This window comes from Aristolochia californica, unplaced genomic scaffold, assembly GCF_029961685.1.
Source record: "Aristolochia californica isolate CCGP_79_NKW_82.1479 unplaced genomic scaffold, dmAriCali1.0.hap1 SCAF_7, whole genome shotgun sequence".
NCBI classification, from domain to species: Eukaryota; Viridiplantae; Streptophyta; class Magnoliopsida; order Piperales; family Aristolochiaceae; genus Aristolochia; species Aristolochia californica.
Window position 1 is genome coordinate 4,284,796 of NW_027182268.1, and position 142,453 is coordinate 4,427,248.

Genomic DNA, 142,453 nt, shown 5'->3' on the forward strand with positions numbered 1-142,453 from the left:
TTTGATTCACGGGTTCCTTTTGACTCCCTTTGCCTCCCTTAGCTCAGCTCATGATCATGTCCCAGGAAGTTAACAAAAACTCCAAAAAAGCTGCATCAACCCAGATCATCTCTGCGACAACAATCCAAACCTCCCTCATTTACAGAGGAGCATCCCCTTCTGGTAATAATGGAGCACCAACTTAAATTTGAGAGAGGAAAACCCACTGCGCGATGGATTCACAGCTGGTGCTCCCCCTGAAAATTCAGCTTTTCTTCTTGCATCAGTGTTTTATAATCCAAAAGCAAGGGGAAACCCACCCAAACCATTGAAGGTCAGTCAATTTCTAAACAATTTGTCAAGAGACATCAGCTTTGCAGAAAGCTAAGTTGTTCAAAATTCCAGACAGATTTGCAGGGGCCCCCGAAGCTTTTAATTTGCAGGATCCCAGCGTCTTCCACCTCTAAACCCCTTATCCATCGAAACGTCTCTGTGCATTAAAAAACTTTTCATTTCCCGAAGTTCCTCTTACATGGCATGAGAATCATCAGTTCTACAGAAAACATACTGGGTCGAAGATGCAAAGTTAGATTTGATTCCTACTCTTTGTCCTGAGGAATCTTGTTTTGTTGGCCACATCTCCTCGTTGGGTTTTGGAGCAAATATTCCTCTTTTCATCACACCGGATTGTGCCAAACTAGCAAGAGAAAAAGCAAAAAGTAGTTTCTTTGGGGAGATTTCCAGTAGAATAGGTGTGGGAATCTCTGCACTTCTCAATGTTGATTCTCTCTTTTTGAAAGAATTAAAAAAAAAAAAGTTTGCCTTTTGCAGGCTCTTGGGATTCCCCTGAGGCCAGCTTTTTCACAAAGTGGAAACTAGAAGCCTCCGAGGCTTTCCTCTAGTTCAAAGTAAAATGAAAGAGTGGACCCCACTGAAAAGGGTGAATCTCAACCATTGATGGGCTAAAGTTGTTGATCCCAGTGAAAGATTAAACAAGCTTTACAAATGTGAGATCAGTCCTTTCTATTTGTGGCTCCACTTTACACATTGATACAAACTCCAAGAGTGAGGGATTTAAATAAGCCTGATCAAGTAATTAACTTAATCAAGTTGGAAAACTACTGCGGTATTTGTTTACACTAATGCTCCATATTTTGCCTAACATTAGACAAGTTTGCAACGTGGGTACTCTTTAACATCTAATTAGATATTTTATGATTTTATGTAGACTTATGAAGCTCATTCTATGATGAGGATTTAAAACACCTTGTTTTTTTGTCACAATATTTATCTACATTTAATCGTAATTGTCTATCTAACCACTAAGATGGGTACTTTTACTAGAATACGTTAAGGACCACCGTTAGTGTTCCTAGTTGAAAATTTATATATCAGGAAAAGTTAAAAATATTTTTTCAATGATACATATTTCTAAGAAACCTTCATATAAAATCCTATTCGTACCTTATTAGGAAATTATATGGAAAATTAAATAGACCTATTAGTGCATTTTTTTCAGGGAAATAAATAGAAATTAATAATCAATTTCATACATTACCATACATATTCGATAAATTTTTGGTAAAATAAAATATCATATATAAAATTTCCATGAAAATTTGCCTTATCTTAAAGTGTTACAATATCACTTATCGAATATTTATTAAAAAAAATCCATATGTTTTTCCGACCCATCTTGGTTGAAAAATTTTACCTTCAAAAGTGTAAGAATTTTCAGCTAGAAAAGTGTTTATAGGAAATATGAGGAACTAATGATCCTTGGAAACATATTTTTATTAGAAATTGTCAGATGTAGTTCCGATCCACCTCTTTTGATTAGGTTGGTTTTCTGTACTTAAACGACTAGTCTTTTAGATTGCATTGGTCATTCTCTTGGCATGGTATCAGAGCCAGGTCCAGCACGTCCCGCCTTCAAATCCCGTGGGGTGTGGTAAGGGACGGGGTGGGTGTCAGAAGTGGTTTCGGTCCACCTCTCTTGATTAGGTTGGTTTTTCGCACTTAAACAATTAGTCTTTTAGGTTGTATTGGTAAACCTCTTGATAGAAATGTTTTTCTAGCGTTTCCTTAAAAAGGCACTAACAGGGCCTAAAAGAAAAGCTTAATAAATCTTAACAAATAAACCCACAAGATCATGCAATTCAACTTAAAGGTGATCATGATCGGTTGATTTTAAGCAATGAACCCATGGTGATCCATTTGTTCTCAAACTTTTTCTTTTAGTTTAGGAAACTTTGAAAAAACACCAAAAAGTGCATTGGAGAAATAGAAGTCTTACTGGAAACCACTACAAAGACGGGGGACAAAATGGAGGACAAAGAATGGTATATCATTCTCTTTTAGAAAAAGAGTAGTGGATAGGGTTCAAATGGAATCTACTAGTTTGATAGATATAGGGGTTGGTATATTCCAGGGCCAATTTTAAGGAATGGAAAATTGCTTCTTTCCACCCTGCTTCTCTATTTATATTCTATCGGTTATTTAAATAATTTACAGGTATATTATAGGTATATTATGTACAATTAAGTCATAGATATTCTTGTACAGTAATAATAATAATAATAATAATAATTATGCTGAGGCAAATTATTCTTTTAGTCATCGACATAATTAATGTTTTGGAGATAAGTGAATGTAGGCAAGGAAAGGATGACAATAGGCCAAAAGACAAGACTATATATGAAGGTGGAGTAGGTTCTTAGTGTGATATCTCAAAGGTCTTGAAATTGTTGATTGCCCTACCTCATCACCTTGTCCCCAACATCCCCACCCTATGTTGGCAAGCATTGTTGAAATGTGATTTGACATGGTTGCTTCCCATAAATTAGGGTTTGCCATTGAAGAGCATTGTGATTCAAATTCTATAAAGCTCTTCAATTTAATCCTTCAATAAATAGCATTTCGCTTGACAAAGACTCCACTTTTGCATTAGAAAGCACCATAAACAAAAGGTTAGGGGGTGGGAAGGTAAGATTTATTTTGCTTTGGAGGCATGAATAAAGACAAAGTAGACTAATTGACTCAATTGAGAAGACTTGTTAGGTCTAAGTTGGTTGAATATGACTGCAATGGACTAGTTTCAGTGTGATTAAGGCCTCTCTGGTCCAAATTTTGGGGATGAATAAGGCTGGCTAAGCTAAATCAGCTACAAAATAAACTTAATTGGTTCAATATTTTGCTTTGGAGGCATGAATCAAGACAAAGTAGACTAATTGACTCAATTGAGAAGACTTGTTAGGTCTAAGTTGGTTGCATATGACTGCAATTGACTAGTTTCGGTGTGATTAATAAAAAAATCTTATTCTATTATCGTAGCAACAATCAAGAACATCCTCTATTATTATCGTTTTACACCGAAAATGTGACAAAAATTAAAAAGAGATTGGAAGTCACATTTTTCTCATCCAAACCAAAAAACACAACATCAAACTTTATTTAGCCACTGAAAAAGCAAAAAAAAAAAAAAAAAAAAGATGAAAAAAGCTTAAGATGAGTGATGTAATTGGGGCAAGTAAAAGGCGTTCCCATGATAATATTAATGGAGACACCAACAACCAAACCAAAGAGTCCGGTCTGGTCCTTGTCTCCTCCGATACAGAACGTGGGAAAATGATGGCAACCAAAGAAAAAACTGAAAAACCTAGAGGCCCTTACCTCGCATGAAAGCAATCAATGGCAGCACGTTTCCGAAAATTCAGATTCCTTCGTGATCTTCGATCGCCAAACATTCTCCTATTTTCCTCCTCACGTTTGGAAGTCACATCATCCCACTTGCGAAACGCAGATCCTTTTCTCTGCCCTTGGCTGCTTCCAGCAAAACGCTGTTGCCTCTGCGAGAGATATATTTGAACGAGGGGGGAAGGATGAGGACAGAGAGGAGAGGCATATAGGCATATATTCCTTTTGCTCATTGGGAGGTTTTGTTCCGTGGGAGATTTTGTTTTTCCTTTTGGTACTGAAGTTGATGAAAATGACTCTATTTCTTTTTCTTTTTTTTTTTCTTTTATAAAAAAATTGGTCTTCTTATTCCTAAATATAATGGTAAATAAGATTAGTTGCAAGAAAGGGTATTTTAGGTATCTCATCAAAATTTGCGATATATTTCTATTTTTCACTTTTTTCCTGTAACCATTTGTTAATTCATATCGGAATTATCCAACTTGAACACATGAAAATCCCAGTCGAACTTCGAGCGAGTCGAGGAAGACTTGGTTAGAATAAAAGGATTGAGTCCCACCCTTCGACTAGCTAGCCCTGTCCTAAATCCGATCCAACTCATTCCAATTGTAAAGTTGAGAGTTGACCTAACGAGTAAAAAAACCATGAACATTATATATAAATTAAAAAATTTTGGCCCGGTTTGGTTTTACCAATTTTGGCCAGATTGAGTATCAAGAGTTAAACTTGGGACCGGTTCCCTCATAAAAAAATAAATTAAAAAATCAAATGAATTTGATATTCCCAAGAATATGAAAGCTACAAATAGTTCCAAATACTTATAAGTGGGGTCACATCTAAAGGATGATCCAATTAGAAAAGTTATTTGGGCCGAAATATATGTGAAGGGTTATCTCAGCAAAAGTTATCTGAATCGTTTGATCATGAATTAATGGCTGAGATAGTAATTTTGGATATTTTTCGCACCAAATAATTTTTTGTATCGAATTAGCCTTGTAATAAAATAAAATAGAAAAGTTTGGCAAATTATTAAAAGAACAAACTCGCCCATTAAAATACGCACATGTCTGGTGCATGTTTAGGAGGCCGTCTTTCGCTTCCTCGTACCCAAATGTTTTTCTATCATTTCTACGTGTGCCCTCCGCTCTAACAAAAGCTTCTGACAGCGACATCTACTCCTTAATAAACCAATTATGCTCTATTTTAATCAAATTCCGATTTCCTCTTCTGCGGTTCTATTACGTAAACAGAGATTCTGTCTTTACCTCGAACGCCGCAGCCGCGTTTTTTAGCGGGAAAGAACGGAAATTAGCCGGAGTGACTTGCGTGACAAGGAGCCGCCACGTGATCGATCCTGGTGATCTCTTCCTCTTTATATTCTCTACCCGGTGGGCCCGTTAGTGAGACGGAATAATAGCCGTTGAAGGAATTTTCCTCACAGCTGTGATCGTGGAGGAGGCACAACCGTTGGATTGCTGGGGTCGTGGGTTGTCGAAGTGTGTGGACCGTGAGTTTGGTCAGTGGGTCCGGGCGAGGTGAGGAAGACTGGAATCTCAACTTGCGCCAGTACAGTGACGCTCGGTGAATTACAACTCGTTGGCTCCTCCCACGAGAAAATAAATAAAGACGGGGGTCCAGTGGAGATGGTTCAGGAATCGACCTCGGAGTCTTGAACAATTACGTGGATGCCCTTCGTGCTGGCTCTGGCCTCCACCATAACTTCCTTCAAAATCAAATTTACAGGCGTTGGACACCGACGCATGCGTTCCCTCCTACTCCTCTCTGTTATCCACTTTCTCGCTTCGCTGATTTCGCTGGTTTTTGGCATCTGTTTGTTTAACTCTCTTTCTCTCAAGTCTGAACCTCCCGAGAACATCGCAGCGCCTCCGTGACTGAATCCCAACCGTCGGATCATCGCTCCTTCTTTGGTTCAGAAATTTACGAGAGACGCGGTTGCCATTTATTTGTTTGTTAATCTATCTGTTCTAAAATAGAAATACATGCCAGGGAACAAGTACAACCGAAGCTCCGGAGTGCCTTTGACGAGAGTGGAGAGGCTGCTGAGGCAGAGAGAATTGATAAAATCGAGCCGGAATTTGCAGGAGCCGAATGCTGTGGAAGTTGATTCGGTTGATGCTGATGTGAACGGTTCCGGAGTCTGGGACGAGGAGTTGATCGACACTTCCGCGGCGCTGAGATCGCTTGCGGAGGGAATCGACCGTCGGGAGTCGCGCCAGACGAAGCAGCGCCTGCTCGTCGTCGCTAACAGGTTGCCGGTGTCTGCCGTGCGCCGGGGGGACTCCTGGTCGCTCGAGATCAGTGCCGGTGGACTTGTTAGTGCTCTTCTTGGTGAGCGCCACAGAATTTTTTATTGTTTTCACTGCCTGTTATTCTTATTGTTTGCTGTTTTGGATTGTACTTAGGTTCATTTTTTGCGTTTTGTGTTGCTACATTTACGAGTGGATGAGATTCTGTGGCAGGTGTGAAAGAGTTCGAAGCGAAGTGGATAGGATGGGCCGGCGTTAATGTACCGGACGAGGTTGGCCAGAAAGCGCTCACCAAGGCTTTGGCCGAAAAGGTAAATGGCTGCTGAAGTTTTATGATATATTTAAAATATATGTTCATCTTAACGGTTTTGTTTTCTGGCGTCTCAATGGTTTTTTTTTTTTTTTTTTTTTACTGTTATCTCCGTCTAACTCTATGATTTCTTTATATGTTGGATATTTTTTCTGAACCACGTCCATTGTGCTTAAAGCATATTACTTACGATATTTCTTTTATGAAATTTCTAAAGGCAAGTTCGAGGTGAATTTCTCCGAGTGGCGGGTTTTTGCCGATCTAGTCTCTGTATTACTGTTTTTTTTTTTTTTGTTGGGTGTTTGTAAGCATATACAGCTAGGCTCTCACAGTGACGACTGCTAAACCGGCATCTATTATGACTTTGTTTTCAATTGGTAGGATGGGCAAGGTTTTACTCGGTTAGTGAACATTAACCAGAAAAAAGAAGCAAAGAGAACACACAAACTATGAGTCAATTACAGACTCTGGTGTGCTCTTTACGTTGTGTCAGACAACCTTGTGCTATTATATTTTAAGTAACGAGTGTTCAGTTACCAGTCTAACTTATGTAAGTTTATGGAAATGAGATACATTCTGATTTTACTTGAAGGATTTCTTTTCATCTACTTCCTTTCAAGGCGTTCAACGTGGATCTCTAGAAACCAATTTTACTGGTCCAAAAGTAGTTTTATTGAGGATGATGATTTTGTAATCCTCCATTTATTAGAATTTAATGTGTAGATTTGCTTTACAGCCCACCTTGAACTGTATTTTGGTTAATTCAGTTTCTGTATTATCTTTGTGATCTATTCGTTGAACTTGCCACAATTGCTATTTAGTTACTTGACAAAGGGAAGTGAATTTTAGGTCGGTAATTTATCTTTTGCTATATGCATTTTAAATATTGCCGCAAGTAGTAAATTTTTATATTAAGTAGTAAATTTTTATATTTTCACCCTCATCTGAAAGTTTTTTATCAGTTTATTATTCATTTTATTTTTAATTTTCTGAGAGCAGAGATGTATTCCAGTTTTCCTAGATGAAGAGATAGTTCATCAGTATTACAATGGGTACTGTAACAACATCTTGTGGCCCCTTTTCCACTACCTCGGTCTTCCACAAGAAGATAGGCTGGCAACCACCAGAAGCTTCCAGTCTCAGTTTGATGCATATAAGAAGGCCAACCAAATGTTTGCAGATGTGGTAAATGAGCATTATGTCGATGGGGATGTTGTCTGGTGCCATGACTACCACCTTATGTTTCTTCCAAAATGCTTAAAAGAGTATAACAGTGGCATGAAAGTTGGTTGGTTCCTTCACACCCCTTTTCCTTCCTCTGAGATCCATAGAACACTTCCATCTCGTTCGGAGTTGCTGAGATCAGTTCTTGCGGCAGATCTTGTTGGGTAATGCAGAAATCTGTAACCTCTCTCTCTCTCTCTCTCTTCTCCTGCCCCTGTGGTGTATGTATGCATCTTCATGTATATGTATCATGTACTTTTTTTCTGCTTCTGGTTATCAATCTGAATAGTTGCATTTAAGGGCTCATAGTAAAAAACTGGATGCCAGTGTTTCCTTATGCTTCTTTCTACTGTATTCTGACTATAAATGCTACCTGCACCTCCATTCTTTCGGCTTCATGGAGGGTATTTAAGACGTCAAACTTTACTACCTGTTAACACCAGTAACTGAATTATTCAGATAGATGGAGTGGAAAAAAAAATTGAGGGTTGGCAATCTTCTATTCATTAAATTGCAAACACTCATATGAGCATTTTTCTGTTGTCCCTTGACTCCAAAACAACAAATTATCCAGATTTTATGATTAATCTGTGGCATACTGACTTCTATATTATGTAAGTAAACTGGCCGTAATGCACAAGGCCGCTGGAGATTGCACTGTCTGTGCCAGATTTCTGAAGTTCAGTAAGACAATTTTTGCTTCCAGTCGGTTGTGATCTCTTATTCCATGGTCTTATTGACTTTTTATTCTCTTAATGTCTAATGTCTGTGGTATTGATTGTTTCTAAGGACCACACAGATTTTAGACTGTGAGACTAGGCTCCATCCATTATGGACCCTTCTATTGCCCATCCTGGTTGCTGTTCATGTGTGCCATTTATCAACTTTCTTATGTAAAACTTCTGCAGGTTATGGAGAAGAAATCCATTATTTCTGCTTGAATGGTCTGTTTAGATCATGAGAAAGGTTCCTGAATATATGTAGTGCTCAAACCAAGTCATGTGGTACTCCTATTCACAGAAGGATAGAAGAGAGAAAACACTGAGGCACCAAAACGTGTAGATATTGTGGTCCACTTTACACCATTTAGGCTTCTCAGGCATGCCATTCTCTGCAATATGATTGTTTCTAATGTCTTTTACTTGTGCTTGCCGGAAATTCTTTGAAATCTAAGTGCGAATGCATATTAATATAGATAGTTACACCCACCACATAATGTACAATTTGGAGCAAAGTTTTATCTAGAATTTATTTGCCTATGTTTTAGTTTCAGTGAAAGTAATCTTCTTAACTATAATCCTGTGATGTGTTCAGTTGAAATACTTCATGGTGCAGCTTGTGAACTCCGTAATTAGATTTTTTTAGTGTTGCTGTCTTATGAACTTTTGGTTGTTGCTTTTAAAGATAAAGTGTCTTGATAAAACATGCACTGGAGAGGTCTCAATCTGGATTTGCTAAAATTTCAGCTTTCACACCTACGACTATGCAAGGCACTTTGTTAGTGCTTGTACCCGGATTCTTGGACTTGAGGGCACACCTGAAGGAGTAGAGGACCAAGGAAAGCTAACACGGGTGGCTGCGGTATAATTATAACACTCTGTGAAAGATGATGACTAAAATTTTGCTATTTGGTTACTACAGTTGTATAGTACTTTCTTCTTCCTTTTTGTCTTACTAAAGGTCCTCTATCACTAGATAATGCATTTTTATTATATGATGCTCTGCTTTGGGACACTTATTTCTTCTATTTTCTGACCTTCAGTTTCCCATAGGGATTGACTCTGAACGGTTTATCCGAGCACTCGATCAACCAAAGGTTCAGGATCATATCAAGGAACTGAAAGATAGATTTGCTGGGCGAAAGGTTGGCTCCTTTAAGTGCAGTGAAATTTTTAAATACTCAGAATTTAAAAACATTTAAGTTCTTGCTCTTTGTTGTATTTTGCGGTTAACTTGATACACAATTCTTCATCCTTGATCATTAGTACTGGCTATATGATGAAATTTTCTGATATCTTGATCTGCCTGTATGCTATGTGATGTATTGGTTTTTAAGGTCTAGAAATGATTTATCTCCATAAGTATAATTATCATCATAATCATCGAGCCTAGTCCTAATTATGCCTGGTGGCTGTATGAATTCTTCTTTCTGCTCTATGAGATATAAGTGTAGATTTGGTTTCATGTGTTGAGGCCTGGGTAAGGTCTTGCATCTTCTGTTAAGACATGCAGTCTTTTTTACTCTGGCAAAGATCATTAAAGTTGACTTTTTTTTTTCTTTTTTTTTTTGCAAAAGGTGAAATTTGTTTCAAAGCCAAAAAGGCAAGAGAACAAGACTAGGAAGGCGTGTCTGTTACAAACAAGAGATAGGAGGGATACCCCTGTTAGCAAAAGACTCAGCTAGCTGATTAGCTGATCTTGGTAAATGACTCCAAGCACAATGAAACAATTCAGAAATATCCATGATTTTGAGTACAAAATATCAAATAAAGTTGACCTTAAGTATAAAATCTTGGGTAATGTTTGCCAACCTTGTGCCATCCATGTATGTTTGAGTTGGTCGTGTACAATATCATCTTATTATTAATATTTGAAATTATTTGTGTTCGAAAAATATGGTTTTTTTTGTTATTTCAAATGATTTAGTAATGGATAAATATTAAACCTCAATTATTTTTTTGTGTTTTGGTTTTCCATTGTTCATTTTCTTTCAGAATTAGTTTATCTTATTTTTTTTCTTTTTTTTGGGCCCCTGTTTTTATATATCACCCTGTATTTATTTCTTTTGTCTTATTATTTCCTTTATAACTTAAGTGTCATGACTTCTTTTTGCATTGATTCTACTCTCTTGATTTGTCACATTTGGAACTCTGTTTTAAATAGTTCATGTGATTAATATAGAAGACTGTGATGTGCAAAAATGGTTTTTCATGCCAATCTATTTTTTATGTTTAATTTTTTATAAGCATTTGTTGAGATATGTTGTGGCAGGTGATGTTGGGTGTGGACCGCCTTGACATGATTAAAGGCATTCCCCAGAAGATTTTGGCATTTGAAAAATTTCTTGAGGAGAATCCTACTTGGCGTGATAAAGTTGTTTTGCTGCAAATTGCTGTCCCAACAAGGACAGATGTCCCTGAGTGTATGTGTCTTCACTCAGTGTGGATTATCAAGGGTCCCTTTTTTTCCATATTTTTTTTCTTTTTATGTTCATGGTATAGGCATTTTTACTTGCTTATGGTGGTGTACTTGGATTCTTTCATCTAGAATACCTTAAACTTCCATAAAGACCCCTGTGTCCTGCACCAACTTCATTTTTATGACAAATCAATGAGTTTTGTTTTGAGGTGTGTTTTTCACTGCCCACTTTGAGGTTTCTTAACATGAGGTCTTTAGTTTAAGTGTTATGGTAATCACTTGTAGCCAATCTCAAAAAAATCTAATGAGTTTATTTTATTTTTTTGGAAAAAATGTATTTTTGTGTTAGGGATTAACGAAGTCTTTTTCATCATAGCTTCAGGATGATTTGTTCCCTAAAAGACTAGCTTCAGTATGATTTCACTTGAATGGTACTTTTGTCATTCAGCTTTATCTAGCATATTAATAAAAAATTGATTGTTTGCAACATATAATGGAGATGTGTTTGTTGAATTTTTTTACAGATCAAAAACTTACAAGCCAAGTGCATGAAATTGTTGGACGAATTAATGGTCGATTTGGGACATTAACTGCTGTCCCAATACATCACTTGGTAACACTCTTGGGCAATTATGTTATTTCTGCATAAGTCTTTTCTGAAGTTGATTTAAGGGCTATTTTCATCCTCTTTAATGACTGATTCCTACTATTGAATAATCGGTTATCTTCTGCAAGTGTACTAGATATCTCAGTTTTTCTTGGACAGTGATGAATTTTATTGGGAAGGGAGGGCAGATTTTCTAGTTGAAATTTATGTATCAATTTTCTGAAAAAGTTGAAGATTAAGAAGTAGAAGAGAGGAGAGTAGGGAGAGAGAAAAGAGAGAATTGAGAAAAGCTCAAATTAGAGCTTGCCCCCCTCTCTGTTTAATTAAGTGGTTATTAATAAATTACAAAAACGCTTTACTTAAATAAGATGCCTTATCTCCTTTTATCTCCCATTCTATATGCCCTATGTACATGAATTTCAACCATAGACATAATTCAACATGAGGAACAAGATTACAAAGAAAAATAATTCACTGATGAAGTAAAATGACCAAAATACCCCTGGACTGGTTTTCCAACATTTTCTTTTGGGAAACTCTCTGTATAACTTTCTGTGTTCAATATTCTGATGTGTTAAATATCAGCAGAGTGGTCATCGCTTAATATTGAGCCTCAATTCTAGAACAGGCTATGGTATTCCTTTTTTACATTGTATTGAAGTGATTTCTTGACTATTCTTAATATGGTTAGTGCTAATGTCTTAGATTTATTCTTTTCTTGGTCTCTTTATACCATTTCGTCACATGGTGCACCATGGTTTGGGTATCAGGATCCTTTTTTTATTAATTTGATTTACTCATGATCTGCTCCAGGATCAAATATATGGCAAAGGTTTATTATTTGATTTGGTTCTTTTAGGTTTTGGTTGTAAACCTCAGGACTTAGGTTTTCTACTTTCATCTTTCTTGCAGGATCGATCACTTGATTTCCATGCGTTATGTGCACTATATGCTGTGACTGGTACTGATTTTCTGTCTCTTTTTGTCTGATTACTTACATCAGTTGAATCTTTAGCTCTGTATAAGTGACATTGACTTTCCCATTTAGTTATGATCCAGAATTTTTGTAAAAAATTTCCCACTACATGGAGTCCAAAAGCTTCTTTAGTGAGATGTTTCTTATTCGACGAAAGGTTTTCCTTTAAGAGGCAGAACTAGATTACTAAAAAAGGAGAGGAAAGTACAAAATCTCCCCGAAATAACTCTAATTTGAGTAAACTTCTTGTGGCAATCTTATAAAAGCTCAAGCACAAGATCCAGTTGCTACCAAAATGTTAGGCCAACCATTTGCTCTTTTGAGGGTTATCTGATATCTTACAAGGTTGGAGAAGCCATATGCTTGTGTTTTCTTACTTTCTCCCTCTTTTTCTTTCCTAGATGTGGCTCTAGTGACTTCATTGAGGGATGGAATGAATCTGGTCAGTTACGAGTTTGTGGCTTGCCAAGAATCTAAGAAAGGTGTCCTCATTCTTAGTGAGGTGATACGTTTGAACCTTTATTTGAGTTCACAGGGTTTGTTTTAGCTATGTTTATTTCCCTATTATTGTTCAATATAATGTTGGCAAGTGAAGGCTATGTAAACATATGTTTTTTGACCATCAAGGATTTGTTTACACATTATTTTGGCTCTTTAAATTTAAGATTAGTGGTAGAATACTTGACCTTTACATGTCACTGTTTCGAGGTATAACTGCCTTCACAAGTAGAAGTGGGTTTGTAGCTGAAATAAGTAATGAATGAGAATATTTTCCTTAGCTGCACATTGACAGGGAGACCCAAGAATCCTTTGTACATTGCTTTCATTTATTCCTTGGCAAAGTAAAATTATAAAAAAAAAATCTATTTATAATTGCTTATGTCTCTGTTATTTTTGTAGTTTGCAGGAGCTGCACAGTCTCTAGGTGCTGGTGCCCTTCTTGTAAATCCATGGAATATAACAGAAGTGGCTAACTCAATTGAGTATGCATTGAAAATGCCTGCTGACGAAAGAGAAAAGCGACATATGCTTAATTTCATACACGTAACAACTCACACTGCTCAAAATTGGGCAGAAACATTTGTAAGGTATCTACAGTCCAAATAGTATTTCATATTTCAAATATTTTTTCCCTATTATTCTAAATTGGCAATGAGAACTTTTTTTCCCTTTTTAATAGTGAGAAAAATTAATTAATAGAGGAAATTGGTTCAAAGCTCCGGAGCTCATATTAATTAATAATAAATAGGAATTGACAACTTGACGACCTTGATTGGGCTCAGCTAATATGTCATTGACCCTTAACTAAGCCTTCCTTTTTTCAATCACACCCTAACAGTGGCTAACCTTTTTTCATAAAACAATTCAAGAGCAAATATTGATGTACCATTTATTGGACATGTAGTGAACTCAATGACACCGTTGTTGAAGCTCAACTGAGGACTCGACAAGTTCCACCAGTGCTTCCAATGGAGGATGCTGTTGATCATTATCTCCAATCCAAGAATCGATTACTTATATTGGTACTTTCATTCTTATCCGGTCATTGATGTTGTCTTGGAAACTCTTTTCTTATGGAGCTTGAAATTCTATGATGGTATTTTCTGATAATGTTTTAGTTGGATTCAAAAAGCTTTTTGTGGTTAATAGCAACTAAAAAAAATATAGTAACTGTCAAAAGAATATCTCATTATTTCTCAATTTCTTTGTCCCACTCTTTTGTTTTTTCAACTGTTTTTAATTTTTGTGTTGAAATTAATACAATTCAGGGTTTGTAAGGATGAAAGAAAAAGGAAACAATAAAATAGAGAGGAGAAGCTCCATCAGTCTGAAAATGAGGAAAGAAAAACCTCTAGGAAAAGGATTATTTTGGCTGTAAGAAGGGAGATGAAAGGTCAGATGTTGCAAATAATGAACTAACTTAAGGATCCTCACATCATAAAGAAAATGCAGTTGCTGCGACATGATTTTGGTTTTGGCTTATGCTTAAGTTTGCAATCTGAAAATTTCAAATTCTATCACACCATATAATTTCTTCAAGGATGAGATAAATCTCTCAAAGTTGTGTTCCTGAGTTCAAAATAATGAGAGAATGCTCTTATCCATGTCCTTGATGGCTTATATAGAACTATGTTATAAAAGAACACAAGTCCAACTCTAATTTGGTCTGCCTTATCCTATTTACACACTAACATTTAACATATCAAACTTAAACTTGCAGTAAAGTCAATTATACTCAGAGCTACATAGGTTAGTTAAAAGATCACATCTATGCACAACATTCAAATCCTAAATAGGTAAGCTAATTAATAATAAGAAAATTCCACTTGATTTGGACTTCTTTCGATCAAGATATGACTTCATCTTTGTTTGACTATCCAAATTATGCAACTTCATACCAGTTTCAGGTATCTGCGTCTTCTAGCTTTTTCCCTGCTTGTAATCTGTGACAAAAAAAAAAACTAAGTTTAGATGAAAATAAAAGAAACTATGATCACTTGGTTTCTTGTTACTCATTTTCTATCTAGGCCCTTCTTATTGTGCCTTCTGATAAGTTCAAAATTAGTGACCACTAGTTATGTAGCTTCAGTTTTGAAATCGCACAGGGATTTTAGAATTCTTCTTTCAGCTACTTTTCAAAAGGACTAAATTTATTGGTCTACTATGTAAATTAATCACTTAAATCTCAAAAGAAGTTAGCATCACAATTGATTCTTAAAGGACTAAATTTATTGGACTACTATGTAAATTACACTACTGCGGAATTTTTCAAAGGACTAATTTTATTGAACTACTATTTAAATTAGTCGCTTAAATCTCAAAAGAAGTTAACATCACAATATTGAGTCTAAAAATCTTCAATCTATCACTGTACGCTAGCATGCAGTTGCCCTGCAATATACTGCAGGTTGACCATTAGAAGATTTGATAACCATTTATGACTAAAGTTGGTTTTTTTCTGGAGGATCTCATCTTAGATGATTGAGTGTGATTCAATATTTTAACTTATTTCTGTAGCGTGTCTAAATGTTGTTTAGCCTGATCCAAACCTCTGCTTCAACATTTGTTTATGGCTGAGGCACCTGATGTTTGTTAGGTCATCTGTGTTGTATCTTCCCTTCTCTTCATAGGAAACACAGGCAATTCTCTCCCCCTATGGTATAAATTTTGCTTAAACAAACTGAATCCTTCAATTACTTAAATTAGGTGGAAAATTCTTCACAAATTGGACCCAAGTGGCCTATATTAATCCTTTAGTACACCATATTGAATTCTTACTGCTTCTTTGATTTTTCTATCATTTGACTTGTTCTCATAATCCATTGTCCAATATATCTGTGGTGAGGTAATATCGCCTAACATTTAAAAAAAAAGGTAATATTGCCTATTTGTAGATGAATCAGATTGTGCAGATTTGATATGTTTATGGCTGCCTATTTAGTGAATATATATATATATGGTGAAGAAAGCATGCACACTTGATCTGGGTTCTCTTTTGCACCTCCATTCACTAGTGATTGGTCTAGATATCAGTTGGTGTAGCCCCTTTATAATAGGATAGATGCAGGAGGCCACCCGAAGGTGAACCACTAGAGTATTGCTGTGCTATCTTGAGGTGTCTTTCTCATATCCATATCCTTAGTTCTCTGTAGTTTTGAATTGTGAAAGTTTTAATTGACAAAGAGAGTTAACCTGATTAGGTTGTCTGGTGGCACAGAAGTATTTAGAGACCATAAAAGTCTGCTTCATTTCATGAAACATACTTTCTACTGAACAGTGAAGTACAAATATACTGTCAAAGCTGATAAGTATGGCTGTCTCAATCTCGATTCGTTTTGGAAAAGAAGATGGGTTTAGAAATATTGTCATGGTCATGCAGCCCTTGGTGTCTGTTTGTCTGAACATTTTTAATAATGTTTTATCAAAATGTTAGGGTTTCAATGCAACATTGACAGAACCTGTGGAGAGCCCTGGACGAAGAGGGGGAGATCAGATTAAAGAAATGGAGCTTAAATTACATCCAGAGTTGAAAGAGCCCCTAGAAATTCTTTGCAATGATCCAAAGACAACTATTGTTGTCCTCAGTGGAAGTGATAGAAGTGTCCTAGATGAGGTAACCACCTTCTACTCTTCATTACCCTTATATTGTTATTATTTCACTGGTCCTCAGTGGAAGTGATAGAAGTATCCTAGATGAGGTAACCACCTATTCTTTTTACCCCTATATTGTTCATTTCTTTGATTTATTTTCTCCTGTATAAATTATTTTGTCTGCAGAATTTTGGGCACTACAACATGTGGTTAGCAGCAGAGAATGGAATGTTTTTGCGTCTGACTACAGGAGAATGGATGACGACAATGCCAGAGCATCTAAATATGGATTGGGTAGATAGTGTAAAGGTAAAAACTGTGGGACTTGCTTATGCTGTGGTTTTTTCAGTTCATGTTATTTTTACTCAAAATTTATTTTACTATTGACATCTTTCCGCTGAATTTGGTGACTCATTTACATGTAACAGCATGTTTTTGAGTACTTCACAGAAAGAACGCCAAGATCTCATTTTGAGCTTCGTGAAACTTCACTTGTATGGAATTATAAGTATGCGGGTAATAAATGAAAGACATCACATTATTTTGACATGGGATCATCTATTGTTATTTCCATTTCCATCTCATCTTATTATGGTTGTAGATGTTGAATTTGGAAGGCTTCAAGCCAGGGATATGTTGCAGCATTTGTGGACCGGTCCCATCTCCAATGCAGCTGTTGATGTTGTTCAAGGAGGCCGGTCAGTTGAGGTCCGATCTGTTGGTGTTACTAAGGTGGGTCTGAACCAAACCAAGTCACAGATGAGCATGTTGTATGGTTTTTTAACCGACCAATTCTATTCTGTATTAATACTGCTTCAAATCCATTTCTGCTGATTTATAAAAAAATTATTTAGGACCCCGGTGGCTTATGATGAAAGACTTCCCTAATGATGAGAAACTTTTGTTTTTCATTTCCTCCTGATATTATTCCTTCAACTAAAACTGTTTCGTTTTTTTATAAAACCTTTCAGGGGGCAGCCATTGATCGTATATTAGGAGAAATAGTTCACAGCAAATGCATGGAGACACCAATTGATTACGTGTTATGCACTGGCCACTTTTTAGGAAAGGTAGACTTCTGATTGATTGTTTATATTTCAGTTTTATTGTCAACTCCATTTTGGTTGATAGTTTTTTGAATGTTATCATTATTATTTATGTGAGGACACATCTCACTGTTGAGGTGCAATTTACTGTATCAGGATGAAGACATTTATACGTTTTTTGAACCAGAGCTCCCAGCAGAACCAGTGGCTACCACAAGAGCAAAGGTGGCATCAGACATCATCAAGACCACTGACAGGCGCTTTTCGCAGAAGCTGTCAAACAATAGAAGTGATTCTAAGACATCCCATAACCGGAATCAGAAGGCATCAGTAGGAGCAACTAATAACGGTGATGGGGTATGGCGATCCTCGCAAGAAAACATTGCATGGCACGAAGGATCATCAGTGCTTGATCTCAAGGGTGAAAACTACTTCTCTTGCGCTGTAGGGAGGAAGCGATCAAATGCAAGGTATCTTCTTGGCTCATCAGACGATGTGGTCACATTTTTAAAAGAGTTGGCTTCAGCTTCGCATTAAACACCCGTTAGTTTTATGATTCTATTGGGGGTGGGGGGTGTGAAGAAATGGGCGTTTCAGAATTGATTTACTGTAAATGTTCACCTGTGTGGTAGCTTGTTAGTCAGTTAAGAGCTGTCAACAGGTAGGAGCGAAATTCAGTGGATAATAAGCAAGAATGTTTATCACTCAATTTCCTTACCTGTTGACGGCCTTGATGTTTCATGGTTCTTTTTTCATTGTTTTGTCAGCCAATCATTTTGTGCTGTAGATAGTAATGAACATTTATCCACATAAATAGAGGGTGAGCCTCTTCTGTTCATATAGTATTTTGGAAAAAATAATTCTGTGAGCTTCTCCATTTTGAAGAAGCAGAGTTGTCTTTGATGTTGGATAGATAGGAGAGACCAACACTAGTTGTCGATGGTTTACTCATTAGTATCAATCCGTGTTGTTTATTTGTTTGTTGGTATTTTCTAGTTCAATCTGCATCCCTATAAGTCTCAACTAATATGTCAAAATCAACTCTTTCATAAATAAAAGACTCATACTTAGGAATGCTTTTAATGTATTTTAATTTTTGTTTTATTGCTATCTCAAGGAGCACGGTTGATCCAATACGAAAAATTATTTGGTGCGAAACATATGAAACGGTTATCTCAATTGTCAATTCATGATCAAATGACTAAAATATCCGTTGATTAGAGGGTTGAGATAGTTGTTGATTGTGATCAAACATCTGAGATAGCATTTCGCATGCTTCGCACCAAAAGGTTTTTCATATTGAATCAGTCCTCTCTCAAGGAGCATGTATAATTGACTAACAAGACCAACTATATGAGCATATTAGGTTTAGTCAATTACAAATAAAAGATTTTCTCTACCAACCTTTGCTATTCACCTTTATCGGGTAATAAGATATAAACTATGCCCTACTTCAAGAGGAGTGTAGCACCACTTACACCAATCATGCTAGTTTTCTTGAGTAAGTCTATCACATACTTTCTCTGATAAATAAATATTTAAAATTTTCCAAGCAAGTACTTTAGATTTATTAAGTCCTTTGTTTCAAATTCTGCCAATGTTATCTTCGACTCAATAATAAGTTTTTCATTAGTACTTGCAATGACTATACCCTTTACATAAACAATAAGTAGTATGATTTTGTTTGAATAAAAAAAAATGTGTATAGTATTACTTTCGTAATAACATTGTTTAGTTATAAACAATCTCAGTCTTTGAAACCATGTACGAGTAACTTGTTTCAAACCATTTTTTAGTTTGTATACACATTCTCCCTCAACTTTTAACCCTCGAAGAGGATTTGTATACACTTCTTCTAGCTTCCCATTTTAAAAGACATTCTTAATGTTCAACTTGTAAACTCCAACCCTTATTTGCAGCCAGAGATAATAAAACCTGAATATTATTAAGCTTTGCAACTGGACAAGGTCTCATACTAATCTTTTCCATAGGTCTAAGTAAACCTTTTAGTAATTTTTCTCATAGGTACGAGTGAAACCTTTAGCTATAAGATGAATTTTATACCTTTCAATCTCTTTATTAAAATTTATTTTATAGGGTAAACTTGCTTATAATTTATTGGCCTCTCACCTAAAGGTAACTTAGTTAGCTCCCATGTCCTAAAGAGTAAAAACAAGTTGATCGATCATGCCATTTCAATTGATTCCATTAGCTTCAACCACCTCATGTGGCTTGAGGATGACATAACCAATATGAAGGAAACACTCATTCACATCAAATATGCTCGTGTCGAGCTCAAGGAATGTAAAAAGGAGGTTCAAAACCTCCTTTACTCCGTCATCGACTTCATCTCTCTATGGCATCAGCCTTCCACTATCAGCCTAACATTAACATCCACACTTACTAGCATCTTTTTTACCTAGATTGACCTTTTTTTGTACTTCATATATGTTTTAGTTACTATCATATTTTATTTATGCTTCAATTGTATACACTTTTGAAATATAAATATAAGGCCTTGAGCCAAATCTTTATGTGCATCTATTTTTTTATTTTTTATTTGCAATCTTTTTTATATAAGACGAAAAGGGGGAGAAAAAAAAACTAAAACTCAACACCAAACCTATATGCACATACTCGGGGGAGCATATTTCTAAAAATTTGATGGGATTATGATTTTTAGTGTTTATGGAGTTAGCTTTTGTCATCATCGAAAAGGGGGAGATTATTAGCCTAAGTTGACCTTCATCTATATTTTTATAGTTACAAAACTTAACCACATTGTGTTGATATTTAAAAAGCAAGCATTTCATATGCAACTCCATCGAGAGACACAAGATCAAGGTTTACACAAAAAAATTGGTAAATTCAAATACGAAACCTCAAACTATATGGTGCGTCAAGTCATCTTGAAGAACCACCCATGTGCAAAGATTGAAGACTTGAACACGAGAGTCAAAATCATTTAGAAATATCTCAAGAACTCTAGGAGTGTAAGATGATAGTCGCCAACCTTTGAGCCTTAACCATGTCTATGTGATGCATATAACTATTTTAAACTTGCTAAACCCTCAGTCTTATTTTCATCGTTCTTAAAACTCAAAATTAAACTGGGCATGATCAATCATACATAATATAGTATGGCAATTTATATTGCATGATCGATCATGTCAAACAAAGTGATCAATCATATAGTATGTTGCCAGTTGAGCCTATAAAGCAAATCGATCATACCCTATGGAATGATTGATTATACTGAATTCTGCACTACCAAAAATAAAAAGCATGATTGATCAATCGAATTGAGTTGATTGATCAATGAGTTTTCTAAAAAGTTTAAAACTCGTTAATTGATGGCTTGATTGATCAACAAGATTGGGGAACCTTAAGATATAGCATTACACATGGTTGACTGATCATACCTTTTCTAGTGATCAACACTATTTGCAGCTTTTTGATAATAGGAAAAAAAGACTAGTTTACATGGGCAAACTATAAAATACCCTCTAAACTTGTTATAAACATTAAAGTGAACATTTATTGGCGATTTATAGCATTGAACAATCACTTTCACCTGAAAATCAATTACAAACCCATTTTGAGATAAATAGAATTGTGCCTCTTGCAGGAAATTTAATCCTCTATCAAAATCACTTTGTATCCTATCATTCAAGCTCCACTATTTCATCTCTTGTGCATCAAAGGATTAGAGACTTGGAAATCACTATGAGAAGACCCTCTCTCCTTTTAAAAAGGGTGTAGCTTTTCTTTTTCTTTGCGTATTATCCATTTTTTTCTCATAGATTTTCTAGAAATTGAAGCTTATTAGAGCTGTAATCTAGTTGTAAATGTTCAGGGAGGTTTATTTCGCGTAATTGGGCAGTACACATGGCTTAAAAGAGAACAGAGCCTAGTCTATTTTATGTAAAATTTTAGCTAATAAAACTTATTACTAAAATTTTTCAAGCAAGGGTTCTTGGGCGGTGACTACTGATAGGAAAGAAAACATTGGGTAAAGATCTCAATTCACCGTCTCTTGAGAAGTTACCTGGGCCAACAAAGGACTAGTGAAGCAAGTCAATCTCTATCTTCTTCGACCATGTGGCATCACTTTCTTCATCTCTTGATGAAAAGGACAATTTTAATTTCTATTTCTTCATCCCTTGATGAACTATACTCTTTGAAGGACCTCAATTTCTATTGTTTTCTTTTCTTGAACAAGACTGAGGAGTTGAGTCATATATGTCACTCAATTCATCTTATATTTCTTTGGTTGTTGTGCACATGTCAATGAGATGTAAATCTTCATCTCTAGTGGCACAACACACCAAATGCATGACCAATGAATTGACTTGAAGACACCTCATATCTGCAAGAGTTAATTTTTCATTTGCGGGATGTTTGACCCATTCATAATTTCACTCCAATCTTGTATGTTTTGAGTTTTGATGAATAGAGACATCATCTCTTTTCATTATCTAAAATTTTGAGGCTCAAAGAAATGCTAAATATTTCAAAAGCCATAATTTTTCAAATTTCATTAAGTATATAGCATTTTCTAGGGATCTTACCTGATGGACCGAGCTATTAGAGTACACTTGCTTTGATAATACTTGTTAGGTCTTGCAAGGCACATACCTAGAAGGTGTATGAATAGTTTTGTATAAAATCTACACTTTCAACACTTTTTCTAAAGTTGTATGCAACCATTCTCCTTTTGATAAAAAGTTCTATTTGTAAAAGTAAAGCTCAATGCAAATGAAACACAACACACAAGGTACACATTGATTTATGGTTCACGACCCAAACTCAGGTCGTTACATCCACTTCCAAAGGGTCTCCCCACTTAGGGTTAAATCCTATAATAATAATAATAATAAAAAAACCCTCCAACACTTATAAAACAGGGAAGTGGCAAGGACCAATAACATCAATTGTTTATAGTATCATAACTAAGCTACACAAACTTAGACCATAAAGGGATTAACAACAATAAGACTAAGCAACAAATGTGTTTCTCCTGGTGATTACACAATTCACTAGACTACAACAACTCAAATTCAACCACAAAGGTTTACCAAATTATGAGAGTTAATGTTTAGGACTTGTCTACACGAGACTTGTCCAAACACTTGCAATGTATACTTGCTTTAGAACTAAACTCACTTAATGCATCTTAATACAATGAAGTACAATAAAATATACTTCAGTCCATATGCCCTTGGAATAGTGATAGTAGCTCAAGGATTCGCAAATATCATCAATTTGAAACTTAAGATCTTATTTGTAAATACAAGTAATGGTTTAAGTTAGGGCTCATGCTAAAAACTGCCTATTGGAAATTTTGATTTGAAAATACATGCTAAAAAATTATTTGTTTTGAACAATAATTCAAAATATGAAAATCAAAAGACTCGAGTTCAGCTGGAAATCATCAAGTAGATACGAAAGTACAGGTTCTATTGTATTTGGATTCCAAAAAATACCTCTAATGTATGAAATATTCAAAATTCCAACTCACGAGTGGGTAAACCAATTTGTAAATAGCAATTCGAACTCAAATGATGAACTAAGAAAACAAGAATTTAAAAGTAAGAGTTTTGTGTTGTTTAGTTCAAGAAAAATGGTTCATTCATATAATGAATTTGAAAAATACAGCTCAAACAAGCTTTCTAGAATGTAGAAAATAATTTCACAATCAAATAATAAAAAATCTAGCATAAACAAAAGCTAGTATAAGCAAGGACTTAAAAACAGAGTAGTTGTAGTTAGCTTTTTAAAAACCAGAGCGAGAAGAACCTTGTGACTGCAAATTTGTCCTCCTCTTTGATTTGAAATTAAACAAAAGCTTGGGACAGATTCATCACACTAAGACATTTGTTTTCACTTAAATAGATAGAAACCGATAGATGGAAAATAGAGTCGTTGGAGGCAAAGCTCCAATTTTTAGAAATATGATTGTTAAGGTTAGAAATTGATCGTTTCATTCCTCTTAAAACCCAATAAATCTTGAAACATTCATAAAAATACTAAAAATGTGTGCCTTGAGCTATTGAACACAAAGTAGGTCATTTATAAAATTTAGAGATCTAATGAGGTGGAATCAAAGCTTAAAATCCAACTTAGAGTGTGTTGAAAAAATCTTCTTCATACAACTTTTGCTTCTTGGAGTACTTCTACACTACTTCTTGTTCAAATAATAAGTTTGTCCGAACAACTTTTGCTCCAGGAGGCTTCTCCTTTGAAAATCTATTCAAACAACTTAAAACATGTTTGAACACTTTTTTTTCTTTTTGGCTTTGAGACATAAAACTTGATTCTAAAAGCTATTTAAACTCCACTCAAACCATAAAGTTAGTTTCAATTATTTGTTATCATAAATTTTAATAGCATGAAACTTTGAGACCAAGGTTTGAAATTTTGTACATGGATTTGACAATTAATGTTTACTAAACAAAGTCGAACTAACTAGGGATGCTAATGGGCAGTGTTGAGGTTAGGTTATGTTGAGTTAAATGGGTTGAACCAAACGTGGTTGTTAGATAGACCGGTAAGAAATGTAGATATGAAATTAGGCTATCCTTGTTTGCGTCACATTTCAAGTTAACCCATTTAGAAATAAAAAAAAATATAAAAAAAAAAACATGATACTTGGATGAATAAATGAAAAAAGGCATGAATTTTGGGGAAATTATTAGTAGAGTAAGATTAGAATAATGGGTGATTCATTCTACTTCATTTGGTTTTAATATAGCAAACCAAATTGTGTTCAGTCCGGTGTGTGCAAAATTTGCCACCTCTAGATCCGATTAGATCCGATTAGTTTTTTGTTTTTTTTTTTGTGTGTAAAAAACGAATGTAGAGTTCAGCGGATCCTTAATCGGGTGCGCTTGTAGTATACATACCCGCCTTATCACAAAAACAAGTTAAACGGATCTCGATCGGCTACCCTACCTCAGCCATCCAGAGTCGTGTGATCGGCGAAGCGGCCGGACGGCTCAATCCTTGGTTCATCTAGGAAGGTGCAATCCGTCGAAGGGCTCCAATTTTCGAAAATGACGGAGGTAAGAGATTTTGATCTCTCTCTCGTCCACGGATCGCATGTTTGATTTGAGATTTGATTGTTTATTGTTATTGCATAATTGCGACGGGCTTTCTTTTGAATTTCCCTGTGTCGTGTTCAGAAATTTTACTGGATGACTACTTGGGCAACCTCTGGATGAGTTTTTTTTAAAACAAACAAGTTTCTACGGGAAATAAAAACATGTCCAACTCTGCTTATCAAGTTTTGTTTTTTACAGTGTTTACGCGTCAACTTTAAGCTGTTATTGGAAAGCCAACGCTTTGAAGTAGGGGTGTTGAAAAAATAAAGCATGAGCAAGTATGAAGTTCATTGGAATTATGCATGAGATATTTTATAGAAATTTCTTCCTCAAAAGTTTTTTTTTTTTTGTTGGGTGTGTGTGTGTGTGTGTGTGTCGGGGTGTTGTGGGTCTTCTAAAATCTATGGATTTTTAAGCAGATTTTTAAAAGGTAGGGGTTAGTGAGATTACATTTTTACCTACCTTATAATAGTTCCTGGGTCTTTAATAGTAGTTATTTTCAAGTAGAGAGTTGGACCTCTCCAAAATTCTGTCCTGTTTTATTACAACTTTTAATAAGGTGAGAGAGATTCCATATAGAGAGAGAGAAGAGAGTTACAAGCTAACTCCTCGACAAGATGGGAGGCTAAAAAGAAATTAAAAATCACAAAAGTACAACCAAGAACAACAGACAAGAATACAAAGTAAGGAACTGGTGAATGATGATCATGTGGAAATAGCTTGATCCAAAAAGGAGGTTCCTTCTCTGGCTAGGCCGTCACCAATCGCTGTGGCAGAGCTGCATGTAGAGTCCTGCAATGGTAAGGTGTTGGGGTACATCAAGAACTTCCTCCATCTGAGTCAGTAAATGCTAAGGAGGATCAGCTCCTTTCGAGTCACCTTCAATTTTCTGTGGTAGGTTGAAGTGATCCTGAGCAATACAGATGTACTTAAGTATTGCATGAGTCTCAGTAGAAAGTGTACTAGAAATACTAAGCAGATCAGCAAAAGAGAGAATGATATTACCAACATGCTCCCTGAAGACACCACTATAGCCGACAGGCCCTGGATTATCCCTTGCACTTCTGTCCAAATTTAGCTTGTGGAAACCTCTTGGTGGGGAACTCCATTCAGTATAACCATCCACCCACTTTCCAAAGTTCTATGTTTGAATTAAAAACGAGGAGGGCAGGTGTGAATCTTCTTGTCCCTCTTGCCCTCTGTTATGAAGAGGAGCCCGGAAGGGGGCAGCGGAAGGCCCTGTCAGTCCCCCTTCCAATCTTCTCAGCAGAAAGGGAGGGGCAGTTGTGGCGAGTGAGACCTTTGTCCCCCTCTTAGTGGTGGGAAAAAGGAATAGGGGAGCAAAAACCGCTCACCCTGCCCCATCTAATTTTTTTATTTTTGTTCAGAATCGTGTATCACGGTATCTTATGACTATTGCTATTCGTGGATTTTTACTTAAATCTCACTTTCAACTGACTTTAACATCCATGATAGTCCAAAGGACTTAAAAATCTTCATAAAATTCATGGTTTTGCAAATCCCTGTTTTTTCCTTGCTATAAGAATAATTGATGTTGTAGGACTACATACATTTGGATCCTATATATAAAACTTATCTTGAAAAGGAAATGTATACCAACAGGATAATTTCTCCTCTATGTCGTGGCCAAAGGTAACTTCCAACTAAAGATGTGACCACATAGTTCTAGTGTGAGGGCTTGGATTCAAGTCTCAATAGATTGTGAGGTTCAACATATAAAAAAACAAAACAAAAAATCAATAGTGCTTGAAATTTTGAATCTGCTAACAATATTTGTTTGACCATTGAAATTTTTTATCTGGTTTGATTGAAGGGATTTAAAAAAATGCAGTTGGACATGGTTTTTTAAACAGTTGGGAAATGTTTGGTGGTCTGGATTCGTGTTGTAGAACTTTTTTGTAAGAGCTACAAGTTTTGTTGCTTATTTGTAACATGAGATGACTTTGTTTCGTAGAGAAAAGGGTTCAAACTATTGTTTCTCAGCCTTCTCGGGTGTAGACAAAACCTTGAGAAGGTTGCAGGACAATCAATTTTTAGATCATCGATGGCACATTATTTGTTGCTTTTCCTTTATTTCATGTTACTGAGAATGAAAGAGAAGCCATGACACATACATTTGACCATAGTGTACGCTTGCTTTGTCTCAAATTTCCCTTTTAGGGAATTTGCATGTGATATAGAGTCCATTAATATTTTTTCTCTTTTCTCAAAAAAATATGTACATAAAATCCAACTATAATTATGCTAGTATGTGGAAAATCTATCAGCACATTTAGGATTTGCACCATTTTGTTTCATTCATGTATGCATGGAATACGTAATGTATTTTCTGCTAGCTCAATGAGCTGGCAAAGGCACCATCTAGAGGCTACGCGAAGGGCAAAATCCATGATTTTGGATGTTTTCTGTAGCACTATCCAATTTTAGAGTTTCTTTCTGCCGTTATTTATAGATTTAAAGACTATCCTTCAGCTGAAACTGGTGAAAGGCCTGCTATTATGTTTAATTACGCTGTCAATCTGCTCTTGAACAGATGAATGTTTTGGCAAAAATAATTGGTCTGGACCTTCTCTTTCAGGAGATAGATTTTGTTAAACTGCTCCACTCTGATCACATTATGGTTTCTGTAAAATGGTGCTTACAACTTTCTTCTCTTTCAATGCTATTGATTAAGAATGTGTTGTTGAATGATTTTGGGGATTAGTATGGCTAGGATCCCAAGAGTTGTCCTCTCACCTAGAAAAGGCCACTTCTATAGGGAACATCAAATTCAACTATCTAGTTCCGAGGTCATATATGGGCAAGTGAAGCTTCAGTATTGTGAAAAGGCTCTTTGACAAATTAAACCTTGTCTGTTCTTTTAAATAAATAAATAACTAAATAATTTATCCAAAGTTCCACTTACAATTCTGGATGCCCTGTATCTTCTTTTTTCAGTAGCCAAGGAGCCTTCAAAATTTCTTTAAATGATGTCTATTGATTGGTTTTACTGTGCTTATCTATGGTCACTTAGTGATTATAGAAGTGGGAACTTCAGTGAATTGTCTCATACTCATGTCTGAAGTTATTAGATATTGGTCCTCAATAATGTCTTTACTTTCTTTCATTTCCTGTTTCAGTATTGGGTGAGCCAGGGAAAAAAATGGTGCGACTTCTGCAAGATCTATATAGCCAACAATGCATTGAGTATCAGAACCCATGAACTTGGTCAACGTCATAAGGACAGTGTTGCCAAGAGGCTTGCGACTATGAGAAAAGAGAGTGCTGCGAAGGAGAAGGAACAAAAAGAAGCAGCCCGAGCTTTTGAACAGATTGAAGCAGTAAGTTTAACTTCTTATTTGTGCTTAATTTTTACGTTTTCTTAGTAGGATTAAATTGCTGTAAGTGGTTAAGAAGAAGAAAAGGAATCTACTTTTGGAGTTTTTGCACACACTGGTTCCTGTTCAAATGTTTACTGGAACTGGTCAAGATGAAGGAAAAAAGTCTATCTTGGAGTTTTTGGTTTGTGTGCAAATGTTTCCAGAAAAGAGGGCTTTTGTCTTTCCTGGAAACAGACATGATTCTGTCAGAAACCAAATATAACTCATTCTTGCCTGCTGATAACTAGCAAAAGTATTTTCCCTCTTCCCCCGCTTCATTCAACCCTTGTTTTCCTGTGAGTATCACTGATGTTTGGATCTTATCCTGTATCATTTCATAGAAAGCCAAGCGGAGCTATCAGAAAGATTTAGCCACATTTGGGGAGATGAAGGATTTGAACGCAAGTGCATCAGGACCTGTTCAAGACATTCCAGAGACTTCCCAAAGTATACATAAAGATGGTAAATTTAGCTCCAGCTGTTGTCTAGCGTACTGGTGAATAGAGAGCATCGGTTTTTTTCTTTTTTCTTGTTTTCCTTTTTCTTTCATTTTTGTCATTCAAAAGGTACCTGAGTATGGAGTTGAAGAGTGAAAGAGTGAAATTGTCAGGAGCATGCAGTTCATGCTTGTTTTATGAGCAATAACATAAGATTATTTTTTTTAAATGAAGCAATAACCTAAGATTACTAATTGGAAGAGCCTTTGAGCCCTTTGATTTGGCAAAATGAGGGCTTAGAAGTGATATCATTGCAAGTCACAAGTAGGGTCAACTTGAAGATTCTGAACTAGGGTGGCTTCTAGATTATTCTACTTCATACTGAAACAGGTTTTGGTTGTTGCAGAATGGGAGTATGATAGTGCTTCAGGTTATTACTATAAACCAGAGTAGTGGGTATCACTATGATTCAAACTCTGGCTTATACTACTCTGATACAATTCGTACAAGTGTTAGCTTCTCGTATTTTTTGCTATTTTAGTTGCATTTTTTTTCTTGGTTATTTCTTTCTTGTTAAAAAATTGCTTTGTCTTGGCAATATAGGGAAGAGGCCGACTACCAAGCCCACTACCACAGGAGATACACATGCTGCCAAACCCACCAGTGCACCCCCTCCTGGGAGGGTTGTTTCAACACCGGCAAACCCATCGAGATATATAAAAGGTGCACCGTCCTCTATTGCTGTGAGCAAGAGAAAAAGGGTGGCTGAGAAACCTAAGGCATCGTCAAAAGAGGAAGAGGCTGCACTGAAAGCAAGGGAAGCTGCAAGAAAAAGAGTAGAAGAAAGAGAAGCACCATTACTAGGTCTTTACAGGTCATACTGAAATGGATTCTACGAATATCCAATTTGTTTCAAGTTAGCATGCCATTGCTTTCTATGTTGTAGTTTTTACCTTATAGCCTTTCAGCATTTCGAAAGGAATGAAGACATGACTGAGCTCGACTACTAGCTTCCATGTGAATGAGCTTTTCTTGAATGTTTGATAAGACACTGAAGCTACCAGTTTCAGTTTTTACAGAGAGATGCCCTTTTTTTCAAAAATATTGGTAATAACTGACAAATTTTGTTTTTAAGTTTAACTCTCTTTTAAGTAATTAAGTAAGATGAGTCACTAAATTCATTGAGTAAGCTGGGTTAAATTTTTTCTGGTCCTGTTTCATTGGTATGGGAAACATGTAAGGATTCATTTACTTCCAAGTGGTAGGAGTCGTTCTCACCAACCCCAAACCATCTTCATAGTAACTACACCTTAATCTTACCTTTATTCATTAGAAGGAATACTTCAAGAAATCCCCAGATCAAGGTAGTTTTAAAATTATCAAATTTCTTGTTGCATTTCTTCTGACCCTGTTTGGAAAAACTTTGGAAATCAAAGTCTTTCCCAAATCCTCCAACTTTATTAGGCTTGTTTAGAGTTCATTAGGCAAGTAAATAATATTTTGTATTTGTGTTTTTTGAAAGTTAGCTCAGTCATTGTTTTCACAATAAAAATGAACCTTCTACTAAAGTAGTAGTCCAAAAAATAATCTTCAACTCATTTGCCACCATTTTTTTCCTGGGAATTTAGGATATTATTCAATTTTTTTAACATAATAACATAAATAACTAATTTTTTAACTTATTTATACAAATATCCGACTTTAACGGGTCAATTGTACATGTGTACAGTCAAAGATAACACATAAACATTAACCATGTTAACTAACATGTCATCCGCCTAAAAGCATTGAAGTTGGACAATTGGCTTAACTAATTCCTTTATAACTAGCTACCCTGCAACCAGATCTTTCCCTTGTCTCTTTTCCATGAAAATTATCTTTCAAGGCACGTAATTAAAATCGACTATACAGAACACCCACCATTCTTTGCTTCTGAAACCCGCATTTGATTTCATCAGAACCAATTATCCGACCTTCCCTTCAGATTCGGTCCATCCACTCAAATCTCTTCCAATTTCGATGCAAATCCAAAATTTTCTCCACGTTTTCTGCCTGTAAAACTCGAACTCTCTCACAGAGGTTATTCATGGCTTCCGACGACCAAATCACAAAAACCAAAATCCCTTGGCTTCGTACGAGAGCATCGAATTCTTGGGTGGCCGTATAGAATAAAAACAGAACAAGACAGCTTCCATCGGACGATAGCTTTGCATGGAGTTAATGGGAGAGAAACCCGTCTCCAGGAGATCAAAGTCAAAGATGCTTACCTTCGAGAAGGCTCCCGAGTCGAGAGCAATCATCTTTGACGGATTGACCCCATCACACGTGTTTCAGTCGCAGAAAACGGCGGCACATTTGCAGCCGCCAAGTGTAGATGTGACGCTGCTTTTTTTTTTTTCCACCCAATTTGGACCGGAGAACTTTGGTCCATGTGGTGGGGTTTGGTTAGGTAGAACTTAGGGTTTTCAATGTGTCTTAATGAGGTTTGCTAAAAATGCTTTATTTATTTATTTATTTTTATTATATTAATCTATTAGCACATACACCATAAACTATAAAGTGTGGGAAAGTATATTATTTAATATTTTATTTTTTTATAAAAAAACTATTTAACAAATCGAATTTGAACACGAATGCATTTTCTTCTTTTGTTTACATTTCTTTCAATCGAATTGACATTTTCTATTGGTTTTGTTTTTTATTAACAATGAAAATAAAATAAATGTATAAATATAATGGAATGGTTAACACTGTAGGGGTGGCATCGAGCTGAGCCAAGCTTGAACTTGCAAATGTTCAAGTTTGGCTTTATCTGAATATTTTGTACTTGAGCTCGAGTTCAAACTCAGCCTCCAGCCCAAAAATTTTAACCGAGTTTGACTTCGAGCTCGACCAACCTACATTTAAAACTAAAAAATAAATAAATAAAATATTATGATGAACCTAGTACCATTGAACTACAAGCTACGAGAGAGGAGTCAAAGAGTTTTCAATAAAGCATACTAATGTATAATAACCAGCTTATTAGACCTAAAAGAAAGATCCAACAATTCCATCAATAATGTTTATTTTATTAGCAAACAACAACATTAGATGTTAAGGGACCCAAAAGGGTTAAACGATCGATCGTCTTTGAGGTTTGAAGTAAATAAGATCAACTATTAGCCAACTAAAAATGAAATAAATGAGAGCAATCAGATTAGAAAGTATTTTCGTAAAAAACTATGTTAACAAGTCGGCTCATGAGCTAACGAGTCGAGCTCAATTAAAAATTGAACTAAGCCGAGCTTGAACGGTTGTTAGCCGATTTGGCTTGGTGCCACCCCTAGTTAACAATTTTATGATTTATGTTGTGGTATTGGGTTAAGTATCTATGTCTTCTGCTTCTTAAAGTCGGTCTTTTGGGTAGTATTGGCTAGGTACCTAACATTTGGTATCAGAGCAGGCACTATGTCGCGAGTTCGATTCCTAGCAGCTGCGGGTGATCCGTCGCCCGGACGCAAGCCATCCCCTCATCGCTATGTGGGTAAAATTTGTTGTGGTCATCAACTCGTGAAGGTGGGTGTATTGTTGTGGTCCTAGGTTAAGTACCTATGTCTTCCGCTCCTAATAAGCCGATCTTTTGGGTAGTATTGGGCTAAGTACCTAACAATTTATAATATGATAACTCTATTTTAACATGTCAAATATATTAAAAATAAAATCAGTAAAAATTGGAAATTCTTTATAAGCTCGATAGACTATTTAGTTTATGGATAGAATATTTATTAGGCAAATAAAACAACCCACTCATTAGCGACTATAGATTATGCATGTTGAAACTTATTTACAATGAAAGTCAATTTTATCTGATTATTCGATTTTTGTTGCATCATTAATAATACATAATGGAAAAAATTACCTATATATGTAATGAGTAATTTTATCTATTAAATGGAATAGAATATTATAATACCAGTTTCATAATCGTTTACTCGCTTACTTATTATGTAAAGGTATTATTATAATTTTCTTATAAACCTATGTTGGGGACTTTTTACCATATTTGAATATTATAAACATGTTGTTGTGTATTTTTTCTTTTAAAATAATAATTTTATATATTTGTACTATTTTCACTATTTTTTTTTATTTGTTGATTACAAGACTATTAACTTTGTAAATAAATGGAACTGAAATGCCATTAAAAATTAATCGTATAGACTGGATACAAAAAATTAGAATAATAATGGGAATGGTATTTGAAATAAGCTTATTACATTTTGTTTGTATATCGTTTACACCTCTATTCTGTACACGAGTAAGATCAATCTCAACTATCTTCCTTGAAAATACCGAAAAAAGTAAATCCGATCTTACTCCACGAACTATCAGGTCTCAACTTGATCCAAAATAATAAAAATAAAAAAATAGACAAAAAACCAAGTACTAATTAAGTTCTAAGCCATAAGGTTTAGAAAGTCCTAACTTAATTTTAGGAGCAAGGAAATGCAATTCCAAGAGAGACTTTCTTCACTTACACGTGGCAGTAACTTTAACCTGAACACAATCTCAAATTTGTTTCCGCTTGAGATAAGGAGTTGACTGATCAATCTCCTTTAATAACCAATTGGATAACTGCTCCAAGATCTCAGATTTGACTTTTGATTATTAAGAAATCAAACTCTGCCGCGTAATTGGATGAAGGGTGCAGATTCTTTTATCGTCAAGGGCGCGAAATCCCAGAAGATTTGCCTTCATGATGATGAGACTTTTGGAATTTGTATTTACTAAGAATAAAAAGAAAAATTGAATTTCAATTCTCTTCCTATTTGGAACCTAGAAGAAATTAATTAATAAAAAAATAATTTAATTATTACCTTATTTTTACTAACTATTTTTAGAAATAATAATAATTAAATTCCCTTTTCTTTTATAGGGGTTCTAAACCGACCCTACTCGTATGAATCAATTATGTATTAAGCACGCAAAGACAAGTATATGATTTGTGACACATAATGTCGCAGGGGCCACTCTCTTTATTTTAGGAGATCAATCATCCCTAGTGTTGTTTTTTTCTTTGGCTCTCTACTCTAAAGTCATAATTCTTTTTTCAAATTCAAACTTGCTTGAATGTGATTTATGCTTCTTAAAGTGAAAACCCAATCATTCCCTTGTTAAAGAAAAGTGAAAAAGAAAAACATGTTCAATTATTTTTTTCCCTTCTTTTCTAATTCCAATTCAATTTATCGGGCAATTCATATGTGAACAAAAGATTTGTGTACACAATCGTGACCGATCTCTTACAACAACGACAACAACAATAACGGGAGTAAAATATAATAAGTAAAATTTTCGCTTTCAAGTTTCATATCATATTAAGTGATAAAAATTAAAAATTAAAACGAATATTTTGTTCTTACTCTCTCTTCTCTAATGGCCTTAAACTAGAGGAAGAATCTCTACATCAACACACCACCAACAAAATAATAAACTATAATTCACATTCATACAGTGAGACCTAAGTGGGTGAGACTCGGGGCCGAATCCGGTCACCTCCGGGTGATGGACTGAAACCCCTTGGCTAGACCTTGAACCGTTGGGCTGAATCCCAAGCATCCCAGCAAGCCTTGCCTGTAAGGCAAGAACGTCTTTCTCCTCATTTCCTCCGAGACTGCCCGGTTCGCTGTGTAGTGGAGCTCGTGGGCCGAGACCCGGCCTCTCCTCATCGAACCAGAGCCGGAGTTCTTGACGTCGTCGGCTTTCGTCTTGCCTAGGATGGAGTACTTCCTGAGGGGGTCTTTTCCTCCCGAAGCCCTTCCTTCCGACGCGCTTCTGAAAAGCAGAAAGTCCTTGATGCTCCACTTCTTGCTGCCGGTCTTCGGGGCGACAGACGACGGAGCCGGTTTGGCTGCGGTTTTTCCGGATTGAAGGGTGTCCTCTAATCCGAAATCCGAGACACGGTACGGCGAGAGCGACCTCGCCGCGCGGCGGTTCGAGTTCTGGCTGGACGGGCCGGCTCTCTCTCTCCCCCGCTCCGTCTCGGTGCCTTTCCTGGCTTCCTCCATGGCTGCGGCGAAGGGATCCGAGTCTTTCTTCTGACGCGGCGAGAAGGCCTCTCTGAACATCCGTCTGGTCAACTTGGGTGATTTCGGGGAGGGCAGTTCCTCCGCCTGTAGACGCGGCGGGGGCTTCAGCGGCCGGATTTTGCCCTGCTCAAACAGCTCTTCCGCAGCAGTTATGTAGGACGGATCCAATTGACCGCTGAAATCAAAGGCGAAGTCATCTTCTCCTTCCTCGTCGTTCCGGTCGCGTTGAGCTGCATCCTTCTTCGGAGTCCCGGACTTCTCCTCCCAATCAAATGGAATCGCAGAAGAGGAGGAGGAGTGCCCCTTGGATAGAGCTTTGTACTCGTTGTAAATCGCAGAAGCACGGGAAGGACTAGTAGGAGCACTGAAGTAAAACTCCCCGAAACGCGCTGGACTCGAAGGGACGCTCATGTAAGGGGAAGAACATGTGCTATCGAAATTGAAATCCGCGGCGGCCATCGGAACGATCACTTCCATTCCGGACGTGCGCATCCTCCTTACTCCAACTCTTCTTCTTTCTTCTCCGTTCCTTTTGATTTGCTTTCTTTTCTCTTCCCCTCCCTTTTTACGATCCTTTTGTTGGCTTTTCTGAGCGTGAGCAGGAAAAAAGGCGCTTTGGACTTTATAGCGGGAGAAGAAGGAAACAGGCGAGAAGGAGGAGCAGAGATTTGACTACGAAGAGAGGGAATCAAGGGCAGAGCCGCCTTCAAATCACCTGTTCGCAATGATTTTCTTTCCGGAGAAAAATAAAAACGGCTTTCAAGCATTTCTGTCTTCTACCGATTCTTTAAGGGAAAGTTGTTCGATGAGATTAGTGAGAGGAAGAAACCCGGAAACGAATTCCGGGGAATGCGTGTAAATAAATCGTCAACCCATTGCGGAAAGTTCTACCGTGAGACGCCCATAAGACCTCAACTTTATAATTAACCGAAGCTTAAAATAATCTAAACTACTTTTGTATGCAGGGTGAGATTAAGCATTAGCGTCTCAAGGAGTTCTCATCATAAGTCTCTCTCGTTGTTCTCCCCGCACTTCGTGGCCGGACGGCGGGATCACAAATCGGGGCGAACCAAATCAGCCACGTAGAAAATTTATTGCACAAAAGGACGAAGCCGCAGCCCTACAACGAGTCAGCCGTCGGTCGCTTTTGTCAAGTCGTTATTTCTTTATCAATTTAAGTCTTAAATAATTAGATATGATTTGAATACTAGGAAGGAGTAGATGTAGGCGCTCGTGTATTTCATGCCACTTTAAATAACAATACTAGGACACCCCCTCCCCCCCATCCCCATGTCAACTTCTAGATCCCACGACCTTTTCCCTCTTATATCAATTTTTATTTATTTTTTAATTCCCACACGATTAATATTATTATGAAGTCTAATTGGATAAACCTAATTTTTTTAATTAAAATATTTATAAGAATTTTATTTATTTTATTATATTAAAAAAATGCTATTATCTCAATTTCATCATTAGAAGTTGATTAAAGTAAGAAAAAAATCTCAAAATAATATGAACATGAACGCATTGAACAATAAATAAGTTTAAAATAAATTATTTAATTTAATTTAAATGGTAAAAATAAAAAGGATACATTTCAAGCTTATGTGGATTTAGGTTCATATTTTTTTTAATATATATTTAGCATTATAAATAATTATAGTTAAAAAGGGTAGCCGATTATTATTTTGTTAGGCATTATTTTGGTCTATTTTATTTTCAGTTTTATTCCTTAAAAAGACTAAAAGTGGATTAAGATATAAGAAAATGCTTTTTTTCCTTGAAATTTTTTCGGTTAAAAAAAAATCATACATTACTGAACCATGGTTTAGTAAAGCTTTTGTATCAGTGGTTTAAATCTTCAAATCTTGGGATAGGGGGCTTGGGTGTGAATGCTAAAAATTTATGGGTTCTCTCTTCACCTATCATTTTTTAGAAGGGAAGTCATAATTAATGTGTTCACTCTTAAGGACTTTTTTTTGTCGCCATTTTGAATAATGGGAATCGTAAAGTTTGTCTACATTAGAGACAAAAAAAGGTGAAGGTAACAGGGTAATTAATTAATCGTGATCAACTCAATTTATATTTTTTTTATCATTTACTATTGGTGCATTAGGGAACTCATTTCCGTATCCACTTTAATTTCTTATTAGACTGGGGAAATCGGGGTAGAAATTTTCATAAGAATTCTATTCATTTTATTATATTCACAAAAAATGTTATTATCTCGATTTCATCATTAGAATTTGATTAAAGTAAGAAAAAATTCTCAAAATAATATCAATGCATTGAACAATAAATGTTTAAAATAAGATAATTTAATTTATAAATTATTTTATTTTATTTTAATGGTAACAATAAAAATGATGCATTTAAGTTTATATGGATTTAGGTCCATACTATTTTTTAATATATAGTTAGCATAATAAATAATTATACTCAAAAGGGGTAGCCAATTGTCATTTTTCTTTGCATTATTTTGGTCTATTTTATTTTCAGTTTTATTCCTTAAAAAATAATAAAAGTTGATTAAGATATAAGAAAATATTTTTTTTTTCCTATAAATTTTTCCAATTCATAAACAGCATACTAATTGCAACAAGGGTTGTCAACAACCTGATACAATTACAAAGTAGGGTCACTACCAAACCCTGGTTTGGTAAAGCTTTTGTATCACAGTTTTAAATCTTCAAATCTTGGGATAGGGGTTTTGGGTGTGAATGCTAAAATTTTATGTGCTCTCTTCACCGATCAGTTTTTGAGAAGGAAAGTCATAACTAATGTGTTCACTCTTAAGGACTTTCTTTGCCGCCATAGAAAACAAAATGAAAATCTTCTTTCTTTGACTTAAATATCTATTGAAAAAAAATTACTTTGACCGGTTTTTTTTTTTTTGTCGGCATTTTGAATAATGGGAATCGTAAAGTTTATGCCTATACTAGAAACAAAAAAAGGGTGAAGGTAAGAAGGTAAGTAATTAATCAGGATCAACTTAAAATTATTTTTTTTATCATTTACTATATCTGCAATAGGGAACTCATTTTCATATAGACTGGGGAATCGGGTAGAAAATTTTCCATCCCTTATAACCAATACAAAGGAGAAGAAATTTCTATTTGTAATTTTTTCATATAATTTCATATTGGGTGAGAGGAAAATAGTGAAAAATTAAAATTAAAAAGAAGAGTTTATTTTAAATTTAATTAATTATTTTTTAATGGGAAATGAATTTGGTGAGTGTCTTTTAACTCTTGTGTAACCTTTGTACTATATGTAATGCAATTGAGAATTGGTCGTTTAGAATGAACATAACACTTTTATTCTAGTTGTTTTAAAATTGAACGAAAAAGGGAAGGACTGTGTCCAGAATAATGACTATACCCAACTTTTTATTTGTAAAATTTATATTGTTATTATTTAAAATAATATTAATATTTTATTATATTTATGATAATTCTTTTATCTCCATTTTATCGTTAAAGTTTGATAAAAATAATAAAAAATCATATTAACATCATGAATTCATAGAATAATATATAAAATATAGAATGAGAATTAGTCAAGTCTTGAGCTATTCAATTCAATTTTGATTGTTAAATCAGAAGATGGCTGTCCCTCAATTATATGGATTAAAGTCCTTTTGTCCTTTTGCAATTTTATTTTGAACTTTAAATACATGAATAGAACTACGAAGAAAGGCCAAATATAATAACTATGAAGAAAAGAGAAATCTTATAATTCCCAATCTCTCTTACACAAAATATCTATTTAAAAAAAATATACTTGTGACCTTTTATAAAATTGCATTAAAGATGAGACAGATCTTTTATAATTTTTTAATATTCTTGTGACTTATTTTTTGGCAATTTTCATATAAAATAATGAAAAATGCCATCTAACCTTTTTTTTTTTTTTTTGCATTTTCCCCGTACAATAACCTTTTATCATATAAAACATATAACTATTTTTTACATTTTTTTATAAGAATGATGAAAAAATTCATTAACATATTTCATTTAAATTTTTTCACATAAAATGGTCAAATATCAATTTTTCCTATTCTTGACTTTTTAATACAATAGGATATTAAACCAAGAAATATCTTCACTTTTCTATATTATCGATATAAAATAATTGGAATACCCTTTTAATATAATATTTCATACGAATCATCCAAAGTGGTAAAACCATTATTTTTAGCTTTTAGTTTTTAATATATATTTTGTGAAATGACAACAAAAATCTTTTGATCTGTTTCTTTATTTGAATAATTTGTGAAACACTTTTTATATTTTTTGAAAAAGGTATTTTCTTATATTTATACTTATATTAACTAATTTTAATTTATTTTTTTGTATCATAACCAAATTTTCAGCAACATCAGTAAATCATACTGATAGTAAAATTAGATTGGTTGGAAATGAAAATAGTCTTATTGACATCAATTTTTTGTCTGAAAATATTTGTTCTAGAAAATGTAATCTAAGTGATACGAATACTCTGTGTTAACTAGACCATAAGTTTTGGTAGGATGATGGAAACAAATTGTCTAATCAAATAATACATAAAAAACAAATATCGTACCATTTACATAAAAGACGTTGGTGAGATATCGTTTCATGGTATGAAGTAATATGTCATGATAAATGAATTATTTCATTGTTGTCATTGTGGATCAACTTGATTTTTCATAAAAATGATCTAGCAACTTGTGTTGGTACTCACATAGTGTTTTCAATCTTTCATATCATGTCAGAATTCAAACAAAAACTTTGCACAATATATATATTTTTTCATCTAAATCATGTAAGCAATATATCTGAATCTGATTTGCACATATTTTCTAAATAAAATATGGTTTTGAGGATCTGTTTGTCTCAAAATCCCTATAAAGTTAATTTTGATGATAATAAATACTTGATACGAAGCCATGGGATTTTGGTTTTATTCGATCCTCTCTATTTGTTCAAATCTCGTTCACCTAGACATCCAAATGGACAAAAGAGAAAAACAACTATATTAGGAACCATCCAACCATATGTTCCGATGGATTAAAGGAAATAAGAAGCATCTTATGAAAACCATTTCATCGAACCACAAGCATTCAAATAACTGGTTTAACATGGTTGAACAATAATAGAAACATAAAAGATCCATCGAAGAAGACTGGTGTGTTTGAACAATGTGACCTAGAAGAGTTGCAGGAAGAGGGGAAGAGGTTAAGAGTTTCAATTCAGATAAGGTAGGTCTTTAAAATTTGTAAGTGGCCTGTCTATGTGATTATTATCTCACAAATAAAAATTTAAATATCTTTTACAAATTTTAGTTAAAATTTCATCGACTTTAAGCAAAAGGATGCAAAAGTTCATTCCAAGGTCATTACTTTAATTTTTGAACATTAACAATTTATTTATTTCAATTGATTTCGCCCCAAAATGTTGTACTCTCAATTTCTAAGGTTTTTAGTATCACTCCTAAGCACATTCATACTTTGAAATCGATTTTGGAGTTTAAATTTGAAGTTTTGAGAAACGATCTCCCAAAGAGTTAAAGTAATTCTAAGCTATTACTTAAAAAAAATATATTTATTTATCATCTTTGTTGCTTGAATAGTCATTATTTTACTCTAAACTCATAGTATTCATTATGACAAGTTAATTCAAAGTGAGATTTTCATTGTTTTAAAGATTTGGGGATGGAATTTATAAATTTAAATATTTACATGCACATATTTTGAAGTCAATTGGATATACTTGGTCAATTATAATTGATCTAGATTTTTTTTACTTTGAAACTAAATTACCTTATTTAGATAATCATTTACGAGGGCTAAATTTTAAAATTCGAATATCAACGAGCATTTTCTTTTAATTTTTTTTATCGATCTTGGTTAAGTGTAACCGAACTAATTCAATTTCATTTTGAGATCTTCTATTTAGTTCAAAATACTACTTGTAGGCTTGCATTTTAAAATCAATTTTTACATTGAGTTGCTTTATGTGTCTCTCTATTAAAAAAATTAGTAATTTTGAAATCAAGTCACTAAGGACTAATCGAGCTAGATAGTGTAGGCACATATGGTTGATTATATTTATTAATTTATCGAGCTAGATAGTTTTGAATTTTGCGTAATTTCGCCAACGTGAAAGTTAGTAGACTATATGACATAATGACAAATTAGAAGATGCTATATGAAGATTAGATTCAAATATTTGTAAGTTAAAAGAAAATTAATAAAAAAATTATTCAGGTGGAAATGAGATTATTATTATAGCATAACCGAAGATGTTTATGGCAAGGATGGGATCTATAGACACAAAATCCAAACCACGACGACATAAACTAGATGAGCCAACATATATTACACACACCTCCAGTCTATATGTCCCACGGCTCAGGATTTTCTCTTTTTGGTCCATATCACTAGCTCTTGCGCTCAACACTACCCGGCCCATCGAAGCTTCAAGTCTTAACCTTTCTGTGCTGTACTGCTCCGTTATCGCTTCTCTTCTTCTTTGTGCAAATCCTTGCTGTAGATCTCTGTTCTTCTCTATGATACGATTCAAGATTCCTTACTTATTTTCCTACATTCATTCTGGACTATATCATTCGGATGAACTAAAAGGAACAGATCGTCTTCCCACGATCTCTCCTTTTATGGAGATCTGAAATGAATTAGGGTTTTGTGCTTTTTCGTTTACTGAATTTCGTGAAGATCGCGCGGATTTTTCAGCCAGGAAGCGATGGAGTGGGTCACCGTCCAGCATTTGGACCTTCGGCACGTGGATCGTGGCCTTAAAGCATTACAACCTCATGCCGCTGCATTTCATCCTAATCAGGCGCTTATGGCTACAGCCATTGGAAGCTACTTGATTGGTAAAGTTTTTTACGTTTAATGCTTTTTGAATGGTTGTCTGTAGTTTTCCTTTTCTATGGTCTGAAAGTTGCATTTTAAACTTTTTTTTGTTTTCTATTTAGGCGGCAGGGGGCTGTTTAGGACAAACGTTATGAGAACTGATATTACTTGAACTTAGAACTGATGGAAAATTTGGACTAGTTCCAGAAAATGCTAGGAAAGCTTTCAAATTCAACTTGTGTCCGTGCTATGATAAATAGAATAAAATTTGTGTCACTTAATTTTTGAGGCTCCTACTGACTCCATATGTTCATTATCTTTTTTTTTTATTTTTTTTTAAAGACACGAATCGTCCTTGCGACGGACGGAAACTAATTTTAATTACTGAAATATAATCACTAAAAAATTCCGCAAATGGAAACAGAAAAAGATTTCCGTTGTCGAGAGATATACCTTATGGTACTTAAACAAAGTCAGAGACCAGAAATGCTCCAGAAAATACAGGGGCCATTTGTCAACTACCCTCTGCTCTGCAAACAGAAATTTTTTGTGGTCGGCTTATATTCTTGAGCTCTTCAAAATATTTTAATGATTTTGACATGGAACTATAAAATGTCTGATCTAATGTGGTGTTAGACTAATATCCAAAGGCAACGTTCACCTAGGAACAACTTACCTGTGTACAATTTGTTTTGCATTATGAAAAGGTGATGTGAAATTTGTCACATTTATAAACTATAGGGGTTGCTTAGTAATGATTCTTGCTAGGATGCATATCAATCATTCCAATTCTCAGGGTCTCTAATTGTTAGATATCTTAGGTAAAGGTTGCACAGCAGTTTAAAGTAGCTGTGATAGAGACGACTAATTGATCCCATGGTTCAGAACAACTCATTTCTGAATCTCCGTGCTTATTGTGGACTTTGGAGTTTGGACACAAGTCTTAATAGGTTTATGCGATGAAACTTATTGTAGTCATTTCCAATTTTGAGTTATGCATGATTTATTTTGTCAAGCTACCAGCTATATGTGTGACTTGTAACACCACATCCCTGCTCTATGACTTTTCGATTTTGTTCATATGGACTTATCGAGCCACCAATTGCACAACTAGTAATGCAATATTCTAGTCCTTCAACTTCTTAATTTTGTTCAACTGCACTTAGAAATGAAACTAGCTATAGTATTATGAGACCACATTGACAAAGCAATCCTCAACAGTTTTACGTAACGGAAGATACAGTTGCTTTGTTACTCAAGTTCTGAGGAATGGCAGATGTTGGTCAAATCCTCTACCATGAACGTCAAACACTTAAGATCAATAACGTCAAATGCTATACTCTTATCAATTAAGAAAGCTACATGTTGAGTTGGTGATAAAGCTTTTTTTTTTTTTTTTTTAATGAAAACCCTGGGGCTCTTGGTTCCTGTTTACATTACTGCATGTTCAGCAATTTCAAGATGGTAATAGAAAAATTATTCCCAGCAACTCTTTGGCTGATAAATTGACAAAATTCGGAACTTCCCAGCAATCTCTCATTGTTTGGGAAAACTTCTCTCCTTTGTTTTTTTTTTTTTTTTGAGTAAAAAAGTGTATATTTCAATAAAGGGAAGGGAAAGAGTACAATACCTGGCTAAAAAAGACCTTCCTCCACAACAAGATGTTGGAGGGAAACGCCTAATTTAGCCTGACTATTTGCTAGATGATTAGCGGATCTAGGAATGTATTTCCAATTACATTGCAATTGAAAAAACAAATTACTGATATCATCAAACAGATCCCAGTGCCGCCAAGGAGGTTTAGAGGACTTCTCACACCAGTTTTTTGAAGGAAGGACTTCTTACACCAGTTGATAACGACTTCTTACACTAGCCGTTGCTTGAAAAGTTTTAAACCATTATACAACCCAGAAAGCTCAGCAGTAGTTGAGTCATATACTCCAATCGGCCCAACATAGGAAAAAAGAAGATATCTATTTTTGTCATGGATGACCCTTCCAAATCCAGCATGTCCAGGGCAGCCAAAAGCTCTTCCGTCATAATTTAATTTGAAATGTCCCATCGGAGGTGGGGACCAAGTTTCCATAACTGGTTGGGGGGGGGGGGGGGGGGTTGAAATTATTTTCGCATGAGTATCCACGAAGAAACTTGTCCCACAATTCTGTTAATCAGAACGTTTCTTGGAAGAGATTTTTTGTTAAATTTTCTGTTATTTCTTTCTTTCCATAAGGCCCAGATGATATGACCAACGCAGCATGAGATAAGTAATTTTTCAAGCTTAGGAAGATATGCGCTAGTAACAGTGAAGATTTTTCAGAAAATTGGGCTCCAAGTGGGGCTACATCAGGACCTCTTTGGCACCTTCGAGATGGTTCGAGGGATTCACTTTCCTCGGCTGGGCAAGTTAATACTTTCGGCCTGTCTTGCGCATGTTCTATGGTGCATTTGGCTTGAGCGGAACAACTGGAGATTCAACTCCTAAGGTAGAACTCTGGACAATACGGCTTCTCATGCCTTTGGCCTCATCTCGAGCTGGCTTCATACAAGGAAAGATTTTGCCACTCTATCGAGGGTTCCCTTCGGGAAAATTGGAATTTGATCGCCCATATGTTTGACCCTTACAGAACTCCGAGTATGGCTATTTGGGATCCTCCCCCTTGCGACTGCATTAAGCTAAATTTTGATGGTAGTGCTATTGGATGTCTTGGGCCGGCTGGAGCAGGCGGTGTGTTCAAAGGTCACAATGGAGACCCCATTCTTTCTTATGCTGGTCTGGTGGGCATTGCCGATTCTAATACTGCTAAAGTTAGTGCTCTGTTATTCGGCCTCCAAATCTTCAGGGATCGTCTCCATGGCAAGTTAATCATTGAAGGCGGTTTGAAGACTGTTATTAGTTGGTGTTCCAAAGACAGTTCCCCCCCTTGGCGCCACTGCCCATCACTAATAGTATTGCTGTCTCTTTTACTTATTGTAATTGGAATCTCATTCCTAGATCAATTAGCTCTTTGGTTGATAAATTGGCAAAATTTGGAACTTCCCAGCAATCTCTCATTGTTTCGGAAGACTACCCTCCTTTGCAAATTGCCCTTTTGAGCTTTTGTCTTAATAAAAATCAGCATCATTTAAAAAAAAATAAACAGTGAGGATTGTGGTTGAGAGATTTTGAGAAGGGTAATATTGCAGACCAATTTTGTTAATTAGTTTGGTCCAAACAGTGTGGGCATACCTATTTTGTAATTTGCTCTTTTGAGCTTTTGTCTTAATAAAAATCAGCATCATTTAAAAAAAAATAGAAAAATTATTCCAGTTTCATAGCAGTAATATCAGTTTGTGGTTGGTCAATGACATTCATCAAATGCCTTTTTTTAAAGAAAGGGCACAATTTTATAAAAGTCTAAAGGCAGAAACAATGATTAAAAGCTAATGAGGGCCCTTACAAGGATGGATTGGAGGGAGACCCCTCTTTAGCAAGAGAGTCCCCAACGCCATTAACTGACCTCAATACATGACTCCAATCACAAAAGCAACTAGAAGCTGGGTCAAGGACTTCATAGATAGTGGACCTGTACATCCAAGGAGGGTCCTTCTTCTTCGGTCACCACTTAATCACCACTTAATCACCACTTGTGATTCACCTTCAACAATAAGAAGCCTGTTGAATCTGCTGGCGAAGATCTGATGCCCGTGTCTAAGAGCTTGGAGCTCAGGCGAGGTTGAATCTGAAATCACAAAGGGCCCTAGGAGACATCTAAGATCATCCTACTGCCTCTAAAAACATCTCTAAACCCAGCAGGCCCCAGGTTGGCCATGGAGCAGCCATTGAAGTTTTATCTGATCTTACCACAATCTGGGGCAACCCATTCCTGACTTCTGCACTTATCCAGCCTAGAAAGGAGCATCTTCCAGTTTTCCCGGACAGCACCTCCTCTCAACTCGAAATGTTCGAGTGTGCTCACCCAAGAGATAACCCTTGTTAGAGCAACATTGGTGCTTCATCACATGCCTATTATTCATAGTATTCATATTGTTTTTTTTGATAAAGATGTATTTATATTAACAAGAGAATTACAAAAGAGGAGGGAGTAGATCCCTGACAACTTATTCATAGTATTCATATAATCCTGTGAAACTGTATATGACTCTATGAAATCTTTGTTCTCCTTGTCTTTGAAAAAAGATGTCTCGTTGGCACTTTTGCGGAAATTTTGTAGGTTCTATATTTTCTGTCAGTGTTATCTGAGTGATGTACCTGATATATCTGTGCAGCTTATTCTTCTAAATCTTGCTTTGTTCTCTTGCACAATGTCATTGAACAGATAAAGCGATCATTATTATTATTTAAATTGGTCATTATAGTCATGTACTTTTCCTTGATTATTGTTTTCAGTAACTGCAATCTAATACGGTCTAGGTTCTTTCGCAACAGAATTTGATGCACTTACTGGATGCAAGATTGCCTCAATAAATATTGGTGCACCTGTTGTTCGTATGGCATACAGCCCTACCAGTGGGCATGCGGTGATTGCGGTTCTTGAAGTTCGTTCATCTTATTTCAGCTTTCTCAAGTTTGGATAATCTTCACATTCTTGTTGTCCATCGTGATGAGTGTATTCTAGTATTCCTTTTTGTTTTCTGTCTTCTTCTTTCTGTATGGTATAAATGAAAATTTTCTTTGCTCATTTTTCTTATTCTATTTATGTGGCTATCTGTTTACGGTTTTTATTTATTTTTTATTTATTATTATTATTATTATTATTTTTTTGTATGTGTTTAGGGTTTAGTTTTTTTTTTTTTTTTTTTGGGGGGGGGGGGGGGGGGGGGAGTTAACTTCTCCAAGTTATTTTAATCATGTTGGAAGTTGTTGAATAGACTATTGCAATTGAAGATTCCAGATATAATTTTCTGAACATGGAATGCACATCAAACTCATTGAAACTGAAAATTTTATGAACCTCCTTAAAGTATTGCTGCAGGCACCAATTGGGAGGTTGTTTTTCTTCTTTTGAAAAACAAAAACATGGAGAAAAAGGAATTAGGAACATATTCTTCCTGTTTTGTTCACTTGTTTTTTATAGCATTCTTTGCTTCATTATCATTTTGCACATAGGATAGTTTCCGGTTGCACTTGTTCACATTTTGTGTGGATTTCATCTCCTTTTACTTTTATTTTGGCCAAAATTCTGGTTGTACTAGTTTTTGTCTTTTGTTCTGTTTGTCTTTCTTCTTAAGTTTATTTGGTCTTCCCCCACATCTGTATGAGCCTAAATCCTTGAAACAGTAAAAACATGTTATTCCTTGATGATTCCGGATTGGTTACGTGGTCTTTTCCCTCTTTATTGTTCAGGATTGCACAATTCGATCCTGTGACTTTGAAACTGAGCAGACTTCTGTCTTACATTCACCCGAAAAGAGAACGGATCAAATTTCTTCTGAAACAGAAGTTCATCTTGCTTTAACTCCTCTGCAGCCTGTTGTCTTTTTTGGCTTTCACCGGCGAATGAGTGTGACAGGTTTTCATTCTCTCTACTTTTGTATTGATGCTTCCTTCTTCTCTGTCTTCATCTTATCTAAGCTAATTAACTGTTTGGACTTCGTGAAGTTGTTGGAACTATTGAAGGTGGAAGAGCACCAACAAAAATAAAAACGGATCTCAAAAAGCCAGTTGTTAATCTTGCATGCCATCCCCGTCTTCCTGTCCTGGTAACCTCGAAATGCTTATATACCTTCTTTTATTTTTTTAACACAAAAAATTTCCGTTCTTGGGACTAGCCAAGTTCAATATTGACGTTGATAGTTCATTTCTTGTCAGAGGTTGTAATTGTGTAACTGTTTTTGCATTTTTCAGTATGTTGCTTATGCAGATGGTTTAGTCCGTGCATACAACATTCAGACATATGCTGTACTTTATACACTACAACGTAAGGCAACCAATAGTTTTTCTGTTTTTTGCTAGTGCTCTATTTGTGTGTGAGTGGCCATTGTTTTACAGTCTATTGTGTGCTGTAACATTTGCTCAAAGTACAGGATAATCATTAGCTTTTTGCTTTATATTATCGCTATATTGATTTCTTTGATAAAAATGTGTTCATGTTTATCTGCTGAGTCCATGTGCATGCATGCTTGTCTGAACCATTATTTTGTTAGTTAAACTGAGTTTGTAGTTCAGTTACATTCATGTTTGTATATACAAGCAGAAAACTTTCATATTTTGTGTTGTTTGCCACACAATTAATTGTTTGTATTGTTGCATTTCTCTCTTTTTGGAAGAGTAGTATAAAGAATTGTTTTATTGTGGTGTTTTTAATTATCCATGTTCTAAATTTCCTTTGATGCAGTTGATCCTACAATTAAACTCATTGGTGTGGGGGCTTTTTGCTTTCATCCAACATTAGAGTGGATCTTTATTGGTGATAGACGGGGTGCATTAATAGCATGGGATGTATCAACTGAGAGGCCAAATATGATTGGAATGTAAGTTTATCATTTGTTTTTATGTTTCTAGGTACTTGTTCTGCTAATCATATCTAACAGCTCTGTTGAAGGATGATGCCCTACCAAAAATAATCAAAATTTTGCACCCACAAATAAGTAGTAGTTTTCAAGTGAACTTTGTGGAATTCTGGAGAAAAGAGATTTAGGAGGAGTTGAGAGAAATAGAGAGAAAGCTGTGTTAAATGCAGCCACTTTGTTAGAAGTCAAAAGTTGACTTCTAACCCTATATTAGTCTCTCAAGTAAAACCTTACATAAGAGGACCAAATTCCCCCTCCACACTAACATACATATATACACTAATAACAAAAAGAAAATAAAGAAATAATAAAGGACATTTACACCATACTATGCCATGACACTTTTTTTTTTTTTTTTTTTTAAGAAAATTGCACGTGCAAAATGACTGAAATACCGTTAACTTTAACATTCCCTTCAAGTTGGAGTATGAACATCATGAGGCCCAACTTGTTATAAAGTATCACAAATTTCGCTTCCCAAGAGGTTTATTGAAGAAATTACTAAGCTGATCCACCAAATGCACATAAAATGTGACAATATCACCACTCATTATTGCATTTGTAATAAAATGAGAATCCATCTTTATGTATTTTATTCAATCATGAAATATAATATTGCTTGCAATAAAAATAGCAGCTTGGTTGTCACATCCCATTATCATATGACCTTTAACAACAAAATACCAAACTTCAGTAAGACAGATTTGACCTTTATGAGCTCACTGGTTGTATGATCTATTGCCCTATACTATACTCTGCACTTGGGTGAGCCACAACTATCTATTTTTTTCTCTTCTAACTAATTATATTACCACCAACAAATGTAAATTATCCTTCAATAGATTTTCTATCCGAGTAGGACGCAATGTAGTCAGCATTTGAATAACCCTTGACGTCAATGTGTCCATGCGACCTACAGAGAAGTCCTTTACCCCTATCAAGTACCTCAAACTTTGTTGCCTGGAAATGAAATATTCTTGGGTTTTCCATAATTGGCTTACCACTCCTACATTAAAATATATGTATAGTTTGGTCATTGTACATATCCAACTAACCTCCTGTACTCTATCTTATCCCTCATGTGTGGACTTTGTTCATCATGAAAGTTAGAATTAACCTCCATTGGGTTGTCAACTGGTTTTGCCCTAAGTAAACAATACTCCAATAGCAAATTTGTGGCATGTTCTTGCTAAGATAAGACAACTCCATCTTTTCCCAAGCAACTTCTACTCCTAGAAAATATCTTGGCTATCCAAGATCCTTAGTTTGGAAATGATTTTCACTTCCTCAATTCCAACCTTGTCGCTTCTAGAAATCACCTTATCATCCACATAAATAATCAAAATTGTTACTTCAGATGAATGTTTCAAACAAATAAAGAGTGACCATAGTGACTGAGAGAAGCCAAACATAGTGATAACTTCACTAAATTTGTCGAACCATGCTCTTGGCTTTGCCTTAAAACCATTAGATTGCCTTATGCAACTAAATATCTTATTAGTCTCTCCTGAGTAACATACCCAGGAGGTTGCTTCAGATATCCTTCCTATTAAAGATAGGGGTATAAGAATGCCTTTTTTCTACAATACTCACTGGTACAAGCGCTCATCTTCCCAAACTTGGGAAAATATTAATCTCTTGCTGTGTGAGTTACATTGTTTGGAGTCTATGGAAAGAGAGACAACAAAAAATTTAATCGAAAATCTCTTCCCTGGAAAATTTTGTGCAATAGAATCATTGGGCAAGTATCCTCTTAGGTACTCATGCGGAAGGAATTTCGGAACTTAAAAGGATCAAATTTGTGTGGAAATTGGCATCTCATTGCGGAAATGTCTTTCCCATCGTGCCCTCCTCCTATGACAATTTGGTCTCCACCCCCATTGGGAAACTTTAAATTAAACTTTGACGGAAGTGCGTTTGGTTGCCCTGGGCCGGCTGGATTTGGTGAAATTATTCATGACGAGAAAGGAAATCTTCTTTTATCATATGCTGGACGGATTGGTATATCTGATTCAACCTGTGCTGAGCTACACGGGCTGTATAATAGGTTAAAACTCTTCAAGCAAAAGATGGAGGGCCCTCTCTGTGTTGAAGGCGATTCAAAAGTTGTTATCAATTGGTGTATGAATTCTTCAAAACCTCCTTGGCGGCATTGGGAATTATTTGAGGATATCTGTACTTTAGTTACCCAAATGCATTGTAAATGGAATTATATTCCTAGATTTGCTTATCATTTAGCAGATAATCAGGCTAAACAAGGCGTTTCCCTCCAACAGCTTGTCGTGGAAGAAGGCCTTATTTAGCTAGGTATGTATACTTTCTTCATCTTGCAATATATATTCACACCTTATTTAAAAACAAGAATGCCTTTTTAATGTCTAGTTAATATAGGGCAACCCCCTATTCACAACCACAAAAAATTAAAATATGCATAGAGCTTAATCGCAGCACATGAGAGAGTATTAAAGAAGTCCATTCCATGTGTTTGAGTATCAAGGATGGCGTCATACCACTCTATGGTTCTGTCACCATTGCATTGATGGAGGATCACATAAACTTTATGTACCCCGAGACTCTAAAACCTGGATTTTTCATCCATGATAGCCTTCTACTTTGGAGAATTCAAAGCTTCCTGCAATGATTTAGGAATAGAACACAAGGCGAGGAAGTTGCAAAAAGACTTAAATTGAAAGGAAAGATGATTAGGACAAACATACTTTGATATAGGGTGCCTGGTGCATGCATGAATACCCTTCCTAAGAGCAATAGAAAAGTCTAACTCACCATTCCAGGACCATTAGATGCTGAAGGAGATGGCAAGGGAAGGTGTGGATTGAACTTCAGGAGCTTCTTTAGAGACCATATCATGAATGTCTAGAGGAACCATGAGTGGTTTTCTTGCAGTGATATACTTTGGAAAAATATTTGGCAGGTTTATCCATCTGTGGCAAATAAAAAATAGTAGAAACATTCCACACCAAAAATTGAAGTGGAACAAAAGAGGCAGGAGGGGCATTGATTTAGAAGAGAATGAAAAATATTATACATTCTTAAAAAGGTAACATCGATAAACACAATTAACTAGGGGTGGGCACAAGTTGGGTCTGGGTTAGTTTCCTGAAACTTGAAACCGACCCCAAAACTCAAACCCGAAAAAACCCAAAAAAAACCCGATACCTCAAACTCAACCTTGATCCGATCATCATTCCCCCAACCCCCTCCCCGCCTCCTCCCCATAAACCCGACTTAAACTCTACCCATCCCTGCCCCATCCTCGTAAACCTGGCCTATTCCTGCCTTGTCCTACCTTGTTTCATATCCCCTCTTCATCCATGTGGGTCGGGTTTGGGGAAACCTTGTCGTCAACTCGAAATCCATCGGGTTCTTTTTTCCCTGCTACGTCCCACTTGTGAGGTGAAACTTGAAACCTGAACTTCGGGTTTTCGGGTCGCTTTGGATCGGGTTCGTGTGAAACCCAACCCAGTGTCCACTCCTACATATAACCTCCTTTTCTTGGGATCATAGCACTTGTATCTTTTACTAGAGCACACATTTAAATGCTTGAAGGGAAAGTTTATCAATTGTAGGACCAACTATGTGCAGAAAACATATCTGCCCAAAGCTATGAGGACTCACATTGTACAAACATCTCTATGGTTGAAGAACCTGGAGGAGAATACATCCACTTAGAACCGAAGAAGGTGTGTGATTTATTAAATAGCATATGGTCAGAATTGCATCCCCATAGTTAACTTTAGGAACATTCATTTGAAACAGGATGGTTCGAGCAACATTGAGTAAATGGCAATTCTCGTGTTTTGCTACCCCATTTTGTTGAGGGGTATATGAGCAAATAATCTAATGTAAAATGGCATTCACAAAATTTCAATTAGTAAACTTAAGGCCATCGTCAGTACACAAAACTTTGAGAGAAACACCAATCAAATTTTTATGTCGTTTAAAATTTAAGGAATAAATTGAAAGCTTCATACTTCTCCTAGAGAAGATACACCCACATAATTGACTATAATCATCAACAGAAGATAAAAAATATTTGAGACCAAAGATACTGTCTATATGGCCCTGCCATTTGAATGAATTAACTCAAACACATAACTATTCTTATGACTACTTGATGGAAATGATGTCCTATGATACTTCCCAATTTGACATGCCTTACAATTGAATGAGCCTTCTGAAGGATAAGAAGAAATAAGAGAATGGAGCTTAACTTGTGTTGGATGTCCCAACTAAAGATGCCACTATACGAAGAAACTTGCATTTGAAATGCGCTATCCTCCGATCTTAATGTCTCCTCAAGATTGTATAGACCATCTTGCTTGTGTTCGCCACCAACCATCATCTTCGTCCTAAAGTCCTGAAAAATGCAACCAAAAGGAGAAAAAAGATTATTGCATAGTTTAAGGATTTGGTTAATTGACTGACAAATTGTAGGTTGATCAAAAACTTGGGAACTTAGAGAGCAGAAGATAAGGCAAACCAAACCCTCCACTTGACCATTGGAAGTAGAACCATCAGCCAAGACTATAGACTTATGAAGAGAAGACTCAATTATTTTTCGTATGCACAGATGCAATAGGATCAATGATCCAACTAGGAGAAGAGTGCACTTGGTGAAGGTAGGCATACCTGAACTAACCAAGGTTGGATAGACAGTAGAGGAATAACCAAAAACGAAACTACTAGAGGAAGAAGACATCTGACCCAACTTCTAAGCCAGCTACTGAGTTTGGGACTGTATAGATGTAGCTGAATCAACTTCACCACCATTGCTACCTTCTGGAGCCTATTTCATACTTGGATTAGCCCATGCAGGTTTTCCAAACTTATCCCAAGATGTGGTTGGATTTGCCGCAATGAGTACACTTTTTTTTTTCCAGCTCTTTCTCTACCACAACTAGTGCCATCTCTTCCTCTTCCTCTTCCACCTCCACGACCCCCATGATCCCTTGCATCATTTTCTGTCCTATTTGCCATGGGGTAGTGTTTAAAGCCGTGACATCACCACATTTGGTGTCTTTGTCCTTTTTTTTTTTGAAATAATGCTGAATTTTATTATGAGAGCTCAAACGAGCAGATTACACGAGGGGAAACCTTCCCAAACAATGAAAGATTGCTGGGAGGTTCCGAATTTTGCCAATTTATTAGCCCAAGAATTGGCTGATTTAGGAATGAGGTTCCAATTACAATGAATGGATGACACAATGTCAGCAATACAATCAGTGATTGGCCAGTGGTGCCAAGGAGGGGAGTTTTCTTTTGAACACCAACTGATGACAGTCTTTGAGTCGCCTTCAATAATTAGCTTGCCATGGAGCCGCTCTTTAAAAATTTGGAGGCCAAATAGAAGAGCACTCACTTCAACAATATTTGAATCAGGAATACCCACTGGCCCTACATAGGATAGAATAGGGTCTCCACTGCTATCTCTGAAAACACCACCAGCACTAGCCGGCCCAGGATATGCTTAGCCTAAAGCACTGCCATCAAAATTGAGTTTGATGCAGTCGTAAGGGGGAGGATCCCAGGTGGCCATAACCGGATTCCTACAGGGCCCGCTATGTGCGCGATCAGGCCCCAATTTTCTCGAAGGGAGACGCCTGATAGAGAAGCAAACTCCTTCCTAGAATGTAGCTAGCTCGAGATAAGGCTCACTACCGGAGAAGCTATATTATTCAGGTTGCTAGCCTTGGAGTTGAATCTCCGGTTGTTTCGCTCTAGCTATATACACCATGGGACATGCACAAGGCATGCCAAGAGAATTATCTTGCCCAACTTAGGAGGGCGTATCCCCATAACCATCTCAAAGGTGCCGAAAAGGTCCTGATGTAACCCCATTTGGAGACCAATCTTCTAAAATATCTTCATCCAGACTTGCCATGAAAAGTCGCAATGTAAGAGAACTTGCTAGACTTCTCGTCGCACACACCACAAAGGGGACTAGTGCGATCGGGGGCGGTGTAACTTCTTTTATGGAGGTTATCAGAGTTGAGGATCTGTTCCCTGATGGCTGTCCGCACGAAAAATTTGATTTTATTAGGTGCTGAGAGCTTCCATGCCAGGTTTGCCTTGTGCTCACGCATACTGTAATCTTGTTTTCTAATGTGAGAGTAGGCGGATACAACTGTGAATCGGCCATTAATGCTGGGCTTCCATGTCAGTTTATCAACTGCATGCTCACGAATAGTAGTGCTGCTGAGTCTGGAGAGGAGAGAGCAAAAAGCCGTAGTTTCCTCATCATTTAATCCCCGACGAAATGTAAGACTCCTTGAGCGATCTCTCCAAGAATCAACCACTGAGCAAGAGATGTCCCTCGCCACCCTAGAGAGCCCCGGGAAATCCTCAGAGAGGGGGCGGGGGCCACACCATTCATCCTTCAAAACTGGTCAGAGTGTGAATCCTCCCTTTCAACAAGCACCGCAGGAAGATTTTGACCTTGGGGTGGGGGGAATCCTGGAATGCTCCATATCTATCAAGATGTAATGTGACACAACAGTAAAAGGACACAGAACCTTCTGCTGTATAAATGAGTTTATCATCACCTGAACTTTTGATGTAGAGCTTGTTTAGTTTGCTAATGCGGAGCTCCATTTCGCCAATTCTTGAGAAAACGAGGGTCTCTCAAGTTGAGATCCCAGCTGCTACCATCACATGGGTTGAACACCTGGATAACCTAACTAGAGGGGTCTCTCGCCAGTCTGAAAATGGTCCAGTACTCTGCACATACAATCTGTCTCCAAAGGTTTGCATTTTCTGTCTTGAATCTCATATTCATTGCATAAGGAATGCCTGCTTCAGTTCACAAATTCTTCTATTACCTTGCTCACCTCCTCTTTGTTATACAAATCTCTTCCAGTTTTACCAGATGATACTTGAGTTCATTGCTTGCTGCTCTCCAAAGGAACTTTCTTTCAATTACTTCTAATTTCTGGGAAACACTTACCGGGCAGTGCAGCATGAAAAGGAGGAAATTGGGGAGAGCTGCAGGAGTTGACTTTGTTAGAGTGAGTTGCCTGGTTAAAGATAAGAATTTAGCTTGAGTCTCTGTTCAAATTTATCGAGCGCCAGCTCCCATAGAATGGGGGTAATGCTACCAGAAAATTGTGGCATACCTGAGAATGAGATGGGTAATCTCCCAAACTTGCAAGGCATAACATCAGCCATTTGATGAATCAACTTATCAGCAATATTAACCTTAATGACTATGGATTTATCCCAGTACACATGCTGTGCCAGAGAGAAGTCGTATATTGCTAAAAAAAAAGAGCTTTTACATTGAGAAGTTTGTCCATATTACCATTGCAAAAGTAGATTGTATCGTCCATGAACTGGAAGAGAGAGGCCTCCAGTGGGAAATTGCTTACTATTGAGGATAACCAGCCATTATTAAGATTTGTTAAAGATCCTGCTTAAAGCTTCACTCACATTGTTGATGAGGAGAGGCGGTATGTCTCTTCTTAATGTAACCCCCTAGAAGCTTTAGAATAACCTCTTGCAGCACTGTTGACAAGGACTGACAACTTAGCTGAATATTTGCAACTATTTATCCACTTTCTCCATTTTGTGCCAGATCCCATCTTCTCCATCACTTCATCAAGATGGCCCTACAAAGGCCTCTCTGAGTCAAGCTCAAGAGTAACTTTGGCTTTGGAGGCTTTTGTATAGCAGTGAACTAATTCTTGTGCCAAGAGAATGGAATTGAGGATCTGCTAAACCTTAAAATAAGATACAGACATATAAGTTACTACAACTCTTAAAATGTGCTATAACAATTTTCTTATGGCTTTAAATTGTCTTTAACTACTGGTGTTTGATGCAATCTTATGTTCGTTCTGATGCTGTATCTTCTTGTTGCTATTTAACTTTTTAATTTCAAATTCAGCACACAGGTTGGTTCCCATGCAATTACATATATATCTTGGCTTCCTAAGCTGCGTGTTATTGTCACACTTTCTAAGGATGGGACTCTTCAAGTGTGGAAAACACGTGTGACTAATCCTAATAAGCATCCTATGCAAGCAAATTTCTTTGAGCCTGCTGGTAAAGTTGTATTTCTTTCTTAATACGATTCATTTATCGCCTGTCTCTCTCTCTCTCTCTCTCCTCTCTTGCCACATTTATTGTGTTTATATAGTCATAGAAATTTCATGACATGATTATTTGCATGTATATTCTGCTCTGCCTGTGGCTTGTTTTCTAACTTATTTGGGGTGTTCTGTCTCTTCCATTATTGTAGGCAACTGTCTATCTCCATGTACAAAAGAGAAATGTTAGCTGTTTTTATTTGAAAATTTTCATTGCTTTTTGGGGACCTCTATTCAAACCATGTTTTTTCGATTCGGTGAGTCGATTTTCAACTCAAGCAAATCAAATTACCTTTTGAGTCTGTTGGATCATGAGTCATTCCTCCCTGGATTGGCCGGAGTCTTACCTTGAAGTCATGCAACCCAAATCGTTTGGATTTTTGGGTGAATGAGTCGGTTCCCGAGTCTGAGTCAGAAAACCGTGGTTCAAACATTGGTTCTGGCATCTCATTTACTTGGTGCATCTGAAGTCAGATCACTGAGCTCTTTTGATAACCGGGTGATGCCATTAGCCAAACTTGCGGAAGTTCCAACCATGGACGTGATCAAATTCACCATATAGAATTCTTCATTTGGGACATGTGTTGTAAACCAATGTCTCCTTATCTTTCTATCTAGTTATTAGGGTACACTTGTTATGATATGCAAAGAAGGAAGTTTTCTCAATTTTTCATAGATATATTTGATGAATACTGAAAAACATTCAGCAAAAGATGAAGATATATACACATTCCATAAAAAAAAGATGAAGATATATAAGTTATATATAAATTATAATAGAAGTTACATGCAAACTCTACTATACTTCTTACAACCCGTTAATGTTTTGGAGCTACACGCATAAGTATTGGGTACCATATTGTCATTTACACGGTTAAATTTAGTTCAGCTCCAAACCTATCTACAGGGTTTTTTAACTGAATATGTATGGGTTTTTGGTGGAGTGTTATACAGTGCAAGCATTTAGTCACTATCGTAAATCCTTGATTTGTAGGGTAACTATGGGACCAGCCTAGAGTATGGACATCAGGTTGGATGAGTCTTCAATGAGATAGATTTAAGTACCTAGTTTTTCACAATTTATCAGTTCTAAGGTTTTAGGTATATTCACTAAATATTCAATATTTGGTGTCAGAGGAGGCATTATATCCAGATTTTTAATCTTGGAGGAGGTGATTGTGGAAGGGTTGCTTTTTGCTATAAAGAGTTGTCATAGAGGTTAAAGAGCCACCTGACTAGAATGTAAGCCTTGATAGAATAAAACTATCATTGACATTGGCATAGAACTGTGTACAAAATTGTGGTGGACTTGTATGTGGCTTGATAGGATAAGTTTAAGTAGGGGTGGCATCGAGCCGAGCCCAGCTCGAACCTACATATGTTCAAGCTTAGCTTGATCTGAATACTTCGAACTCAAGCTCAACCTTGAACCTAAAATTGGAATCGAGCTCGAGCCCAAAAATTTTAACCGAGTTTGAGCCCGAGCTCGAGCCAGGTTCGAGCTCCAACCTACATTTAAAACTTCAAAAATATAAAAAAATTTAAAAAATAAATAAAGAGAATATTGTGATAACCTTGGTACCATTGAATTGCAAGGTATCACAAAGGAGTCCAAGACTTTGTAATGGAGCATACTAATGTATAATAACCAGTTTAATAGACCCAAAAGAAAGTGCAAATACCTCCATCAATAGTGTTTATTCCATTGACAAACAACAACATTAGATGTTGAGGGACCCAAAAGGGCTGAACAATCGAAAGTCTTTGAGGTTTGAGGTAAATAAGAGCAACTATCAACCAACTAAAGAGAGGATTGATGAGAGCGATTAGGGTAAAGGGTATTTTCGTAAACAAATCTATGCTAACAAGTTGGCTCATGAGCTAACAAACCGAGCTTGGAAAATCTTGAGCTTGGCTTGTTATACTTAATGAGCCTTATTTCAAGTTTGAGCTTGAGCCGAGCTCAAGTAAAAACTGAACTGAGCCGAGTTTTTTTCGAGCCAAGTTTGAACGGTTTGGCTTGGTGCCACCCCTAAGTTTAAGGGACTAATACAAGATAATTTTGTGGACCTAGCTTTTCGCATCCAATCAGTATTGGAGCTTTTGGTGTATTTGTTAGGTAGTAAATTTTATGGGTGTAATGTATTTGTACATGCTGGGATGAGTCTAAAAGGTTCCTTTGGTTAATACAGTTCCAGTCACAGTGGTTTTGTAGTGGTTCTACCATTCTCAGTGATTTATCCATTTTACCTAAAAAAGATTAGCGTTGTTATATTTTTCCCTTCACCTGGCTTTACGGGGGATTTACATGGTTGTTAGCATGTGAATTGTCCTGTTGTAAGTACTTTAAATTGTTAGGGAGGATTTGTGGTTTGAACATAATCTTGAATGTTCTATGCTGAAGAGGATCATGTGTTTAAGTTCTCTACTAGGTGGCTTTTATCTGAGAAATTTAATCCCATAGGTAATTATTGTTGTCTAAATTTTTTTAGATGGAGTCTAAAAATAAAAGGTGGTGCCTCCAGTCCTGATCTGACTTGAAGAGGACAGGAAGATACTTGCTTCTCTTTCGGAATTTTACATGCAAACACTCAATTCATTGGATATAGCCTGTAGATTGGATTATAGCTCGATGTTATCTTATGATTCGGCTCTTAAGGTGTTATTTTGATTGAATGTAAAATAGTTGTGTCTTGTTACTGTTTGTTTTATTCTGGTCCTGTATTGTAAATATCAAGCAGAAGGAAGTTGACTAACTAGTATTTATCTTTCTCGTTCTTGATTTGGTTTTGGCAGCTATTGAATCACTGGATATCACCGATATATTAACTATGCAGGGTGGAGAAGCCGTTTATCCCTTACCAAAAATAAAGGGTTTTGTAGCTCACCCAAAACTAAATTTAGCTGCTTTGATTTTTGCAGTTAAGTGTAGAGAAGCACCTGTATCCTGGATTTCAATTGATTTTGTTTTTCATTTGTGTGATACAATTTTTACCTGTTTATGGAGTGGGTGTAATTGTGTACTTTTTAGCAGAATCTTGGTGGAGAAAGGTCAAAAAATAGAGCTGCATATACCAGGGAAGGAAGGAAACAACTATTCGCTGTTCTGCAAAGTGCGAGAGGATCTTCAGGTGATTTGAATGGCTGTTGCATCTCTTAATAGTGAACTTGTTCTTTTTTTTAGGAAATGTATAGTGAACTTATTCTTGAGATGGCAATATGTTAGCATGTCACTTGATTGCATATTTTTATTACACGATTCTGTAGTAGTTTTTTTTTTGTTTTTTTCTTTTGAAAAGATCCTCTACTTCGTAATTTGTGATATAATATTATATATAAATGGGAGTGTTCAGATTGCAATCCAAATGCTTTCTGGTGAAAAGTGTGTCGTGTATTCTCCTAGAACTTTCATGTCATTTGTCCTTTTTTATATGCATGTAATACATACAGCAGATTGGAACTACAGTTCTTAAATTGTTTAGACTAATTAGGCGATCTTTCCTCCAGCCTCTGTTTTGAAGGAAAAGCTTTCAGCTTTAGGTTCATCTGGTGTACTGGCAGACCATGAACTCCATACAAAACTGCAAGAACATCACTTGAAGGGGTGAGTTAATCTGTAGATGTTTATTGCCTTTTCTTAATTTAATAAGATTCTGGTCTTTATAGTAATTGTTTCCTGAACTTATTGGAGAATTAAGTTTCAACTTTTACTTTTTTTTTTGGTTATTGGTATTCTCTGTTTTGAAAATGTGGTAAAGATTGAGCCTTTATTGTATGATGAGTTGAAAGCACTGGTAAAAAATCTTGCTAACAGGAAACGCCTAGAGGTAGCCTGATCCTTTATCAATGAGGAGTGAATCAATATATATATCTACATTTTATTGAGTATGTAGCAGTAATCCTTCCATTTTCAGTAGCACCTCCTTGGCCTGCTGGGGAGAATTTGTTCTTGAGCTTCTTTTGTAGTTTTAGATGAATATGTAGTCTAGGAGTTTCTTCAGCCTCATACTCTCTACTTCTCAACGGCTCTATCTATGGTCTCTTCCATTTCCCATGGCATCGAGCAAGTTGACCCTCTCTCCCCGCTGCTCTTCAATATCATTGCGGAGTACTTGTCCTCTATGTTTTACTCTGCCCGTAGCCTTGGGTGGCTCAATGCTGTCTCGAACCAGAATTGCTTCGATATTCCTATGTTGCAGTTTGCTGATGACATTATTTGCTTCGGTACTGGCATGCTCGATCAAATTCACAATATTATTGCCCTCCTTGGCCTATTCAAGATCACTTTTGGTCAAAAGATCAATTGAAGAAAGACGACTATAATGGGTTTGCATATTGACCACCCTCCTCTTCTTCAACTCATGGCAGACTCTCTGGGTTGCTCTATTGCGTCTCCCCCATCCTCCTACCTCGGCCTCCCTCTTATTGATTGCAGACTTTGAATGGGACTCTGGGCCCTGGTTATTGAAAGGCTTGAACGACGGCTATCTACTTGGAAGGGTAGATTGCTTTCCAAAGCTGGCAGATTGACTCTCCTTATCTCTTTTCTAGCTGGTATTCCCAACTATTTTCTCTCGTTTATGCCTTGCCCCACCTCTGTCTGTTGGCGCATTGACATGATCAAGAGACGATTTCTGTGGCGTGGTACCAGTAACGATTTTTACTACCACCTTGTCATCTGGGAAGATGTTTGTATGCCCAAGTCCTTGGGTCTGGGGATCAGGCATACCAAAGAGATGGGATGTGCCCTTCTTCTTAAGTGGTTTTGGAAACTTAACTCCAGCTTGACAACCTTTTTGGAAACCGATGGTGGCCTCCAAGTTTCGACGTCTTGGGGCTAGATGGATCACCGATGGCAGCAATCGTCATCTCTCTCTCATTTGGAAGGCCATGTTTCATTTTCTCCCTATCTTCCACGCTGCCTTCCGCTACTTTGTTGGAGATGGATCCAGCCTTTGTTTTTGGACTGGTTGGCGGTCGGGTGACAGTCCTCTTGCCACCTTCTTCCCCTTGCTTCTCCAGCTTACCACTTGTCGTGATCTCTCTGTCGCCGATGTTTGGCGAAATGGTTCCTGGGATCTTCATCTATGGCGCGAACTCACTGATGTGGAGGTCATTACCATATGCAACCTGATTGACGGATATTGTGTGTATGCTGTTGAGGCCAAGTGGTCGGAGGGAGCACATTGGATGGGTTTTGGTGGGGCCAGCAGATGGTTGGATGGCATGGGAGAGATAAGTTTGGTAGGTGAAAGGGGGGGAGTATTATGAGGGTCTTGAGAGCTGTGATGTTTGGTCTTTGGGTGATTGAAAGTGAAGGAGGGGGTGTCGGAATCAGAGGCGTGGTTGCTGTCCCTGTGCAATGGGTTTGGACAAGTTGCATGGAGTGGTAGAGTGTGTGAATCATGTGAAAGACTGAAGTTGGGAGTTAAACTGGGATGCTGGGTCTGGTAGAAAGCAGAAGTCGCAAGGTGGCAAGGAGATGGCAACTGTGTCTGGAGTTTGAATTTGAATGGAGTAATGGCAGGTCAGTGATGGGCGGGGGCTGAGGTATGCCAGAGCCATTGATGGTGATGGTGAAGGGCGGATTGAGGTATGAGCTTGTAGGGACTTCGGGTTGACTAGCTGCTAATGGCAGTAACGGTAGAGTGCTGGTTGGCGGGCAAGTTGATGGCGAGAAGTTGGTCGGATTGGGAAATAAATTGGATGAGCCATTGACCAGGCTTCAGGAGTGACCTCAAGGAGAGGTAGCTTAGTCCAAGATGTTGGGCGAACCAGCAAGAAATTTCCTCACCATCAGCAATTGGGTTGCTTGTAGTGGCGACGACAGCAAGCGCTAATCTCTCCAAACTGAGGCGAAGTAGATGGAGGGGCTGACTGATAGTGAGGCTGGGTCGTTCAGCCCGGTAGCGCTCATCAATGGCACCAGAGTTGGGCTTCGAGAAAGGTGATATAGACAAGGAGGGGGGGTGACGGCGGGGGGATGCAGATACTGGTGTGGGCAGAAGGGGCCTGCTTACCTTAGAATACTCGTGTGCTGCCATGGCTGAGTCCAAAATATTTCTCCCTCTGATTAAGGCACTTTACTCTTTATGGATTGTGAGGGGGAGGATGGCTTTCAGTCTATGAGCGAGCAACTTGCTATTATCTTGGAAGGGCTTGAGATTAGGCTGATTGGCCTGAAGTCCTTAGGGTGTTAGACATGTTTCTTCTTCAGTACAAGGCAATGAAGGATGCTAACATTGCCTTGCACGTATGGTCTTTATAATAAAAACTTTGGACCATGTGCAGGATGTCCTTAGAATTGGTCAATAGTGGTTGTAGAATTCCATGTTAAAGCCGTCCAAACCTGGAACTCTTTGGCATTGCTTGTACAACATATTCAAGCTCTTTTTTTGAGAAGAAGAGCTCCAAAAGGGCAGCAATGCTCAGGGAGGTTTTGCTAAATCTGAGATTTTGAATCCTTGGACACGTAGGCCACTCCTCAGTATACAACTCTACAAAGAAACTTAAAGAGTGTCATTTGTTATGGAAGATCTAACCGAGGTTATTTTATTGTTGATACTAGAATTGAATCAGCGGTAAGAGTAGCAGACAGGGTGTCGGGCCAAATTTTCACTTGGCTTCTGACTAGGAAGTCTTTTTCCTCCTTCGAGGGTACCTCTATCCGTGAAAACTGGAGTAATTTGGCAAAGATGCACATTGGGACCAAGGTCCAAGTCATGCGGGAGTGGACTCCCCCGGAAGTTGGCTACCTAAAGTTGAATTTTGATGGCTCTTCTCTCGGCAATCCTGGGATCACTGGTTTTGGGGGAGTTATTTCAGATCCATCTTGCAATCAGTGTTTCTCTTATGCCGGCCCTTTAGGCATTTCTGATTCAATGTCGGCTGAGCTCCATGGCCTCCTCAATGCGCTTTGCATTTTCAGAGATAACTCGAAGGTGGTCATTGGCTGGTGCGAGTGTGCTTCCCCTCTGCCGTGGCGCCATTGGGACATCTTTCAGGAGATTTTAGAAATGACCATACTTCTCTCTTGTATTTGGTCTCACATTCTGAGATCTTCAAATTCGGCAGCAGATGTGCTAGCCTCTCCTTCTCTTTGAGGCTCCCCCATTGTTCACTACCTCTACCAGCTGAATTCCATGAAGTGGTGGACATGAGTGCAGAACTATTACCCTTTGGTTTTCAGCACTTGGCGTAGTAGGTTTAGCTTGCATCAAACTAGCCTAGGTGACTTCAAAAGATGCTTGTCAGGAGCTCTAATAGACTCGTAAGTAGACCAATAGCATGCAAAAGTCATGTCACCTTAATTTCTTCTCTCTGCTGATCTGACTTAGCTCTGTCAACATCAAAAGGATGATACTTGCTAATTTGCTGCCATACACCTTCCAATTCTCCTAAAAAACTGCATGAGAGGCTTATTACTCCTTTCCATCGTATAAAACTTTATACATATAATTCATAAATTCGAGATAAATTCTTCTCTTGAGAAAACCATTGTTGGAGTGATACCCATATATCTGGAGCAGTCTCACATAAAATTATTTGATTACTAACATGGGGTTGCATACTTCCAAGTAACCAAGACATGACGATTAAGTTTTTAGACATCGGATGTCCTAGTCTCAGGTGGATCCTCATAAATAAATTTAGACTTTTTTCTAGCCCCAACATAAATCTCAGCTGCTGTAGACTACAACAAATATTTGCTGCTATCAAGCTAAACAGTAGTAATTTTTCATTTTTTGCTGCTATCAAGCTTAATAGTAATTTTTCATCTTTCTCAGACTGGTCTGAGATAGTAACAGGATGATAATACTATATTACGACAAGCAGCAAGAGACCTCTGAAATTTAATCCCAGATCTGTATTATCACTAAAGAGAACTTCAAACACTGTAGACAACTTGGGCAACACTAAGTAGTAAGCACACACACAAAGCAATGAATAATGCGCTCATAGGATCCAATAACTCGGTTAAAGCAGTGCATAATGCCTACGTTGTCAAATGTTCAGTTTATGTCTACGGTTTTACCATAGACCCACCAGGTTAGAAAGGCAGCAGTATGAAGACAAAATAATGCCCAACAATAATAGGATTGTTTTGAAATCCATCCCAACAGCAAACATCGGGACGAGAAGCAAGCTTAGCATGAAACCAGAATTTTCTGCTTGAACCATGGAGGCATAGGTAGCAGTAGTAAAACTGACGAGAAATTGATAGTGTTGATTGTCAACCAGTCAAGAGAGGTTCAAATATGTTTCCTTAGATTTATAAACAAATACTAACTTACATCACAGAATAGTATGCAAACAACAGCTTAAACTGGTTAGACAGGCTATGGCAGGAATCTGAACAGCAGAAAAGAGAACTTCAAACTCACATCAAGCCCCCTCCCTTCTTTAGGTCACGAAAAATTCTGAATCACCTCCTAGAGGTTTTGTTTAGTCTTGAAGATATTAATGCAAGATAAATAACCCGGAAAACCAGCTCCGTCAGGACGAAGATGCAAGAGAGGTATCACTCAGCAGAAATTTACCTGTAGCATCGAACACAGCTCAAAAACAGCAACAAGATGATCACAGCAGACCTGTTATGGCTCTGATACTATGATCATGGGACTGAGAAGGACGGAGGAAGAAACGAGAAGTAGAAGAAGAAGAATAAGGTAGAAGGAGAACGTAAGGGGGGAGGGCTCCTTCCTCTCCTCCTATGCTTGGCAGGGGAGAGAAGGGCAACACCTCCCCTCTCTTGATACCTTAGAGAGAAGGCGCCAAAATTATTTAAAATAAACAAAAAATTGAAAAAGGGTAATTTCGGATTTTTTTGTTAAAATCTACTAAGGGACCTTATGAGGCTTAATTGCCTCATAAATGCAAATTACAAGGTCATGATTGGAAATAAGGTATCTATGTAGCTGCATTTCAAAATATGACATTTAAGAGGGCTTTATTTGGGAATTATCCTTAATTATATATAAGAGGCATAGGAATTAGCGATTTGCTACATTTTTTTATTGCAAAACCATATGGTGTTGCCTGCTCATAGCAGCAGAGGGATTGTGAGAAATGAAGGAAGTGGATGATCGGAACCCATGCTGCCGCACAGTTACCGCAATGGCATGATGACCTCCTCCTGCCAAATGGACAAGTAAGAGGGGTGGGGGATATGATCACATTGAAGCAGTTAAGACAATTGAACTAGGATAAATGTAGAAAATTGGTTGGAATTTTGGAAAAATCCAATAAAATTGGAACAATACATGGAAGAATAGGATGACCCTGCAACAGGATAAAACACACAAGTTGAGAAAACTAGTTGAAATTGAAATCCTCAGATCTTAGCCTCCTTATATGACTATGTAAACTTACTAATTTATTCTCAGTAAAACAGGGGTGGGTCAGTGCCAATTCCATGATTCATGTACAATAAGGCTTGTGTGATTCTTCTCTTTCAATTTATTAAATTAAGAGGTCATTTTTTTTTAATTTTTTTAAAAATTGACATGGAAATAGTTCACCAAAAAAAAAAAAAAAAAGGTTCCGAGTTTTGTTGGTTAAGTTGCATAATGGATAAAGTTACCATTGGCAATCATAGGGTGATGAGTTAGGCCTGAAATTACCACTTCTTTTTCATGGTTCCTTATACTTGGCTTACTGTTTTATCCATTTAAATTGATGTTACTGGTACAATTAATGTTAATGAAATTTCCTGTTGATTACTCTTTGGCCTGTTTCTGTCAGTCTTTGTCTTTTGGCTCATATCTTAAGCTGATGATTTAATTTTCTACTGTCAACAGCCCCAGTCAGCTAACTATATCCGATATTGCAAGGAAGGCATTTCTCCACAGTGTATGTTTCCTTGTTCAGCTTGTTTATCATATTGTATTCGATTGTTCCTTGCTTATGTGGTACTTATAATATAGATTAGGACATGAGAACCTAATTTTTAATCCTGATTATTACTATAATCAACTGCCAAAAGGTTGTTATAGCATAACCAATTGAGACTATCAAACTTGGCAGCTATGCATGTTGAAACCAGGATTTTTTTTAAACTAGCTTGATAAGGTTGAAGTGCAATCTTTTGGTGAGAATAATTAAAGCTGTACAAATTGGATTTTCTTTACAGCATTTCATGGAAGGACATGCCAAAAATGGTCCAATATCTCGGGTTCCTCTCATAACGATTTCGGATGCTAATCATCAACTAAGGGATCTTCCTGTTTGCCAGGTTTCCTGTAATACATCAAATATTTATTGTTTCAAATGTGTTGTTTTTCTCCTATTTTCTCTAACCAAGCCTGTGGTGTTGAATCCAGCCATTTCATTTGGAGCTAAATTTTTTCAATAAAGAGAACCGAGTTCTTCATTATCCTGTCAGAGTATTTTACATCGATGGAGTCAACCTTATGTCTTATAATCTCTGTTCTGGGACAGATAACATTTATAAAAAGCTTTATGCTGCGGTAATGATGGAATCATTTGTTTTTATAGAACTTTTACTATTGCACCATGATTGTAGCTTTTACATTTGAGTGGATGCTAATGGACATCTTTTCTCTATAGATTCCAGGACATGTTGAGTTCCAGCCAAAACGGATGCTTTATAGTCCAAAGCAAAATCTATTTCTTGTATTTTTTGGATTTGGTCCCACTTACAATGAAATTGTTCTCTATCAGGAACAGACTGATGCCCAGTCTGTCAATAGCAAAGGAAGCACAATAAAAGGTTTCATTTGATTCTAATTTCTTCATTTATCCAGAAACTTCATTCACAATCGCCATTATTGAAACTCATTTGTGTTTTGTAGGCCGAGATGCGGCATTTATTGGCCCAAGTGAAAACCAGTACGCCATTCTGGATGATGATAAGACAAGTCTATCAGTGTTTATCTTGCGAGGGGCTTCGGCTCCACAAAAAGCTGTTGAGAACAATGGAGCTCTTGATCCAAACTCATTTTCGGAGACCAATGTAGCTTCAGATCGAGGCCCTTTGGTCTTTACTTTTGAAACAGAAGTTGATTGCATATTTTCTTCTCCTCTAGGTGAATTAAGCTCCTTAATTTATTGCATATAAGGAACAACTAGTAGATGTTGGTATTACACAAGTTAAGAAATCAGTTAATAATCCATGAAACTGTATTCTAATTGTTGTGTTTTCTTAGTGTAGAATCGACTATCCTGTATGCTTGTCATGGAAACCATATTGGATTGGTGAAGCTGGTTCAAGGATATCGTCTTTCAACTGACGATGGTCAAAATTTATCTACCAAAACTGAAGGGAAAAAATCAATCAAGCTGAAAGGGAATGAAGTAGTTCTTCAGGTAGATTCTCCATATGTTTACTGAAATTATTTTTCGAGTACAATATATATTAATTGATTTTGTGAATACTAGTTAATTTTTATGATAGCCCATAGTTGAAAAAATCATTCATATCCAATAAAAATAAAAGGATATCCTGCTCTCGCTTTTCTTTGTGTCTTTTCTTTTTCTCTCATGTAGCATCATATCAAGCCTAGAATATTTTGTTGAAAATCAGTCATGCAATACTAGTATGTAAAGGAATATTATGGCTTTTCATAGAATATTAGGTAATTTTATGCGATTGTATCTAAATGTTGTCTTACATGCTTCAACTGTCTAAGCAGGTTCACTGGCAAGAGACCTTAAGAGGTTATGTTGCAGGAATATTGACTAGTCACCGGGTGGCAATTGCATCAGCAGATCTGGAGATACTGGCCAGTAGTTCTAGCAAAAATGTCAAAGGGCTTCCTTCAATATCCTGCAGTATATATATATACACACACATATATGATCTTGGGATGCAGTTGACTGTGTTTTTTTTATGACTTTATAGGTGTATTAGCTATGCTTAACATTTGTGAGTAAATATTTTATAAGCCTTAACTTCCTTGCACTTTAGATCCCTTCTATGGGTTGGCCCAGCCCTTCTCTTTTCAACTGCTACTGCAATTAGTGTACTTGGATGGGATGGCAAAGTCCGCAACATTCTTTCTGTTAGCATGCCGTATTCAAGTAAGCTCCTCTCAGATACTTTGGTCTAGATGTCATTTTCTTGTCAGCTTTTTGAAGTTCTTCTGCTGCCTTGGATAAGTTTGTGTTGGTGAGTTGGATCTAGCCTTTTGCACAGTGGCCATGTTCAGAGGTTTCTAATAGAGGATGATGTTGTAACCAGTATTTACAGTGCTTCGGTTGATTGGTTTTTGGCATTTCTTGATGGGTGTCCTTTAAAAATATTGTGTTTATCAGGTCCTTGATCTGTAATATATTAGCAATTTAGAAGCATTGCATTTAATGGTGTAGTAGTTCAACATCTTGCTTTGTATGTTCAAGATCTTGCTGTCTGTAGTCAGCAATTATATTGTCTCAAGAGCTGAATCCTTGTTACAATTTACTGCAGTTTTAATAGGTGTTTTGAATGATCGGATATTGCTCGCCAACCCAACAGATGTGAATCCTCGACAGAAGAAAGGAGTTGAAATCAGGAGCTACCTTGTAGGACTTCTTGAACCTCTTCTTATTGGATTTGCAACCATGCAACAATATTTTGAGCAGAAGCTTGACCTTTCAGAAATTTTATATCAAATAACATCAAGGTTCTTTCTTCTTTACCGTTATGATTTCCTGCACTTATATGATTTAATGAGTATACTATTATTGGTACTGCTCAATTTTAGGAACAACAAACATCTAAATGGTTTGTAGAGCACTTGGTCTTAATTTGATGGATCTCCAAATTATTGGGCCCCACTAACATCATGCACATGGTGATCTTGCTATTGATATCCTATAATTCAGCTCAGTCAACACTCAATAAAACTTCGTAGTAGGATTGCTATGGCTGGCATAGTTGGTGTGATTGCTGAGCTTTTTTTTTTTTTTTTTTTTTTTTTGAAAGAAAGGTATTATTCATTAAGTCCGATGGCAAGAACTACAAAACTGGGGGATCCCTAAAAATGAGGGATTGAAGAGAAACCCTTTCTCTAGCAAGAGAATCAGTCCTATTGACTGCTTTAGGGACATGATTCCAGCTACAAAAAAAGAATTTGAAAGATCCATGATTTGAAAATAACATGATCAGTGACGCCAAGTAGGCTCTTTCATCCCGGAGCACCAATTGATCATACATTTTGAATCACCCTCAATGAGGAGAGGACCTTGAAAATTTTCTTTGAACACTAGAAGATCATGATGAAAAGCTTGAAGCTCAGCAGTTATGGAATCAGCAACACAAGGACGCCAAAATAACACCCAAAAAATTTCTGGAAACACCACCTAGGAATTTCTGCGTGTGATTGCTGGACTGTTGGATGTACTTGAGTTTACTGAAGTCTTCATGGACCATCTGTATTGTTGCTTCACATATGTTCCGTATTGTTTTGGATTTTTTGTGGGAATGCTGAATTTCCAACTTCTCTCTTGGTTAAGGTTTGATAGCTTGCGCATAACTCCAAGGTCTCTTGACATCCTTGCTAGAGGCTCCCCTGTTTGTGGTGATCTTTCTGTATCATTATCACAAGCAGGTCCACAGTTTACACAGGTGAGATTTTCATTTGTGTAGCATATTACCATGCCCATTTAATGTGGATCTGAGACATGAGTTTTTCATAGGTGATGCGTTGCATCTATGCAATTAAAGCCCTCAGGTTCTCTACAGCTTTATCAGTTCTCAAGGATGAGTTTCTGCGATCCAGAGATTATCCTCAATGCCCTCCCACATCACTTCTATTCCATCGTTTTCGCCAATTGGGATATGCATGTATCAAGTAAGTTAATTAGTACTAGTAAAAAAGTAAAATGATTGGTACAATAAATTTGAAGTTTTCAGTGAAAATGTTTATAGTGTTTAGAGTGAGTACTTTTATGACTTTATGGCGGGACTTTTTGCCATTTCTTCTTTGTTTGAAAAAAAAAAGTTTTGTTTCATATGGTGAACTGCATGATCATGTTCTCTCAGTTTTGGCCCTTTTTTTCTTTTGAATATATATAGATTCTTTCTTTCTTTTCAATAATTTGACTCCTTTTTGTAGTTACTTCTGTTAACATACTTTTGAGTACAAAAGGACTGCTAATACTCTCAGAATCTCAGATTAATAAGATTCTTTAAGCATACTTGACATCACGTTTATAAAAACGAGATAAACTTATACTAATTTGAAATAGGAAACATATTAGTGCTGATGTTTCTTAACTTCTATCAACTGAGGAATAGTGTACTCAACAAAATTTTGAATATTAAGACTTGTAGCAGAACTTTTAGTTCTTGTGCGTCTGTGTGTCTTGGTTTTTATTATGTTTTAATGGCAAGTGAGTTTATTAAAATAAAAGATGAATACAAGGAAGCCACCCACCAGATTAGCAGAGGAAGAAGTGACTCTTCTCTCCCCTTACTGTTGAAGTGGATTCTGCAGTAGTTATTAACTGGGTGTCTAGCGAGAAATATGCCTTTGGGGCTCTTTTTTTTTTAATTAAAATGTATACGCTATTAAAAGAGTAAATAGTACAATACCTAGCTAAAAAGGGCCTTCCTCCACAACAAGGTGTTGGAGTGAAACACTTAATTTAGCCTGAGTGTCAGCTAAATGATTAGTTGACCTAGGAATTCGCTTCCAATTACAGTTTAGAAGAGAAATTAAATTACAATAAAAAAACATATCCTAGTGTCGCCATGGAGGAGGTGCTGACTTCACACAACAGTTGATAACAATTTTAGAATCACCTTTAATGCAGAGATGCCCCACTAGATGGCGATTGAAGATCTGCAACCCATTAAGTAAACCGGAGAGCTCTGCAGTGGTTGAGTTTGAGATTCCAATTGGCCCAACGAAAGAGAAAAGAAAAATACCGTTACTGTCACGGATAACTCTACCAAAACCCGCACGGCTTGGGCATCCAAAAGCACTTCCGTTAAAATTCAATTTATAGTGGCCCATCGGAGGGGGAGGCCAAATTTTCATAATCGGAGGACGACAAGGATAAGACATGCCAACTATCAGCCGCCAATTACCACAAAGGTTGGAGCCGTTTAGATTTCGGAATTCCTTACACATAAGGATCCACGTGGAAACTTGACCAACAATATTTTCTATTAGTATATCGCTAGGGCTGGATTTTAAATTGAATTTTCGGTTGTTTCTTTCTTTCCATAATGCTCAAATGATATGACCAACACAACAAGAGATAAGTAATTTCCCGAGTTTTGGGAGGCTAGCATTGGTAACTGAGAGGATTGTAGATGTAAGATTTTGAGAGGAGAAGTACTGGAAACCGATTTTGTTGAGGCTAGTCCAGACAATGTGGGCAAAATTGCAATGTAAGAGGACATGGGTGGCTATTTCTGGAGAAGTTTGGTAGAAGGGGCATAAGGGGTCCTGGACAGGGGTTCCTCGTTGGATTAAAGAATCGGACGTGAGGATTTTATTTTGATATGCGCTCTAGATAAAATTTTTTGCACGAGGAGGGGCAAGCAAGGTCCAAGCAATGGCTGCAGGATGATTGGTTTGTGGGGGGTTGGGGCAGCTCAGGAAATTACAAGTAGAGGAAGTGGAAAAAGTACCTTGGGTGCAAGGTGTCCATATGAGAATATCGGGCACATTTTGGGGGCTTACTGAGGATAGACAAGCGATGAGGTTGGATGCCATTAGAGCCTTTGAGTCTGAAAGTGCTCTCCGGAGATTTAAGTTCCATCCACCAGAATTAGTCCATTGGTCATAGATAGTGGCTTCCATATTTCTGGCCAAGATTGAGATCAAACTATGGCTGATGTTGATACTGTAGGGGCCCGTCCACCAGTTTGACCAAAATTTTGTCAGATTTCCCTTACCAGTGTAGCATTTGATAACCTTTTTGAAATCAGGTAACAATCTTGCAATTTTTTCCACACAGGGGACAACCTATTACGTCTCCCACACAGGGGACAGCTATTACGTCTCCCACCCTTAGTCCACCAACCAGATAATTTATTTGCTTTAGCAGCAACTAAAGTCCTCCAAATCAGAAAAGGATACAAATTAAATTTTCAAATCTATTTAAGCAGCAAGGCTAAATTAGTGGTAGCAGTATCACGGATCCCAAGACCTCCGAAGAGTTTAGGTTTGCATACCTTAGCCCATTTCACAAGACTATACTTCCTTTGACCATGCGGTCCTCCCCACAGAAATCTCCTTTTGAGTAGTTCAATTCTTTTTCAGATAGAAACAGGACATCGATATAATGAGAGGAAATAAGATGGGATACCGTGCAGCAAGACTTAATAAGAACAAACTTACTTGCTTTGGAGAGAAATCTTCCTCTCCAGGAAGCCAAACTGTCCTCTAGACGCTCAATAACAGGATGCCAAGAGCTTTTGGAAGACAGAGCAGATGATAGGGGGAGGCCCAGATAGGTACAGGGAGGTGTAGCAATTTTGCATCCCAGATATCAAGCCATAGAGTTCAGCACATTAAGATCAATATTGAAGCCAATGATGGAGGATTTTGTCCAGCTTACCTTTTGTCCAGATGAGAGTTCAAATAAGTTAAGCAGGGCTTTAATATGAGATATTTCGTTCATTTTTTCTTCACCAAAGAGAATGGTGTCATCAACATACTGAAGGAGGACAATATCTTGACTATCAGAGATGGGGCTAAACCAACTAGAATTTTTTGCAAGACGAACCATTGACGCCAAGTGTTCTGCAATGAGAGTGAAGAGGAAAGGAGATAAAGAGTCCCCTTGCCGAATGCCTCTAGTTGCGTTAAAAAAACCACAAGGTTTTCTGTTAACAAGGACATAGTATGACACATTAGAGATACAACTTCTCATCCAGAATTTCCGGTGGGTCATAAAACCCATTTTGTCAAAAAGTTGGTCAATTAGTTTCCAGTTGACACGTTGAAGGCTTTTTCAAAGTCAAGTTTCAGGACGAATCTGGGCAGCTTTGATTTTTTGAAGGAGTCTAGGAGTTCATGGGCTGCCATTGCTGAGTCAAGAATATTTCGACCACGAATAAAAGCACTCTGACAAGGGTTGATGATTTTGGGAAGGAGGGATTTGAGGTGGTTGGCAAGAATTCGACCTATGATTTTGTAAAAACTAAAAACTAGTGGTGAGGCTGATAGGTCTAAAATTTTGGGGAAGGGCTGAGTTGGCTTTTTTTGGAATTAAAGCAATGAAAGAGGCACCAATTGCTTTGTGAGTGATACCGACTTGGTGGAAATTTTGAACAAATGCATATACATCATTTTTTACTACTCCCTAAAATTTGTGATAGAACTCACCGTTGAAACCATTTGGACCAGGGGCTTTATCCTTAGGAAGGCCAAGAGAGGCCAGATCAATTTCTTTAGGACTGAAAGGGCGTTCTAGTTCATCCGCATCAGAAGAGAAGATACGCTTATATTCAAGCTGGTATAACGTAGGACGGTTGAAGCATTCCTCGGAATAAAGATCTGAAAAGAACATGACAAGAATGTTAGATATGGAGGGGCTATCCGTGATCACCTAGTCTCCATGACAAAGAGATGTGATACGATTAAACCCTTATTCTGGCCGAGGCAATAGCATGGAATTTTTTTGTATTTCCATCCCCCTCGGCCAGCCAGCGAAATCAAGCTCGCTGTTTCCAGTGCATAGTATCATTTCGAAGAAGATTTGAAAACTCAGGATTCAATTTATTTCTGAGATGTAAATCAGGAGAAGAAAGGGACCTTCGCTCTTCGAGGAGATCAAACTTAGATAAGTGGCGGCGGTTCAACTTCTTGACCTACTTTGGCTTGGTTGACTACATCAGCAGATCCTCGAATGTGCAGAAGCACACCTTGGATGCAGAAACAGCAGTGCAGTCTTTGGCTAGGAAAAAACTTACCTGGCAACATCTTGCTGGACTTGCCTACTAATTTAAATTCCTAATTTTTCTTGTTATTTATTGTAGTTAGTCTTTGCATCTGCTTTGCAATCTCTTTGTTTTGTTACTTTTCAACATGTATTTATGTTCATGTGTTCTAAAAGAAAAGATAATAAAACTATATTCTCTATATAATTTGACTTATAGAATTATAACTCTTGAAAATTGCAATCCTTCTCTCTTGGATTGAAACTCTTCAAGATTCTCATTTTAAATCTTATGGATCTACCTCTCTGATGCGGGAGGAAAGACCTCAAGCTCCCAAGGAGTAGAATCCTCAACTGAAATACAAGATCTGGAAACAACTGATTTAGCTAAACTATCTTTAACATGTTTAGCTGATCATAAAATATGCTTTTTATTTGAACTGTGACAAATTGTTTGAAAAGACAACTGAAATGAAAAAACAAGCTACAATGCCGGCGGGCTAAAACAAGAAAAGAAACAGAGAACAAATAGAATAGACAAATGCATTAAGCAGGGGGATCAAAGAGACAACAAGATGTTGATGAGATATGCGCTCACGCGCCTTGGCAGACCTAGGAATATGAACCCAAGAACCATCCAAGGATGAAGTAAGGTTCGAAATTTGGGTGAAATATAGATTTAACCTTGTAGTCAGACCTAGCCAAACATAAAATGTGATTCCAAGAAACAGCAACAGCTCAGCACAAATGATATCTCATTGTAATAATACCAAAGTCTCCAAGAAAAATCATGGAATGACTGTATAAGTCTCCTTAGAACCATGTCAAGGCTACAAAAGATTTGAACACAAAGCTGTATGCCCTTTAAAAGAGCTCTAATTTCAGCTTCAACTGCTTCACTCATTGTCAATTGGACCTAAGAAGGCAAATTTAGCTACCCTATTGTGATCCCTGAATGCCTTGCCTACACTGGCAGGCCCAGGACAACTTGAAGAACTATCAGAGTTTTACTTAAGATCTCGAACATTAGGGGATAGCTTTGACCTTTTAATATGATGCTTTCATACATATAGGAACCATCTGTTTCTTTTTTTTTTTTGTCTTTTCTCCCCAAACAAGTGAACTGTGGAGTTATCCTCCTCAATGATGGGGAAATGTTGACTTTGTAGCCTTTGCAGTACTCTTTTGTTGATATCCTTCTTCATGGTTTCATTAGTTTTGGAATGTGTAGTGGTGATTAGGGCAAATCAACTCTTCAGATTTTATAACATGGTACATCAAGCCACAGATGGAAATCGTATGTCATTTTTCTCTGCCCCTCAGTTCTTCCGGGAAGGACATTGCCTTTTCATCAAGTCTCATATGTATTCAAACACCAAGAAATTGTACTCTGATCTATTTCTTTCAGAAGTTTCAATCTTATCTGTTTATTATGATTTCTTAAGTATGTACACATGAACTCTTGCACAGCATTGCCTCTCCATCAAGTTCAGATGTATGGAAGTGATACTACGATGAAGTTTTTTTATGCTAGTGTGAAGCATGTATTTTTTTTTTTTTTTTCTGCTTCCTATTTGGATGAATGACTCTTGCAAGACTTAGACAGATGTACTGCATCAGAGTGTCATGTACCTCCTAGGAGCATTTTAAAAATTGCCCATAAGTGTTTTGTACATTAAATTTTTCTTGCTAATATGTAATTGTGTTGGAAATGAAGCTTTTTTGTTATGACTTTCAGGTATGGTCAGTTTGATAGTGCGAAAGAAACTTTTGAAGTCATTGCAGACTTTGAGAGTATGCTTGACTTATTCATTTGCCATTTGAATCCAAGTGCAATGCGACGCCTTGCACAGAAGTTAGAGGATGCTCAAACAGATTCAAATCTTAGACGTTATTGTGAGAGGATTCTTAGAGTTCGCTCAACTGGATGGACTCAGGGAATTTTTGCCAATTTTGCTGCTGAAAGTATGGTCCCTAAAGGGCCAGAATGGGGTGGTGGAAACTGGGAAATAAAGACTCCTATAAATTTGAAGGACATCCCTCATTGGGAGCTTGCAGGAGAAGTAATGCCATACATGAAGACAAGTGAAGGCACCATACCTTCCATTATCGTGGATCATATCGGTGTATACTTAGGTGCAATCAAAGGGAGGGGCAATGTGATAGAAGTCAGAGAAGACAGTTTGGTCAAGGCCTTTACTGGTGAAAATAAAGCAAACGGGTTACAAACATCTATAATCAAGGCAAATGGTGTGCCGGATGGAAAGCTGAAGACAGATTCACTAATGGGGGTAGACACCTTATCCAAACAGTTGGCTGGCCGATCTGCAGTAGATGAGCAGACAAAAGCTGAGGAAGAGTTCAAGAAATCCCTTTATGGTGAAGTGGATGGTAGTAGCAGTGAGGAGGAAGAAGGAACCACAAAAGCCAAAAAGATACGCATAAGAATTCGTGACAAGCCCGTTGCATCTACAATCGTTGATGTCAATAAAATTAAAGAGGCTACAAAACAGTTTAAACTTGGGGATGGATTGGGTACACCTGTTCGAACGAAATCACTCTCTGGGGGAGCTCAAGACCTGTCATCAATTTTGGGCCCTCCAGTTCTTCTTCCTTTGACTGCTGCTACTTCTACTTCGCCTCCTACAACATCTGCTACTCCTGATATGTTTGGCACCGAGTCCTTGGTTGTCAACTCCACAACTCAAGCTCCTCCAACAATAGGCATCACACCAGCACCTATCCCAGAGGACTTCTTTCAAAACACCATATCATCTTTACAGGTTGCTGCCTCTTTGCATCCCCCTGGATCGTACATTAACAGCGTGGATCCAAATTCTCATAGGGCTAATAGTACTCAAGAGGCTTCTAACCAGATTAATGTAACAACAAGTATTGGTCTTCCTGATGGAGGCATCTCTACACAAACCTCTCAAGAGCCAGGTGTGCCTATCGAGTCAATTGGACTTCCAGGTGGTGGGGTTCCTCCACGAACCCAAGATCAAGCAAGTGGTTCAGTTCGACAAATTACTCCACAGATTCCAGTATCTTCAAAGCCTATTGACCTTGCTTCACTTGAAGCTCTGGCTCCCAATGCTGGGGTGAATGCTGCTAAACCTTCCGTACCATCACAGCCAGCAACTGTGCGCCCTGGCCAAGTAAGTTATGACACCCTTCCTATTTTCCTTTCATTCATTCAAAGTAAATGTCGCTTCAAGGTATTTAACATATCTACCTTAAGATAGGTTTTAGCATATCTACACTAGAATAGGTTTGTAGCATATCTCTTGTTGGCTGAGCCTCCCCCTCTCTTTGGATGGCTCTTTGTCGTCTCCATTTAGTTCAACCTGAATTTGCATGATGGCATGCCCCTCATAGATGTTCAAATTACTGACATGAAGTTCACCTCAGGTTCCTCGTGGTGCTCCTGCCGCTGTTTGTTTCAAAATTGCACTTGTCCACCTTGAGCAGAACCAACTTACAGATGCTTTATCCTGTTTGGATGAATCTTTTCTGGCATTGGCAAAAGATCAATCACGTGGGGATGATATTAGAGCTCAAGCCACTATTTGTGCACAGTACAAGATTGCTGTTACTCTTCTTCAGGTTGAGATTACCCTTGCTTTTGCTTGTCTGTTGATTGGTATTAGGAATGGTTTTCTTCATATTCGTGAAGCTTATAGTTTTATGAGTGTATATTTTAGTTATTTTTCTGTTTGTATTTGGAGGTGTGAATTTGCTGATATTGGCATATATTGAAACCAAGAATTCTTTGTAGTTATTTTTCTGTTTGTATTTTGAAATGTGAAGTTGCTGATATTGGCATATATTGAAACTTTAAGAATTATTATTTTTGGTTATTTTCTGTATTCAAAATTGTCAAAAGTGGTTAGGATAATTGTTATTTTTTGCTTCAAAATGAATGTAGGGTAGGGTTTGTATGGAATCTGCAACCAACATTTAGAAAAAAATGAAGAAAATGAAGGTTGCATAGTTTGCTTTCCCTTGGGTGCATCAGTAATCATTCTTTGTTTTCTAAAAGAAATGGATAATAATCGTCTATCATTTCTATGTAATGCAGGAAATTGGACGACTCCAAAAGGTCCAAGGTCCAAGTGCAATCAGTGCAAAAGATGAAATGGCGAGGCTGGCCCGCCATCTTGGTTCTCTACCTCTTCTTGCAAAGCATAGAATGAGCTGCATTAGAACAGGCATCAAACGCAATATGGAGGTCCAGAATTATGCCTATACCAAACAGATGCTTGATCTTCTCTACTCTAAAGCTCCTCCAAGCAAGCAAGATGAGCTAAGAAGCTTGATTGATATGTGTGTCCAAAGAGGTTTATCCAACAAGTCCATTGATCCAATGGAAGACCCATCTCAGTTCTGTGCTGCCACTCTTAGCCGTCTGTCTACTATTGGACATGATGTTTGCGACCTTTGTGGAGCCAAATTTGCAGCAGTTACAAGCCCTGGCTGCATCATTTGTGGTATGGGAAGCATCAAAAGATCGGATGCTCTCGCTGGGCCAGTTCCATCACCATTTGGCTGAGATAACAGCCTTTATCTCTGTTTCCATACTTTTCTTTGGAACATTGATTGGAGAAGGGAATATCCTGGAAGCGGCAATGGAGGCCATCTGTCTCATATTATCGGCATTGCCCATTTTGTTGTAAAATTATGTTGGTTTTGTTCATATAGTTACTTTTCCTATGAATGGTTCATTTATTTTTATTTTTTCGTCCATGGATGAAAGTAGGGCTTGATAAATAGGGATTCGGATTACTTTTTGTGCAGTTGCTTGGTATTCGTTTGTAACTTCAACAAGTATTTGATACACCAACTTGAGTATAGTCTAGATTGATGGACACTTCTGTTTTCATGCTTAACCATTGAAGAGTAAAAAATAAACTTGTTTGAAGCAATCTTATCTTCTTCACCCTAAAGGTTAAAACCAGTTCTAGCGATTTTGTTAAAACAAGGTTTACCCTAAGGGCACCATTAATGCCTCTGAGGTAAGGGACAATTTTTTATTGATGTTCATCTGATTGTAATTATCTGGTGTCTCAGTGTCCTCCATTGTTATTTCTAATAGTTCTAATGGATTGAAGTACGAGGATGACGTCCACCAGACACTCTTTTATGTCAAGTGTATGGAATGTTACAACGGCTTTCTTCTCCCTTGTTCGTTCAACCAACAAGAATAATGGCAATGCTAGGGCTTCTTTCAAGGTTGCATGCAACACTCTTATAATCTTAATAAATATACATATATAAAGAGAACAATGTTTTGCGGGGTTATCAAACCACCTATATTGCTCCAGAAAAGGATTGCTCGCTCCAGGTTTTCAAGCTATAAATTACAGATGCAGCCAGACTACTGAAAGAGAACTACACTTAAATTTGGTTAGAAGTAATAAGTTCAAATTAGTTTACAAAGGCAACGAACTTGAGAAAAATAACTCAAGGTTTCCACAGTTTCATCGTACAATCTTCTCCATATGTGGCAACCAAATTCCTGTGAGGATGATGAGTGATGCCAATCGCATCCTTCTCATGAACCTATAATAAAGTAAAGCAAATTAGATCCTAGCCATCCCAATCACATCCTCCTCATGACCCTATTAGAAGAAGAAGAAGAAGAAAGGAAAAAAATAATAATAATCTACACCATGAAGTTCAAGATATAAACTCCCAGAACTACCACCCTAGAAAAGGCATGTGAAGAATTTTTAAGGATATTGAATTACCTTCATGAGATGTTCAAGTTTGCCAGATTGACAGCTGAAGCAATACAAATTCCTGCATAGCAAAGATAATTTTTTATGGTCAACAACTAATAGAGAAAATTGACGTGGGTAAAATAATGTTTTAGAACACTAAATATAATACAGGATATAACAGAGAATAACACTATCGCCACCCCCCCCTCTTCAATCGCTTGTTGTAAGGGGATGTCTCTCTTGATGTATTCTCTTTCTCTTTGAAATAAAATTATCACCGTTTCAAAAAATAACAATAAAAGATAACTAATGAAAGATCAAACAAATCCAAGCATGCATGCATGCTATTAATATAAAAATGAAGTCTTCCTTTTTCCAGACAAAACCTAACGTTGAATCTCACGCAGAAATGTAACTTTGTACTCCTAGTGTTGCTAAGCTCACTCGTACAGGAAACAAGTAAAAAGTAATACTCAGATCATGTAGACATTTTCAGCAACAAAATTTTATTTTCTCAAGCATAAAGTAGAGTTTTGCAATTTCCATCGAAAGCGGTGAAACATTCTGGATGCCCCCAAAAAAAGGATTCTTATTCTCAAACTGCTATTTATTTATTTTTATTCTCATCAGCACTGAAAAGAATTCAGGAAGAACAAGTACCTATCTTCACCAATGCAATAGATCCAGTCACACTTTGGTGAAACACAAGCTGCAACAAAATCTCCCCCTTCTCGTTTACCAGAGGAGAAGCTCTTGACAACCTGAAAAAGAAATAAAATAGAAAATGATTAACAGAGAAAACTGTTTTCTAACAATGATAAATCTGTCAACCATTACAGAAAAACAAGTCTTGTAATGGCACTCAAAAAAGTAAAAACAGATCCAACAAGCCATTTTCTAATCATGATTATTGCACAAAAGACAGGATAGAACAACACCAAAATTAGGTTTGAGCCTCAAAAGGCAACTATAAAAAAGCATTAACATCCAAAGTTGATCAACTTTTGCACAATAAAGAGGGCCAGCAAAAAATTGAAACACAACCAAATCAAAGTCAAGTAAAATCGACACAAAGATGTTAGCTTGAAGAAGCTAAATAAAACCCAAGTCATCAGAAGTCAAATGTCAACTAGAACACAGGAAAGTCATAAAGTAAAATATTTGACAGAAATGTTCCTGCTTCCTCGTGACTTGTGTGCGCACATGTATGTAGGTAAGACGAGGGCAGAAATGCAGGAGCAGTGAATAAATATAGAGCACCCAACTTCAATGATATTGTACTCCCCAACCACCTATGTGATTGATTACACTGGCAGACAACTTCATTCCAATGGACTTTTTCCTACTAGAATTTTTTCTGCCATGCAGGCTCTTAACCTATCAACGCCTTCCCCATCCAATTGCATATGGCTATCAGCACTAAAGAACCAATATTTGACAAAGAGAGACCTTTAGTACAATGCTGACTATGCAGAAGACCCAAGCTGTCCTCTAACATAAAAAAACAAGCTATCCACCATACTGTACTTGAAGACAAAGTCTGAGTTGTCAACTGAAACACATGATATTCTTGTTCTTTTCCTGAAAGTAGTACACAACTTCTATCTGAAACAAATATAAGTTTCTGTTTCTTGTTAGGGAAAGCAATAGGGTAGGTTACAACCCAACCCGCTTGAGGTAGGGATGGGGTACCAACGGGATTAGCCCTAAAACAAGACACGACCTGACTTGACCCAAGGTATAACTAAGCATATATTTTATTTTACAAAAACACCATCTATCTTACTGTAAATGATAGTATGAGAAGAAAAAAGAATAACACAAATTATGAGAAGGCAAAATGAGACAAATGGAAACCAGGCAAAGTTCACAGGGACAGGGTGGAAATGAATTTCAGGGATGGGTTGGTGGAGCAAGGACGGGGTTGGAACTCCAACTCTGTCACAGGTTTCCGCAGGGATGGGTTGGAAGAGCAAGGGCAGTGTTGGAACTCCAACCATGTCACAGGTTTCTGCAGGGACGGGTTGGTGGAGTTGGGGGTAGGGTTAGAACTCTAACCCTGTCACAGGTTTCCGTAGGTATAGGTTTGTAAGATGGTTTGGCAGGGCAGGGTCAGGTTTGGGCGACCCCATCTTTATTCAGACAGAAGCCGAACTTAGCAAAACAACAAATTGCTAACTTATCACAAGGCTACATAAACATACCTGGCCCTGAAGTGTCATGAGATAGATTGATGATGTCTTGTTACAAACAATTACATGATCCGCATTCTTGGGAAATAAATGTACTGAGTTCACAGATGCGTCACCTCCCTAATGGACCAAAGAATAGTTTTCTTTTAGATTCAAGAAACCAAGCTAACAGTGGATGAAAAAGAAACTTTTGACTCAATAAATACCCTTAAAGGAGGTGGTGGTTTGAAGGTTTGCAAGCAGTCAGTAGTCTTCATATCCCAGACCTGTGATGAACAGGAGTTGCCTATAAGGAGTCAACAGTGCAACAAAAAAGAATAGCAGAACTGAACATAGGAATCCAAGCAGACATATGAAAAGCATAGATCACCTTTACAGTGCAATCACTAGAAGCAGTAATTACACGACTCCCATCAATTGTAAAAATGGCATCATTCACGTATGATGTGTGGCCACGAAATTCTTTCAACAGCTTCCCAGACTTGAGGCCATGGATTCTGTCATCAATGAGAGGAATTCCATACTTAGATACTTATATCAACAACTAGACTAATTATAAATTCTGGTGAAACAGTATAGCACAAATTACAACATGGCATGACATACATGTAATACACAGTACAAACTTCTGGTTTTGTGTGTGTGTGTGTGTGTGTGTGTGTCTGTGTACATAGGATGAATTGCTTAGATGACATGCATTTGATTCTTTTTTTTAAGGCCCAAAAGGCCAACAAGCAAACAGTATAGACAGGAAAAAAAACATTTCCAGTTACAAGGGAGGAGCAAGAAGCGCCATGCATGGCAAGAGAAACAGCTTTACAGTTAGCAGCCCAAGACTGCTGCCAGAGGACCTGAGATGGGGGCTGAGGGGGAAGATTTGATCATAGACATGCTTGGCCTGTTTTTGGATCACATGCATTTGATGTAGAACCGGCCAAACCAAATAACTTGTGGGTAAATTTTCCTACAAGAATTTGTAGCCAATTCATTTTCATGCCTAAATTAGAATGATCGGTTGTTCACTTCAATCTATTAGGTTTCAAGTAGCAGTAGGCTAGGAGCATATGCCTCAATAAAACATTTGGAGCACATATAGATCTTTCGGCAGAACTGCAAGCCTTAACGCAAGGGCATATGATCTTTTGGACCAGAGTTCAAGGGCCTCTCCATGTTGAAGGCAATTCCAGCCGAGTAATCAATTGGTGCTCCCGGAAGGACCCACCATGGTGCCATTGGCCTTGTTTTTAGCTAAATCTGTTGTTTCTCGAGTCATGTTAATAGAACAGCCAATAGTGTGGCTGACTCTCTTGCTAATGAGGGGGTTTCCCTCCAATCCCTAATTGTTAGAGATCCCCCTAATTGTTAATGAAAATGCGCCTTCTCTCCCCCCTATCCCCCAAAAAAGGGCACCTACACAACAATTTTTTGTTCACATAATGCAATGGCCAAAACTAGCACCTGGAGTAAGTATATGTCACACATTTATCTCTTTGCTACTTAACACAACATGCATTTCAATTAGTAATTTGTGGAGGACCTTTCTCTTTTTCTTATCAATTGCATGTATTTGAATTATCCAGAAACAGATAAAGTTCACGATTATATAATGTGCATCAAACTGATGAAAAAAAAAACCTTAAGATTAGTCAATCATTTACCACCAAAGAACTAGAAGTAATGAAAACTAAAATTGCAAATCACTGAAACATATTTAAAACACTAAAGGCCGGAACTTAATTTTAACCATTCTGCCAACACATATATAACTAACATAGTAATCAATCACTACTCTAAAAAAATTGTTAGTTGGTAAAGGATGTTGGTCAAGAAATGCTCTTGACTTCTAAGGAAAACCTTGCTGTACTGTCAAAGGATGAACTTAGTATTTGGCTTCCATCTCGAGAGAATACTAGACTTGTTACACCCTGAGCATGGGCACGTTCAAGACGGCGCAGGCACTGTCCTGTCCTTACCCTCCAAACCTGCAAATTATTTTTGAGATATCTTAGATACACCATCAATAAACATGTGAAGTAAACAATATAGAGCAAATTCTTTACTTCTTGGTTTCTCTTTTTGGATGAGCAAATTCTTTTGGTAGCTTACTTGACAAGAAGCCTCCAATAGTTTGAACTAAAAGTTAAATGTCATATAAATAAAATATTGATCTCAAGAAATTTGTTAATAGGCGATCAAGGACACAAAATATTATACGACTCAAAAGAAACCATAGATAGAAATAATATAAAATGCATCTTATTAACCTTAATTTTCCCATCTTGTGACCCAGATGCAAGCATCTCCGAATCTCTGCTAAAATCAACACAAAGCACTGCATCCTCATGCATCATAAAAGCATCCTGCAGTTTTACACATCACATTAATTATCACATAGAACTCGCTTCCTCAAATTTTGGACTTAACAAATTACCACATAGGCACATACGACTTGCATGAAAATGAATATTGTTTTTCATCAAATGCTGTTCCTAGATATCAGAAGCTTTTGTCACTCACATCTGCCTGGTATTGAAGATCCTTCTTCAGCTTCCCACTGATGTGATCCCAAACCTGGAAATACACCCATGTAAGAGAACATGTCATTTGAAACTTTTCCACTTAGATTTGACTGATTTGTACCTCAATAAATCCATCAACAGAACATGAAACAAGGTACTGGCCATCTGGTGAGAAACGAGCAAACTCAGGATGGGTTTTGCTTCCAAACTGCAGATTGCCATACGATGTGAAACAAGTGAACAAGAAGAAAAGGCAAGAATCAAAAAGACAAAAAAATAAATAAAAAATCATAAGAAGCATATATACCAGATAAGTTAAGATAGAAGTGAAACAACCACTTTAAACACCCAAAAAAAAAAAATGAAACTAGTAAAAGTGTACTAGAAAATATCAATATTACCTTGATAGTGTGCACAAGGGTTGTTGGGTACATATCATCTTCATCTTGCTTCATGGCAGCAGTTCCTCGGAAGATGTCAAATTGTGTACCAGGTGGCAGTAATCCTGGAATTTAGTAATTTAGAAGTAGTCAGAAACATAAACGTATTTAAATCCTAATACTTGTGGATAACAAAAAAATGTGGGAGGGGAATAATAAATGTGTAACCTTGATGCTGTTGCCACTTCAGTGCCTGACCAATTAATGCCATTAAACGTGATGGTGGCACCACAGAAACTTCAGCAGCAAGACCTGGAAGAACCACAGAAGAGTTTTGTTCAAAAAAAGCTGCAACTGTGGATAACTAATAGGGGTACAACGTATAAACATTAAAAGCAGCAGTGGATTCACCTATCAGATAGATATAATGAATTACCAAATTAATAGATGTTGGTGCGAAGAAAGGTCCCACCATTCTTCGTTGTACATGTGTTTCAAATCTTAGAAAGTAATTGTGAGTGAGTAATCCGACACTAATTGGGCTTGGAAAGATATAATGTTTATCAGTTGGGAAGAAGCATCCTAACTTCAGCCAATAATTTTGCAAGGTAATGATACAACTTTAATATGGTATTTAGAGCAAATCCAAGCCTACCCATTTCTGTTTTTAGGCCCATACGTGTGTTCTGATAGTCTGTGTTCCCAGTGGCCCATGTGTATATTGTGTCCGTGTCCTAGGTCATGCTTATAGACCTGGACTTTAGGGGGACTATAGGTGAGTAAAAAATTCAACTAGTCCGGAGTCATATATGTACTGCCAATCTCAAGGTAATTATTTAAGAATGAAAAAAAGTAGTTGTTGTTGAACAATACTGTATCAGTTCAGACTTGCAAAGATGCCATGTTTATTAGTTGGCAACAGGCCTGCTATCTTTGACTAGTTATTTTGGGCCAAAAGACTTACTAACTTTAGCTAGTCATTTTAGGAAAAACAGCCCACTTCAATAATAGAGATCTAAGCACAGAGACACCTTAAAATTCTAAAACCATGTCAGTTGGAGAACGCATGCCTTGAGCAATTTGTGCACGGCGCTTCTCCTTAGACGCTTCTGGATATGCCTGTCACATGGAAAGCAATTTGCTTATATCTTAAAAGTTAATCATAAATTAAACAGAAACTCATTGATCTGTTAACAGCCTATAAGTAACAATTGAACCATAAATTTTCAGTTTCAGCCACTTCTAACAAAACATGTGTGATAACACAAAAATAGATTAAAATGATCACCTAACCGGTGATAAGAAGAAGTTCGTAGAACTCAAACTGAAATACGGTGGTTATGTAACATTTGGAGACAATAGCAAAGGTACCATCAAAGGAATTGGTAAAATGGCACCTCAACCTCTTTCACATCTGATGTCTATTATGTAGAAGGGTTGATGCAAGATTTACTTAGTATTAGTCAATTTTGTGACAAAGGTAACAAAGTCTCATTTGAAAAAGACAAATGCTTAGTAAAGAACAAAAACGATGCACTACTTCTAGAGGGACATAAAAATAGAAACCTCAATGTTGTGAATATAGTCGATTTACCCTCAGCTAGTGTCGTCTGTTTAGGTGCAAAAATTAATGAACCGTGGTTATGGCATAAGAGACTAGGACAAATAAATGTAAATTCCTTGAACAAATTAGTTAAGAAAAACCTAATGAAAGAACTACCAGATAATAAAATGCCAATATAGATTTTCACATCCTGATTATTTATTTAAAGTGAGATGGAAATAAACATGACAAAAGTCTACCATCATACTCAAAACCTGAAATATTTGTGTACAAGAAAATCTTTAAATCAATATAAGTGTCTAAGTTAGCAGTACAAATCTTGCTTGAAAATACCATTCACATTCTTAATCATCATACGGACAAGAGAAACTCATACACAATTACATGTGTGAACATTCTTGAAATAAGAATGAACTCCAAGATAATTATTTTTGGAAAGGAGAAAAGAATATTAATGTAACATGCCAGTGGTCAAATCAATAGAAATTTACACAAAACCCAGAAGCACCTCATGAGGATCAAAATATGTCCGAACAAGGAGATGCTCAAGACGCAAATATCTTTCAGGTTGCTCCTGTTTCATGACACCCATTGCTTGAGTTTGCCTTAGAATAGCACGTGCAGTATCCAATTCACGGAGTTCAATCATTTCTAGAACAATCTGTAATGCAGATAATTTGAGATTAAACACAACCCATGGAAAAAAATCGATCTGTACAGCAGATAATTTGAGATCAAATACAACCCTTGGACAAAAAATCAAATAGAACGACATAACATAAAGTTGAGTCAAACAAACAAAGATTAACAAAATAAAAGAGTTTCAGACTTTTCAACACAAAAAAGCTATAGGTAAATCTCTCCGATAAAAGCAAGACTGAACTGGCTGATTTGAACCAGGTTCAGGTAAATCTCTCCTATAAAAGCAAGACTGACCTGGCTGTTCGAACCAGGTTCAGTCTTACCCAGTCTCGTGTCCAGGTTACAAGTCTTAAAAACCTAGAGATGACTCAAACCCAGCTGACTCAGACAGCATTGTCTGTTTAACGAGCAAACTGGGAGGTCCGGCCAGTCAGCCGGCTCATATGCACATAGAGGAAGATTTCCCCCACAAGACAAGGGGAGGCGTGGATCAGCAATGGGTGGGGAGAATACCCCCTACCCTCGCTGCCGTCTCCCCCGCCTACACTGGAAAGGGAGGGGCAGTCTTTCATCTGTTGACAGGGGGTACAACATCGGGAGATCCCTCCCCCATTGCAATAAAGAAAATGAAGCCCAGCCCCCTTCTCCCTCTGTAATGCCAGAACAGTGAAGGCAGAAGCTTCTTCCCTTGAAATTTTTTGTTATTTTGTTATTTCTATTTTTAAGTTATGATGTCATCACACTTCGACTGAAGGTTGAACCCGGTTATATAAAAGTGAAAAAAAATGCATAACTGAGGAAATGCTCTGCAGATAAGAAACTAAGACAGCCTCAGATATGAGCAGCATAAAATAAAAACTAGAAATTAAACAAAGCTAAAATTTTCAGTACAAGAAGGGAGGGAGGGAGGATGAGAGGGAGGGAGGGGGAGAGAGAGAGATTCAAAATGCTAAAAAGTTCTTAGGCTCAAATTGATGCTCTCGAACTTAATCAGTTTTAAGACTCCGATGGTTTGGTTATGTGAACCAACAGAAGGAAAAGAATGGAGAATTTGCCACTCGTAAGAATCAAGGTGCTAATCATTATATATGGTACAGAGAAAGGACTGATTGGTTTATTAACGATGAAAGAATGAAAATAATGCAGAGACAAACCTGCTCATATAAGTCCTCCAACTTCTTCCTGGAAAGCTTTAGTTGTGCTACTTGAGGCAATATTGCATCCCACCTTCCACTATTGATATCAGCAACAAATGTTTCTAGGCTATCCACAGTATTTAAGGACACTTGACACTCACTCTGCAATGTCTGAAATGTTTGGTGCAAAGAATGTTCTTTGCAAAACTGAAGAACAATCTTAATCACACTGCAAGTTAAAAGAAAAAGGACAATTAGTGTTTTATACCCTCTCATTGGACTTGCTTAATAATTTATTTTTTATGACAGAAGTTGTTTGGAAATTGAATCAGAAAAACATTACCATAACGAAATTAAGAAAAAGTATTAAGATGCATCCATGACCAAAAACAAAACAAACACCTAATTCAGACAAGAAGAAAAGCTAGAATGACAGAAAATACCACTAGGGCAACAAGTCCACATATCAGAAATCCATGTCAGAACTTTCCATGCCCAAGCATTTCCTATCCAACTGCAGAACATGCAAATATAAATAAGATCCTCCCTGTCTTATACAAGTTGTTCTGAAGGGCATAATAAGCTTTGAATTCCAATCTTTGCTTGGACTTTGCCAGGACCAATAGGGTATCATGTAGAAAAGTGATTTGGCATAAAAAAAATACATTAAAAGTCATGTCTATAAAGATTCTAATTAGTAGAAAGTTCAACAGCTTTGTTTTGAAACTATGACTTTTTTCAATTTTTAAACCTAACAATTTTCTGTCTCATCAGTTCCATAAATGCAACAGCTCTTTGTTTGAGGAGAATCAAGTTGCCATTAGTATATTAATAAACAAAGCTAGAAGTGTGTTTAAAATGAAAAAAAGAAGAAGCAAGAATGAAGAAAAGAGCAATAGAATTGATTCTCTTTCAAATCATAGAACTTTTAACATCATAAAGATATCTAGAATCTTCTACAACAGCTTCGAGGCTACAGACAGAAAGGCTTAACTTAGAAACTGTTTGATGAAGTCTTTTTTATTAACTTTTTGCTACCTTAACATACATTTTTAAAACAACATCATAAAAGATAAGGAATGAGAAACCCAAAGCCGCAAGGATGTTGGATTGTCCGCGCCCAAAACCCAGAACAACACTCAAGTGATTGTCGAAGTAGCTGTTTTTTAGTCCTAGAGCACATTTGCCCTTCATAATTCCTGCAAGTGTATCCTAACACCTTAAAAATTAAAACAAGACCAAGCTCGGAGAGCACATTTGTCCTGCATAATTCCTGTAAATGTATCCAGACACCTTCCAAACTAAAACAAGACCAAGCTCAAAACAAAGTAACATTACATGCAATAACCAACTCTTTTTACTTTTTTAACTCATCTTACGCATGAAATATAAGTTGATCAGTTCCCTGTTTCCTTTTTTCACCTCAACCAGAGGGATGACGAACAGTGTACAGATTAACCAAAAAATGTAAAATTTTATACTCTTTAACCTCGAGCTTCTTCACCGCCACTCACGTATTTGCTGTCGACGGGTTTCCCAGGTGAGTAAAATTGAGTTTGAAGGAAAAACTATGGAAACAGCAATTTATTTTTTCTTCACAAACTTAAAATAACACATCAAACTTCGAGGTATTATAAAAAGAAACAGAAAAAAACAGAGAGAATTAGAGCCGAAACTTACTCCCGGGCTTCGATTTCTAAGGTAGACATGGTAATTTTGTAGTCTCCTCAAACCAAAAATCAACGCTCACACAACTTCAAAGCGTCTGAAACTAAAATCTCCGTGAAGCTCAGTGTTCAGTAATTGAAAACAAACAGAGAAGGCTCCCGCCGGAGTCTCTGTAGTTAAGCGATCTAGACTAAACGGACCGGATTCGGTCCTGGTACCGAATTGTATTCGAATCCGGTGATTCGGCAAGAACGGAGGTAGTCGGTTACGTCACACTGTTGGGGTTATCGTGAGCCGGAGACAGAAAAGGGAAAGAAAAGAAACAGACGAGAGAAAGAGGTAGAGAGGTATATCCCACCAGAGTTTCCAATAACCTCAAAGATATGGTAAGTTGCAATGTGCATTATATGAGTTAAAACAATCACCTTGTGTGTGGTTTGAACGATTTAGCTTGATTACGAAAAATAATGGCTTTCAACAAAGTAATTCAGGTTATACTTTATTCTTGAAACATCTCCTAAAAAAGTTAATGATTTCTATGTAGATGATATAATTATTACAAGAGATGACATTAAAGAGATGTCTAGACTCGGGGAACAATTGACAGCTAATTTTGAAATGAAGAATATTAGAAGATTAAAATATTTTTTTTGGAATTGAAGTAGTTAGATCAAAACAAGGTATATTTCTTTCTCAAATTAGATATATTCTAAATTTACGATCAAAAGTAGTGGATTATAAGCAAGTTGAGACTCCAATTGTCTAGAATGACAAGCTTGGAGAGCATGCAATCACGTGCCAACTATTAAAGAAAAATATAAAAAAATAGTTGGTAAGCTAATCTATTTATCCCATACTCAGTCAGATATAACTGATGTTTTAAGTATAGTGAGTCAATTTATGCATTGTTTTAGTGAAGATCATATGAAAATAGTAACTCGAATTCTTTGCTATTTAAAGTCATCCCCTGGAAAAGAGCTTATGTTCTCTACGAATTATCATCTAAATATTGAGGGTTATACGGATGCAGAGTGGGCAAGGAATGTTTTTGACAAAAAATCCATTTTAGGATAGTTCACTTTTTGTAGGCGGGAATCTAGTTAGTAAGAAGCAAAAAATAGTGCCATTATCATATCCGATTTGCTCTCAGTGCTTAAATGAACGTGTTTTATGATAACAAGGTAATTATTGATATTTCTCATAATCGAACTAAACAAATTGAGGTTGATCGACGCTTCATATCACCAGAAAGATATTCTACAACTCACTTGACAAGTAGGGCATAAAAGATATCTATGCACTAACTTTAGAGGGAATGTTGGCCTAGCTATCAATGAGAAAGAAAGAGTTTTCATTGTTTTATTAATGTCCAATACTCTATACATTAGAATTGGGGTGTGACAAATTTAAGTCTTAGCTGGTAGTAACCATCCCATTGAAATAATTATCTATTAGACATAGCGTCCTTCCTAGAGAAGTAAAACAAAAAAAAAAAAAACAAAATACTTATGGCCTGTAGACCCCAGCAAAAGGTTCATCAACAGATCCAATCCACAGAGCACCATTGTGTTCTTCAATTTCGCTTACAGAGAGTGTGCTGCCAGCCTGCAGGCTACCCACTTCCTGCAAGACTCCGCCCTGCGAGTTGAATTTCATTCCTATAACAGTACCTGTGCCTGGATTTGATGCCCTTCCTCCTGCAACGCCAACCCAGAATTCTCCTCTGGAGTTCCTTCTAATGTTATCTGGATAACCTGGGATGGAGGCAAACAGCTCGTAGCTCCCAGTTCTCGGACCTTGAAGCCAGTACCGCATCACTCTGGAAGTAGAAGTCTCGCTTACAAGGAGGAAGGATCTGTCTCTACTTACAGCCACTCCGTTGGCGAAAGGCAGACCTCTGAGCAGCACTCTCACTTGTCTCGTCCTTGGATTGTATGACATAACTCTCCCCGTTCTGTCTCCAGACGAGACCACCACATCGTGATCTCTGTTAACATCAAAGAAAGTGAATCAGAACTCAAAACTCCTTAATTGTTTCCAGTATAAGAGATTAAAAAATATATACAGGAAAAAGAAGGAAAAAAACCGTACCTTCTTGTGTACACGGCGCTTGAATCACTGAAGTAAACCATGCCGGTGGTCTGGTCGATGTCTACTGCGTTAGTGAAGATAAGGGATCGGCCTTCCACTGAAGTAACGATGGGAGTTGCGACTCCACCTCGAGCTCCGACTACCAAAAGCCCGTGATAGGCGTCGGCGACGTACAACTCGTCTGTTTCTCTGTTAAATTGTAAACCCAGAGGTCGCCCGCACTGACCTTCCAAGGAGGGGTCACTGGAGCCATCGCAAACGGCTCTATTCCTGAGAAGAAACAGCGGAAACAGACGTTAACCTTGAATACTATATCCTGTGCGTGATCATGCTGCCAATGCAGACAAAGCCATGCTCGATACATCAAGAACGTGGCGAATGAGAAAGAAGAAGCAATGGGGATTAGTTGAAATATACCTGTTTGGTTGAGTAGCATACCCCACCCAGCCGGAGCCATTCCACCTCATCACCCGGCCATCGGAGGTTCCTGTGTAGGGGCCACCGCCGGCGTTATCAAAGGCGAAGCTCTCAGGCCCAACGGCTCCAACGAGCCGCAATCGCCGATACTGTTGCTGGAGAGAAGGACCAATGTTGGCGAAGACGACAGCCAGTAGCAGCAGAAACACTACTCGGGAAGACGCCATGGATTTGCTCAAGAGTGAAGACAACAGATTAGATTTTTCTGACGGGATAGACGTGATGCACGTATATATAGAGATGGTGCCGGGGTTGTCGCGAGCAGTCGATCTTAATTGCACTGGGACTAGGATTTGGTGTTGCAGTTCAACCACGATTCTCTCGCAAATCCTTGAATCTGTATTTATTTTTAGTATGGTTAACTAGGTAGAAACTGGAATTACTCAGGGCTGAGGAAATCACAAACAGAATCACACTGTGAGTTGTCCACGAAAAGATTAAAGATATCCTGCAATGGACGGCATTCTCTGCGGGGGAGTTGCGTGACCTACTTGCAGGTTTTCCAAGGAAATAATAGCAAATTCTCTTTTGTAAATCTGATTTAGCAAATAATAGCAAATTTATGGACTTAGATTTCTACTCTCTTTTTTCTTCTTATAATATAGGTAATGTCACACATGTTCAACCACTATTAAGAAAAAACGCATGACACATTGTAAGTTTGACAAAATATTCAATTTGACGACGGTTGGAAAATAGAGTCTAAGCCCATCCGACCAAGGAAGACCCATATATCTAAATATATTAGAAAATGGGCCTAAACCCATAAGACCAAAGAAGACCCATGCAACCCAGAGATATAGAAGACGGGTTCAAGAACCACAAATCAAGGAGAAGGCCCATAAGCCCACATACAAGATGACAAGATGGTAAATAAAGGGTCATCTTATAGAGATGATATTGATGTAATTAAGTTAAAGTTACAGGGTTTTTGAGCATTTTGAAAGGAATCTGACTATTCTCTTTTTTAATAAATCTCAATAGCCGATTCCACTTATTCTAGTATATGTTGATTATATCGTCGTTACAGGAGATAATATTATTTTTATTAATCATATTAATGGATTCTTAAAATGTGTTTGAAAACGATGAACTAAAAATTCATTCAAATATTTCTTAGGTATTAAAGCCGACTATCACGGTGGGATTACTACTTTATCTCAAGTGAAGTATGTCACTTAATTGATCGATAAAGCTAAGTACATTAACATATACTTTCACTAGCAATTTGCCACTTTCTCTTGGAGTCTGGCAGGTACATTTCAATACTTAAACTTTGATAAGGCCTGATATTGCCTTGTTATTAACCAGGTATGTCCATTTATTCACTCTCTTTGTAATGGCGGACTCTTGTTGTCTCCAGCAAACGCGTTATAATGGCGGACTCTTGTTGACTCCATCAAATTTTCACTTTTGGAGTACGGAAGGAAGATCTCCAAACACCCTAAGGCTAATCGGTACGATTTGTGGTTTTCTCTGTTCTTAATCTGGCACATGGTTGGGATCTCAGATGCACACATGGTATCTGTAGAAATTCCTGCAAGAATTCAAACTCATCCGCCTTCCGTTCTCCCACCGCTTAATCACAGTGGTTGGTACTGAAACTTCTCTCCCTCTGCCTTTAATTGATCCTCCCCAACTTGGCATTTCTTACAGAAGGGGACCAATTTAAGAGAACCTACCAGTGTTAGCAACAGTGCTGCAGGATTGTCACAAGGCGACCAAATAGTGTAATCAATGAGCCTGCCGTTTAATATTAATGTCCGGTTGTTGGCTGTGCATAACATTCTTCTGATGGGACATGAACCAAATTAAAGTCATCCAGGCACCCAGTACTAGACTGGCAGTTATCCTATGTATGTTTTGCCAGAATTTGACTAAGACCCCTCAGAATCAAATCCTGGCACCTTGCTGTAAGATATTGGTCACATAAAGTCACTACTTTAGGCAAAAGACTGTTTGAAGGAGAGTTTGATACTTGAGACAACACCTTTGGGGAGGCAGAGTTTGGTCTTCTTGGCCCTGTGTCCTTGATTATAGATCAGAAGAGATGAGAGCAACATTGGGAAAATAATGTTAGTATTTAAATTTTTCATCAACCAAATGCTAGAAGATCAATTAGGGTTTAGGGTGTCTTGGCTTTGTTTGTGACAAGCAGGAGGATCATTTTCAGGTTTGCAAGTCCTACTTAATCCTGAAAACAGTGCTTGTGAAGTAGCTATTAGGAGACTTTGAACATCTTGCACATATAGAGATTCAGATAATTTCTATCAGAAACTGGGCTAGATCACAGTAACTAGCATTAAGATGGTGTGAAGTCATGATGCAATTCTGTAACATAAAAAATCCAACCCAAATGTCCAATCTCACTAACCTCTTTCCAGCCCTATGGGTGCTGGAAATATGTAACTTACAAAGTTAAGCCATCACCATTTAGCCAGGAAGAAAAACAAAGCCTTTTACATGTCACGCTCTCCCCCAAAAGAAACCAGTGAAACAAAAGAATCCCAGCACCCAAGACCCCTTTATAAAATAAATGTTTCACTCACAATTTACATACAAATTAATAAAATCTATATTTTTTAATACACAATTTTGTAGCGGTATACAGATCCCTCAACCCAAACCCTTCAACCAATGTCACTTGATCTGATGATGTTTTAGAGAAGCTTCTAAGGAGACAAAAGGTACCGGAAACTAAACTCATATGGAATTACTTGTATGTACTGTGAATTTCTCTCCTTTCTCCCGCTTTCTAGACACCTTATTGCTTCCTTTTCCAATCCACCTGGTAGTTGGAGGCATATCCAATCCAGTAATGACTCCATATCCTTCGCAAAATCCAGAAGGTACCAATCTAACAGCTTTGGTATTGCTACTTTTGCCGTGGTGATGCTAACAGCTGCCTGTAGGTAGTCTCTTTTTGCTAGATGTAATTCATGCTCCACATGAGATGCAGTATACACTCGGACCTTCAGAGTTCACAAACTACGATTTCAATTAAACTTCTCATATTACTTAACCAATACAGAACCTGTCTTTGGAGTTTGAAGCTATCATTATAGGTGTCATGTCATCAACAAATATAAACAAGGTTCACTACCAAAGATAACAGATACAAAAAAAATTTAAGATATCTTCTGGTAAATGTGCAGAGGAGCATCTTTTATGTCGTCTTTGACCATAAAAAAAGAGTTCATGAATTTATGAATTATACTTTTAATTTCCCTGGAAAACCACAGATGTTTTTATATAACAAATATATATGACAACAAGTTCTCTATTGCAACCAAAGTCCCAAGTATGCAGACATAGATTTTCCATCTTTGAAAGGTCATATTAAGAGAAAAACACTGCCATTGAACCAACTATAGAGGAAAATTTGACCAACTTACAGCAGGTGAGGACCAACTTCCACATGAGAGGGCAAATGTAACCAAAGGTTCTGGCCAGTCCAAACCAAACACAGTCCTCATTATCACTTCATCATTTCTGAAACCTTTGGGGTTTGTCTGTCATGAACGATAAAGAAATTATATCTTCATTATTATTAATGAACATTTTCACCCACTATTGGATAAAAGGGTAATAACTACCACCATTCAAAGAAAAGTACTTACATATTTTGAGTATGGCAGTCTCAAGATGAAGTGCTCAATTGTCATTGCATTAAGCAAGTGGCCGCCCACATTTATTGTTGCCTGCACCAACATTAGATACTTTAATGCATTGCTTAGGTTCCCTGACTAATTCCATAGTGAAGAGATTATCATTGTCCAGTCTCACAACAGCATACTTGAATGAAGCCCATACCTTTCGCATCAGTGCAACAACCATCTCTGGACTTCCAGGTATCCCATGCTCGAGTAAGGCCTGAACCAAAACTACAACACTATAAACATGAACTTTTCATACAAGAGGGAGCGTTTCCCAGATATGGGTGGCAGATATTTGAAATGAAACGATAGGAAATAAAGTGAAACTGCAAAATGGTTGGGGATACAGTTTTCTTAAGAAGGAAAGCCCACTCATTTTTTAGAACTTAGAAAAAGAATAAGGAAAGCCAATGAATTTTCAGACTGCAATCAGAGTTTTGCAATCCAAATAAAGGAAAAAATAAATTAAAGAAAGTAATTTCATAATTAATCTCAGTTACCAATAAATTGCTTACATTCATCATGCAGGAATTATAGATGTTGATCCAGAATGCAAGCTTCTGTTGATGGGTAAGCCCCCGTAAATCTGCTGAAGCAAGATTTCCCAATAGGATCCTGATCCCATTCAAATGAAAAAATCTGGGTGCTTAAAATAGGTAGCATGCAGCACACATGAAAGATAATCTGGACCACATTGATACAAAATACTCACTTTAATCGTTGAATAAGAAATGCTGAACCAATAATCCGGTTTGAAATGATTGAGCTTGCTTCAACAGCACGGAGGGTTTTGTAAAGACCGATATCCTTCTTTCCGAAATCAGAACAAATTCCATATGGATCTTGAAATTCCATGTTTTCAGAACCTTCACCAGAGGTGTAAGAGCCCGAAATAGAAGGCAGCATCTCCGACTCCATTGTTGTCGCTTTTGGTGTGCTCATCCTCAAGAAAATACTTAAAAGGCACTTCAATATGTCTTCAGAAACTTTATTTGGACTTTCGACTTCTGGTACCGATTCCTTAGGTGTATTAGTGCTTGCCTCCACTCTCTCATGGTCCACTAATCGGCAATCTAGCTGGCATAGAAACCCATATGTGCTTCAGATTCTAATCCCAATGTCATACTTAGGCTTAAGAAAACTGTTACCTGTAACTTGAGAGGTTCCACACACTTCTCAGTCGCATTGGGTTCTACAGCTGTTTTCTTCAAGGCTGTCTGGCTTCTAGCAGGTTTCTGTTGAGATGTTTGCTTGTTGTTCTTCCTAGGATTAGCACTTGAACGGTTCTCTTTTCCCCTACCATCTTCAACAACAACTGAATGAGAATTGAGCTTCTTCGGAGTTTTTATTCCATTAATAGGTCGATTAGGGAGACGTCCAACTCGGGCAGGAAGATCCAATGATGATTGACTGGTACTGGAAGGATCATCAGCGGTGGAAGGACTAGGCCCCTCCATTGATGACTCCAGGCCTGCTGTATTAGAAGAGGATTTGGATTGGTCTATCTTCAGTATTCTCGAAGGATTCTGATCAAATAAATCTATCGCATTTTCAATATTTTTCTTGGAACTTGATATAAATACAGCTTCTTGATAGAGGCCCTGCCGGAAATTCACAACTTGCTCTTCAAGCCTTACAACTTCCTCTTCAAGAACAGCAACCTCTGCAAGAAGCTCTAATGTCTGCAGCAACGGAATAATGCACATTAACTCCAATTAAGAAACTGGCTCCCATTAATAAGGCCCTTCGTAAAAATCAGAGAGTTTGAATAAGACCAGATTTGAAAAAGAAAAAGTGCCAACATGATGTTCTATTGCAGCACGCAGCAGGGAATCAAGGACAGTTTTTATAAACTTGAGGATTTCATAGAAGATCAACCTCTAGGACAGAACCCACTCCTCTGTCGAAAAAATCTGTTTAAAGAATTAGCCTTCTCAAAGATAACCATTCGAGGGAGAAATTCCATCATGAAAGAATAGTCCAAATAATTAAAAACAATTAACAATTTTTCTGAATCTCTATCTCCCAAAACATCATAATTTGTACATAAGAAAAGAAAATAAAACGTCAATCTGGTTGTAACAAACAGAGACTGAATGCCATAAATTTATTTGGGGTTCCTCGGAGCGCATTATATAAAGCCTAAAAAGAGAGATTTGTTGCAATGTTGCTTAATTGACTTCCAAGTTCGCTACCAATGCAATAGGTAAAAAAATTCGGCTCCCGAACAGAATCGCAAATAACAAAGACAGTTGCTTCATTGCCCCTCCGAGTTTACTACTAATGCAACGGAAAAGTTTGCTTGTAGTTTTCTCGCTGTTTCAGGAGAGTTATGAGGTACCAAAAATAAAAGGCGAAAGGAAAGAGAAAAGGGTATCAGCTTACGTAAGGGGGAAGATAAGGAGGAAGCCGAGGCAAAGCTCCCAAAGGTCTTGTAAAAGCCCTCTCCAGTGCTCTGTGAACATTCTCTTCTTGCCTTAACTTCTTCTTTAGCTTATCAACCTGTGAAGTTACTCCCGGAAGAAGGAAAAGAACAATCAAGACAGAATGTCAAAGGTGATAAAACATTGAAATCTTTGTGGCGGAAATTGCCAGTAGAAAGATCTGTACATCTTGCTGCAATGCCATTTTTCTCTCTCGGCTTGAGTAGCGACGAGTGGCTGGCTGCTCATTGTCCAGTAATCTTGTCCTCTGCATCTCCACTTTCACCTTCTCCTTCAAAACAATCAATGGAATATCAGAAAAATCCACCCAATAAGCTGAAAAAGAAAAAAAAAAACTCACAACACGTTTTAAATAAAACAAATACCTACTTTGTCACGTCCGGGAGGAGATTTGGTTGCCTGCAATAGAAAAACAGATCAAATACTATCTCCCTCTCTAGAAAAACCAAAAAAAACTGGAAGATTTTCAGATTGAATTCACCGGCACAATAATGGTATTTCTTGTTTTCAAATGAAAACGAATGACTAAAACAATTTTTGGTTGGCAAACAGAACATTTACGAATAAGGAAATCAAATCTAGACATTTTCTTCAGATATTGAGTTCTCCGAGAAAATGAGAGAACCCATTACAAACTTTTGTGTTCAAGATCGAACCGATTCAAACTTTTTATAAGATCGAAAACGATTCAAAAATTCGTGTTTAAAATAAAAAAACGAATCAAACGTTCTCAGCAACATCAGTTGAATATCCAACAGAGCAGTAGCCTACTTTCTCATGTTTCATTGGAGTCTTCATGGTCTGCAACGTCGTTCTCACTCTAGTATTCATCTCTACTCCCTGTAAGAACAGAAAAGAAAAGCTGTTAAACCATCAATACCCATAATCCCACAACAAACACAACAAAAACAAAAAAAAAGAAAAGAAAAGAATACCAAGCATCTTCAAAAATCAAAATTTTCAGAGGAGCGTATCATTAAATGAAAGAAGCCAACAGAGAGAGAAGGAGAGTGAGAGAGCATAAGACCTTGAGAAGCAGAAAAGCTTCATTCCTTTTTAATCCGCGCGGGAAACTTGAATGCACGGCGAAAAGACCAGAATCAGCGTTCCTCGATAGGAGGGAAAAACAACAAAATTTGCAGTAGAATACGACGAAACCTGAGTCTGCAATTCATTGAAGGAAGAGAAGAAGAAGCAGAAGCCGAAGCAAAGTCTCCTCAGCGACGAAGAGACGGAGATGAAAAGATAGAAAAGGAAGATAACAAAAGAGAGAGAGAGAGAGAGAGAGAGATTTTTGAAGGTGAGAAGTGCAGACTGACAAGGCAAAGCTGAGCGAGTGAAGTAGTGGCTCTCTGTCATGAAAACAACGGTTGCTTTTCCAAAAACCCATGCGCATCCCCAGCGTACTTTAGAACTCTCATATCGTGTCCCATGGGTACGATCTGCCACTCTACTCTCGGGCCCACCCCTCTCCTGATGACGTACTTCCAGGTAAAAATCCAATTTCAACAATAAAAATTCAAATAAATGATTGAATCTCGCGGTGGCCCACAAATAGAGTAGGAAACAGTCATACTCGCGCGAGCACGTTTCACATTCACCGTTTGGTCATCATCACAAGCACACATGCGCTGTTCTTTTCTTTTCCCGACTCAATAGAAAAAGAAAAATATTCTCTTTTATTCTCTTAGAATACCTAAAATACCCTCCCAATCCATGTTTTGTTTGCCAATTCCCCCCAATCACCAAAAAGAGCTCAAAATGCCTTTCTCTTTTAGAAATCACAATTCCGTAGATTCCAAATCTCTCTCCTGACCGACGGAAAATGACAAATCCTGTATAAAATTATTTTCTTTTCCGAGAAACGGGATTCCCACTGAAAGACAATTCTCTAATCTCTCATCTAAATCCTCCGCGTAGAAAATCAACGGTAGCCAACAGTGGCATTTGTCGTAAAAAGAGTCACCACCCTGGTCATTTCCATCGCCGTCTAATTCTTTCTAATTTTTTCACCACTTGTCAGTAGAATCCCTTTTTTTTTTTTTTCTGGAAAATCAAAAGAAGGTGCCGACGGGAAAATCATCTTTCCCGTTTTGCCCCTGGTACTGAAACTGGAAAGCGATCGTGGGACCGATTATTTCTCCGGTCGACGACGGCGTCGGCGATCGCTCGCTGTCTTCCCCAAAGCCGAATTAAATCAACCCCAACACTCCAGTCTGAACCAACCGCCATTTTTTCTTTTTCTCCGAAGAACTCGACTCCATGATTCGAATCACAGATCCAAGCTTCCAACCTCTGCACTTCGTAAGAGCTTTCGGCGTCTCGCGTGCCTGAGATGCCACGTGATTTCACTCATCCTCTGCCGTCCTCCCATCTTTTAATCTTTGATTGCTTCGTTCTTTTCTCATTGTCTTTTAATCTATTTTTCTGGTGACGAGAGTGACGAGTTCTTGTTTTTTAATGAGGGAACGTCGATTCTCGGACACGAAGACATGAGATTAGACAACAATCGTCGCTAAACGAGGCATGTTTAAGCCTTATTCTGGTTGGGCCTCCCCTCCCTGTCAAAGGTGGGGGGACTACCCTTGCCTCTCCTGTATGACATGATGAGTTGGGGGTGACCACCACCCCTCACTTTGCCCATGCATGCAAGTTAGGGTTGGCATGAAGCCAAACAAACCTTGGTTTGATCTTAATATTTTGAACTCAAACTCGAATTCGAGTATAGTCGAGTCTAAATTTGTAGTTGAGTTCCAACTCAAAAATTTTAACTGAATTTAAACTCAGCTCGAGTTTGACTTGTTATACTTTAATATCTTATTTCAAGCGAGCTGAGTTATAAGTAAAAACTAAATTAAATTGAATTTTTTTCGAGTTGAGCTCGAATGATTTACAAACCGGTTTGGCTTGGTGCCACCCCTACTTGCAAGGGAAAAGAGACCAAACCAGATAACCATCCTATGGTACACGCAGAGGAGGTGGTTTGGCTCTTCTGTCCTCTTCTCCTGTTTTTTCTTAATTATTTAATAATACTCAATTAATCCAATCTGTAAGAAGATAAGGATCAAACCTTTATGGGCCATCTTGATATATTTTGATGGGGTCCAAAATTTCCCCTACCCACTTATTAAGTATCACTAAAAATGAATATGTTAAGATCTTGAGATGGGTCCTACAATGTTGACAATTGGCTTGGTGACACTTATTTGGGCCTGATGAATCATAATAAGCAAGCAAATCACATTTATTTATTGATTGGTCCATTAATTATTATTGCATTAACTGTTATGGACCCTCAGTATTGAGTTAGGGAAGGAACTTTTGCATAACCATGAGATTAACTTATCTTAATTATTATCTACTTTCTTTCTATGATGTCCCTAGATTAATATATTAAGGCCTTAACAAACCTCCATTATTAATGTCAATTAGCCTTTTTAATCGAATAAGGATTAAAGGATCATTTACTTTTTAGTTTTAATTTTTTTTATTATTTATAAATATTAATTTATTTCTAGTGTAAATACGAACACTATAACTAATTTTTCCTTTGTTTTTTTCTTTTGCAGACAAAAACCCAAGAAAATTAGTCAAAGGGAATTTTTTCTAGTAGAAAAATTTTCAACAAGAAAATTTGTAGAACACAGTGATTTTCCCGTCGTTTTTCTATGGCATCACAAAGGGTATAAATAATCAGGTAAAACGGTATATAACATAAGGTATTCATAATCAAAACAAAATACATAGTAACTTATTATATTTTATTCCATTTTACTAGATTTTATTTTTTATTTTATTTAAAACAATTAAGGAAAACAAATTTTTTATTTACTATTTTGAATTTTGATCATAATTTTTAATTATTTTCTATTTTTAATTTCGATCACAATGCTTAAAAACCCCCCTCCCCCGTTTAGTGCACTCTAAAAGTGAAAGTAAAAGTAATTGCACTAGGGAAAATAACCCAAAACCTATTAGTGCACTCGAAAGTGAAAATAAAAGTACTTTTCACTAATGAAAATAACATTGAAAGTTGAAACTAGACAGTGGCTACACAATATCTTTTCTTATATGTAATTTCTTACCGAGTTGTTTCATATGAGCCCACATATTCTGTGATTTTAATGGTCTTGAAGTGAAGAAGAAGACAAGTGCAAGTGGGCAGAATAGTGGGTTAGGAGTGGACCACCAGGAAAAAAATGGCCTCAGGCATGTCAATATGGCTGGGTGGCTGGCTGTTTTGTGTTTATTTTTCAGTTTGGACAGAAAAGAAAATTGGAAGTATTGATTCTGATCCATCCTCTTCTCACCTATTCGTTTTCAGCAGAATCCAAAGTCTTTTTACCATCTTAAATTGCTTCATCAACTCGTCTTCTTAAGAGCCATGCAGTATTGTTTAAAGGCAACTTCTGGGCTATAAGTGATTCTGCTTTTTACTCTCCATCATGTGTAGAAAAGAGATGATGTCCTTCACTTCACCGCCATGAAATGATTCCACCAGCTTTTCCTTCGTGTCTCCTCCTTTTAGATGAGTTAGACATCACAAATGACAAAAGCGAAACCAGAGCTTTTATATGACTCCATCGTTGATTTCTTCGTCGCTAATGAGGCCTAAATCTACCAAATTTATTGAAGTGGGAGAGAAAAGATGCCCATGTTAACGTTCATTTGCTTTCACTGCTTCAAAACGATTAAAAGAGGAAATTGATGATGGAATTGCTCGAAAGCAGAGGCTCCCTGGGAAACTCCACCAACTTCTCCTTCGTTAGCAAACTCACTAATTACTTAATAAAGCCTTGATCCAATTCAGGCCATGAGAGTTACCACTCAACCCCCAATCACGTGTAGGGTGGGCCACCGAATTATTACGATTTGTGGTGGCATTGTAACACTTTTTTATCACCCTTTTCCTTCCCACATGCATAAAGGTGACAAGAGCCAAAACCCAAACAGATTTTTCTTTGAGACCCAGAACAAACACCTTGATGCTAGGTTACCATCACCTCCCAACTACCACCCAGAGTATTAGAAGGAAGCAGTTGAGGTGTGTGACAAGAGAGAGGGACAGTTTGTATCTAGTCTGCTGTGGCCTTGCATGGGTTGAATTCAGCCGTGACAAAGATCCGAGAGAGAGAGAGAGAGAAAGAGAGAGCTAAAAGCGTCAAAACCCAAACAGATTTTTCTTTGAGACCCAGTACAAATACCTTGATGCTAGGTTACAATCACCATCCAACTGCCACCCAAAGTATTACAAGTAGTTGAGGTGTGTGACAAGAGAGAGGGACAGTTTGTATCTAGTCTGGTGTGGCCTTGCATGGGTTGAATTCAGCCGTGGTAAAGATGAGAGAGAGAGAGAGAGAGAGAGAGAGAGAGTTGCAGGAACCAACGGTCTGAGCTGCTGCTACCTGAGCTTGATGGTTGACTGAACAGTAGAACTTTGGGTGCTTGGGATGGGTTCTTTCTTTTTGTTGGGTGAGCTGTTAGCTGACAGTCTTTGTGTGGGGTTGGGGTTGTCTTTGGCTTGAAACCATTTGGGGCGTAGGGATAAAGCCAACGGTCACCGTGGGTACATCTGGCCCACATTTTGATTGACCGAGAAAGACTTTGCTTCCTGTGAAGGGAGGAAGAGAACTTCCAGAAGATTACGAGATTATCTGAACTCAAGGAGCTGGTGCGCAGATTTTTTTTTTTTTTTCTGTCTTAGAAAAGTAGAATACAAGTAAAAGTGATTTCACTCCTGTTTACCCAAAAACGTTAGTGAGTAATAGAAATTGAAAGTGAATAATCACTCACTCCAATATAATTTCGATAAGGACGGTTACGTAATAGGGAAAATGAAAATTAATTACTTGTTTATGTTTGTGTGCGTAATAGAATATTTGTTTCTGTTAACATCATTGGAGCCTTATTGGAGAGCGCCGTAAAAATAAAATATTTATTATTGTTTTTACTATATTAAATTAATGATTTAAGAGTGATAATTAAAATATTATTAAAATAAAATTTTAATCAAATATCTAGACATTATAAAATTATACATTTTTGTTTAAATATTTTATTTTTATAATTAATTAGCACACTATTTAATTTTAATTTATAATTATTATATTAATTTAGATTAAACCATAATCTATCTTAATTTATTTATATATTTTAATATTATATTATATTACTTATTATAAAAGTAACTACGTTTGTTTAAGTTTATTATTTATTTAAGTATATAATCCATTTAAGCATATTATACAAAATAACTCATTCTTTTATTTACACTATTTTTTATTTTAGACACTAACAAAAAAAATACTTTCCTGACACGAAAGAGTAATTCACTTTCCATTTCACTTTTACTAGTTAATTCACTTTTACACTAACTGGACAAGAAAACATGAACTTAACATTCCACCTATATTTATGTTCAATAATCAATTATATTTTGAATCTGTTCAATGTTCTATTTACATGTACTGTCACACTAAACCAGAGTCTGCTAACTCCTCGTTGAAAAGCCCAATAAATGATATCTGTAAGATAGCCGAATGCATGGATCAAGCTTGGACCAAGCACTGTTCTTCCTGAAGTGTTTTCCTGCCAAAAAATTACTCTTAGAATCATATCCAGAATCTTTCTGAGCTTTTCTGGCATTTGAACCTGCCATCCCGAATTTGGTTGGAGATGCAAGCTTCATTAGTTAAGACTATTTGCTTGACGTGCAATAAAAACCATTTCTCCCAGTTTCTCTGTTTAGTTTCTAATCTTTTGCTTGAAACAGCTTTGTTCCCAAAACGGGTCACTGCAATAAAGACATTTTGAAGCATAATGCCTTATGAAATATATCTCCCCCTGCAACAATGTAGATTTTGAAGATCCAAAGAACCCAACAATACCAATGGGGACTTTTCACTTAAACTGTCACAACCTGTGTGCAGTTCAAGTCAATTTACTTTATAGCAGTCTTGTACTAGTCTCCTTTTGCAGTCTGTTATGGTTACAGCCATTGTTGCAGCAGATTCAAAACATAAAACTCGGTAATCAATTTCCGATCAACAACTTAGGGGTCATAATGTAGAGAACCCCCAAACGTCAAAGTATAACAAATGGGACATGAAAAGGGCCAAATGAATCCCTCGTACACGAAAAGAAGCAAACAATGGTTACAGCCATTCTTGCAGTGCAGAAGAGAATGATACTGTTCATTACTTTTAGTAAACACTATATCCTACATCAGACAATATGTGGAAAATAATCCCTTGTACACGGAAGAAGCCTGACCGATCATGTAAAACAACAATAACATAATCGCCATAACTACAGGTAAGAATTCATCAATCTCCAATCTTCCTATTAATACCATGCTCTTCTAAGGGCAGCCTATCTTCCTCACCCACTCTACCACTTCCATGTAGCCAGAATGTCTGATGATAAGTAAATTACAAGAGGAAAATGAAATCTAACTCATGTCTAGATGGAGAGAGAGAGAGAGAGAGAGAGAGCAAATTTCTTTCACATGAAAACCATACCGTTACACTCAAACTATGTACACCTAATATACAAGGTGACTTCAGAGGAAGTAGAGCACCCTAGAATTCTACACTTATATATGATTCTTCTTGGTGTTTTGCTTTCTCTAAGCATTAACCTTGCATCACATGTAAAGTAACAAAAGAACATAATTTGGAAGCGTGAAAATTTTGGCCTCAATGAACAGTCTCAATGGGTAATATGCTCTACAAAAACAAAAAAAGAGAAAAGTAACTTGCAAATCACAGACTCACACTCATGAATTCACTTCAATCAGAAACTAACTTACCAGCTTCAAACTTTTATTAACAGAAGAATTAACTTTAAAGTATTTGGACACTAGCATCTGGAAAAAATCTCATGTCCAGGTCATAAATGAAAACTCAGTTAATTTGGAAGTTATAATTCACACCAAATTTACAATGTTTTCATGCATATTTCTAACAAAATTTGACATGGTGTCACTTGTTATAGATTGTATAATGAAAAATACAAGTATGTGGAGAGCCACAAACGTGAACAATTGGACCAAATGTTCAACAAAAGGGAAGAAGCAAAAGGAAGAACAACAATAGGTAAGCATTTTGTTACCTTCTGGTTCACTTCCCCTTTGGCCTTCCTAACCTAAAACAAAAAATTGATGGAAGATCATTGGTCAATCCTAGACCATCTGGTTTCAGCAACATGATTAGAGACCATGAGGGCATTACTCATCTCTTATACTACGGTCCTCAGTATTTCAGACTCTAACATGGCTGAAGCTCACATCCTGTTAAACGGCCTAAAAGTTTATTTCATGCACTTCTCTCAACCAGTGAGTGTGGAAGGTGGTTTGAAAAGAGTCATTGCTTAGTTTGAGGGGGACTCGACAACCAGTTGGAGATTAAATCAGAAAATTTTCTTCAAATCAATGAGGTTGTTGCAGCATCTAATATCATTTGGGCTCATGCTCTTCGGGAAGCCATTCATTGGTGAAACAGGATGATGCATTTCCTCTTTTTGCTTTAATAAAATTTGAATTTATTATAAAAAGTAAAGCTTTCATTGCCTTTTTTTTAATTCTTTTTTTGTTTCCATCATACATTAATTAGATTTCTGCTCCTAGTTGAAATAAATTGAGCATATCAGTTATACATCTTCTGTATTTTATGTCATCTGTATTTTTCTGTTCAATTAAGGTATTGTATTTTATTCGAAAATAAAAGACCACTTGAAAGTGATTAACTGGAGGTAGCTAGAAATAGTCTGCACCTACTTCCTCATTTGATTAGGACAGTTTGCATCATAAATTGGCAGATTAGGAACAGGTGATATAGACCTTTTGGATGCTTTATTTGTAAGGTTCTGTGGGCCCCTAGCAAAGAAGCTTTTAGACTCACCTTCAACTGCATCAGACACATACGTGGGGACAGCTGCCAACTTTCCCAGCAGATGAAACTCCGAGAAGTGGTTGCCCCATATATCATAGATAAATTCTTCCCGAGCACCAATTTTCTCTTCTTTTGCAATCCTTTTATCTTGACAGACTTTAGAACCTGGAGCCCTTGCATGAGGAGTAACAGGAGAAGTTGAAGCCAGAAACCGTGCACTAGGTTCACAGCGACTTGTACCAGGAAATGTAGCAGAAGGTAACAAAACAGGCCTGCCACCAGATCTACGCAGTACAGATGAGTTCACAGCTGGAAGCAACCAATTATTATCACAACAAACCACAGAAATCATCGATTCTAGTTTTGCACTCGAGTCAGCTTCTACTAGAAGATCCTTATCTTCATCCTCATCTGTTCTGGGAGAAGGGCGCTCCCTGAAATGCCCACTAGGTCGATCAAAATCAGGAGATGGAAGAGTTTTTTTGGGTGTCACAGACATTACAGGGGAAAAAGGGGAGGAAGGTGTTGAATTCCCACTTTGACTGCTAGTGAGTTCAAGTTTTCCAGAGAGTCCCGAACCTCTTGCAGCCCTTCTTTTCCGTCTTCTTCCTCTCTCTCGACCAGTCTTGACTGTAAGATCACCAGCATGATGCACTTCTGATAAAATATAACTTTCCCCCATTGCTTTGAGCTGCTCTTTTGAAGGGGATGGAGATAAAACAGCTGTCTTAGAATTCTCGGAGCAAGAGAATATTTTTGATTGCGTTTCTTGCTTCTGTTTCACATTCTGGTGAATAGCTTCAAGTTCCTGAGTGCTATTTAGACGATCAGCAGATTTTGGAACACAGCCCAAACCTGGGTCATGAATTTCCTTAACTGACCTGGACATTTGACAGTGTTATTCAATGGCTCATAAGAAAAGAAGCAGTTAAAATTTAAAGAGAGATAGACAACCTGGAATTTCTTTGATTTCTATGCAGGGGTGCTGGCTTTCTAATTGTCTGAACAGAAGCCATATAATTCTTCTCACTCTTGAAGAAAACATGTTGGTTGTCTGAATTCAGAAATTGGGGAAGAACACAACAAAACAGTGAGAGGGTCACAGAAGCAGCAACCATCACTATTATATATATTTTCTTCAGAAGCATCAAAAGAAAAGATTTCCTGCAGATGTTAAGAACTTTAAGAGGAAAATTTGCTTTCATTGGAATCACAAGAATTCCACTAGACATTCTCAGCTCAAGTTCTCTGTGGACCACTGATGCAGAGAAATCTGTCTGATATGATATTAGAAGCCTCCTTGACTCTCCCGGAGCAAGAGCAAAGGCTCTGCATGTGTGTACCATAAACCCATCGAAGCCACAGTCTGCCCCTGAAACTTCAATTCTTCTGATCTCGAATGGCAAGTTCCCAGTATTTCTAGCAAGTAGTTCTTTTGACAAAGGCTGAGAACATGCTGTGCCTGTGATTTCTGTGTGAAAAAACAGCTGTGGTGGGGATAAATTTAATGGGACTGGCACACTGAGATTAAATTCTAGATTCCTCACAGGTTGAGAACTCTCCAGAAGGACCAAGGACAGAGCTCCACCAGTCCCACGTAGATGCAGCCATTCCACACCAGAAAGATTGTTTCTTATGAGTGCACTGCTTCTCCACTGACAACGATTTGATGGACGGAAGAAGATTGGACCAAATGAAGCTTTTCCGTATGGATGGACATAGGCCTCCGCAATTCCATGTTCAGGTAGAGAGAATCCTTCAGTGAAGTTCATAGAAGAATTGGACATCAAATCACTCAGCAGGACATGGTCTAATAACTCGCCTGAATCTTTGCATTCCTCTACAACAGCACCAAAGTTTAATACAAGCTGCATTATAACTGGGTATTGACTTGGGTTCTTCACTGTTATCCATTTAGGAAAGGTGGTCCCAATCTGAACAGTTGGGAAAAGTACTTCTTGATCATCAAGCACAGATTTACCACTGATTGTGCCTTGAGATCTCCAGTTCCTTAGTATCAATTCATCTTCTTCGGCAGCTTCAGGTACCTTCAACAAAATTAAACAATTGGCATGAAAATTTAATGAGGCAAAAAAAAAAAAAAACATTGGAAGACAGACTTTGTGTATTTAAGGTCAGAAAAGTCGAAGTCAATCAAATCTACTAATGATAACTTTCTGAACAGAAAAAGAAGAAGGAAAAAACAAAATCTAATGATGTCAGAAAGCCAGTTGCTGTATGAAAAAGTATTGAAAATAAATAGCAAGAGGTAGGATCTTTGAAAATAATGACTGAGGGGAACCTATTAAACCATTAAAATGTTGACCTTAATATTAAAGTACCTACCTTCATTGGTGCTGATGTCTGGCTTGTGTTGTGTACAGATTCACTTATTGAATTGCCAGAGGCCTCTTTCTCTTCTTTGTAGTGATCTCTCAAACAGGATTCTGCCAATAACCTTTGGCATGAAAACTCAATCTGGGGATTATAGGAATCATTTGTTAGAATCAGCAGCTTACAGCTTGAACTAATATTAGGAATTTCCAGGGGTAGGTCCTGTAAACCTCCAGCAGAATTGTAACTGATAATAGATATGTGAGTCCTAGTTCCAGGAAAGAGTAATAACCCTTCCATGTACTTGACTTTAAAAACTTCCATGTCATCTGTAACTTCACTAACCTTAACCAACCTTAACAGATATGATGCATCATTTCTTAGGGAAAGGGCAAAAACTGTTGGTTTCTCACTGTTACATGCCATGAGTGACTCAAGAAGCACAGAAGCTGAACCGGTAAAAGAATTATAAGATACCTTACCATGCACCTCTGCTTCAAGAGGCACTACCACTGTATCATTCCATTCTTGGGAAATTGAACTTTGTAAATGTATGCAGAAAGCACCAAAATTTTTACCTTCAATCTGGGAAAATATATCTACTTCCATGATGGGTTGATTCTCATTAGGGGCCACCTCCCACTTCCTAAATGGTCTCATCCCCATCAAAGGTAAACCTAGTTGGTCGCTCTTCACGGTCAACCATTCCTCCAGTGTAGGAGAAGAACCACCTTCATCCAGTGCAGGAGAGGCAACAGTTCTACAAACTGCATGGACAAGGTGGGAAATATTTTCATCTGAAATGCCAACCGAAGCTTGAAATTTCACAACATTTATCACATCACCAAAATGGTTGTACAAAGATAAAGTTTTCTTCATCCTTCTGTCAGAAGACATACTGAGACCCACCAGAGGTTCTTTCCCATATGGAAACTCGACAGCTAAGCCTTTCGCACAAACCACAAACCCCCCAGAACTTGTCTGCAATACTAGATGAGCTGAAGACAAGCCCACCCACTTTGGTAAGAAGACAAAAGGAATAGAGGCAGACTCACCAGGTCCCAAGGAAATCTTGCTGAAATTATATGTATAAAACTGTGGGTCTGTGCTTGATGGTTCATAGACATGTAAAGTACTGTCATTGCATCTGTTAGACACAGTTGGTAACGCTAAAGAAGGGACATATAAATGACTTGGGCCCCAATCTAATAAAGGTGGATTTATTGATATGTTCGGGGATGATGAATCGTCCAGATGGTCAAAGTCAACCATCTCAGAATTCTCATGACTCCCTCCTCTGCAAGCAATAAGTCTATCTAAATTAACCTTATTGGCTCTATGTTCCCTTTCAATGCTCAAAGAGCACAAAATAGACCTCCCATCCAGTAGCACATAAGTTGTTTGGTTTGAACACCAACTCAAGTTATTTTCCTTGATAGTATGGAGGATTGACCACTTGGGAGATACAGAATCTTCTTCTTTTTCAAAACCAGGTAAAGTTGATGGAAAGCAAAAGGATTTAGAACTGTAACAGATATAATTCAGGCTGGAGTGTCTCTGTGTTTCGGGGCAAATGTCTCCAATCAGTAAAGCAGTGGAAGCTGCACTATCAACTACAGAGGACCTGCAGACGTCCTGACCCCAAGGGTCCTGCATTCCATTCTTCATGGCACATGACCCATCAATGACCAAAGATAGTAGCATGCACAGAAGCAGGATTATGTGTAACCATTTCAATGACCAAAGGCGTTTCCTGGAAAGAGCAGAGATATAATAAGCAGATAAGATATAGCACCAAGCAACTAAATTAATTTGCAATGCAGTAAAAAAATAATGGAGCTTTAAATAGAGAAAGCCTTTGGAATGTGAATAAGCTCGTGAGAAAGCAGTCGTCACATTCAAGGTTGCCGTGTGAGTTTGCAGACAATCAATGGTAGAGCTGAGAAAAATCCCATCTCATTTTCTGATATGCTGTATACAGTTGATTGGATGAGAATGCTCTGTCAACCTGAGCCATCAGTGTACTCTCTTTTTGGCATCTCCTTTTATTACAAAAAGATGCTTTAGAATAGATGTTACATCACAGATTGGTTAAGATCCAAAAGTTAGTTCAGGGGAACCTTATAATTCCTCATGAGAAAAAAGAAAAAGGGTAAAATGTGAACCACCCTTAAATGTTCAAAGGCTACAGTGGGCTTTCTAAAGCAGTCCTATAAGCAAGGACATCGGATCTGGAAGTCAAAATATACAACCTGAAAATCATCTGGAATCCAAAAGTTCTGATAAAGAGATGTATTTTGCTCATATCCATAGGTGCTAGTACTTTGATTTCGTATCATGTACTGCGGCAGTGGTCTCCAGCTTCCTGTATTTGCATTTCTACTAACAAAATATAAACATCCCTCAAAAAAGTCACATGGGGTACAGAACAAAGTAGGATGCTTTGAAGGTTGGATACAAGATTTTACAACAGGTATACAATACAAATATCAATTAACTCATACTTTAAAAAAAAGCAAAAAAAGAAAACTAAGGTACAGCCAACTAAGAAATCTCATAACAGCATTGCAAAGAAAATCCAGTATATTAAACTCAGATTTTTACACGTGTCAAAGAGGAATGTGGAACACACATGAAAGACATGTCAACATAGGAGAGAGATGATGTTTGGCCTTTTAATCAATCTGATAATATTGTTCCCCCAAACACCCTAGTGAGTTCATATTCTTTTATTTTTGGAAGTGTGGTGAGAATTTACACAACTTAAGATGGTCAAAATAACTAGGGTTAATTTCCCTTTACTGAAATCTTCTGGATGGTAGCCTGTCAAAATGATTATTTCTTATTTTGTACAATGATATGCTTTTCTTTTATTGTCTACATGTTTCATGGTTGACCTTGTCCAAGTAAAAAACTTGATGCACAGGAAAATTTTTAGTTACCAGGAACCAATTGACCGACTTCTGTCAATCTTAAATTAGATCTCCGTTCTATCTAAGCAACAAATATACTTGATAGAAGCTAAATGAGTTAAAACAGAAGCCAACTTACTGGTCTAACAGACATAGTAATAAGATCTTTTCCATGAGTCTTCGCTCTCGTTCTAAAGACCTTGACCTCTTTCAACAGCATCTGAAAAAATGTGACTAAGACCTTAGGTATTTTCTAAAAAAATAAATGATAGACATGGGCCTTAGTATAGCTGGCCAATTACCACAAATGTTTATGTGATTAGCTTTAAAAACTACAGATAGTAAGCAAATAGGTTCTTCTTAGGAAACCTCACAAGCAATTGTTCTAGGACTTATTTTCAGTGTTTAACTTTGGGTGTAACTGGTACAAGGATAGTTTAATTGTAATTAGATTCAACTTGTTTCTTCTATTATAAATAGAGGCTCATTGTACTCAAATTACATCAATCCATGAAGTATTTATCTTTTCTAGAAATTCAACAATATCATTGTAAAAATATATTCCTCTTTTATTTAAGATGATGTTTCATTTAAAATTTTTTTTGGTCCTTATAGAGGAAAAGGAAATAAATTTGTATAAAAAAATGTTGCAAACTAAAAGAAGAAGAGGTTTCCAAAAAAAAATTGTAAAGTGCATAACAAAAAAATTGCAAAACAAGAAAGAATATAAAATTACTGATGTCATAAAGAAATGAAGAAAAAATTTTACATTTATTCACAGACTTAAAAATTTTCCTCCTTTGGGAGCCTATGTATTTGTTGATTTCTAGGGACTAGACATAAACACAAGAGATCTCAAAGAAGGAGAGAATAGAGGAATTTTAGCTCTTGGGAGAGAGGAGAGAAGAAACCAAGGGAGAGAAGGAAGAGGAAAAGAGAGAGAGGTGTATAGACGAATTTGAGCCAAGAGGAAGAGCCTTGAATGATCAACCCCATGCCTTGAGGCTATATTTATAGTTATATGAAGGTGCTTACAATGACTACAATGCCCTTAGGGCTACATGCTTCAAAAATAAAAAGACAAGAGGATATACACCAGCTTGCATAATTACAATTCTATGCCATCTCTCTGAAAGTTCTCCTTATTTACTAACCATGCCACCACTACACACGTGGGTGTCTTTTAAACAATCCCCCTCAAGCTGGTGTTTGTAACTTCACTTTGCAAATAATCTTGGTAAAAAAAACTTATGTGCTTGAAAAATAAATTTTGATTGTCTTGATTTGATTCTTCTTCTCGTTCACTTCTTGCTTGTAACCTTCATCTTGTTCTCATCTTGTCTCCCCTTTACTTGAATATTCTAGTTACATAAAATTTGATTACCTCAACATGTGGAATTCTTCATTATTAGTTACCTTTTTCTTGTACTTCTCCTTCTCAAGATGGGGATCTCTTTGTTCTTTACCAAAAGACCCAACTTGCATAACATAATAGTGGGAAAAGAAAAATCACTCATACCGTACAACAAAGCTCTATACACTAGTTAAAATGGTCATAGTTTGAAACACACTCTGCTCAATTTCAAATGGGAAAAAATAGCACAACTGTAGGGCACAACAAAGAGACTACTTCTAAGGGTAGCTCAAACAAAAAAAAAACCTCTTGGGTGAAAAATAAAAAGACTTGACTCAAGTTGGATGTTGGGCACACTCCTATACTTTTAGGTAGTGGGTCTATAGGCGTTGCTCTGAAGTGAGTTTAACAAACACAAATTGAAGACAATACTTTGAGGAATTAAGGGTGTGAATAAAAAGATAGTAACTCTCATACTTCAAATGGAAGGAGGCATACAATGCACCTCTTCATACTTCCAAGTAAGAAGAAAGCACTTTTAGACTAATAGATGGATAAAAAATGACCATGTTTTACACAAGAGGGAGGTAAGAAAATAATTCCTTTATGAACATGGTGATTAAGGAAACTTAAAAAACCCCCAATAAGAAAGTTTTGAGATGGAACATAATAATGGAAACTTTCTAAACATAGACTTTTCATATAAGGCAATTATTTTTTAACACAACTTGACCAATTTGCAAAGAAAATATTCAAGAGATAATCTTTGGAATGAGAGAGGTTTTAGGACTCTAAGATTTGAAATTTAGAATGATCAAATAAGACTTTCTACAAAAATTTTAGACTTTGTCAAAAAAAGGAAACTAAACTCATAATGGGAAGAACTTCTCTTAAGGAAACTAATGTAATATGAGATAAAATTAAGAAACGGCTTATTGGGATAGAAAGTAAACTCACATAGCTTTTTTTTTAGATATAACTCTCAACATAAACCCTCAGTCATGTTGGTACAAACCGTTCAAGAAGTTGAGGCTTTCTACTGCTACACAAAAAATTTCTTCTGCTTGACCTTTGCTGCTTTAGATGTCGATTTCTCTTTCTAAAAAAATTTGATTTCAACAATTTTTTTTTTTTTGAGTTGGAAACTCGACTCAAATATATTTCCAACGGTATAGAATTTGCTATAGGAAACATATGGTAAAAGAGTAAAACATCGAATGAAAAACAAGAATTGGAAAAGAAAAGACTTAAGGAAAAACGAGAAACTCCTTTTTTTCTTCTTCTTTTTCTTCTTCTTCCTCCCTTTCTTCTCCATCCTCTTCTCCTTTTTCCATCTTAGATCTTACCCGCTCTGATACCATGTTAATTTCTAGGGACAAGCTATAAACACAAAAGATCTCAAAGGAATGGGAGAAGAGAGGAATTTCAGCTCTTGGGAAAGAGGAAAGAAGAAACCAAGGGAGAGAAGGAAGAAGAAAAAAAAAGAGGTGTACGCATGAATTTGAGCTAAGAGGAAGAGCCTTGAATGCTCTACCCCATGCCTTGAGGCTATATTTATAGTTGTATGAAGGTGTTTACAATGACTACAATGCTTTAAAAGAAAAAAAGACATAAAAGGACATACATCAGCTTGCATAATTACAATTTTATGCCATCTCTATGAAAGTTCACCTTATTTGTTAATCATGTCACCCCTACACACGTAAGTGTCTTTTAACAGTATCTTGCCTTCTTGCACCTTTTTCTTAATATGATGTAATCTTTTCGTTGTTTTCAAAAACAATTATGAACTTAACAATTTTGGAGCCATAACAGGTTAGTTTAAAACCTTGTTATTTATATGATTGAGTATAATGCTAGAAAATGTTAAGAATCTTTAACTAAATGTCGCATAATCACAATAGAGGAGAGCAAAATAAAATGTCAGGTAAAGAAGATCAACAAAAACATCTTCTCAACCAATAAAACACTCAAGAAAAATCAGGGGAGATTGATAAAATGATAGGAGTTAATGTCCATGAAATGAAAAAAGAAAGGAAAAGGAGTAGGTAAAACACAAACGAGCAATACAGCTCTTTGAAAAGAAATAAATGGCAAAAGTTAAAAAAATTCGAGAGAAGTATAAGATGATGATGCAAGTTACATGCATATGAAGTAATATTTAAAAGAAGAAGAACATTCTCCTCATTCAACACGTTCTGCAAAATAAAAAAATAGATCATAAAAAATGCAAAACATGAAAAAGATTCTCAATATCACAAAATCACCATGCAAATCTCATAGTTAAGAATAAAAATAGCACTACAATACCGAAGTTTCATTAATGACACTGACACAAAAACCATAACAAGATCTAAACAGAAAGATTCAAAAAACAGATGCATAAAGATATCAAATATTTTTCAATGAAATCCAAGACAATAGTGAAACTCTACATGCAATATGGCAGCACACACCCTCTGCAGCTGACAATGGCTCTGATGACCTAGCCAAGCAGGGAGTCTCTTAGCCTACCCTAGTTATAGGAGAGTCCCCACCCTCTTCTATTCCCAGATGAGGCCTGTTCTTTATTGTACTCTAATGTATTCCCTTTTTCAATTAATGAACTACACAATAAGGTCCAAATAAAAAATATAGATATATATCCCAAACATAGACATCCATCTAGTATCTTAAAACTAATTTGAACCAAATCATCTATTTTGCATAATGCCACAAATGATGTATTCCAAATGATATTCTTTAGGTTGAAATCTAAGCTTCATGAACAAGCAATATCAATCACAATATGGAAATTAAGTGGTCATCTATATGTAATATGAAAAAGTATATGCACATACTGACTTCAAAAGGAAGTTGTATGAAAGCCAAAATCCCCCATATAGTTATTTATATAGTTATAACACCGAAATATGTATCATTTGATTAGAATTTGTGGTTGTCAAGCACAATGCACCTAACAGTCTCAAAAAGAAGGGATAATAAAGTGTACACATGCACCTAGTTCTAATCAAATTGACATGACAACATATCACATATATGACCTAGGACCATGTAAATCATGTGAATTCATGGGAAGTCCAATGTAAACTATGTATTTACATCTGCACAAAACCATTTATTCAAGACTGAAAATGGCATCATGGCACCAGCCTCCACTGCTAAAAAAAAATAAAAAAATTCATCTTCTTCCTGCTGCCTAGCCATCTGCTTGGCCAGAACAAAAAGATGGAAAAAATAATACATAGCCTAAAGATGATCATGAGCCAATAGACAATCAATAACATGATTACACCAATTTACAAGGCATCTTCCCACTTCATACATGCTAAAATTCATCAGAATAGATGCTCACCAATGGAAGGTTCCATCTATCAAACCCTGATAATAAAGACATTATTAGAAACCAAAATTACTAACACCCATCATTGAATAGCGTAGGAGCTTATGATATGCTCAAAGTGGCCAAATGCTTAAGGTTTAACTGTATTCAAGATATTGTAATGAAACACGGAAAATCTACCATTTACTTCGTGTGAACAGAACATAGACTAAGGAGCTGTAGACATGAATTATTTTTGTAAGGTTTCTTTCTTTTTTCTTTCATTTCAATAGCCAGCGATAGATAATGCCTTTTAAGGTAAACTAGTACCAGTAGGAGTGCCGAAAATAGAGCATACACTGGAAAACTAAACGATCGTCAAACCCTGTAATCGGTCCACGGTAATCATGGGACGGGGAAAAAAGGAAGTCATGTAGGAATACAATATAAACAAAGAAACAAACAAAAACTCAATACACACAGTTGAGTCCTCCGTTTTCTTGTGTAACAGAGTAAAAGCAACATGTTTACGCGACAACAGCCATAAGCAAACAGAGTTCGTAAGAAACGGAAGGCAAACTAAAGAAAAAGAGAACACGAACCAAAAGAAATAAACAGTTGAACAAAAACGACCCATAACGACGCAATACAGAGACAGACTACAAACCAAATCAAAGAAACAGATAGCATACACAGGAAACCCAGAAACCAAAATGAGCTCAGGAACATACAAAACCAGATAAAAGTGAGTATCCCAGCGAAAGGGAAACAGATATACCAAAAAAATATTAGCAGCTCGAGAATCGGCAGTTTCTTCATCAGAACCAACTAACAATCCGTTTTGACGATTAGGGTTTCAGCGATTCCGGCCCAAAATAGCTGCAAAAAGGCCAACACCTGGAGCTACCTGAACGCCACTGACAATGGAGAAACGAGCAGAGCTTTCCTATGCTCCTCCGCATGATCTTATTACCCTTAACACTCGACTCGAATTACAGCAAACCGCACCCGGAACCAATGAAACAAAATGGGTAAATCAGTGACTTCCACTTTCCATTTTACTTTCTGGCCTATATTAGACAAATTGAGATATATATAATAAAAGGGATGACGATATTAGATCACTGTAGTAATCGGGTGAGAGACGACTCTCAAGCATCATGTCCTGTTAGAAGAATTAAGCAACATGGTTTGTTACGACATTTAATTAATTCTGTTTAAATGACCTATTTGATCTCAAGATCATAGAAAGAAACAGAAGGTTGATACTGTTACTTCACTTCTGATACTTGGTAGCTATCGCCATCTCATTCCTGTGATAGACCAGTCTCCGGTCTCCAGCGTTGGAGCCATCGATAGCGTCCAGGGTTGTTGAAGGCTGTCTTTGGAGGCGGCTTGGATTCGGGTTTCATTTATGCCGCCACTTGCTATGTGGGACGCATCATCGTTTACGGAATGTTTTGGACTTTTGTCGTCGACGAAGTCGCTGGAACGGTGGGACCCAGTAGTAGGAGGGGAGGTATCTGTTTGCGGTGGGCGGAGAATAAAACGCGAGAAGGTTGGCCCGTTTCGGTTGCGGTCTCGTTGTCGTCTTTGCATTTCTTCCGGGGGCGGTAGCTATTATCAGAAGGAACAGGATCACGTGAGCGTCCAGGAATCTTGGGCCAGTTTCGTATATGTTCAAGAGCACTTCCGGAATTAGCCTCGGCCTATGAGAAATTTCCATGTAGGGTCTTAATTTCTTCTGAATATTTTGAACTCTAGCTTAGCCTTAAACCCAAAAATTTTAACGAATTTGAGCCTGATCTCAAGCCGGGTTTGATCTCTAACATATATTTAAAACTTAAAAAAATAAAAAATATAAAAAAAATATAAAAAATATTATGATGATATGTGTATTATTGAATTGCAGGGTATCATAGAGGAGTCCAAGACTTTGTAATGGAACATACTAATGTATAATAATCAATTTAATAGACCTACAAGAAAAAAAATAAATACTTCCATCAATAGTATTTATTTTATTGGCAAAAATAACATTAGATATTGAGGAACCCAAAATGACTCAATGATCGATCACCTTCGAGGTTGAGGTAAATAAGAGCAACTATCAACCAAGTAAAGAGAGAATTGACAAGAGCAATAAAAGCAAAGGGTACTTTCATAAAAAAATCTATGTTAACGAGTCGACTCACGAGTTAACAAGTCGAACTTGGAAAATCCCGAGCTTGGCTTATTATACTTAATGAGTCTTATTTCAAGTTTGAGGTTGAGCCAAACTCGAACGACTTTGCGAGCCGGTTTGGCTTAGTGCTACCCCTATTTCCATGTACCTATTTTTAAGGTTGCTAGTCTCAAGCAATGTCATTAATCCAGAAGAGTTGCGCTCAGATTGGGTTGGTGTCAGATTTTTAAAAAATTGTATCCAACTCCAAACTTCAATTTGGAAATCTAAACTGAAAAAACAAAAAACAATTGAAAAAAATCTACTACTTGATATGTTTTTATCCTCAAACCTCAGGTTTTTAGATCAGGTTGGGTTGGGTTACCCACGAAACCTAATACAGTACTCATCCCTAATCCAAAAATAAAAGACTGAAATATAGATTGCAAAAAATTACAATTAGTATTGAACAAAAATCTAGTCTTCCTTTATACACATAAAGTGGTACACTTTAACATCTATGGCTAATAATGAGATTTTAGCAAGGATATAAAACCTGACTTGGTCAATATATCTTAATAGACATACTATTAAATCATTTAAGTAAAATAATTATGGTATTAAATATCATAGCTATTATAGTATATTAAATCAACTAATTGTGTAGAATTAAATAAAGTGAAACTAATTTTAAAATAACATATTTAATTATTTTTTGTTGATTTCTAGGGACAACACATAAACACAACAAATCTTAAGGGGAGGAAAGAAGAGATGAATTCTAGTTTTTGCGATAGTGGAAAGAATAAACCAAGGGAAAGAAGGAAGAAGAAAAAAGATAGAAGTGTATGGACGAATTTGAGCCAAAAGGAAGAAGCTTGAATAATCTATGACATGCCTTGAGGTTATATTTATAGTTGTGTGAAAGTGTTTACAATGACTACAACGCCCTTAGAGTTACATACTTCAAAAGAAAAAAGGACATAAGAGAACTTACACTAGCTTACATAATTACAAGCATATGTTATCTCTATAAAAATTCTCCTTAGTTACTAGTCATACCACTCCTACACACGTGGGTGTTTCTTAACACTCCCCCTCAAGCTGGTGTTTGTAACTTCACTTGCAAATAATCTTTGTCAAGAAATTGTGTGGTTGAAAAATAAATTTTGATTGTTTTGTTTGGACTCATCTTGTTCACATCTTGTTTGTAGTCTTTATCTTGTTCTCCCCCTTACTTTGATATTTTAGCCACTTAAAACTTGATTACCACATGATGTGAAATTCTTCATTGTTAGTTACCTCTTTATTGTACTTTTTTTCTACTTCTTCTCCTCAAGTTGGGGATCTCTTTGTTCTTTACCAAGAGACCTAGCTTGAACAATATAATAATGAAGAAGAAAAAAACTACTAGCCATTTAACAAAGCTTCACACACCAGTTAAAACAATTATAGTCTATAATACATTCCGCTCAATTTCAATGGCAAAAAAATAACTCAACTTTAGGGCATAACAAATAAACTACTCATTTTTTTATGGTAACTCAAATACAAATCACTTCTTGGATGAGATTAACAGACTTGACTCAAGCTAGATGTTAGACACACTCTATACTTTTTAGGTAGTGGGTAGGCATTTATCTAAAGTGATTTTAAAAAAAAAATTGAAGAAAATACTTAAGAATATGCACTTTTAGACCAATAGATGGATAAAAAGTGACCATGTTTTACTCAAGATGGAGGTAAAAAAATAATTCCACTATTAACATGATAATCGAGGAAAGCCAAAAAAAGCTCTCCAATAAGAAAGTTTTGAGATGGAACATCATAATTAAAAATTTCTAAACATAAACTTCTCATATAAAATAATTACTTTTTATTACAACTTGACCAATTTGCAAAGAAAATATTCCAGAGATAATTCTAAAATTAGGGAGATTTAGGACACTTATTTGGAATTTAGAATTAGGAAACAAAACTTTCTAAATAAAAAAATTCAGACTTTGTCAAAAAAGAAACTAAACTCATAATGAGAAAGTTTTATCTTAAGGAAACTAATGTAATGTGAGATCAAATAAAAGAAACTTTTAAAGAAGGAAAAATATTCAAGTTGGTAAATCTTGACCAGATTTTGAAAACAAATAGGAAACTCAACCAACATTAACAACTCAAAAAGTGAAGCAAAAAAGTGAAGCTACCAACTTTTTCTAAGTTCCTTTTATAAGCATTGTTGTAATTAGCTTTTGAGGTCTTTAATTATAAGTGCCATTAGACCTTTATTTTAGTGGATTCAACTCCAAAGCATGGAAATCAATTCCTAGGCGTGGAAACACTTTGGGAGTTGATGTAACAACTTAATTTGAGTTGTGAACCACTATATATTGATGTGTTCATTGTGTTTTGTAATTTTATAATGCATTAAACTTTAGCTCTAGATCAACTTGCAAAAAAATCACATCAAAAGGGAAGATTACAAACTCCAATGAAAAAAAATTTAAAATTGACACTAAAGTACCCCAATATATTTGCTTCCCTTTGGTTTGTGCCCCACGAGACCTACTCCGTTCCCCGTGATAAACTTTCACAGGGATGGGTTTAGATCAAGTTCACAAGGTGGAGATGAAAAACCCATTTCACCCATATTAGTATTGAAACATGATTAATCTCCTAAAAAATAAAAAAATTCGAAGGTGGTGAAGGGAGGGGTTGCCTTTTCTCCTCTATAGAAACATGAGAGTTGGAAAGTGGGAAGTCTCTTTGCCCCTTCAGACCTAAAAATATGGGAAGCAAAGTATGCCCTTCTTGGGTAAAAGGTTTTGTGTGAAAAAAGGGTTCCTTTCTTAACAGGTTTTTGAGGGAATTTTAATGGATACCTATTAAAAAGAAATAACTATGTATTAAGTCACCTAATGGGTACCCATTAGAATGGAGAGGACTAGGGTTTTGCTAGTGAGTGAGATTTCGACCAACAGATGCTCCTAATTATGTTTTTTATGCACCATTTTAAATTCTCTTATAGGTGAACCAATAATTTTATGTCAATTCTTAACAATTAAAATGGGAAGATTAAGAGCCACATGTCCCTAGCCTTGACAATTAGGGCTGGATACAAGATTGGAGGCTATCAAATCCTTCATTATTGAATTGCCTACTTTAGATATTCCATAAATTTAAGGCAAGCTGTTACAAGCTTTGGAGTAACCATTTGCATTTAAATTAGGCTTGGAAGGTAACATCTGATATTAACAAAAGAAACATAAGAAATAGGGGTTAGAAAGCCACAAATTTTAGACACAACCGAAAATATGCCCATTTTGCCTTCTTTCCTTATTAGCTGATTTGAAAGGTTAAATGGAAGGAGACAAGGAAAGGATGACAGCAACTTGAAACTACAGTCTACTGCCATGGTTCTTGTCCATCGAGAAAGTTACCTGCAAGCATTAGACGACAAGCAACTCATCTCTATAAATTTCTAACCATCAGCCATGTTGAAGTTTTGTTTTTCAACCTAATTAAGATCAGTTCATGTTTGTAGCTCAAAGACAAATTAAGCACTAGGTTTTTGGAAAAAATAAAGATAAAACAAACTATTTGTGAAAGGGAAACCGAAGCTTCCCTTACAAGAAGCAATGGTAGTTATGAGTAATTTTCCTATAAACAAATTCGGATTGTTCTTGCCCGAAACATCTGATGATGTTAAATTATTAAAGATATAGGCAAATTTATCTTGATTTCCCTTTCGTTTAAATCGTCATCATTAGATGGATTTGGAATAAGCATGGTTCATTCTTGAGAATTTGAGGTTTTAAGCATTTTTTTTCCCGTGGTTTGGTGTATTCATATTGGGTAATAGAAATATGATACATGTAGGTCGATATAATATTTCTATTATCATTATTATTATCAATACAATCATTATCATCATCATCATCATCATTATCATTCATTAGGTTGAAAATTCTAGTATAAACCATGGATTTGTCTATCTAAGTATTTCGAATAATGTGGATTGCCTTGGAGAAACTATGGTGACCAATGTTATTAGAACCAACTCGACTGTCGCCCTAGTTAAATGCCAATCAACCAGTAGAACAACATAACACACACACACACGCACACATCGACTTGATTAGTTTTCATGGATCAACTGGTATAATAGGTTGGCCTAGCTAAGTCGGTCAATTTTTCACTTAGAAGAAGTTATCAGGTCTGACTGAACCCAATTTATTTAAACTGGTTTAATCCGGGTTTAATAACATGAAGGTGACAAGTAACCTAAAAATAGTGATGACAAGAACAAGAGAAACAAAAACCATGGTTTGTCACATCATTGATGCAATATATTTAACGTTAATACATAATGGATGTTAGCTGAAGATGAAGATCATCATCCCAAATTATTAGTTGACATCGCTGTAGTTAACCCATCTGAACTTCTCATTGTTTTCCTTTCCACTGAAGTTTTTGTTGCTCATTCTTTATATTTCTTATATGAGAAATATACCCAGATCAAGATCTTATATGCTATCAAGCTGCATTTGCCGTCTTCTGGTTGCAGCAACAGCCACTATATATTGATAACACAAAAAGAAACCTGGGAAGAGTGGATCAGACAAACAAATCGATTTGTAGTTTTATACCCATTTTGCCTTTTTTTCTTGATAATTAAATTTAGAGATTCAACTGGAAGGAAACAATAAAGCCTTGATAAGAACATACACTAGCCTCCGTAATCTTGATTTTGACTCGTCGAGAAAGCTACAGGCACTCATACGACCTCTCACCTCATATCTCTCTCTATAAATCGATTCATTCTCTAAGAATAGTTGCTGGTCTTGTGATCATGAGGCTGGCATGGTTCCTCCTGGTGTTTGTGATCTATGCAGAGGCATATAGGCAGCAGAATATCGACCCGTTAGATGAATTCCTCAAAGCAAAAAGCTCGAAAAGGGAGAAATATGAAGCATCGAGCATGGTTGAATTTGCAACCCTCGACATGTACTCACCAGTGTACATTGGCTCTCAAGATGGGTTTATGGAAGACGATAAGATCGATCAGTTGCCGGGGCAGCCAGAAGGAGTGGATTTTGATCAGTATGCCGGGTATGTTACCGTTGATCCTAGCCATGGACGAACTTTGTTCTATTACTTCGTCGAGTCGCCGGAGAACGCGGCCAAGCCTTTAGTATTGTGGCTCAATGGAGGTAATCTTCCACTCTGTTACCTCTTCCCCAATCATCCACAATTAGTTTAGATGGAATTGTTGAACAAACTGTAAACTTCTCCCCTACTTTGGCAGCGGGTTCATTTCTGTTTCTGTTGTTATTTACATTATAATATCAGAATAATCCTGTTTACTTATCTTGAGATTAATGAAAAAGAACTTTTTTCTTTCGTTCTTTCTTTTGTAATGTTTTTTACCACAATCACTATCTTCTCATAAAGATTTTGATGAACAGGCCCCGGTTGTTCCTCTCTAGGAGCAGGAGCTATGATGGAGTTGGGGCCATTCAGAGTGAACAGTGATGGGAAGACCCTGTCCCGTAACAAATATGGGTGGAACAACGGTAAATTCAATCAACTGCCAGAGGTTGATCCATCTCTTTCAATAGACTCTGTTCTAATAGTAATTTGTCTTTCCATTATCTACGATTCCGGCGCTTTGGGGAACTTACAGAACAGTTTTTGTTCCCAGTGGCCAATATTCTCTTCCTCGAATCTCCGGCAGGGGTCGGATTTTCATATTCAAATGCGACTTCCGACTACGATCTTAGCGGCGACAAGAGAACCGCTGATGACTCTTACACTTTCCTGTTGAACTGGTTAGAGAGGTTTCCTCAATACAAAAGCAAGGATTTCTTCATCACTGGAGAGAGCTATGCCGGGCATTATGTGCCACAGCTAGCTCAGTTGATCCTTCAACGGAACAAGATCACCAATCAGACAGTCATCAATTTGCGAGGAATTGCTGTAAACCTCGTATTCGGATTCATTATTCAGCTAATCTCATGTCTGAACTGTTCATATTTATCATGACTTGGATTTGTTGCAGATTGGCAATGCGTGGATAGATTCCGATACTGGGCTTAAGGGAATGTATGAATTCTTCGCTACTCATGCACTCATTTCTGACGAAACTCGTGATGGGATTATTGCGAATTGCAAGTTTTCGAATATATCCTTAACATGTCAAGAATATCTCCAACAAGCTCATGTATCGATTCAGAATATTTACATTTACCACATCTATGCTCCCTTCTGTTCTTCATTCTCTGGTGGCCATGTAAGTAATCAGAAGCACGCAGCGTTTGATCCCTGTTCAGATGATTATATTTACTCCTATCTGAACCTTCCTGAGGTGCAGAAGGCTCTCCATGCAAATCTTACTAATCTTCCTGGTCCATGGAGTTCTTGCAAGTATGATTACTTGTATTATAGATTGTCCTTTCTCCATTTATTTTCTTCAGAATTAATAACATCTCTTTTTTAATCAAAACCTCGTCAGCTTTATAATCAATCTTGCCTGGACAGACAGCCCCGACTCAGTATTAGAAACCATTAACGAGCTAATGGCTTCTGAAATAAACGTGTGGATATACAGGCAAGTCAAGCTTTTGTCGATAACAACTAACTTTATGCCTTTCTCGTACTAATCTAATTTCTGCTGCAGTGGTGATGTCGATGGGCGAGTAACAGTTACTTCGACGAGGATGGCGATAAATAGACTAAGACCCTCTGTAGAGACATCTTGGTACCCTTGGTTTGCTGATGGAGAGGTATGATTTGTCTTCATCAACTGATGCGATTATGATGATGACAAAATCTCCATTAATGAAAAACTTTGTTCTGTGAAGGTTGGTGGATACGCAGTTGGATACCAGAACCTCACGTTTGTGACTATAAGGGAAGCTGGACACTTCGTTCCTAGTTATCAACCAGCAAGAGCACTGAAATTTTTTACTTACTTCATAGGAGGGCAGCTTCCTCCAAGGGCCAGCTCTTGATTCCTGAACCAGGAGATGATGTTTATGGCTCTTGGATTCTCTCTTGGATTGAAGGTTAATGTAGTGATATTTAAGCTCAGAATAAATTGAACAGTAAGACTACTTACAGAACTGCAATTTCTTTTAGCCGTTTCAATTTTTTTCTTCATTTTTTCATATCGTTTTACTTCCAAAGCCTTGAATTATATGCCTTTAAACGAATCACTGGTTCATGAGGGAGTAAACAGGTTTCCCTTTTCACCAGATCTTAGTCCTTTTTTTCGCGTGTTTAACACAAATGAGGAGGTAGAAAAAAATTGAAGAGTGATGTGTGTGAGAGGAAGCAATGAGAAAGTTTGGTCATGTGAAATACAGTAGCAACCAGTTTTGTTTTTTGGTATATGATAGATATGAAAGAAGTATACCTCTAAGATCTAGGAGGCAAGATGGAGATATGAGTGATAAAGATAAAATAAAGATAATGATAGAGATAAAGATAAAAGGTGATTGAATTAGAGACAAACTCACATTCTAAAGAGTTGTAATCATCAACAATTTATATTGTAATTTACACCTGATCAATGATAATCACGGTAATATTATTCTACATAGTGTCAGAGCCCCCGATCAATTAATCAAAACCAGTCAATCGTCGATGGAAATCCTTATAGGAAGCAGTCGTAATCTACTGTTGCCGCCCATTCCAGGTACTTTTATTTTCCTCTTCTCCGTGTCTCCAAATAGTTTTCCGTCATCGCTGTACAATCTCGTCGGCGATATTCTCAAATAAATAAATAAATAAAACTGTCGCCGACCACACTCCTCTTTTTTCAAACTTCCTAGAGCCATCACCAACGACCACCCTCACCGTCACCGCACCTAAATCACCCCCCAGGCGGCAATATTCTAAAAAAAAAAAAAAATTCCTTCCACCCTTTTGCCACCATCATCGTCGACTCCCACAGCCTCGCCCTCGCCTCGTCAGTTGCTCCGAACCCTCTCCCATCGTTGCCCTGCTACCACCTCTTGCTGCCCGTCGCCGTCGACTCCCGCAACCTCATCTCAGAAACCACCCTCGCCAACGTTGCAGAGAACCCTCCGCTTCCTTAGTCGGTCTTCTCTTGTCGTTGATTTTTTGCAAAAATATGTCTACCCCGATGCCGCTGCACCTAAATTCCAGCCCCCCGCATCACCTTTTGGCCATCATTCGCCCTGTTGGCACCGCACAGTAACTTCTCCCCAACATTTGAGTAGACGAGATACCTAAGTTGTCCCCCTTGACGCCCCGTCCCACATAGCATGCAAACTCGCATTGCAAAAATAATTTTTTTTTATTTAAAAAAAACTTCACTAAAGAACCTCTTCATCTCATCCGGACGATGTGCTTCCGTCCGCCCAAGTTGCCTCCAATGCCGCATCTCTTCTCCAGACGATGTGATTCTGTTTGCCCCAAACGCATCTAGTGTTGTTGGTCTTCCTTCGGTACTTTCGTCCGATCCAGCTACTGCTTTTCCATCGAATGATGCGATTCCTTCTGCCCCAGTTGTTGTTCTACCACCAGATGATGCGATTCTGTCCACCCCATCCACTGTCCTTCCACCGAACGATGCGATTTGTCAGCCCCAACCGCCTCCAGTGCAACTGGTCTTCCTTCGGGTGATGCAATTCCGTCCACCCCAGCCGCTTCAAGTGTCGTTACTCTTCTTAGCTGCTACCAGTGCCGATGCTCTCTCCAAACCACTTTCGAGAACACACTTTCTCTTTTTGAAGATCAATATTGGACTCTCCTCTCGAAGCTCCATCTTAAGTGGGCATGATAGAGATAAAGATAAAGATATTGAAAGGGATAAAGATAAAAAGTGATTGAATTAGAAACAGACTCAAACTCTGAAGAGTTATAATCATCTACAATTTCTATTGTAATTCTATAAATAGTGTACACTTGATCAATGATAATCACGACAATATTATTCTACAATGAGTTCCCTGGATATCTATTGTTCTTAATCAATTATTCAATATAATAACAGGTTTCACTTCTTCTCGTTATCAAATAAGGAGATTTAAGAATTACATCACTATGACCAACCTCGAACTTGAGTGGGAAGAAAAAAATTAACTACTAATTGTGGGTTCCCAAATTAAACCATATATGACCTTCCAATGGCCACTTGATGATTTTTTTTCAAAGTATCATTTATGCAAGAGACGAGCAATTGTGGAACCACCTCTAGTAAACTTTCTCATATAACTCATGCCATTGTACTCAAATACAATCAAGGCAAGGAAATTAGAGTATTAGTAACTATTTGGAAGCTTATAAATACAACCAAATGTTAAAAAAATTTTAAATCAAAACACGTGCGCATGTGTACGAGACTCCCATGCGCATGTGCATGTGGCGTCACATGTGACTTTTCTGCCACACTCACACCCATGTTCACACATGTGTTCAAGTTGGCACTACATGTCACATGGTGGCATGTGGGGTTAGGCAGGAATGAGTTTTTTAAAATAATCAGAATGATTTGACCATTGGGATTGTTGGGATTAGAGCCATTGGATGAAAACGGTTACATATTCGAACCATTAGAAGGATGTTACCGATCTAAATTGTTGGATTGTGCAATTAAAAATCTGAACCGTTAGATCGAGGTGTTATAGATATGAATGGTCAAATTAGGTGTTATTGATAAGAATCATTAGATCATATGGTTAAAGATATGAACAATCAAATTGGGCATTACTGATCTAAACCATTAGACCAAGTGGGTACATGTCTAGATGGCTAGATCAATTCGTAGATCGAGGAGAGATTTTCCTTCAATGGGTAGAAAACTTTATAAATAAAGCTTCATATAGGAGAGTGATATAACAGAGAAAAAAATTATTGTCTTCTAAAAGAAAATCAGTGTTCTTGGTTTTGTTGAGGAGGTTTTTGGAGTTCCTTGATTCTCCATAGAAAAGAAGGAAAAAATTTCAATTTGATTCTATTTGAGCAATCATAAAAGGTCATAGTAAGTTCGTGGACCCATCTTAGTATTGTGTCCATAAGAGGGTATAAGGTCCATTGTTTCTTAGGGAGGGATCGCCAATATCCAATGCACTGTGGGAGGCAAATCTCTTCAGAAGACAGTGAATACACTCTTCAGGCCTATTTGAGGTATTACTTAATTTGTTTATTCTTAATGTGATTGGTGAAACGGTTCGACAAAAAGGTAATGCATCAATACCAACATTTATTATTTGGGTTTATTAAGTGTTATTCATGATCTTTGAGTTTTATTTTCCAATAATTTTGAAAGAGATCCTACTTTTGGAATATTGGGAAAATTCAAGAACTCATTAAATCAAACATTGAAACCCAAATCTTTAAATGGAAAAAACTTTGCTAAATGCATAAGAGAATAAAATACTAGTTAACAACTTTAGAGTTTTTTTTAATATGATAATGAATGAACCTCCCATTAGTAACTTCAAAGACCATGAACTGGGGAGATCAAGTGCTAAACACAAATATAAAAAGGATGATTATTTGTGTCATGGACTAATCCTTAGTGATCTCAACAACAATTTATATGACATATATTCTGATACTAAAACTTTAAGAGGATTATGGAATCTTTAGAGACAAAAAATGGGCAAGAAACAAAGTCAAGATAGAAGTTTTTCAAAGGAGAATATTTCACCTACATGTTGGTAGATGGAAATTGGTGATCAATCAAGCACATGAGACTTAAAATATTGTTTCTAAGATCATTACCAAGGGTATTCTAATAGATTAAAAAATTCAAGTATCTTCTCTCATAGCAATACTTCTATAGTCATGGCCAAACTTCAAACTCTAGATGGAGCATAAAAGAGAATTTTCCTCCTTAGACGAAGTGTTGGTTTCAATCTATATTAAAGAAAAACATATAAGCAACACAAAAAAACTTAGGTAATGATTCTGAAGCTAGTGAAAAAGTAAATTTGATAGAATCAAAGAAAACTAATTTAACAAAGAAGAAACCTGAGAAACACATTGATAAGCCTAAATAAAAGATTCAATAGGAACCTGCGCAAAAATTGAATAGAGGCCAACTTTAGGACTTAACAAAGAGACTACTTGCTTTTTAAGGATACCACAAACACAAATGACCTCTTGGGTGAAGAATAAAAGACTTGACTCAAACTGGATGTTGGGCACACTCCTATACTTTTTAGGTAGTGGGTCTAGGCATTACTTTGGAGTGATGAAAACACAAGAAGATAAACTGAAGAAATACTAAAAGAAAATAACTTTAACCGAAAGGAAGTGACTATGCAATATTCATTCTTCCAAACAAATCTAAAATATAACCTTTTTTTTATAAAAAAAACCTAAGAGAGACTATAATGGTAGAACTTAATAAATTTGACCAAATATAAATTTTTTGGAGGTGACCATAATTTTTGAAGTTGACGATGCATAAGATATACAACCAAGTAAGAAAAGCGCAAACTTAAAAAAAAATCGGAGCAAGAAATTTTTTCATACCTTGAACGAGCACATCACAGAGTGATTAATTATGAAAAAAACTCTCTAATTAGAAGAGAAAATTTTGGCTAAAAAACTAGGATTCTAGGAGAAAAGGGAAACTCAATTCATGACAATGCAATGGAGAGATAATAGGATAGAAAATATGAAAAAAATATTTTTTACCGAATTGACCTTTATTACTTTTGATATCGATACTTCCAACAATATAGATAGAAATTACAAACCGCTTATGGCTTAAGAAACTAGACTCAAAAATATTTAATTTGATACCAAATTTGACATAAAATTCTTCATTCTTGAATATGATATGACCTCTTTATTTTATTCATTATGTAGTTTAACGATTGCCGACTCCAATGCCAATATCTCCTTATATATATATATATATCAGATCGATAAGAAATTTTCTCCTTATGAAAATATAATTTGATACCTTTTATTAAGGTATAATATTTCTTTATAAAACATACTTACTTTGAGAGAATAAATCTAATAGATTATGGACTCTGTAATATGGCCGAATTGAGTACTCTTTCTTTTTTTGCCAACAAGACCATTGACTCTTCTAATATTGATATCTCCTTCTAGAAAACTCAGATTGAGAATTGGTTCAATAGGTAAGGAAATAGACTTAAAAATATATCTTTTGACCTATAATTCTTCATATAAAATTTGGTTCTTGATGGCATAAAATGCCTCGAAAGTTGAAGTTTTTTTGCTATTGCTTGAACTATTCATGTAGTCTAACCTTTGTTGCTTCAAATATCGATTTCTCTTTGTAGAAAACTCCGATTGACAAAATTATTTTTGAGTTAGAAAATAGACTCAAATATCTTTCCATAATATATAATTTACAATATGAAAAGTTCAATATGGAGGTGCCAATTCCAAGAAAACAACAAGTACTGGGACAAGAAAGAAAGATAAAACGATAGAATACTTACTTAAACTACTAAAGATGATAGATTAGAAAAGGATTACATTGTCTCTGTAGATTGACTAAGTCAAATCACAAAACTCACTCTGGTACCATGTTAAATATATTAAAAAGTGAAAAACTTTATTGACGATATAATTTGAGTATAATGAGCTTCTATTTATAATAGATAAAACTAGTAAAATCCAATTAAAATTAAACTATCTTTATCCCAGTTACACCTAAAGTTAAACACTAAAAGATAAGTCCTTTAAAATTGAACAATCGAACATGAATAGAAGACTAACATAATTAAAACACCTTTAACTGAGACTCTTCTGTGAGACTTCTGTAAGACTCCATACATTAATTATGGCTATTTGAGACTTCTTACTGTGAGAATCATGTAAAATTCTTCCATATCTAATCTTCAACAATCACAATATGTAATTGTTGGCTGAGAGTTTTACTATGATGAGTGTTGTGATCTATGTTAAAAACAATATTGTCACTATATTAATTATGGCTATGTGAGACTTCTTACTGTGAGAATCATGTAAAATTCTTTCATATCTAGTCTTCAACAATCACAATATGTAATTGTTGGCTGAGAGTTTTACCATGATGAGTGTTGTGATCTATGTCAAAAACAATATTGTTGCTTGAGTTTTTGGTGGTGGAAAGTCTGTTTGTCACCAAAAGAACAGATTGAGTGAAGGTCTAAAACTTTGTGTGGGTGGAAGAAATTCCTATAGCGAGAGTGAGAAAATGATAGATTTTAGAGAATGAATCTTGTGAAGTGTTTTATGGAAAGATAGGTTTGAAAAAATAGATTTGGATCAAAATTATGCTTTGATATCAATAAAGAAAATTGACTAAAAATTTACTAACCAATATAGTATTCAATACAACTCTTTTAATGAGCGGATGAACTTCACGTGGTTTATTTGTCAAAGATAAGGTTTTGGCCTGTTGTTTCTCCTAATTTGTAGGATCCTTGTTCTGATGAGGAGATAACCTTTCTTGAGATCCTAATTTTATTCCAACGTATTTATTTCTTAGCTTGAGGTTTCCCTATAAGATGAATTTATGCCAACATGAGTATCTTCATTGCTTTGTTGTTCTGATTCTTGTAGGGAGACAAGAATGGGTATGGACATGTTCATTAGTTGATGTGCATGACATGGATGCAGGGAGTCTTCTCTGATTGAGATGGGACTTGTTCATTTGTGCATGGCATGAACTTATAAGTGGCACCACTAATTGGCAGAAAAGAAGGGTAGTCTCATGATAAACTCACTTCTAGCAAAGGGACACTAAAAAGATGTTTTGTAAAACAAAGAAACAGAAAGCTAAAGAGATTAAAACTAGAGTGAGAAAGCATAGAAGGATTCCTCCAAATTCTATTTCGTCCCTCACCCTCTAGGCTCCTTTTATAGTGCTCACAGGGGTGACATAACCGTCCATTTAATGTGGAACCGTTACAATTCAAGATTCAAGCTACTAACATATGTCAGTGAAATTTTTCAGATTTCAAAATCACTAACATATGATACATAGGGCAGGGACCCCTCCATCATCTCTTTTTCCCTCCCCCTTTTACAAAAAAAGGCCCAGACCAAGGCTCCTTCCCTACCTGTAGCCAGGAGGAGATGAGACAAAGTGGTGCCTTGACCTGCATCTTTTTAATATTTTAATTTTTATTCAGGCTCGATATGTTCGAGCCTAGGTAACTCATAGCTAGTTCATTTGGCCATGTTGAAGCATCCCATGCTCGATTCAACCAAAAATCCTTCAAATCATATCAGAAAGAAACATAAATAAAATAAGAGAAGAAACCACAAACACCAGACACCAAAAAATCGATCGGTTTTAGGTTTTTTTTGCCGTCTCAGTAGTAAACAGAACAAATAAATAACCTTAGCTTAATCTTATATTCATATATGACTCAAGAAACATCGAATATCCAGGAACAAAGTGATCGAAGTACGTTAAAAACAACAACAAAAACTATTAAAAGACGCCCTGAACATATCGCCGTCCTTCTATAAATCCATGCATGGAAAACCATCAATCGGGGAACTCACTTAGTTTCAGAACCATGAGGTCTACAGCACTCTTGGCCCTTTTACTGGTTGCTCAATCTGTGGTCTACATAGGTGCTAACAGGAATTCCAATTCGTTGGATCAATTCTTGAAGGATAAGATCTCAGATGTTGTATCCAAAGATCGGCAGAGTTTGGGTAGTTTCAGGCTTCAGAGTGGAGAGGCATACTCATCTGTGTATATGGGTCGTCAAGATGGATTAATGGAAGCGGATAAGATCGAGGTGTTGCCGGGGCAGCCGGATGGAGTGAATTTTGATCAGTATTCTGGGTATGTCACTGTGGATCCTGATCATGGCAGGGCACTTTTCTACTATTTTGTTGAGTCTCCTCAGAATGCTTCTACTAACCCTCTAGTCTTGTGGCTAAACGGAGGTAATACAGCAACGTAATCTTTGTTTTTCATTTTGTCCTGTGATCTTGTTTCATCGTTTTCTTCTTCCAAAAATATTTCACTGTTTCATCAAAAACAGTTCCAGAACTTAGCTGGTTCTAATTTCAATAGCTACTGATCATGATAGTGCACCACCATCTTCTCACCAAAGTTTTTGTTCAGGACCTGGTTGTTCATCGCTCGGTGCCGGCGCAATGATGGAACTCGGACCGTTTAGAGTGAACAGCGACGGGAAATCTCTTTACGGCAACGATTATGCGTGGAACAATGGTAATTCTCATTATGTTTGACGTTTTTTTATGTAATGGGTCCAAGATCATTATCGTATTCTAACTTCTCTGTGTGTGTTCTAAACAGCTGCGAATGTCATCTTCCTCGAATCTCCGGCCGGAGTCGGGTTTTCATACTCCAATACAACTTCGGATTATGATCAAAGCGGAGACAACAGAACAGCCATAGATACCTACACTTTTCTGGTTAATTGGCTGGAAAGGTTTCCTCAATACAAGAGCAGGGATTTTTTTATTACAGGAGAGAGCTACGCCGGCCATTATGTGCCTCAACTAGCTCAGTTGATCCTTCAAAAAAATAAGATAACCAATCAAACAGTACTCATTAACCTCCGCGGAATCGCCGTAAGCCCTCAAAATTTTCGATAAACAGTTGATCTTATGACTACTTCGATCAAGTTCTAACAGTTGAAAAATTATTAGATTGGCAATGCATATGTCGACGACGAGACTAATAATCAGGGACAGTTCGAGTTCTACTGGGAGCGCGCACTCTATTCAGACGAGGCCTATGAAGGAATTCAAAAGTTCTGCAATTTTGCCAATATTTCTTCAGAATGTGGCACTTATCTCAATCAAGCAGCGGGAGAAGTTGGACCAGTTTACAGCTACAATATATATGCTCCCTTCTGCGACTCTCCTGCTAGCTCCCGCGCTGTGAGTAATCTTCACTGGAACGAAAACGAAGCTAGTCTTGATTCCAGGTTGAAAAGTCACGCTACTTTCTTCTGTTATTGTTAAAAATAGGCTGCGGAGTTTGATCCCTGCTCGGAGAACTACATCTACGCCTACCTTAATCTTCCTGAAGTGCAGAAGGCTTTGCACGCAAACGTGACAGGCCTCCCATACCCTTGGGAAGATTGGTATAGTTAAAATCTTTCTTCTTTGCGAATCATTTCTTTCTTTGCATATCTTCATAGCGAAGCTTATTACCAGTTCTTATGATTATTTCAGCAGTTCTAATATATCATGGCGTGATCGACCAGAGACAGTATTACCAGTCATCCAAGAACTGATGGCTACTGAGATAAAAGTGTGGTTATATAGGTATGTTTGAGTTTTTTTTCCTCCTAAGCCTTTGACATTTGAACCAGAAACCAGCCTTCAATGGAGTTTTGACTGAAAAATCGTGGGATTAATGAGATAGTAGATTATCACTTTTGCATGATCATGGGACTACTAGGATCAGCAGAAACAGATTTCAGATCGTTATTTAAACTATTTTAACTTATAAAAATTACACTTACAGCGGAGACGTTGACGGTGTAGTGCCAGTGACTGCTACTAAATTGGCAATAGAAAAATTGAAACCACCGGTGAAGACAGCTTGGTACCCATGGTTCAGCCAAGAGGAGGTAAGATTTATATCTCCACCTTCATTAGTCAATTATTAATCCGAAGAAATGAGAATTTGACCATAATTATTCTCAAAAATAATTAGTAAAAATAAAATAATGATCAAATTCTCTTTTTTACTAACTATTTTTTGAAATAATAATGATTAAATTCTCATTTTCTTTTCTTTTCTTTTCATAGAGTTCCAAATAGACCCTAAGGTAACCCTTTGAAACTGACATTTTTCCTTGTTTGTATAAAGGTCGGCGGGTACGTTGTGGGGTATGATAACCTTACATTTGTGACTGTAAGGGGTGCCGGTCACTTCGTTCCAAGTTATCAGCCGGCCAGGGCACTCACCCTCTTGTCATCCTTCTTGGAAGGCAAACTTCCTCCGGCTAATCCGTGATTGCCCATTTGTTATCCCACCTTTTGTTTTTAAACCGAGTTCATAGACTATGTCATTTTATTATGAATTTCATATTATGTTAATGTCTTTTAAGATAAGTTAATTTTCTAGTTATCAACTTTCATAAGGCATTCTCTTGAGGACATCAAGGACTTAAGTGTCAATAGGGATTTCTAATAAATTCTATTTTCATTTAAAATTTTTTGTTAAGCTTATTTTTGCTTTAACGATTTATTTTTTGTTGACTATGTTAGCGAAAATAGTCCCACATAAATAAATGTTAATAAAAAATTTATGGTAATTAGTTGAAAATACCTTTCTAAACTACAGTAATTACTTTAGGGTGCATATGAACCTAACTCTAATGGTATCAATATAAAATGTCTACCTTATAGAGCTCAAATTATAATGTGAGGGCAAGGGTGTCAAAGGTACATAAATGCAATAGAATAAACTATTTTATATACCACTTAATTCATATAACACTTACCCATATTATTTGTAACTTATTCTAGATATTATCAGATAATTGGGTAGATTAAATGAAGTAACAAATATTATTTTGGAAATTTATAAAATTATAAAACTATAAAAAATGACATAATCATACACATATATGCTTTGGAAGCCAAGAAAAATGACACTCTAATATGTTAATTGAAAAATCATTTTAAAAAATATTAAAGATCCTTCAAAATGTCATTAGAATCATAAAATATCTCAAATATACATACATTAAACAAAAATTACTGAGTTTTATATATATATATATATATATATATATATATATTTTTTTTTTTTTTTTAAATATGACCCTTTTCAATACCCTGTTGAAATAGAATGGCCTATAGGTTTAAATGTTCAAAATCTAATAGATAATATATCCAAATTTTCCATCGAATTAATTGACAAATAAAATTTCTAGTTTACACTATATTATGAAATTTTAACATATTACTAAATAATTTTTTTTTAAAGATGGTTGCAAAGAAAACCAGCTTCTACCAATGGCCCTCTTTTCCATAGATTGAGTAGAGGCAGAGAGTAGAGGAATGCAAAGATTATTCCATCATGATAAGGAGAGGTAACTGACTGTTGCTATAGAATATTTCCTTGCAAAGATGATAACTCTTGTTGTTGTCTAAAATAGCTCAAAATACTCTCTACAAGAGAAAAGAGGACAGCTGAACATTCCACCTAGTAATTCAAAAACACAGTAAAGAACAATTAAAATACAGAGCACTGAAACCAGATTTTATACTACTACCAGTTGTAATTACTTTTAATACTGTTTTTTGAAACAACTGATGAAAATAACAAAGAACAAACTACAACTGAAAACCCACCAAGCTAAGGTCAGCACAGTACCTTCACATGAAGCAAAGTGGTTCTAAGATAACAAGACGATTACCATAAGAGTTTCTGTTGCTCATTTCGAAGTTGAAGCTACCTTAAAAAATCGAAGAAGAAGAGAAATCGACGACTGTTTTCTTACCCTCCATGTCGACTACTTCCCTTTTCTTCTCCTTAGCTTCATGATGCAGTATTTCTATTAGAGAAGCAGCTTTCTCTAATTGGCTCCCCTTATTTTCCTTGTTCGCATGTTGACAAGTCGGTCAGTTTAGCTGGTATTTGCATTCTTCTTCTGCTGCTGTGGTGCTGAGGTGACTCCTTAGAAGGCAATTGAATCATAACAGTCCTAACAATTTTCATAACCGAACACACCAAGGATAAAGATGGATCAACCTGTATTCGCCCACTCTTATCTCTCCATTTTCTTCAATTAGCAACCACCCGTTTTTATATGCCCATGTTTTCTTTGCCAGCTTTGGCAACTCCTCAGCTTTTTGTTGTAGGACTAACAATACCATCAAATGGTTTGTCCAAATTTTCATCATTCTGTCATTGCCTACATTAACTTATTGATTAGACTAGTTTCTAGTTTAGTAACTTACCATCTTACCAATGTCGTGTGCGCCTCTGAACAAGCTGCAAACCACCACCATTAACCTCCTCCAGACTTTCGAAGTTGTCTCAACATGAGATATAATCAGATACATCCAGTCGAGATATAATCAGATACATCCAGTCATGTGGGACTTTAGATGACTTAAATCCCTAACTGCAGGAATCTGCTGAAAAGGGGAACTTTCTTTTGCCTTTTGGTGGGTTCCGGTGAGACAAGAAATTCTCATTGCAGCATATCTCATTCCTACCTGGTACCACCTACGCCATCAGTTCATGTAAAAGTAAAACAAGATAGATAGAAACAATGTTTTCTTTCCTTGATTCTGCAGGACTACATGCAGTTGTATTTATAGGTGTTTTGTAGATAAGATACATCTGTTACAAATATTTGAAAAATATTTTAATTTGAACAGATTTGGTTATATCTTGGATTATCTTCCATAATCGTCATCCTCATCTATTTGTTTAGCTTTATCTGTTTGTTGAGATTCAGTTGTTCCAATACGCCCCCTCAATCGCAATGGGAGCTCGTGTACATTGTGATTGGCTCGAAGTTGGCAGAAACGTGCAGTGGGAAGCGCTTTTGTGAATGAGTCAGCTAGTTGATCTGCGCTGGAGATGAACCGAACCTGTAGTTGACGTTGGGCAACCTGATCGCGCACAAAGTGAATGTCTAGTTCGATGTGCTTTGTGCGTGAGTGATAGAGAGGGTTAGCCGTGAGATATGTGGCCCCTATATTATCGCACCAGAGTGTAGTTGTACGTTGACTTGAGATGCCGAGTTCAATGAGAAGAGAGCGGAGCCACATAACTTCTGCAGTGGTATTAGCAATGGCACGATATTCTGCTTCGGTACTTGATCGTGAAACCGTTGGTTGTTTGCAGGAGCTCCATGATATTAAATTAAAACCAAGATATACACAGTAACCACTTACAGATCGTCTGGCGTCGGGACAACCTGCCCAGTCGGCATTAGAGAAAGCATGTATTTCTGTGGATGAGTTACGGCGGATGAGAATGCCATGGTGAATAGTTTGCTTAAGATATCGAAGAATGTGTTTGACTGCGGTCCAGTGGTCTGTAGTTGGACGCTGCATGAACTGGCATACTTTGCTGACTGCAAATACGAGGTCGGGTCTTGTAAAAGAGAGATACTGGAGAGAGCCAATTGTGCTGCGATAAAGAGTAGGATCACTGAAAGGATCACCTTTGAATATTGATAAGTTGGCTGTTGTGGACATGGGGGAGTTAACTGGCTTAGCTTGTAGCATATTGGTTTTCTTGAGCAGGTCAAAAATATATTTCTGTTGAGAAAGAAAAAGTCCACGATCATCATGTAGTGCCTCAATACCCAAAAAATAGTGAAGCGGCCCAAGATCTTTTAGGGCGAAATCTTGCTGAAGATTGGTGATGATTGAGTGTAAAAAAGATTGTTGAGGCCCAGTGATGATAATGTCATCAACGTATATGAGTAAGAAAATAACAGTATGTGTAGACCTGAAAATGAATAAGGAAGTATCGGCCTTGGAGCCAGTAAAACCCATTTCTACTAGTTTATTGCTGAGTCGTGAGAACCAAGCACGGGGTGCTTGTTTGAGCCCATAAAGAGATTTTTGGAGATGACACACAAACTCAGGACATGATGGATCTGAGAAACCAGGAGGTTGGGTCATGTAAACGGTTTCTTGTAGATTTTCATGTAAAAAGGCATTTTTGACATTTAGTTGTCGTATAGGCCAATTGTGTGATACTGCAAAAGAGATAACAGTGCGAATGGTCGTGGCCTTGACGACTGGACTAAAGGTAGCATCATAGTCAATATCTGGCAATTGATGAAAGCCTTTTGCAATGAGACGGGCTTTGTAGAGATCGATGGACCCATCAGCCTGTTTCTTGATTCGGTAAACCCACTTGCAGCCCACGAGGTTACTGTTGGGTTGTGGAGGAACTAGAACCCATGTGCCATTATCGATGAAGGCCTGAAATTCTTCAATCATGACCTGTCTCCAATGTGGATTTTTTGAGGCAGTAGAGAATAAAGTAGGTTCAATTTCCTGGGTTTCAGTGATTAAGGCCCGTGGAGGGGGAGTCATATCTGGCGGGAGACTTTTGGGTTTGTGTATATTATTTTTGGATCGGGTGATCGTGGGATGGGAGTTTTGATTTTCAAAATGGGGTTCGGGTTGAGATTTTGGGCGGATCGGTAGGTCTGGTTGCGACGGAGGGTTATGTGGCGACGGGTTCGGAATGTGCGTCGGGTTTGGATTTTGCAACGGAAATTCATTCTGCGATGGAAGAGTATTTTGTGATGGGAGGTTGTTGTGCGCCAGAAGGGTATTTTGCGATGAGAGGTTGTTGTGCGCCGGAAGAGGAGGTTGCGACGGAAGGGGATTTGCCATCGACGGAAGGGGAGGTTGCGACGAAAGGGGATTTGCCGTCGACAGAAGGGGAGGTTGTGACGGAAGGGGATTTGCCATTGACGGAAGAAGATTTTGCGACAGAAGGGGATTTTGCGACGGTGGGTTTTAGACGAAGGAGGGTAATTTGGCGACGGGGAGTGATTTTGCGATGGGTTAGATTCTGAAAGAGAGATAGATGAGGGTAGCGATGGGAGAGGGGTCTGGGATGCAGGAGAGGAAGAATCTGGTTGCTGAAACGGGAAACGGGATTCATCGAAGATTACGTGCCTGGAGATAAATATTCGGCCCGTTGATTGTTGCATGCACCGATATCCTCGATGATTGGGGCTGTAACCAAGGAAGACAAAGAGGTCGGAGCGGTAAGACATTTTGTGTGAGTTATATGGGCGAAGATAGGGCCAACAGGCACACCCGAAGGTACGAAGGAATGTATAGTTGGGAGGTTGGTTGAAGAGGCGTTCAAGTGGAGTTTTGTGTTGAAAGACGGGAGAGGGGAGGCGATTTATGAGATAGGCGGCAGTGGTGAAAGCATCGTCCCAATATTGGTGGAGAACAGACGCAGAGGCCAAGAAAGTGAGACCCGTTTCAACGATGTGACGATGACGACGTTCGACAGTACCATTCTGTTCGTGAGTGTGGGGACAGGATAGACGATGAATGATGCCAGAGGTGAGAAAATGTGATTTTAAAGTTTGAAATTCACCTCCAAAATCAGTTTGCACGCTTTTGATTTTACAGTCAAAGTAGCGTTCAATTTGAAGTTGGAAAGTGATGAAGGTATGTGCAACTTTTGATTTTGCAATGATAGGAAAAAGCCAAATGAATTTAGAAAAATCATCAATGATGCTTAAGTAATAGAAATTTCCATGAAAAGACTCGGTGGGTGAGGGCCCCCATACATCCATAAATAGTAACTCAAAAGGAGTAGAGGAACTAGATGGGGATAAATGAAATGGTAATTTATGACTTTTCCCTAATTGACAAGCATGACAAACTGAAAAACTTTTATTTCTGGTGACTGTGAGATGATGCTTGGAAAGGATTGCTTGCACTGTGCGTAAAGCAGGGTGACCGAGGCGTGCATGCCATTGTGAAACCGAGACTCTTTCGCCAATGTAAGAAGTTGGACTGATGGAGGGAGATGAGAGAGGATGCAGCGGATAAAGACCATTCTCACTCGGTCCTTGAAAGAGGATAGCTCCCGACGATGGATCCTTGACACAGAAAAAGGACGGGCGAAATTCAAAATAAACATTATTATCATTTGTGAATTGAGAAACTGATAATAAGTTCTTTTTGATTTCAGGAGCATACAAGATTTTGTTGAGAACGAAAGATTTTGAAGCTGAATGAAGAAGAGAAGAGCCAGTGTGAAGGATTTTCAAACCTTGACCATTGCCCACTTGAATTTGATCCGATCCAGGGTAGGGATCTGGATTTGAGGGAAAGGTTGTGGAGATTGGAGGTAATGTGATTTGTTGCACCAGTGTCAGGGTACCAGTTTGGATCATATTTTAGTGCAGGAGTTGGAGTAGGAGGTGGGTGTGATTGAGCTATGTTTGCTTGAGGATTGGGTGTGGAGGGAGGTTGGAATTGTTGGTCGAACCTATACCAACAAGTAGTAGCTGTATGGCCAATTTTGGAGCAGATTTGGCATTGAGGTCTGTTTGAATTTGACACATGGTGAGGTGAGGTATTTTGGAAACCACGCCCCCTACCTTTGAACCGATTTCCAGAGTGAGGAACACCACTATTTGAAGGTGAACCACGATGACCTCGACCATGGTAGGAGGTGGCAATATTGGCCAAGGGTAAGGTGAAGTCATTGGAGTGATTTTGGTGCTCAAGGCGATTTTCATAAGTGAGCAGGTAACCATATAGGTCATCAATAGAGATTGGATCTAATCTGGTGGTTATAGAGGTAACAAGGGAGTCATATGAGGAAGGAAGACCAGTAAGAAGATAGGAGGTGATTTCTGAGGGGCTGAGGGGATGACTAATAGTGGA

At 37.1% G+C, this 142,453-nt stretch overlaps 10 protein-coding genes across 17 annotated transcripts; 5 read left to right on the top strand and 5 right to left on the bottom strand.

The window, feature by feature from the left end:
- The first annotated feature begins 5,654 nt into the window (after positions 1-5,654).
- LOC137936092 (alpha,alpha-trehalose-phosphate synthase [UDP-forming] 1-like) lies at positions 5,655-18,171 on the top strand. The gene is made up of 17 exons (XM_068780636.1): positions 5,655-6,024; positions 6,156-6,253; positions 7,252-7,640; positions 8,943-9,057; positions 9,239-9,340; positions 10,468-10,618; positions 11,139-11,227; positions 12,134-12,182; positions 12,599-12,699; positions 13,098-13,285; positions 13,603-13,720; positions 16,132-16,311; positions 16,476-16,598; positions 16,718-16,805; positions 16,891-17,021; positions 17,261-17,359; positions 17,492-18,171. Exons 1-17 carry the CDS (start codon positions 5,676-5,678, stop codon positions 17,870-17,872), a joined length of 2,751 nt encoding a protein of 916 aa, XP_068636737.1. The 5' UTR covers positions 5,655-5,675; the 3' UTR covers positions 17,873-18,171.
- Positions 18,172-24,279: 6,108 nt separating this feature from the next.
- LOC137937032 (zinc finger protein ZOP1-like) lies at positions 24,280-29,333 on the top strand. 2 transcript variants are annotated; one of them, XM_068782055.1, is made up of 4 exons: positions 24,280-24,399; positions 27,579-27,779; positions 28,160-28,280; positions 28,859-29,333. In XM_068782055.1, the coding sequence occupies exons 1-4, from the start codon at positions 24,391-24,393 to the stop codon at positions 29,137-29,139; spliced, it is 612 nt and encodes a 203-aa protein (XP_068638156.1). In that variant the 5' UTR covers positions 24,280-24,390; the 3' UTR covers positions 29,140-29,333. The 2 variants fall into 2 exon arrangements, with proteins under 2 accessions (XP_068638156.1, XP_068638157.1); XM_068782056.1 differs by having other exon boundaries at positions 28,160-28,265.
- A 4,308-nt stretch (positions 29,334-33,641) lies between these two features.
- On the bottom strand, positions 33,642-35,015 carry LOC137937626 (uncharacterized). The gene has a single exon (XM_068782729.1). It carries the CDS (start codon positions 34,813-34,815, stop codon positions 33,787-33,789), a length of 1,029 nt encoding a protein of 342 aa, XP_068638830.1. The 5' UTR covers positions 34,816-35,015; the 3' UTR covers positions 33,642-33,786.
- A 5,740-nt stretch (positions 35,016-40,755) lies between these two features.
- On the top strand, positions 40,756-78,560 carry LOC137936071 (uncharacterized). Its single transcript, XM_068780601.1, has 24 exons — positions 40,756-41,202; positions 45,609-45,718; positions 46,527-46,692; positions 46,782-46,882; positions 47,028-47,100; positions 47,518-47,653; positions 55,596-55,753; positions 58,594-58,718; positions 58,832-58,928; positions 59,305-59,401; positions 65,598-65,649; positions 65,930-66,031; positions 66,120-66,266; positions 66,367-66,529; positions 66,612-66,845; positions 66,971-67,125; positions 67,452-67,580; positions 67,722-67,839; positions 68,225-68,420; positions 69,253-69,364; positions 69,436-69,590; positions 75,374-76,793; positions 77,047-77,241; positions 77,717-78,560. The coding sequence occupies exons 1-24, from the start codon at positions 41,070-41,072 to the stop codon at positions 78,185-78,187; spliced, it is 4,845 nt and encodes a 1,614-aa protein (XP_068636702.1). The 5' UTR covers positions 40,756-41,069; the 3' UTR covers positions 78,188-78,560.
- Positions 78,561-78,911: 351 nt separating this feature from the next.
- LOC137936658 (suppressor of mec-8 and unc-52 protein homolog 1-like) lies at positions 78,912-89,773 on the bottom strand. The gene is made up of 16 exons (XM_068781469.1): positions 89,472-89,773; positions 87,810-88,020; positions 86,522-86,674; positions 85,520-85,568; positions 84,678-84,761; positions 84,471-84,574; positions 84,191-84,277; positions 84,068-84,121; positions 83,815-83,910; positions 83,405-83,532; positions 81,921-82,047; positions 81,757-81,816; positions 81,563-81,670; positions 80,019-80,119; positions 79,386-79,437; positions 78,912-79,197 (listed from the first exon to the last, which is right to left on the bottom strand). Exons 1-16 carry the CDS (start codon positions 89,498-89,500, stop codon positions 79,099-79,101), a joined length of 1,542 nt encoding a protein of 513 aa, XP_068637570.1. The 5' UTR covers positions 89,501-89,773; the 3' UTR covers positions 78,912-79,098.
- Positions 89,774-90,965: 1,192 nt separating this feature from the next.
- On the bottom strand, positions 90,966-92,194 carry LOC137936247 (protein STRICTOSIDINE SYNTHASE-LIKE 10-like). The gene is made up of 3 exons (XM_068780820.1): positions 91,968-92,194; positions 91,551-91,820; positions 90,966-91,446 (listed from the first exon to the last, which is right to left on the bottom strand). The coding sequence occupies exons 1-3, from the start codon at positions 92,192-92,194 to the stop codon at positions 90,966-90,968; spliced, it is 978 nt and encodes a 325-aa protein (XP_068636921.1).
- A 2,126-nt stretch (positions 92,195-94,320) lies between these two features.
- LOC137936703 (uncharacterized) lies at positions 94,321-99,463 on the bottom strand. Of its 3 annotated transcripts, none has more exons than XM_068781536.1 (13): positions 99,286-99,459; positions 99,155-99,200; positions 98,899-98,967; positions 98,497-98,526; positions 98,294-98,398; positions 98,069-98,185; positions 96,832-97,365; positions 96,396-96,760; positions 96,199-96,298; positions 95,841-95,900; positions 95,648-95,728; positions 95,423-95,539; positions 94,321-94,999 (listed from the first exon to the last, which is right to left on the bottom strand). In XM_068781536.1, the coding sequence occupies exons 1-13, from the start codon at positions 99,300-99,302 to the stop codon at positions 94,700-94,702; spliced, it is 1,941 nt and encodes a 646-aa protein (XP_068637637.1). In that variant the 5' UTR covers positions 99,303-99,459; the 3' UTR covers positions 94,321-94,699. The 3 variants fall into 3 exon arrangements, with proteins under 3 accessions (XP_068637637.1, XP_068637638.1, XP_068637639.1); XM_068781538.1 differs by having other exon boundaries at positions 94,869-95,015; positions 99,286-99,463; XM_068781537.1 differs by lacking the exons at positions 99,155-99,200; positions 99,286-99,459 and having other exon boundaries at positions 94,322-94,999; positions 98,493-98,526; positions 98,899-98,951.
- A 5,087-nt stretch (positions 99,464-104,550) lies between these two features.
- LOC137936046 (uncharacterized) lies at positions 104,551-118,008 on the bottom strand. Of its 5 annotated transcripts, none has more exons than XM_068780561.1 (6): positions 117,719-118,008; positions 112,404-112,484; positions 109,365-111,105; positions 107,973-109,066; positions 107,028-107,899; positions 104,551-104,715 (listed from the first exon to the last, which is right to left on the bottom strand). In XM_068780561.1, exons 2-6 carry the CDS (start codon positions 112,436-112,438, stop codon positions 104,618-104,620), a joined length of 3,840 nt encoding a protein of 1,279 aa, XP_068636662.1. In that variant the 5' UTR covers positions 112,439-112,484; positions 117,719-118,008; the 3' UTR covers positions 104,551-104,617. The 5 variants fall into 5 exon arrangements, with proteins under 5 accessions (XP_068636662.1, XP_068636664.1, XP_068636665.1 ...); XM_068780563.1 differs by lacking the exon at positions 104,551-104,715 and adding an exon at positions 104,724-105,854; XM_068780564.1 differs by lacking the exon at positions 104,551-104,715 and adding an exon at positions 106,092-106,272.
- A 5,939-nt stretch (positions 118,009-123,947) lies between these two features.
- Positions 123,948-126,261, top strand: LOC137936324 (serine carboxypeptidase 1-like). Its single transcript, XM_068780917.1, has 7 exons — positions 123,948-124,308; positions 124,564-124,671; positions 124,800-125,074; positions 125,157-125,521; positions 125,610-125,705; positions 125,775-125,880; positions 125,959-126,261. The coding sequence occupies exons 1-7, from the start codon at positions 123,948-123,950 to the stop codon at positions 126,106-126,108; spliced, it is 1,461 nt and encodes a 486-aa protein (XP_068637018.1). The 3' UTR covers positions 126,109-126,261.
- A 7,365-nt stretch (positions 126,262-133,626) lies between these two features.
- LOC137936248 (serine carboxypeptidase 1-like) lies at positions 133,627-136,058 on the top strand. The gene is made up of 8 exons (XM_068780821.1): positions 133,627-134,005; positions 134,187-134,294; positions 134,382-134,659; positions 134,738-134,971; positions 135,062-135,177; positions 135,269-135,361; positions 135,564-135,669; positions 135,912-136,058. The coding sequence occupies exons 1-8, from the start codon at positions 133,627-133,629 to the stop codon at positions 136,056-136,058; spliced, it is 1,461 nt and encodes a 486-aa protein (XP_068636922.1).
- The last annotated feature ends 6,395 nt before the right edge of the window (positions 136,059-142,453 follow it).

Bases quoted from the DNA above. Each gene is read 5' to 3' on its own strand.
- LOC137936248 (XM_068780821.1), top strand. From the start codon at position 133,627: ATGAGGTCTACAGCACTCTTGGCCCTTTTACTGGTTGCTCAATCTGTG. The intron at 134,006-134,186 runs GTAATACAGCAA...GTTTTTGTTCAG, and splicing joins AGTCTTGTGGCTAAACGGAG to GACCTGGTTGTTCATCGCTC. The intron at 134,972-135,061 runs GTGAGTAATCTT...TGTTAAAAATAG, and splicing joins CTCCTGCTAGCTCCCGCGCT to GCTGCGGAGTTTGATCCCTG.
- LOC137936071 (XM_068780601.1), top strand. From the start codon at position 41,070: ATGGAGTGGGTCACCGTCCAGCATTTGGACCTTCGGCACGTGGATCGT. The intron at 66,267-66,366 runs GTAATGATGGAA...TTTTCTCTATAG, and splicing joins ATAAAAAGCTTTATGCTGCG to ATTCCAGGACATGTTGAGTT. The intron at 66,530-66,611 runs GTTTCATTTGAT...TGTGTTTTGTAG, and splicing joins CAAAGGAAGCACAATAAAAG to GCCGAGATGCGGCATTTATT.
- LOC137936324 (XM_068780917.1), top strand. From the start codon at position 123,948: ATGAGGCTGGCATGGTTCCTCCTGGTGTTTGTGATCTATGCAGAGGCA. The intron at 125,075-125,156 runs GTAAACCTCGTA...GATTTGTTGCAG, and splicing joins TCAATTTGCGAGGAATTGCT to ATTGGCAATGCGTGGATAGA. The intron at 125,706-125,774 runs GCAAGTCAAGCT...TTTCTGCTGCAG, and splicing joins ATAAACGTGTGGATATACAG to TGGTGATGTCGATGGGCGAG.
- LOC137937032 (XM_068782055.1), top strand. The intron at 27,780-28,159 runs GTAAGTTTAACT...ATCATTTCATAG, and splicing joins CTTTTGAACAGATTGAAGCA to AAAGCCAAGCGGAGCTATCA. The intron at 28,281-28,858 runs GTAAATTTAGCT...TTGGCAATATAG, and splicing joins CCAAAGTATACATAAAGATG to GGAAGAGGCCGACTACCAAG.
- LOC137936092 (XM_068780636.1), top strand. From the start codon at position 5,676: ATGCCAGGGAACAAGTACAACCGAAGCTCCGGAGTGCCTTTGACGAGA. The intron at 11,228-12,133 runs GTAACACTCTTG...TCTTTCTTGCAG, and splicing joins CTGTCCCAATACATCACTTG to GATCGATCACTTGATTTCCA. The intron at 16,806-16,890 runs GTAATAAATGAA...TTATGGTTGTAG, and splicing joins ATGGAATTATAAGTATGCGG to ATGTTGAATTTGGAAGGCTT.
- LOC137936658 (XM_068781469.1), bottom strand. From the start codon at position 89,500: ATGTCTACCTTAGAAATCGAAGCCCGGGA. The intron at 84,762-85,519 runs GCATGCGTTCTC...TGGTTCTTCCAG, and splicing joins CCGTGCACAAATTGCTCAAG to GTCTTGCTGCTGAAGTTTCT. The intron at 83,533-83,814 runs GTTAATAAGATG...AATAATTTGCAG, and splicing joins CACAAGATGGGAAAATTAAG to GTTTGGAGGGTAAGGACAGG.
- LOC137937626 (XM_068782729.1), bottom strand. From the start codon at position 34,815: ATGCGCACGTCCGGAATGGAAGTGATCGTTCCGATGGCCGCCGCGGAT.
- LOC137936046 (XM_068780560.1), bottom strand. From the start codon at position 112,438: ATGGAAAAGATCTTATTACTATGTCTGTTAGACCA. The intron at 111,106-112,403 runs GTAAGTTGGCTT...TGCTCTTTCCAG, and splicing joins TTACTATGTCTGTTAGACCA to GAAACGCCTTTGGTCATTGA. The intron at 109,067-109,364 runs GTAGGTACTTTA...ATTTTGTTGAAG, and splicing joins AGACATCAGCACCAATGAAG to GTACCTGAAGCTGCCGAAGA.
- LOC137936247 (XM_068780820.1), bottom strand. From the start codon at position 92,194: ATGGCGTCTTCCCGAGTAGTGTTTCTGCTGCTACTGGCTGTCGTCTTC. The intron at 91,821-91,967 runs GTATATTTCAAC...GTTTCTTCTCAG, and splicing joins TATGCTACTCAACCAAACAG to GAATAGAGCCGTTTGCGATG. The intron at 91,447-91,550 runs GTACGGTTTTTT...TGATGTTAACAG, and splicing joins AGCGCCGTGTACACAAGAAG to AGATCACGATGTGGTGGTCT.
- LOC137936703 (XM_068781536.1), bottom strand. The intron at 95,729-95,840 runs GTATGGGCTTCA...ATGTTGGTGCAG, and splicing joins TTGTTGCACTGATGCGAAAG to GCAACAATAAATGTGGGCGG. The intron at 95,000-95,422 runs GTAAGTTGGTCA...TGAACTCTGAAG, and splicing joins GAAGTTGGTCCTCACCTGCT to GTCCGAGTGTATACTGCATC.